The 144,179-nt window shown below is 42.1% G+C and overlaps 2 protein-coding genes across 4 annotated transcripts; one reads left to right on the forward strand and one right to left on the reverse strand.

The window, feature by feature from the left end:
• Positions 1-52,623: 52,623 nt before the first annotated feature.
• LOC147420457 (protein MARD1-like) lies at positions 52,624-54,659 on the forward strand. 2 transcript variants are annotated; one of them, XM_086504817.1, is made up of 2 exons: positions 52,624-53,452; positions 54,124-54,288. In XM_086504817.1, exons 1-2 carry the CDS (start codon positions 52,944-52,946, stop codon positions 54,212-54,214), a joined length of 600 nt encoding a protein of 199 aa, XP_086360943.1. In that variant the 5' UTR covers positions 52,624-52,943; the 3' UTR covers positions 54,215-54,288. The 2 variants fall into 2 exon arrangements, with proteins under 2 accessions (XP_086360943.1, XP_086360942.1); XM_086504816.1 differs by lacking the exon at positions 54,124-54,288 and adding an exon at positions 54,298-54,659 and having other exon boundaries at positions 52,630-53,452.
• Positions 54,660-65,446: 10,787 nt separating this feature from the next.
• LOC147420458 (transcription factor GTE6-like) lies at positions 65,447-103,242 on the reverse strand. Of its 2 annotated transcripts, none has more exons than XM_086504453.1 (8): positions 102,916-103,242; positions 97,553-97,771; positions 97,327-97,404; positions 67,591-67,815; positions 66,593-66,703; positions 66,440-66,498; positions 66,212-66,362; positions 65,447-66,110 (listed from the first exon to the last, which is right to left on the reverse strand). In XM_086504453.1, the coding sequence occupies exons 1-8, from the start codon at positions 103,081-103,083 to the stop codon at positions 65,946-65,948; spliced, it is 1,176 nt and encodes a 391-aa protein (XP_086360579.1). In that variant the 5' UTR covers positions 103,084-103,242; the 3' UTR covers positions 65,447-65,945. The 2 variants fall into 2 exon arrangements, with proteins under 2 accessions (XP_086360579.1, XP_086360580.1); XM_086504454.1 differs by having other exon boundaries at positions 97,553-97,778; positions 102,916-103,056.
• Positions 103,243-144,179: the final 40,937 nt, after the last annotated feature.

Consider the following 144,179-nt stretch of genomic DNA (forward strand, 5'->3'; position numbering starts at 1 on the left):
CAAAATCATATCACTTACCTAAAGCTACTCCTACACATCATATGGGGTTTTGCATTTATGAGTAGAAAAACGCTTCACTGCCACACATGGACTAGAAAACGCTTTTATCACCTCACAAATCACTCAACCACCAACACCTACTCTAATCTATAACTAATACTACAAATCCTAACTAAATCTATCTAGTCACATGCCTTTACCAAGACACACGCTTCTTGGATGTCCACTTGATCTCGGAATATCCTCTTTTGGATCCACTTAAGAAAAATGTTTTCTTTAGTTGAAACTAAAGTAAGCAGCCATCACACAAGTGTTAGTAGGATTATCTACTCAAGTCCTTGTGTTACCGGTAGTGGTGCCAATGTTGCGGGAGTGAATCACACCACTTATAAAGTGCATGCAAAAACTACCTAGATCAACATAATGTCAATGGAGGATAAATATGACACGATAGGTGCACGGAGGCAATCTCACTAGCTTGTCAGGCTGAGACCATCTCACACATACAACACTCTGGAAGGCTAACTAAACCACCCAACCCACATACAAACAAATGGAAGGAAACTCACAAAACCATGGCAGAATCGTACAAAACTTAAGGAACACCATCCCCTTACTAGGATACAACTATCCCAATGCCTCTACACTCAAAACCCTCACTCTAGACCCATTTGCGGAAAACACATATGAAGACAGATCCAAATTTTAGAAGTGCCCAAAACTAAAATCTATGAGTACATATGCATAGCTTATGTCGCCACGATTCTAATGACTACTTGCACACAAAAAACAGACATCATTTGATATACTTACGGCCACAAAATATCTCGTAGATGTGTTAGCATACGTGCTCCGTTCCATGAGGAATTCTTGATGTTGATGTGTAGCTCTCTCAGAGCCTATCAGGATGGTGCAATTGAATCTCCAATGTGATGAACAAGTAGGAAGTAGCACCAAGATGAATCTCACGCTCTATCTCTTTCTCTATCACACACAATCAACGGCAGCTTAAAACTTGATTATGATAAAATTTTGTTTTACAAAATGACATGGGCACCTTATATAATAAGGCTACCATAGGTCAAACCTAAAATAGAGTTCAAGGGGTAAAATGGCTTTGTATTTACAATCTGGAAGTGCCATTGCACTCCGGCTTCTGCAACTAGACTAGCTACTCATTACAAATGATGTTTTTAACCATAATCCGTAGCATTTCATAACTCTCAAGAAATAAGACTTTGGTACGAAAATTGAGTTATGTCGTAGTGTTGACCCATGGGTCAACACAAAGGTGCACAATCCTTTAGTTTTGATAGCCTCCAATTTAAAAGCCAATATTCCTTTAAAGCAAGCTATGGACTTATATACAAGGTATGTAGAGTATGGATCTCTATCCAATGTCCATAAGCACTATATAGTGTCCAAACTTCTCAAAAGTTATGCCTTAGGTTAATAGAGTAATAGGGTTTTCGTTTGTGTGAATCTTGAAAAGGTCAATACACTTGCTCTCAAGCACCTCACAAATGAAGTGATAATCTCACATCAATTTAATTTATCTTTGCATGAAACTCAAGATTTTATGCTAGCAGGACAGCACTCTAACTACCACAATGCAAAATCAAAATCTTTTCATTAATGCCCAAATTTCCCATTATTATGAGTAAGCCATATTGCTTCCTTCTTTGTATTTGATGCAATTTATACTCCAATTCTATGGTAGATTGAGATGTGCATACTTGCAAACAAGGTCGCCTATAAGTGAGTCACTAGTGAACATAAAGACATACCTAACACATACCTTCTACTGTCCACATTCCCTAATACACATCCATGTAGCTAACTACATGTGTATTTGCCTCCAAAGCAAATGCACAACCCCTTAGGACCATTCATTACACCTTCCACTTTCTCTTTTGCCTCTTTAATGTCTCATAGCATACCATGCTAGCCCTATTTATAGCTCTTTCCATCATTCATCATAAATTTTCTTGTGACTCCCATTGTAATGCAATATCTAAATGAAACCCAATCATGGAGTATGTCAAATAAGACATACACAAAATCTTGGCCATCTCAACCCTTCTCCCATCACATTTGGGGCAATCCTCTTGGCTAAGTTTCACATACCAAGGCCATGGAGTAGAATTTGGCTTCCTCTCTCCACATTAGAAGCATTTAGTGCACAGTGGATGTACATTTTTAGTAACAAGTAAAGAATATTCTTTGAACTATCCCAGATAATGTGCATGATAAGATTATGGGTTGCTTGGAGTTTTCTTCTCCCAAATTCTTCATGTAAAATTTATCATGTAACTTTGTTTTCGATGCATCTACCTCAAGATTATTTTCCCAACGATGAGCATGTCAATCACACAAGGTCAAAAGACTACTATATATTGCTAGAGTATCTATTTCATGAGGAAAAATTGGTAGAGTATAGACCAGTATTTTGGAAATACCTCAACTTTAAAAATGAGGTAGAAAGATGCATACCTCAAAAAGTGAGAGTCATAAAATAGGAAACAATGCCTATGCATATAAAACTAGGCATGGACTAAATAAAAATCACTCAAACAATTGCGAAGCCAACATGGCTTATGAGCAAAGCACCTATAAATAATCTATGGCAGCTTGGCACACCCAAGAGGCCACTACCCGCCATGGCTAGGTTGGATTGATTAGGGAGAAGATTGGTATTTGCTTTTTTGTTCATTCTTAGCTAAGTGAAACTTGTGTGTGTGCGAAGTATTTCTTGTGCCAGTTGCTTCTCCTCACTTGAGCAAAATTGCGTAACCCCATTGGTTGGTGTGTGTGTGTGTGTGTGTGTGTGTGTGTGTGTGTGTGTGTGTGTGTGTGTGTGTGTGTGTGTGTGTGTGTAGCCCCATTTGAGAGCTTCTCACCAACCCTACCCATGCTAAAATTGCACTTCAATTGCCTACTCTAGAGCTTGATTAATTTTGCTCTCTTACACACCCTCACTCTCTGGAATTGCTACAGCAAAGGCTCAAAAGTAAGTGTGTGTGTGCGTGCACGCGTGCCTAAAGGAGCATTCAATGCTCACCATCCCCCTGAGGAAAAGAAGTTTTCAAATATCCCCAAACGTTGGCCCCACCTATGGTGGGAACACCCTATTCTTAGGGGCTTTGACCTTTTTTTTTGTGAGGCCACACACACAACAAAACTGGGCACCCACCGGACAGACTCCAAGCCGCACTCAATTGCAAGTAAAAAGCCTAGGCGGGTCCGTCACCAACCGGCAAGTCTCCAAACACCCTCTCCAGTCCCCGACCATGGACCGCTGCCCGCCGGCTCTCTTGCTCGAACTGACCCCGCCTGCTTGGAGTATGCTAGGCCTACCCGTGCCTGCCTGCGCTGCCCAATGATTGATTAGCAAAGACCCTTTCCCATGACCCAGCTCATATCAAGGGGCACTTAAGCCTCACCTTGGGGTTCCTTCCCACCTACTCTCAAACACCCGACTCCCACATTACCAACCTACCGAGCACACAAAGAAAGAAAGAGGGTGGAGTCCCACAGGCAGCACGCAATAAGCATTTGACATTAGCCTTAAGGCTTTTGAAACAAACTATCAAAGGTTTTCAAAAGAATTCAAAAGGAGCTCAAATTTTTGCTTTTGGAGAGAAAAAAAAATTACCGATTACAAGGCATCGGAGACCGTATTGAGCTTCAAGCATTCAAAAAAGCTTCAAAAGAGATCAAGCTTCCAACTGTGAAGAGGGGCTTCACCAAGGGTGAAGAGGAGCTTCACAAAAGAAATTCTCTCTCTCTCTCTCTCTCTCTCTCTCTCTCTCTCTCTCTCTCTCTCTCTCTCTCTCTAAAATTTCAAAATTTTGCAGCTAAGCACAATCACATGCAAATAAATTTTTCAATCATCTCAGAAGGGATATTTGTGCTCGTGTAAAGAGGTAGACACTATCTAGGAGAGTCTCCTAAGTTAAGACCCCTTTATTAGCACAATGGAAGAGAAGGGGCTTAGGAAATTTAACGGGGAGGGCTTTCATACTTGGCAAACCAAGTTGAAAGGATACTTAATGGAAAAAAAGTTTTGGGGAGTAGCCAAGCCAACGATCACTGATCTGACATCTATTGATGGTGCACACATACTGACACGAGCTACGAGCGCACAAAAACAGGCCAAGGATGATCAAGCATTAAGAATCATAATCACTACACTACATGACAATTATGTACACTTTATTGATGATCGTGAGACCTCATCAGTTGCATGGGAATCACTAGAAAAAAACTTTGGAGCTAGGAAAAGAAGAGCAAAGTGAGCTTAAAGAAGGATCTATACAAATTAAAAATGTAACATAACAAAGATATTGCAAGCTTAGTCAATCACCTTAAAAGCATGACCACACAACTAGCTTATGTAAATAGTGCAGTACCAAAGGTGGACAAAATTGCAGTTCTTCTAGTAGCCTTACCACCAAGCTTTGACCAGATCATGACTATCATTGAGGGAAAAAATCCAACCAAGATGTAATCAACTCTTTAATGTCCAAAGAGAGGAAGCAAGGGAGGAATGCTACTTCAGGGGGAGGAGCTTTTGCATTTAGCTCTAATAACAAAATATGTATCAAGTGTGGCAAAGAAGGGCACATAGAAAAGGACTGTCTAGCATCAAAGACTTGTAGTATTTGCGGGAAGAAGGGTCACCTTCCTTCCACGTGTTTCAAAAAGGACAGAGGCAACACCAACAAAAATCAAAGGCCCAAAGTCTATTTGGCAGAAGAAGACAAAGATGAAGATGAAGGTGGCAGTAGCCTTCTAGTCTACGACGATGCTCTCTAGCTTTTGTTTTTCCTTTTCCCTTCAGTTGTATTTGTTTGGAGCTAGCTTGGACTAGCTTGGTCTCAGTTTTTTACATCTATTTGAATCAAAGGCCCAAAGTCTATTTGGCAGAAGAAGACAAAGATGAAGATGAAGGTGGCAGTAGCCTTCTAGTCTACGACGATGCTCTCTAGCTTTTGTTTTTCCTATTCCCTTCAGTTGTATTTGTTTGGAGCTAGCTTGGACTAGCTTGGTCTCAGTTTTTTACATCTATTTGGCAGAAGAAGACAAAGATGAAGAAGAAGGTGGCAGTAGCCTTCTAGTCTACGACGATGCTCTCTAGCTTTTCTTTTTCCTTTTCCCTTCAGTTGTATTTGTTTGGAGCTAGCTTGGACTAGCTTGGTCTCAGTTTTTTACATCTATTTGAGGGGAGGTGTTGACTGTCTCTTGGATTAGAGATAGTTTGTCTCCTGGATTCGAGATGTTCTTTTTTGCTCATGGATTGGAGTGTGCCAGAGATATCAGCTTCTTCCTAGTCCAAACCTCAAGGGGAGGATTGTAAGGTATGAGCTTTGTAGTAGGGTACTAGAGTATGGGTCAAGGAGAGGAAAGGTGGAATTATCCCACATGCAATGGTGCAAGCTTGTAGAGCTACTTAAAGCTCATTTCATGAATGAATAAACTAAGCCTATTTTGCATTACATCTCCCTTTTTTATGGTGAGCTTGTGATGGCTTATCAAATACTCAAGGTCATGTTTATGTCCAAGTTAATTGATCCTGGAACCTAATTCGCTTGAGTGATAATCTAGCCAACACACAATCACTTGTGTGCATGATGTTTCTTTTTCATCCACCCTAGCTAGCACGATCACATCCCCATCATCTAGCATTATGAATCCACCTCACATTCTAGAGCTCAGCTTCAAAAGGCCTCACCACAATCCTCACAAAGGTTTCAAAATTTATATATGTAGTCTCACATCTTTCTGTATTAGATTGATTGCAAACACCAATATGGAGACCATATGAGTGTATAGAGGCAATAACCACAAGAGATGTACAAATAGACAAAATAAGAAAGAGATAAAAAGGCTACTTAACAGTAGTAGGCATTGCTCTTGAATAAGCACCAAGTAAAGCAAGCACCTTGAATGAGTTGTAAAAGCTCCCACCTAAGCAAATCTCTACCTCAATCACCCAAGAGGGACATATACAACAATTCAATATGCATACATGGCTCAAGATGCTAAAGCCTGACAAAGTCATGTCAACTTGGCTTAGCTTGGCAAAGCATATAAGCCGGCATTGCTCACAATCAAGAAAATTGATCAAAAAAGCATGATCAAAATTGATCACAAAAGCATCAAATCTCTAGATGCATTAAATTTGACATATGCACACATTTGAACATAAATGACCTCAAATTGGTGCAACATATCATAATTATCTTCAATTTCATAGCCATAAAATGCAACATCATGTATGATGCTTCCATAAATAAACCAACTCGTATTTTATGCTCAAAATTTGGCATTGACTTCAAATAAGTTAGCAATATCCCATCAAGCATCCGTACCATTGATAAACCATAAGCTATATCAAAGACCATAAACGAGGACATAAGCATCAACTCACACATATGTGCATAGACATATCAAAGATCACATGGATTCGCTATCAAATTCCTTAAAAAACATATCACAATGGCTTCTCTGGGCATAATCTACATGCAAGAATTGTTGCCTACTATTGTATTTGAGCCAATGGCTCTTGCCATATGAAAATGATACTCTAACCGCCTAAGTCTAATAAGCATACATAGGTCGTAGACTCCTTTTTTCATTAAACAAATGTTACTAAATGCATAACCAGACATGCATGGTACTTAGAGAGAGATCTCAACATTCTCATACAAAATCCATCAAGAAGTGCTCTCAAGTATGTGACATGCTCAACATACACATCTTATCTTGCAAATTAACACTTAGCTACTGCTCTCTATCGCACGTGGTGATAGGCAATTAACCTAGTGCTACCTTCCTTATTGTCATTGTGTACCTTAGACTGCACTCAATTCTAAAAGAGGCTTGTTTTAATACTTAAAATATCAGAGTAATTTTGTATGTATCCACATAAGCTTTTGAATGTTGATCACTATTTCATTGGAGTGTTGCTTTGTTGATGAGCTAAAAGTAAAACTGCCAACATTTTGCTTCAGACAATCTATTTTGTGAAACCAACCTATATCCAAATCAACCCGTGATACCTCTTCTCTATTGGCTTCGATGGTCCCAATTGTTAAATTGTAGTGCTACACCACATACAAACATTAGTGACCTACATTTTAAATTGTAGTGCTACACCACATACAAACATTAGTGACCTACATAGGTCACATGCTCTTTTTTTTATTTAAAAAATGTTACTAAATGCATAACCAGACATGCATGGTACTTAGAGTAAGATATCAACTTTCTCATACAATATTCATCAAGAAGTGCTTTCAAGTATGCAACACGTTCAACACACACATCTTATCTTGTAAATCAACACTTAGCTACTACTCTCTGTCGCATGTGGTGGTAGGCAATTAACCTAGTGCTACCTTCCTTATTGTCATTGTGTACCTTAGACTTCACTCAATTCTAAAAGTGCTTTGTTTTAATATTGAAAATAACAGAGTAATTTTGTATGTATCCACATAAGCTTTTGAATGTTGATCACTATTTCATTGGAGTGTTGCTTTATTGATGAGTTAAAAGGAAAACTGCCAACATTTTGCTTCAGTCAATCTACTTTGTGAAACCAACCTTGAGTATTCAAATTACTGTGATACTTCTTCTCTATTGGCTTTCATGGTCCCAACTGTTGAATTATAGTGCTACACCACAGACAGACAGTAGTGACTTACATTTTATTTCTAGTGAGCTGTTAGAAAAATTTTCCATCACCTACTCATCAGACTTTGGGTGGTTACGATTTGTTGCATGTGTAAAGCTTTCTGCTTGTCAATTTGGACACCTCCACATAAGCATACATGGGTATTGAGTTTTCAAGCACTCTCAGAAACACATTGATTCTTTGTGATTAATGCTCCAATACCCCACAACAACATACATACCTTTTGTATATAGTTTTGTATCTCCCAATGGAGCTAAACCACTTACACCTAAAGAAAGACCAAATCTCAAACAAGCTCTACCATTCAATAGATTTGAGCTTCTATTCTAGTCCAAAAAGCTCTCCAATCCCAACCACCCTTGACTTTGATATGACTTGATGGCACCAATGGTGCATGCATGGAGAGCTTCTAAGCGAGGAGAGCACACAAGAGAGATGGATGGAGCACTAGCCTACAATCACAGAAACTACTGTGGAAGTGCCTTATTCTATTTGATTAAGATAATGGATAAAGACTCACTGTTTGCATGTTATTGTGTGATCGGACACGGTGGTAGCCTCCAGGCATACAAAGGCACAAAGGCCTTTAACTCGAGCAATATGCACTTTCTCATTCTAGAGCTATTGGGTTAGTGCTCTTGGATCATTCTAGAGCTATTGAGTTAGTGCTCTCAGGTCATTCTCTCTCATTTTCACCCTTCCTTTTCTAAGTAATGCTATGCTCCTATGAGGTCTTTTTAGCTAGCTCAAATACCAAATGCTGTTCCTACATGGAGATGCAGCCTTGGTAAATCTAAAATTGAAGGAACAATTCCCCTTTATGTGTCACTATTTTCCACTTTTATGAAGTGCATAGGAGTGCATCTCAAAAGGAGCGTACACAAAGCAGCTTTTTATGTCTGTGGGCTATAAGATGCTAGAGCCATCGTTTTTCTATAAGCTACAATGTGGGTAGCTTGTATTCAAATCACGTGAAAGCCCAAGAACAACATTTTACAAAGGTGCTTTATGGATCTTCAAAGGAGCAAGAAGAAGAGCATTAGATAATAACACGTGACAATTACTCTTAGACTAGCCACTTCGTGCAAACAAGAGTCTTGTGAATTCATAAAAACTACCTATCCCTAAACAAGCATGTGCAAAGAGACCTTTCTTTTCTTAAGAATGGTAAAGGTGATGATGAAGAGTGATTGATAGTTAGCTTCCTCTTGGCACTTTTGATTCATGGCTTCCCTGATGCATGAATCTCCACCACTAGCCATGCATCCCTCACTATCTTTATTTAAATAAATCAACTTATAATGACTTGCCTCAACTTTAATGGCATGCTCGTGAATATTCAAAAAGGATGTGGTTTTAGTGATCTAACAGCGGACGTACTTATCTTTGTTCTTCGTTTTTTTTCGCTGCAAGGGTCCTTTTTTTTTGGGGGGGGGGACGGCTAAGATAGGGTCAATACAGGTATCATGTATGCTTATGTTGTAAGAAGCTGGGTTAGAACAAAACTTATATACGTTTCGAATAAGCTTTGTTCTACCCCTATTTCTTTCTCTCTCTCTCTCTCTCTCTTTTGCAAAACTCACAAAGGTGAGTGAATTATATTAGCAAACCCAATCAATTACAAATTATAGTCATGCTTGTGATGAGCCATGACGTCTCCTAGCAACCACAGATACATTGGCTGACAAGGGGGCCACCGCAAGACACTAAGAAGAGCTTCAGAGAGAGTCTTAATTGACCACATCTCGACCTGAACAAGGACTCATTAACTAACCAGTCGTTGCAGCACCAATTGTCATGTTCCATTTATCAGAATTCATCCATTTCCCAATGGCGGCAATCGCTTCCTTGCTCTCTTGTATAATCTCCGTGAATCTAGTTGTTTCCAAGGCGTTCCTATAGTTTTTTGCCTTCCACGCATGTTTGAAATAGCATTATCTAATAATCTGCGTTTTGATAAGTAATGCTTGACTCTTAGTTTAAGGTTGGACCACCTAGGGGCTAACAACTTGTCATGCATCTCTATGCCTTTCCATTGGCCACCCTAAGAGAAGAGCTTAGCCTTCTCAATCATGAGCCAATCATGTCCCTTGTCATAATAGCCCATGCTTGGTCCTGCTCTGAAATTGATGTAATAAATTTGGCACATTGAGCCTCTGCATGAATCATTGGGTTGATAATCCCAATACATCCTTGCCCCACACTGAAATTGATGTAATAAATTTGGCACATTGAGCCTCTGCATGAATCATTGGGTTGATAATCCCAATACATCCTTGCCCCACAGGTTGCGGGATGGAATCCCAGCGTGCCCACAGCCAAGGTGCTGCATCTTGGTGTTATTTTTCCATAAGAATCTTTTTGATATTGATGTAATAAATTTGGCACATTGAGCCTCTGCATGAATCATTGGGTTGATAATCCCAATACATCCTTGCCCCACACTGAAATTGATGTAATAAATTTGGCACATTGAGCCTCTACATGAATCATTGGGTTGATAATCCCAATACATCCTTGCCCCACAGGTTGCGGGATGGAATCCCAGCGTGCCCACAGCCAAGGTGCTGCATCTTGGTGTTATTTTTCCATAAGAATCTTTTTGATATTTTTAGGTTCTCCTTCCAATGGCACTTGGCTAGCTTGAAAAGGCTATATATGGGATCATAAACGAATTTATCACTTTCACCCTGCTCGAGAAGGCGAGCAGCACATGCTCCCATCTTCGCATTTTGCTCCTAAGCTTGTCCAAGACCCAATGAAATCTTTGCTTATGCATTACCCCAACCCCCAACAGAGCACCAAGGTGTCTAAAGATAGTACCTTTTGATATTATCTCTCTGGTCCACACTGAAGGATCGAGAGAATTGTTTTTTTGACAAATAAATCAATCTTGATTTTTCAACATTGCATTTTGACCCTGAGGCTGCGAATGAACGTTTGCACAATCTCCAAAGCCTTTCTAACTACCTAGGGGTGGGCTTTGAGGAAAAGAAGGGAGTCATCCGCAAACAACTTTGCTAGGAGTTGGTCATTGTTAGGACATGCATTGGATCTAAGTTGGATCTCCCCTCTCGCAATGCTGTCTTCCAGCATTGTAACCAGCGGATTTGAGTCGATGGCAAACTACATATGGGCAAAGAGCATCCTTGCTTGATCAATCCTTTGACCCTGAAAGAGTCCACAATTTTGCTATTGAAAAGCAACTTAGAGTGGCTTCCAGCACTGAGGGTGATAGCTAACCGCCGACACATTCGTAACCTGAAGCCCAAAGCTTTCATGACCTCCTCAATGAACGACCATGTAATTCTATCATAGGCTTTGTCAACATCAAGTTGTAGTAAGATACAATCTTGCCTAAAGTGAGAAGTATATTCTATTCCAACCATTGCTACTAGGATGTTATCGTAAATCGATCTTCCTTTGATGAAACCCATGTTGGTGAGGAGTGATAGCCTTATCAAGAATGGGAGAGGGCCTTAGGGCAATAACTTTGTACGCCATAGACATCATGGTTATGGGCCACTAGTGTTTCAGTTGGGTGCAGTAGATTCGCTTTGGGATAGGTTTAAGGAGGCCCCTATTGATGCTTGAATCTAGTGCCCCATTGATTAGGGCTCAGATGGCCAAATTCTTGATCAAGGACTTTAAATCCTCCCAAAATTCATAGAAGAATTCCGTACTCAGACCGTCCCACCCTAGACATTTCTCCTTGCTTAGCGCCTTCAGCATGAAAAGGCATTTCTCCTCAATAAAAGACTTCTCTAAGAGGTTAGCTTTTGATTGTGACATTGTTTTCTTGATGCTCCTCAAGAGCTTGTCCCTTGCCGAGCCTCTACTTTGGCAAAATGGTCTTTTGGCTAGCCTATGATTTGTCTTAAGTGATCAAGCATCATCCTAGCCATCTTGGTCCTTCACCTCATTCCCTTCCCCATCTACTAGCAAGTGGACCTACCAACCTCTCCTAATTTTTAAGGCCCTGCAAAAGTGTGCTTGATTAGATACCTTGGGCTGTAGGTAGGTTTTGGCTACTCAATTTTCATGAGATTCTCAAGGTTGGCATCCGTAGCACAAAGATGTTTTCGTGATGAAGGGGGTTTTGTGAACATGTGGTGGGGCTTCTTTTAGTTTCCCAACTACCCTCGCTTGGGACTTGAATCACTTGCACAAGATGTTAGTGATTTGTTGCCACCCTTCATCCTTTTTTCCATAAGGGTGTCAGTATAATCTTTTGCATCATGTTTTTTGTTGGGCAATAGACAAAAAACAGTAACGACGGACGGCCTTACCATTGCTAGAGGAGGCTTGAACTGGCTCCTCTATTTTCTCAATTGTTTTTGTACTCACATTGACCTGCACCTCTTCCCATGACTGCTCATTATTCTTGTGTGGTGAATTCCCTATATCATCGGCTATCTGAGGCACTGTTAACTCATCTTTTTCCCCAATAACAGGGCATATAGCCATGGATGAGGTGGCAGGACAAGCTTAGCAAAATGCCCAAATTTGTTGCACTTAAAGCACACCAAAGAAGGTGCCAAAGTTGAGGGGGTAACCTCTAGACTGGCTCCCACATTCACCACCAAATGATGGTAGAAATTTTAGGATTCTCATGACTTAGATAAAGTTTTAACAATCTTGAACCTTCCCTCATCTAAAGCTTCTACCAATGAACACTTTTATCTTTGCCTATCTTCATAAGGTATGCTTGAGTTCTAGATTGGCGCACTAGCGAAAACATTGCTTGCAGCAATGTTTTTGTCTTTATTACCCCTCAAATTCTATTGAGGGGTATTAAAAAGACACACACACACTCACTCACACACACACACACACACACACACACAGAGGAGGAGGAGAAGAAGAAGAAGAGAGTTTTAAAGTCGCAGGAAACTATCCCAAGAGGCCTTCAATATCTATCTCACTGAGCAAGAAGTTTTTTTTTTTTTTTTTTTGGCCTTCCCTTTCCCTTTTGAGCCCCAAGCCAAGGGATCTCTTTAGATTCCATCTAATGCAAATGTTGCTACTGTTGGTACTACCTACTTACTCGGTCAATTCCACAACCCATTAATTAATTAGACGAGCAGATCCTTTCTCCTACTTTTGTGAAACTAAATGCTCTGGTATCGCCCCAGTTCCCACGTGCGCATACGCCCCCCCCCCCCCCCCCCGGCGGGGCGTTTAGCCTTGGTCATTTGCAAGCGGAGCTACCTGCTGGTAAGCTTTCCTCTTTGTAGCAACTTCGTCTGCAATCCGAATAACCTGACTTCAACCCTGTATCGCACACCATGCACGAGTTCATCGGGAGGCAATGCGAAAGATACAAAGTGTCATGCATGGGGGGCCGTCTGCCCACACCAAAGACAAAAGAGAGACCGCACTGCATGCGGCCTGCATTCACAGAGAGAGAGAGAGAGAGAGAGAGAGAGAGAGAGAGACCTAGCTACATACACTGAACGGAAACTTGCTACTCGCTCTCCTTCTCTTACTTCACCTGGGCCTCATCCTTCTACTCTGCAGAAGCCGGCACGCTTCTCCTCGACATTCTTTAATGTGCTGCTTGTGCGATGCCTCGCCTTGGCAGCGGCTTCCCTCCCTACCCTCACCTTCGTCATCACTCACATGTTCATTTCCTCCTCCACCTGTCGCGCACTACCTTTGCATATCCAAAAGATCTCTTCTCACTAAGCGTCCCTCTGTCTCTCTCTTACGTCTTCATCGTCACACATGACATCTCTCTCTCTTTCTCTCTCTCTCCACGTGTATCTCCTCCCTTTTTCCCCCAAATCCATCCGATGTATCTGCCCAGATTCCCTATAATGAAGCACTAGACAAAGTCGTTTTGGGCCCCTACTAGATTTTCTAAACTAATGAGAGTTGGTGATAAGTTCTTCTTCACCTTATTCACTTGTCAATAAGGTGATCTCTAATGCTTCTCACTAGAGCAACAAAAATAGGTAGCCGTCCTCCCTCCCCCCTTCTCTCTCTCTCTCTCTCTCTCTCTCTCTCTCTCTCTCTCTCTCTCTCTCTCTCTCTCTCTCTCTCTCTCTCTCTCTCTCACACACACACACACACACACACACACACACACACACACACACACACAACATCCCTATTCTCATCACTCCCCACCCCCACCTCTATGAAATTTCTTGGACCTTAATTTTCTTCAATTGGTAGTAGAAACACATGTAGCATACAAAGGTAGTGCCTAAAGTATTGCTTTGTAAGAGTAGCTCCTTCTTGCTTGGTGGTGGCCTTTGAGCAGGCACTTTTGTAAACCAAAAAACAAGGACATTTGCCATGCTCTAATGATCTCGATTGATTGGTTCTCCCCCATCAACAAGCTATGGGGAAAGTAATGGCCAGTGGAAGCAAGGTGGATGACAATAGCTAATAACATTTGGAAGCCGCAATGGCCACTGACGATGAAGATCTTTCTTTGGAAGGTGTTATGGGGGGCTATGCCAACCGGAGTAAAGGTTCTTGCCATAGGGATAGGATATGATAGATGTTCGTGTGTTGCAAAATAGCTCATGAGGACCTCTCTGACCTTTTCAAGGAGTTCTCGGGTATTAGCGGCCTAGTAGGGAAGACAAGCAAATGGCTTTAAAAGACCTAGAAAACAGACCTATTCCTTGGAAGGATGGTGGTGAAAAGCCAAGTGTTACTGGTTGACACGCAAATCGTTAGATTTTTCTACTTCAAGAAAATATGGAAGACCAAGAGACCAAGAACTGTTGGGTCTTTGAGAATAGTCTCTCTACTACCAATTTCATGAAGATTGTGCGAGAAATCAGGGAATTGATTGTATCCATCAATGAAAGGAAGGTCTCAGCCGAGTGGTATAGAGCCATTAATGCCACTTTGATGGAATAGCATTTATATGGGTAGGTTTTTGCCTCTTAGTGAGGCCCAATAGCTTGTCGCTGTAATACAAAATCCCACAAGGCTCAACACAAGCTTGAGGTTGTGTTGTACATTTATTTTGGAAATATTAATACATCCACTCACAATTGTGAGTTTTGGAAACGAAAAAAAGAGTAACTCCTTCCACTCATACAATTTCAGACCTCATGAGGTCCTCCTTCAAGTTGGTTTAAGATCGTGCTATGTATGTATGGAGTATGTGCTTCTTCCTTTCTCGAGCTGAGTGAAAGTGGTCAGTTTGTTTATGGTCCCTTACATAGCCTTCACCAATCCACCGCTAAAGTTAGCCAAATGCAACTAGAAAGAGTTCTTGAAACCAATGAAAAGATTCTTATGGAAAACAACACTAAAGACTTGACACCCTAGCATTGGGCAAGATGGGAATGCATCGCAAGACCTATAGAGCAAGGCAGTATTGCGATTCTTAACCTTAGTACTCATGCAAAGGCCCAATGTGCCAAGTTTGTGGTAAAAATCATGAAGCAAGACCAAGCATGGGCTATTATGACAAAGGCCATGATGGATAATGCCAAACTATGCTTGCAAGGTGGCGGTGGAAAGGGCTTGAGATGCACAACAAGTTGCATGTTCCTTGATGGTCTAGCCTGAAACTTGGGGGCACAACAGGCAAGCTAGTTCAGAAATGCAATAGAGGCCTTGGAATGTAGAGAGATAACAAGGTACTGTCACAACTTTATAACTCATTGGTCCCATGGGCTATCTAAGGTGGCAAGCATCCTTTTAAACTCATTCTGGAGGGAAGTTGCCAGAAATATCAATAATAAAGGATTATGCAGATTAGGCCAGTTTTGGGATAGCATCGGCAAAATCTAGAAAGGAATAAACCAATTGGCCTCTTGGTTCCACCTCAGTGGGGTTGAAGACTACTGGTCAATAGAGCTTTAGGGCGGCTAGATAGATGTTGGTTGCCTACCTGCAAGTCTAGATTTGAGTGGAAAGTGTGGTGGTGGTCCACGAATAGACATTTCCTTAAAGCGCAAACCAAGGATGTATACAAAACCCTTATAGTCTCGACAGATTGGTTTTCCCCCCTGAACAAGCAGTGGAGCAGGCAACGGTCGGAATCAAGATGGTGACAATCACAAAGAATATCTAGTGCTCACAACGGCCACTTGGGATGAAATTTTTTCTATGGAAGGCTCTATGGGGAGCCTTACCTACAGGTGGGAAGGTTCTAGCCAGAGGTATTGGTCCAGATAGATGCTCGCAAAATGGAGAACGGCTAGTGAAGACCTCCCTCACTTATTGAAGGAGTGACTGACGATCTGTGGCCTAGCAAGGAAGATTTGCAAATGGGTTCAAAAGACTTGGATGATAGGGTTCTTCAAGAACGATCTCTTCCTGTGTGAGAAGGTGTTCAAAAGCCAAGTGCTACTTATCGGCACGCAAGTTGTTAGGTTTTGCTACTTCAAACACGTATAGAAGACCAAGAACTGTTGGGTATTTGAGAATGCCCTAAAAATAGCTAGTTGCATGGAGATTATACAAGAAAGCAAGGAAGCAATTGTTGCCATTGGGAAACGGGTGAACTCTAATGAGTGGAATAGGGCAATTGGTGCTTCAATGACTGTGGGTCTATGCTCACGTCGAGATTTGCTCCCTGTTCAGCCAAGTTTCTCTTTGGTGTCCTTTTCAGTGTCATGGGGTGGCTCTTGTGTCAGCCCGATCTACCTTTTGTTGATAGGAGACGTCATGGCTTGGCACAAGCATGCCTAGAATTTTTACCTTTTTGGTTATGCTAATATAATTCGCTCACCATTGTGAGGTTTGCCAAAAAAAAAAAGATCTTGCTATGTAGCATCCATAGCCAATTGCAATAATTTTGCCAGTATGGTAGATGCTACACAATAAGTTTGGATTTTGATGACGTTATTGTGGCCTTGATGTTTGAATGGGAAATCACATGATCCACATATGATAAGAGATGGACTCTTCCTGTAGGGGTCAAATTATATGCTATCCAAGCTCTATGTTAGAAGATTACACAACAGTCGTGTGCATCAAAAGGTTAGCCATGATCATAATGTTTTACCTTAACCATCTACAAAGAAGTATTAGAAACAGTAGCATGGATGTCATATAGAAGCAGATAAATAAACCTATATCAAGTAATATGCAACAAAAATTTCACTACCATTATACCATATCATGGAACATCAAAGATAAAATAGAGCAACCAATTTGAAAAGCTAATTCCATTACATCACTACTAATGGGCATAATCTTACATTACATAATTAATGGTGTAATATACAAATAGTGATGATAAAATGATTTTCTCATTTATAGTATATAGTTGCTTATGTAGTTGAATCTGTAGTCTTGTAATCGGGATAGCAGTCACTTCAAGTTTTGGTAGCTAGAAGTGTATCCAGTTAGAGTTCTCATATGTTCATCCTTGTTAGAATATTTAGGCCTGATAAATCTTGACCATGCGCAAAATATTAAAGGTTATTGAAAATACATCCCAATGACAGATACCTAGCATGTCACAGGTGCATAGTTATAATTTAAGCTTTAAAGAAGTTGAATCACTTGTAGTGAAGTTCAATTATTCCTAACAATTGGTGACCTACATCGGCCATTGCTAGCTACGGAGTTTTAGTGATGGTTTAAGGTTGAGAGACACTAATTATGAGTCGACCACCCGAGAGAGAGAGAGAGAGAGAGAGAGAGAGAGAGAGAGAGAGAGAGAGTATATTCAATTGATTAAACATGTTTAAGAGACAAACTCTAAGGTAAGAAAAAAAAAGAGTGGCCAATTACATCACAACGATACAATATCATAACTATTTATCAGTTGTTGACATCTCTAAGATCTTGTAAGATATACAAATTTACCAAATACTGAGAGAGAGGTAGGCAATACTCCTCATTTGTTGTTATTAGAACATGAAGGAGTACAATCGATTAAGACCCATCGTTGTGTCAATGTTAAAATGTTCTCCTCTCTTTGCATGAACCATGAACCTCCCGCAGTCTAAGGGATACAGGGTCTCTTTCTTGTTGAAAATGAGATAGGTAAAGCGTGAAGGATCAAAGCTTTCAACCAATGGCAATGAGAGGGCCAAAGAAAGAGGTGGGATGGAGGGTTGGGGTGAAAGAGAGAAGTGGTTCTTTTAAATAGCACGGAGGTGGAAGAGGCAAAAAGGGGAGGGGGGGGGGGGGGGGGGGGGGGGGGGGGGCAATTTCGCAGACAAGGCCAAGAGAGGAAGATACAATCAGTTGGTAGCTATAGTAAGATATTACAATTGATTGTGTGGTTCACAGGTGAGGGGGAATAAGAGCAAAAGGTTGTATCCGCTCCATGGCATCACTAGGAAATGAGAGAGAGAAAGAGACTTGTGCGGTTGCATCACGCCATGAGAGTTGATACACCATATAACTCAAAAATAGTCAGAGAGGACTTCATTACCTTTCTCATCTCAGTGCAAATTAAACTACCAAGATGGACCAAGATCGACGACGACAGCTCAGATTGTGCAGGATTGCCTGTCGTAAGGTTTTTTTTTTCTAATAAACAATCGACGATTAAAAAATTTGAGCCGCCCCACAAATTTGCTTTTTCTTCTGCAGTTCTTATAGAGCAAACTCCCTTACATTCCTTCTCTCAAACTTCTAGGCCGTGACCCGTGGACGACACCGCTGCCAAAAACTCGGTGAGTCTCCCACTGTGCATGCAAGCAGGGCATTAAAATCAGCTGTAGATGCCAGCTCTGGCTATCATCCAGCTTAGCGACGTTGCTGTTTTGACCATGGAGCAACGTAGGCAATCATCATTGTTATCTTATCAGCAAGTCAATTCCATTATTCTCCAATCATTTCAATTTATATGTTGCTTGATTAAATGTAGCCCCACACGCAGCTTCTTGATGAAGTCAGTGATCATCTTTTGATTTGAAAGTGTAGGGAGAGTGATGCAAATAGCGAGACTTCTGCGCAAAGAGCGAGTTGAGGAGGTTTTTGACGTTTGTTTTTTTTTTTTGGATGGTTATTGACGGTTGAGAGTTGAGGAAGACGCAGTCTCTGCATGTGTATGTGCTGCCATGAGAGAGAGAGAGAGAGAGAGAGAGAGAGAGAGAGAGAGAGAGAGAGAGAGAGAGAGAGAGAGAGAGAGAGAGAGAGAGAGAGAGAGAGAGAGAGAGAGAGAGACGCTAACTGCTCCGACACAAAGAAAGAGAGAGAGAGAAGAAATCTAAGTGATGAGATTGTTGGAGACTGCATGGCGAGTGGGGTTGGATGGTTAAAAAGAAAACAAAATGTGTGGGCATCAGAAAAGAAAACAAAATGTGTGGGCAGATGAGGGGAAGAGAGATCGAGTTGACAAAAAAGAAAACAGAGAGCGGTTACTATAGAGAGATAGAGAAATGGATAGTAGGAAGCACGCAAGAGAGAAAGAGATGACATTGCTCGCCAGTTCCCTGCACAACCACAGAAAAAAAATTGCCCCTTTTTGGATGGTGCAATTTTCATCCAGCTAATCTGGAGCAGCCTTAATGCGTGCAACACTCTTTGGACGGCCATGCCACACCTACCCACTACGTCCACCTTCCTTTTGGCATGCAAAGGCGGCTAAAGTTAATCCAACCATTGCCCGCTGGCTTTTACAGTGATCTGCACGTTGCATGAAGGTCAATCATATTGTTGGCGGTTGTGATGTGCCTAACTCAATTTTCTTGCGCATGTTATAGATTGGAAAACCATCAGCATTCATTTTGGTGCATGGCTGCATGGCATGCACAATACCACCGTCGCCCCAAGCCACTACACACCCCACGTTGTTGTAGGTCGACGACGGAGGCTCACACTTGTCGAAATGCGACTGTTATAGGTTAAAGACAAAGGTTCTCACTGCCAGACTACTGATCTTCCTCCTGACTTCTTCATTATTGCATCCAATCCACTACCGCTATGCATTGACGAGTTCTCCTACTGTCGCATCTTGCGCTGCCCGCAGCCCCAAGGCACCCATGCTATGGTTTATTTTATTTTTTTTCATCATACTGCATCTATCACCTCTAAAATGATAGAGAGGAGGCCGCCCTGCTGTGCAGCTACCATGAAGTGCTCCGATAGAAAAAAAAAAAAAGAGGTCCAATTACCGTAGCCCTCCGACCACAATCGCCTTTTCTTATGTTATTTATCAGTTTGCTTCCCACGATTAGGAGTCCATATTTGTTACCATTCATAGAAGTCCTTGTTTTTTTTTTTCTATGACGCTAAAGTTTCCATTTTGCCAAACTCTCCGGCTACCACCTACTTTGCAGAATGTTGATTCAGCAGCAAAGTTGATTGGAGATTACATTGAGAGTCTCTTGGGATTGTCTCCCACATAGTAATGTATATTGACTAATGGAAGAGCTTCAAAATCTATTGGCAATTAGGCTTATGATGTGTTTCTTCTCCTCAGCCCGTATACTCTCTTTCAAGGTCACTTATTATTATTCTATATATTTCTTCTTTTTTCATTAACTTAATAATTAATCAAAAAACACTTACAATTTCTTCTTCATTATTAGCATATTAGGTTCACTAGATCAATGCAGATAGGCAAAATAAATTACCTCCCTTCCTATATTCTCTTTCATAAAATAATCAAATCTCAGCTATACAATTCCTCCACATGTTGCTACTATTTGCAAGCTACTTACACTGTAAAATCGTACTATATACAATCCTTGCTGATTAAGTTAAAGGACTATCGATGATAACACAAGAAGAAAAAAAATCCATGCAAATCATTTAAGTTGACCCAAAAGAAATGAACAATTTGATTGTAAAGAGAAGGCAAAGAACTTAGCTTCACTATTAAGGGCAAAGATCTTCATAGCCCTGTCCATTGTATACCCAAGGTAGAGCCATAGCTCTGATACCACTGCTACAAACGGGAGCGCAATGGCCGTGCAAAATATACAAATAGCATATAATCGACGATAAATTCAACAAACCCACATACCTGCACAATCGTGTACGCAAGGAATCCATAGCAAGTCTGGCACGAGAGAGACAGAGGGCAAGAGAGAGTAGAAGAGCACGTGCAGAAGTGCCTCCTAGAGCAGAGTGCCACACTGGCACGGCAAGAGAGAAGAGAGGAGAGGAGAGAAGAAAGACACAAGCACTGGGTGCAATCTCCCCCCATGCAAGAGTGAGCATTTCCCTCTTGCATGTATTTATTTACAGATTCTTCAATGCTAAAAAATGAATACACATTGGCCGACCGGCATAAATGGCCATATCTTATAATGAACACTCCCGGGTGATTCACTCTATATACAAAACGGGACGCCACCTGCGAGCGGACAAATTTGATAAAACTCTTATATACGACTCATTTTAGGGAATATGACTCCCCTTTCTACGCTTATACGACAATCAATGAAGAAAACTATCATACCCCTATCTTACATATAAAATTTAGGTCTCACATTATCTAACTGAGTAAAACTAGTCAAAGAGTGTGTAGCATAGTGACTGGAAACGTACTAAGGAACCACTTATGTTGATAACTAGATGTACCCTCAATGTGTCTTAGTTTGAATTTCAAACTATGTGCCCAATCAGCCTGCACTCTGGCTACTCATCCAATTCTGACCCATGCAAAGCTGGTGTAAATCAACCCTTGAACTGTTCCAAATCAGCCCTTATATATGACCGGATTGATGCAAAATTTGATGTGTGGTCTGATAAAACACTTTCGCAAAATTCATCCGAGTTCTATTTTACATCGGTGACCAATCGTTACAAGTAATCAACTCGGGTTAGGCCCCCCAACCCCCCCATAAATATGATACCCCCTCCCTTATTTTTAAGCTTGGGAGATAAATTATTGGGGGCCTACCCCTAACTTATACGCTTATGCAACTTGTAAATAAACCCCCCTCCCCTGCACTTATGTGGTGCGGTAAGTTTTCCATGGCGAATCCCCGGGTGAACACTTGAGTAATAAATGTACATATCCCTTATCCATAACAGCATTGGTTTGACCATTTCAATCCGTTCATGAGTAGTCTCTTAGTGTTAGTGGCTTATGATTTGGCCACTCAGATTCGGCCCTATAAATCCGCTTAGGGTTGGTTGCTTTGAATTGGATTAGGCTTGCGTTGGTGTGGCCATTTCTGTCTGCTTAGGGCTAGTCGCTTAGGGTTAGAAGCTTTTGGTTTAGCCGCTTAACGTTGGCCATATAAATCCACTTAGGGTTGGCTACCCTAAATCGGCTAAAGGTCCCATTAATTTGGTTGTTTCAGTCCGCTTAGGGTTAGTGGATTTTGGTTTGGCCGCTTAAGGTTGGCTATGTAAAGTTTCTTAGAGTTGGCACTCTAAACCAGCTTAGGGTCACATTGGTTTCACCGTTTCAATCCGCTTAGGGCTATCTACTTAAGGTTAATGGCTTTTTTATTTGGCCGCTAATTACAAGTTGACTATTTAAGGATGCTTCAGGTTGGATGTTCTAAGCCAGCTTAGGGTTGGTTGTTTCAGCTCGCTTAGGGTTAGCAACTTTTGCCTAAGGTTGGATATGTAAAACCGCTTATAGTTGGCATTCTAAATTTTCTTAGGGCCATGTTGATTTGGTCGTTTTAGTCCGCTTAGGATTAGCGCCTTTTGGTTTGGCTACTAGAAGTTGGCCGTGGACATCCACTTAGGTTTGTCCATTGAAATCTTCTTAGGGTTGGTCTCCCTAAACCAACTTAGAGTCGCATTTTTTTGCCATTTTGGTCTGCTTAGGGTTAGCGGCATTTGGTTTGGCCCTAGGAGTTTAATGTGTAAAGCTACCTAGGGTTGACCATTTAAAGCACCTTAGGGTTGGCTATTCTAAACTAAGGGCTACATTGGTTTGGCTATTTTTGTATGCTTAGAGCTAGCCAGGTAGGGTTAGCGGCTTTTGGTTTGGTTGCCAAGATCTGGTTGCCAAGAGTTGGTCATGGACAACCACTTAAGGTTGGCTCTATATAGTTGCTTAGAGTTGGAGCTCTAAATCGGCTTAGGTTTGGCTATTTTAGTCCGCTTAAGGCTAGCCGCTTAGTATTAACGGCTTTTGGTTTGGCCGCTAGGATTTGGTAGCCTCTTAGGGTTGGCCGTTTAAAGCCACTTAGGGTTGACCGTTCTAAACCAACTAAGTACCGCATTGGTTTGACTATTTTAGTCTGCTTAGGGCTAGTTGCTTAGGGTTAGTAACTTTTTGGTTTGGTCAAATTTGGTCGTGTAAAGCCACTTAGGGTTGGCCATTTAAAGCCGCTTAGGGTTGGCCACTATAAACTAGCTTAGGACCATGTTGGTTTGGCTATTTCAATCCGCTTAGAGCTAGTCAATTAGGGTTAGTGGCTTTTGATTTGGCCACTAAGAGTTGGTTGTGTAAAGCCACTTAGGTTTGGCCATATATATATCGGCTTAGGATTGGCCACTCTAAACTGGCTTAGAGTTGCATTGGTTAAGCCGTTCTAGTCTAGAGCTAGCCAATTAGGGTTGGCGACATTTGGTTTGTTGCAGCAAGGAATTGACCGTGTAAATTTGCTTAGGGTTGGCCGCTCTAAACTATCTTAGGGCCATGTTGGTTTTACTGTTTCAATCCGTTAAGGGAAAGTGGGCAATCAATATGCAAAGTGGCAAGCAAAAACGGCAAGAGGACAAGTTGTTTCTGCTTGCCGCTTCACGTATAGCTTGCCCAAATGATCAATAGGGAAGTGGGTAAGTCATATGCAAAGTACAAGCACAAATAGCAAAAGGGTGATCCTTTTTTGAAGGTCCAATTGCTTTTTTTTCTCATGAAAATGCAAACAAACTTTAGAAATGGCTTGCCCTCTTACCCCTTTTGTTTAGCACTTTGTATGCGGATTGTCCAAACAATTAACAAGGACAAGGGTAAGCCATGAGAAAAGTGGCAAGCAAAAATGGCAAGTTACACAAGCCCTTTTGGAAGTTCGTTTGCATTTTTTATCATGACTTAAATGCAAATAACTTCAAAAATGGCTTGTCCTCTTGCTATGTTTGCTTGGTGCTTTGCATATTTCTTGCCTAAGCCATCATTAGGGAAGTGAGCAAGCCGTGTAAAGCACCAAGCAAAAACGACAAAAGGGCAAAGACATTTCTAAGCCAATTCTGAAGGTCCGATTGTGTTTTTCTCATGGAAACACAAATGGACTTCAAAATTGGCATGTCATCTTGTCGTTTGTGTTTGCTGCTTTGCATATGACTTACAAAAACCATCACTAGGGACAAGGGCAATCCATGTGCAAAGCGGCAACAAGAAATGGCAAGTGCGCAAGCTGTTTCTAAAGTGTGCTCATGTTTTTTTCATGGAAACACAAAAGGACTTTATAAATGGATTGCCCTCTTTCTGTTTTTGCTTACTACTTTGCATGTGGCATGTCCAAACAATTAATAGGGAAGTGGGCAAAGTCGTGTGTGAAGCCCAAGCAGAAACGACAAAAGGACAAGCCGTTTCTGAAGATCCGATTCCTTTTTTTCTCATGGAAACACAAACAAACTTCAGAAATGGCTTGGCCTTTTATTGTTTGTGCTTTCCACTTCACATACCACTTGCCCAAACCATTAATAAGGCAAGGGCAAGCTGTGTGCAAAGTGGCAAGCAAAAATGGCAAGTGTACAAGCTATTTTGAAGGTGGATTATAGAGAATTTGAAGTGGAATTGTTTGATGTGAAATGGTTCAAGGTAAACATGGAGGGTCATGCTACTATTGTGCGAAGAGAAGAGTCGGGGTTGATTCAACAAAAAGATGGACCGATCTTTGAGACACATTTATACTCCCTGAGCATTGCAAACAAGTAGGCCGTGTTTTTTTGTAGTCTCTTGTAGCATCAATTTCTCATGCAGCATGGTTCCTCTTTTTCATGTGATTTTCTCTCCCAAAGCTTCACACAACCGAGTTGGTGGTATGTCATTGAAGGAGCATTAAAGTAGCCTACAAAGTTCACAAGTCCACAAGGGCTACAATCTCCCAACACAAAAAAATGCAACGAAAATGCAAAGATAAATGCAGAGGAAAACACTTCGAAGAATATAGCGGAAAACATAGACAAAAATGGTGAAGAAAACACAAGGGAAAATGCAAAGATAGCGGAGAACAAGCTACAGGTTGTGTCTTTAGGGAGAGAGATCTTCATAGATTTAGGAATTTATGATGAGTTGTGCCAAGATGAGAGGCAGGCTACATAAAGTGCAAATACATTGTATTTGAAACACCAACTAGCTAAACATGTTTACGTTTAAGTTAAAGTTCAAGATTTTGTTCGGTGATAAGTTTAAAAAAGTTGATGCAATTCAAAGTTGTGTTAGTTTTTTGGAGTTTAAAGTAAAATGGTTTTATGCAGGGCTTGCATCATTCTTGCATTTTTTATATTTCTTCCTTTTTTTGCATGCTCTTCACTATTCACACATGTTCAAACATGGGGAGCTATGGTCAAGGGGCACGAAGGATTTTTCAGCATCTCCATCACCCACATAGAGGAGATGGTATGGACATTCACTTTGCCCCACCTCAGGGCATTGGCCATCACACTTACCATCCCCAGTCCCATCACATGGTGCTGGGGCTTCACACTGACCCTTGCTTTCACTTATCACCGTAGTGTTGGCACTTCACAGCATGGTCTAATGGTGGAGGAGGCTGACGTTGTAGTGATGGCACCATCGATGCTTCCATACCACCTCACAACCATCAAGCGCCCATTCTTTCCCCTTTGTTTCATGCGCCCACACCTCTCACACAATTTCCATCTACTCCAGCTTTTGCTCATTAGTCGACCGCTCGTGCTCACCACAACACACACCTCGCCTCATACCGCTTGCCCTCACTCCCGCTGAGACTCCCACAGTGACCCCTTGGTACTACAAGGTCACATGGGTGGACCTCCCTTACACCATATACCCTACCACCGACAATATTTGGGCACATGAGAATGGTAGGAAGGTGACTACTACCATGCGTAGCTTTTGCTTATAGGTATTTTGTCACCACCACATGAAGAAATGGAAAGAAATACCTGTCAAGCTCAAAGAAAAAGTAATCAACATGCTTCATAGCGCATTTTACATGGAGAGTGTGGAGCATCGTTTCTCCACCAAATGGATGCACACATGCACGACTACTTGAAGCACCGATGCTCAGAGGTATACAAAGCATGAAAGAACGGCATGCCCAAGCCATCTTGTCTCAACAAGGAAGATTGGAAGAAAACTAAGAAGGAATTACGCGATAATCTTGACAAGTACAAGCATCAAAAATATGGTGAAGGTGCAAGTGGAGTCGCGGAGTCTGCACCACTTGGGCAACAACGAATGGGCGAGCTTCAAGGGAGATTTTGTAAGTACGGTTGCATTTAATTTAATTTTTATAATAAATTGCGATTTAATTTTTGTGTTGCTTTCAATGCTTTCAAAGAGTGGGCAATGACGAATTGCAAGCCTACCCCATTCGAGCACAGTTATGGTGCAAGCCATGGTCTTGCTAAGCTCATGGAGATTTAGAGATCTTGAGAGGTAAGATATAGAAAACTTTTATTACTATTTCCATTTATGCTACACCATGTGTTTGTATATTCGGTTGTTAACTAAACTTTTTTTTATTTTCTTTTTTTGTTTTGCAGAATCCAACCGGAACATCCTTGAAGATCTCCGATCTAGAGAGCACACTCATGTGCTACCATATCTTTTAGTTTTATGTATATGTATCTATTGACCTACTGACGATGATACACTTCTCCGATCTTGTATCCAAATATTCTACTTAGTGTTTATACGTCATTTTAGTTTGATGCATTTTCCCATTTTTGTAATGTTTATAACCTTTCACACTATGAAAAAATCTTTTTACCTTTGGTTGGCAATCCCTTGTGTATAACGCATTTGTATCAATGAAACACAAATTCTCTTCAAATTTCATGTCATCTCAATGTTTTCAGTTTAAGTTGGTGTTGATCAATTTGTTATTCTTTTCAAAAGTGCAAATTTGTTTACGATGGTGAATTGGGTGGCAGGACCATGAGGTCTTACCACCCTAAAATTTTTGTACCCCACAATCAACTTAGGCTAGGTTCCCCCTGTAGAATCGTGGTCCTGCCACCCTAAAATTTTTGTACCCCACAATCAACTTAGGCTAGGTTCCCCCTGTAGAATGACTTGATTTTTTGTGAAGAGTGAACTTGGGCTAGGTTCCCTCCAAATTGATTTCTGAGTTGTGTATGGACTTAAAAATGGCGAGTCATTCTATAGGGTGAACTTAGGCTAGGTCCACCTTGTAGAATGACTTGCCTTTATAGTCCATGCACAAATCACATTGTTGAATCAAATAAGTTACATTTTATAAGACACGCCAATCACATAAAGTTATGGTTTGGTTCATCAGAGGTGAATGCTGTTGAAATCATGGTTCCCATGAGCTTGCTATCTTTCTTCATTAGACTTCTCATGGTGGTGAGCTCATCAAGGTCTACCAAATTTTGTGAAGTAGTGGGTGCTATTGAACATTCATGACCTCACCCATGAACTTTGTGTATCAGAAGGCATTGTTATTATTTAGGAAAACCTCTAAGGCTACACAAACCCCCCACAAGGTTAAATACATGGTCGACGTACATGGGTATGCAAATCCATGACAACAACCAAACTAGCATATTTTTACCATGATCTTCTAGGGAGATCTAGAAGTTGCAATGTGAGTGATCCACGTCACCAAAGGACTTGAAAGCTTCAAGAGGATTGTGGCAATCTAGAGAAGTGAAGGAGCTACACACAACAGGAGCGAGAGAAACTGAAGTCGGAGCTTTGACTACAAGTCCCTCTATTACATAGATTAGTGGCAACAAGGTGCGACAACAATGAGCCAAATATGAAATATCATATGAAAGACAATGATACCATGACAAAGATGATATGAATATAGAAGGGATTGTAGCCACATGGATAGAAGAGACTCTAGCCATAGGGATGGTGATCAAAGGACTCACATAGCATGATGATCCTAGGGACGATAATAAGTTATATGAATACATAGATCAGAGCAAGGGTGATATGAATGATAGAAACCTAGATTGGGGAGGCAATCAAAGCTATCAATATAGAAGTAAAGGCAAATTCTTCTCATTTACAAGCTCAAAAACGAGTTGGTCCATGAGAACAAGGTTTTAGTTGTGATTGGAGAAGCTGGTTAAATTGAGAGATGATGATAGAGATTGCAGTAGACAGAGATGATGATGGAGGTCGTAGTACACATGATCGACATGGTCTTGGCTATTTTAACTAGATACGAAGTGAGAGTTTCTTGCCAGATGAAGTCTTTTGAGTGCTCTTATGGGAGGATATGCCTAGTAAGGCTGGCTAAGGAATCTATCCTACATGCCCTAGACACATGGAAGCACTATTTATTGGGGACTCCATTCATTCTACGAACAGACCACCAAAGTCTCAAGTACTTCATCAAACAAACCAAGCTTTACAACAAAGAAATGAGGTGGGCAAATTTTCTTTTGCAATTCTATTTTCATATTGCTCACATTGCTGGTAAGCATAATCAAGTGGCCGATGCACTTTCACGACGACCAAAAGTTAATGTGGTGTCTATAGCAACTCACAATGATCTATCTTCTATGATAGATGAGTATGCTACTGACCATGACTTTAATGACATAAATGTCAGCCCTTGCTTTGGGGAAGAAAGAGGAACCATTCACCTTGCAGGATGGTTATCTTCTCCATGAAATAGACTATGTGTTACCCACTCCCTTCGTGAGAAAGTCATGTATGAATCCCATGCTCCTCCCCATAGAGGCATTCAACATGCTCTCCAAGGAGTAGAGACGTACTTCTATTGGCCTACCATGAAAGTGGACATACAAGAGTATGTTTCAAAATATGTAGTATGCCAAAAGACTAAGTATGATAGAGGGAAGCAACCTGGATTACTTCAGCCATTTCCAATCCCTAATTCACCATGGGAGAGTATATCCATGGATGTTATCTTTGGATTACCCAAGTCTATCCATGGGAATACGGGAATATGGACAGGTTTAGCAAGCAAGCACACTTTATTTCTATCAAAAAGACTATTAAGACAAACCAAATGGAATGGCGTTCCTAAGTATCTACATGGGAATAATGGTAATTGGATCATGGTAGACATGCTCAACCAACAAGCTCACTTTATACTTGTGAAACAATAGTGTTATTTTCAAATAGCACGGCTTGCCAAAATATATTGCCTTTGATACACGTCCAGGTATAATAAGTTTCTTTTGGAGAGGATTATTCAAAAATGTAGATATCAATCTAAACTTTTCCTCTACACAGTATGCTCAAAGGGATGGAAAAAGTGTAAGTGTTAACTCCATCAAATAGAGCTCCTCAAGAACTATGTTAATGAGGGTGATTAAAGAATTGAGCTTACACAATAAGACCTTCAACGGTTATGAGTATGTGTGATGAATGAAATGACAGAGCGGACTACTCCATGCCTTTCTCCACCCAACCACTTCCTCTTATAGGCTCCTTGACATATCTTTAGGAGACCCCTAGACATAGCACGCTAATCTGCCTTGCTTAGGACCCTATCCCAACCTAAGCACACTACCCTAGTCCTAACATCACTCCCCCCTTGAAGAATAGTTTTCATCCTCAAAAATATCAAATAAAAACTCTTCCTAAGAGCACCAATGTTTTCATAATCTAAACCTAGGTTAGGTCTATTGGTGCACTTGAAAAATACCAAATTTGTACTCTTATGTGGAACTATCTACTCATAACAAAGTCTGAACATTCGTAAAAATGGATGATTGCATTAAAGCTACAAGAGTAACCTCTAAAGAGATCGTCCCTTGTTGGCCACTATAGTGTCTTTCCAAAAACTATATGTTTATGAGCTTGTGCAAATCAATCAAGGAAATGATTGGTAGTTGGGCTTGCATGTGACACATTAAGAAAATTTGGCACCTTGAGTCTAAGTCCACAGGTACATTTACTCTTCAGATGCGGACTAAATCTCAAAGCTGTTGTTCTTTTTAAAAGAAAAAGAACCTGTGTAGAGTCACTACTAGTGGTCCTTCAGGCTATCGACGCAAAAAGAGCGACAACTTTGGGGTTTGCACGACATCGATATGCATGTCGATAATATAGACTGTGATATCAACGCAAATATCAACTATGATATCGATGCTCTCTGCAAAGGCAAAAAAAATTGAACTTGCCCGCAGGTCATTTTGATCGTATTTTCGACAAAATTGGAGATCTGTGACCTCCCTCTTTGTGCTGCAAGTAAGATTCGGCTCTCTCTCTCTCTCTCTCTCTCTCTCTCTCTCTCTCTCTCTCTCTCTCTCTCTATGTTGTGCGATTGTGCACAAAACACACACACACATATATATTCATTGCAAATCTACACATACATAGTGTAGATCTGCATACACAAAATTGAACACAAGCACGTACGCACACTAAATCAATATGAATTTTAATTAAGAGAAAGATAGTTTTTTTACAGTTATTAGGTTAGAGAAATCGATTAAAATGTGAAAGATTTCAATGATTTTATTGTTAAATAATTGTAGTTGTTTTAAACATTGATGTAAAATTAAGATTTTAATTTTAATTTACATTATAATTTAAAAATCAATGATTTTCTTATTTAAAATATAAAATTTTAGCTTTTAATATGTTATCAACTTGTGCTAAGTTTAAAAATTGAATTTAAATTTAGGGTTTATAAGTGTTTCATGATTCACGTTTTTTAAATTTCATTTAAATAGAAATTTAGAGTCTATATTTGTAATTTAAATTCAATTTTATATTTTATATTTAGATTTGTATCTAATTTCAAGTTTTAATGTTATCAACTTGGGTCCAGTTTAAAAATTAGATTTAAATTTAGGCTTTATAAGTGTTTGATTTACGTTTTTAAACTTCATTTAAATAGAAATTTAGGGTTTATATTTGTAATCTAAAGTCAAATTTAAATCTTAAATTTAGATTTATATTTTATTTTAAGTTTTAATTTGATATTTTGCATTGTGTTAAATGCATTTATGTTTAAGTTTAGTTTAGGATCAACATTTTGGTTGAATTTATTTTTGAGTTAATTTGGTCGTTTCAATCTGCTTAGAGTTTAGGGTTTATGATTTGTTCACTTAGTCCGCTCTAAATAGTTTTCTTTTAGTGAGCCACTCTAAACAATCCGCTTAAAGCTAGCCACTAGGAGTTGCCGTGCAAAACCAATTAGGGTTGGCCGCTTTAAACCACCTTAGGGTTGCATTTGCTAAAAAACGGGAGTGTGGTGGCCTTGCAAAATATACAAATAGCATATAATCGACGATAAATTCAATAGATCCACATACCTGCACAATTGTGTACGAAAGGAATCCATAGCAAGTCTGGCACAAGAGAGACAGAGGACGAGAGAGAGTAGAAGAGCACGTGCAAATGCGGCTCCTAGAGCAGAGTGCCATATCGACACGGCAAGAGAGAAGAGAGGAGAGGAGAGAAGAAAGACATGAGCACTAGGTGCAATATCCCCTCGTGCAAGAGTGAGCATTTTCCTCTTCCACGTGTTTATTTATAGGAAATGTACATATCCCTTATCTATAACATACTCCCGGGTTGGAAAAACAACTACCCGAGTAGTTGCAAGGTACATAAGTGGTGGAGTCGAGTGCTAGGTACAAGACGCTGGGGACATGCCTACATAGCACAATGCGTAACTAAACACCAAAAGAGTAGCAATGATTAGTAGGAAGCAATTTAAAAGTGCAAAAATGTATAACATGTGTATGGTGTGATGATTGTACAAAAAATGAAGTAAATGTACATAGGTGCAGTGTAACATTGGTCAGAAATGTTGTTCCAAAGAGACCACCATATATCACCCTTCCATCGTTCCATACCAATTCATCATATCCTTTCATATCAATCCATACCAAATGAGGTGGGCCAGTTCCACATATAATGTAACCACGGAGAGTCGTGCCTGACCACATGTAGGCACTCTAGGAGACATGTATCGACATCCATAAATATCCATAACATTATTGCAAAGCAGAGAGTCATGCCTCACGAGGCGTAGGGACTCTAATACACGTGTCAATAACCATAAGTTTCCATAAGGTTTGGAGCGAAGAGTGGTGCCACCCTTCAGGCGTAGGAGCTCTAACATGTGTAGAAATTTTTCCATTCCAATTCGGTTCAACCAATAAGATCCTTGCCATGACAATGCAATGTACAATTTCTCAACCAGTGTTCTAGGTAATGTGACCAAGGGTTTGTGTAAAAATGTATACCTGGAGGTTCTGTGATGTGAAACCATTGCACATAGCTTTATCCGCAATAGTAATTATCAAAGACAAAGCAGTAAAAATGAATTCTTATCTATTGTAAAATTAATGGAAGCACACACTAAATGCATTAACATTTTAAAAGTTTGTAAGGAGAGTTGTTTGCAAGATGGGGCGTAGTCCAATAGAGATGACTATTGTATGAAAGCAATATGACGGCCAAATAATAGTTCCAAATGAAAAACTAATCATGATGCTTTTGTTCCAACGATTGTCAGAATAAAATTTAAAAGAAAATTCATTCCAACATTGTGTGTGTAATGCACCAAAGAGGGAAAAAACTGCCATAAAATTCAAGTGTGTATGCATGGATAGAAATTGATGGAATCTTCATATCTCAAATTTTCAAACACCATGGATTGCCAACATCCATCATGTCAGATAGAGATCCTAGAATGACCAGTATTTTTAAAAAAGGTCTCTTTGAAAATCTAGGTACAAGATTGAATTTCTCTTCGGCCTATCACCCACAAACGGATGGCCAAAGTGAGATAGCCAATCTTACGATACTCGATCTACTAAAGACTTATGTTACAGAAGTAGATGGATGCTCACAATGGGAAAAGTACTTACCTCTCATAGAGTATGCCTACGATAATACTGTACATACTTCTATGAGAAAAGCACCTTTTGAAAACATTGAGGGAAGACCTAAAAGTCCCTTGCTACTTAAGGTACATGGGAAGATCTTCGCTGCTGATAAGTATAGCCCTGACTTACAGAAAAATTTTCAAAAGATTAAGGAGGCTATATCCATCTCTCAACAAAGGCAAAAAGCTATCTGACAAACACAGAAGGGCCTTAATGTTCAAAGAAAATGATTGGGTCTTCCTTAAGTTTCCCAAGGCTCAATTGAGACAAACGACGGGCAAAAATCCTACGTGCCATCAAAAGTATTATGCTAAACTAGCAAAAAGCCCTTTTCAAATCTTGAAGCCAATCAATGAGATTGCTTATCACCTCAAGTTGCCCAACCATTGGCTCATACACAATGCTTTTCATGTGAGCCTACTTAAGCCCTACATAAGAGAGCCACCAAGTGAACCAATTATTGAAGACCCTCCCGAAGTCGAAGACCAAGAAGAGGTGTTGTAATCAAGCTATCCTTCGACATGAAGACAAGGTACTACGACATGGTAAGATTATCCGATGGTATCTTATTAAGTTCAAAAATTATCCTTTTGAAGATGCCAAATGGATGCAAGGAATACAGCTTAAGGATAGTATGAACCTTGTCAATGCTTACAATGCTACATTAGAGTAAGCAAATGTACAAATTTCTTTCAAATGACCAATGTTTTTGTATAATAAGACTAATTCTCTTTTTACTGTGCACAAATTTAAATAGTATGCATGCTTAGAATCATGTTTGTGATGACGACGCCTCTCAAACACCAAGTAGAATTTGTCACTCTACTTCGGAGAATGAAATGGACTAAAGAGCAGACATGCTTGCGGCAGCTATGTCTCCCAAGCACCAAATGGATTAGTCATCCATCTTGGAATGATGTCGTAGGGTAAAAAGGGATCCTCTACCCGCTAAGAAACATTGACTAATGACTAAGGCTTTATCTCTTCTACCTCATAGTCGAGGACGACTATGATTTCAAGAGAGAGGCAATGTCATAAAATCTAATATCTAACCAACCCCAATGATTTTCTCATATCAAACTCATCATTTATTGTGGGAGAGTAAATGAGAACAAGGATTAGAATATAGACATGTTCTTACAGATCTATCTCAACACGAAGCCAATGGTAAAGGGGTCCAAATGAGAGATGGTCTGTCAAAGAGCAAGGCTAGTCAATGGAGCTTAAAAGACCTTAGGGTTAGCTTCATTAAAGACCTCCAAAGGTTAGTGTTGAAAGTCCTTTGACCTTAGATAAGCTAGGGCTGAGCTTGAGGTGGGAATTAGGCCCAAGCTTGAGGTGCTTGTCGTGCTTGATGACTAAGGTGCTTGAGGTGCTTGCTGACTAAGATGATTGAGGTGCTTGTCGTGCTTGCAAACTAAGATGCTTGTTTGAGGTGCTTGTCGTGCTTGCCGACTAGGGAGCTTGAGGTGCTTGTGGGGACACTACCCAAGCTTGAGGTGCTTTGTAATGCTTGCTGACTAAGGCGCTTGCGGATAAGGTGTTCAAAAAGTCAAATCCAATCCCTACTCAAGAGGGGGCGAGCCCTAAAGCTAGGGGGATGAGAGAGAACACACACACACACAAGGAAAGCCCAAGCCTGAAGAGGCGACAAGGACACATGTCAAGCCCCTACCCATGTTGCTCTCATGGTGTGCCTAAAGCCTATTGGTTGGCCTCCCAAGGGGTCCAATGATAAATTAGTTAGTTTAATTACTTGTTTTTGCATTTATCAAGTCCTCTCTCTCAAACAGGAAAGGGGGACACTTGTCCCAAGGCTACCCTTGTTGCTTGATATGCTTCTTGCATGTGATTGGCTAGGCCTGGAGGGGTCCAATGAGCTTCAAGCATGAGCTACAAGGGGGGGTCGACCAAAGCAAGAAGGAGGGTTGCTTGGGGGGTATACTCTCCCACACACTCTCATTGTGTGAAGTCCAAAGTGCAAGAGATCCATCTCCTTCTCCAAGCTAGTAGAGAAGTTGAGAGCGTACACCAACACTCTTGGCTATGGAATGCAAATCCAACCAAGAGCCATGCTTCAATGCTTAAGCTTTCCATCTTCTCCATCTTCATTACTATGCTATTATGTATGCTAGCAAGAAGAGTGATGATAAGCGAGGAACTATTTCTTTCTCCTATGGAATGTTTCTTCTTCCTCTTTCCTACCCTCATTCCCCGCTAGCTCTCTCCACCTTCGAAGGTGTTTGAGGCCTTGGGACTGAGGCTTGGGATATTAGACCCACTCTACTACTCTCTATAATTAACCAATTTGAGTTGTGGGTGTAGATACTTAAGTGCTGATTTTACCAAGAGAGTAGAATGAACATTGATAACTTTGATTTTTCACATGAAGGTGCTAATGATGATGCCCCCATGTGTAAAACCCTGGGACTGCCTCAACTTGATCCTCCGCCCAACCTCCCTTTATAGGCCTTGCCCCTAGGATCCCATCTCCATTAGCAGCCAGCCCTTGGCCCGCCGGTCCTTGACCTTCAGGGTGGCCCTTGGCTTGACACTACTTCCCCCTTAGAGAAGCGTTTTCTTCCTCAAAAACACAATTGATATTATCTTCGTAAGAACACTGATGTTTCCATATTGGCATTTCTTACGCGGGCCAATTGTTCTAATGACTAATACTTGGTGCAATGAGGAGGTTCAATGAAACCGAGAGCAACATCTTGATTTTCAACATCGTTGTCCTTTTGCAACCTTTTGTATCAAAATGGTAACTCGATTTATAACTCACTTGAGTACTTTAAAGAAGCAACCACAACTAAAAGGTGTCTAAAGACATAATGAGTGTTCAGACTTTCTGAAGATACTGGAAAGATGCAAGAGAACCTTGGCGCAACTTTCCATGAAGTTGTGAGCCAGATTTCCAACTCACGTGAGTATCTTGAAAAGCTTAAGCTACTAAGGAATAGAACAAGGAGTGTCCTCATGTCAGACTTCTAAACATTTTGGAACACACAAAGCTACATGTTCACCCCTAATGTAGGTTACATGTCAACATACGTTGTCAACACACTTACTAAGTCCTTGACTTATGAAATTATTGAAACGGTATCCAACCTCACCATACAGGTGTTCAAAGTTGAAAACCTAACCTAAGAAAATGCTAGAATAGGGAGAAAATGCGTTGTGCTAACGTATGCACTTAGCAGACCTTTTAGCAAAGAATACGTGTAAGCTTCCCATCCAATGCGGGATGAATAACAACAGTGAGAGTGAGGGACCTTCCCCCAACCACTACAAATAGTCTTCCCAGATGACTGGTAAATAGGATTCACCATATCGTACAATCTTGGTTATCTTGGAAGAGCCACAACCACCCAAACAGAGCCATGACCTCTATTGGTGATTGGTAGACCCAAAGTAATCTCATAAAGATACTGCACATAGAGTGTAAAATGCTTCATAAGCAACTGATGAATATGCATGCTGCTCCAAATCAGCCTTTGCTAAACACTAGGTCCCATAACACCTAGTGTGCATGCATTTAGCAAGAAAACAGATCCGAGCCTGTATATCCATGGTCATGTTTGTGATGCTCATAGCACACATTATAGAGGAAGGTAAATAGTTCTAAAAAGAAACTAAATACTGTCCTCTGCAATCATTTGCAAGCCTTGCTGAAATGTTTGAACCATAATAGAAGGTGAAACATTAATCACTTCTAGGGACAAATAATGAAACTTTTTTATGAACAACTCAGAGTCTTGCTATATGAATAAACAACCATCTGTAATGTTGTTTAGCAGTACTTGTACATGACCATGTCATTTTATGTATCCGACAATTTTTGGCCACTGAAATTGCTCCTGATACGTCGTGCTGAAAATGGTCTAAAAAACAGATTTGACCAGCACGTAGGGACTTTGTCGTGACACATTGAAATAGGGGGTGCCAATGCTAGTCCCAGAGACTCATATTCTCCACATGTGGAATATGTCTCATGTAAGAATGTCTCGAAAAAAAAAATCCTTCAAGTACAAAATGTACTTGTGCGTGAAGGTAACTGCAAACACTCAACGATGGGAGTGAGAGGGACCCTCATTAGCCTTGCTCCACACTGGCTAAACCGAAATCCTTGAGTTCCTCGACCATGTTGCATCCCATGTGACAGAATGTGCCAAATAAACCCTATAAATGGATCTATAACTACATAATGCAAAAACTTATTTTGGACACTACGGCCCCAAAGTTTTGGCTCTTACATGACCTTGTCATCTCTCTGAAGAGCAAAAATGGATGACAACATAGTTATGCATCCTACGCAGAAAAAGAAAACCAAAAAAGATAAAACCAAAAAAGATAAAACCAAATCAGATGCGTACATAGTGTTCACTTATTTGTAGGTATCTGTCCATATTTCCCGCCTGCAAAGGCCTAGGAACACTAATTGAAAATTAGGAAAATGCAAGTAGTATTGCACATGATTGCACATGTAACCTTGGGTGTTGCCTTTGCAATCTAGACCCCTTGGTTAAAGCAACATTGTCAAACCCCGTGGTTAAATGTTGCATGAAAACTGCTCGACAAGTAGCTGGCCCTTGTCTGTGACCCCCGTTGGATTTGCCCCTGGCATTTTATCACTTTTGAAGTTGAAAGATTTCCAATACTCTCTGGCAGTTTGTGGACTTCTTTCCTTGAAACTGCAAGTGTGAAGGTTCCAAGAATGGGCCATCAACCCTTACTAAGTGATTTAGTAATCACGTGTTGGGTCTTACCACAAACTGTACTCATATAAGCACTCTTAGTGCTAATAGGAGTTCCACTGAAATTGGAGTCGTATACACAACTAGATCTTTGTCACATCCAAAAATCCTATGGGGTTTTTGTGAGCAGTCATACGGTCTAAAATGCTAGCTTCATCCTTACACCTTGTAGAGATAATCCCGGACGAGTTTAAAACGTTCAAAAACTCAACTTGACTTGCACACTTAAAGTGTGTAGTGCAAAAATAATGTCCAAAAAAACACTAATGGCAAGACTTACTTGTCCATTTACAATGGCTCTTAGCCATGCCCAAAGAGGTGGTAAGTGATGGCTCTTAGCCCTTCCTGTTGGCTCATAGCCCTTTCTGTTACTATATTATCATAGAAAGAGTGTAATAAAATCGTGCCTAGTTTCACTTCCCTGCATAGAAGTTGGGCCGAGGAAAATCCCTTATTAGAGCGGGTTGTATGCCCCTTGCATAGGATCCAATGCAGAACATGTCTGTATCGTAACCTGGTACCACGCCCTCATAGAGAGAGATACCATAAATCACCTCTTAAGCCACTAACCTTGTATGTGATCGTGACTGTATCAAGGTAACTCTAAACATGGCACTTTTCTTGCAAATAACATAAACACAAAATGTTTGAAAACAACAATAAATGAGCTCGTCTTTGGCAGAGTAGCTAGTACTAGAGCGGAAGCATATGAAATGATGATTGTGGTATGGCCATCGCACTAGTATGCCATGCATACAGATAAAAAAATGAAATGATAAGCCCTTGGTTGCAGTAACAATCTCAACCATGTGAGTCACTGTATATGTGCCTTGCACAATTACACTGGCATGGATACATCACAGTGTGCCGTTTCTTATTATGAGCTTATATCCACATAGTGCCAAAGATCATGGATCTCAAATCAATCGATAAGAACGTGGTACAGAAGAGAAGCCGTGCTTCCTTTTCTTTGTACAGTGGCTTCTTATGTAGTCTACCCAAGCACTTTGCTTTGCACAGCAGAGAGATCTTTTTCAAAATGAAAAGTAAGACATAATCAACAACAAACATAACTTGAAAATTGACTAACCTTGTTGCCCACTTGTAGCTAGGTTTCTGAGAGTTCGCACGAATCCGGCTCATAGCCATATAGGTGAATAACTTGAGAGTTGTGGGATGTTCGTATGCTGATAGCATATTCTGAACTTCGAAAACTGCTATGTAGTATGTCGTATAATGAAGCTTTGCTTCCTAGAAGTGTATCAGTAAGATGAGACTGAATTGCTACTTAATGCTCATTGCAAACATGTACACTTACTGACGGGTCTTCCCGTCGTAATAATTGAATGAGTTGCAATCAAGAAGAAAATCGAGAAATTATTTCCAGATACCATTATTTGGTGGCAATAGAAGCTCTACTTCTTGTTGCTGAGGGCCTTGCCCGATTCACCACTAACTTGGAAGCTTAAAATCACCAGGCAAAGCCTACCTGAGGTATGCAATAATGGTGGTGTTCACTTGTTGCCAATTTCTCCTGAAAAAAACGATTGTACTCCGTTTGTCACAGACCTTGCTTGTGACTACATGCCCAACATCCCTGTCTTATGTGCCACAAGCCATGCCTAAACTGGCCTTTATCGTTAGGCAAAGCTGCCTTGGTAGAAAAATTCAGGCTTTGAAGATCCCTCCGTAGAAATCTGTAAAAATCGTTCATACATGGATTAAGAAACCCAAAAAATGAGAAGTCATACCTGAAGATCTAATCAGGAGTGAGATACATATCACTTTGTCGTGGATACTATCATAAAGTGGATTCCTTTACTGAAGCCTTCACATGACCACTGGCTCATGCCTTGCATGCATTTGATTTTCCACATGCGTTGTCGAACAATAGAAAATGATGCTTACAAATCCGCAAAAATATATCTTCGTAGCCGCAATGCAACATCTTGCATGTTGCCCATCCATATCAAGTTTCTTGTAAATCCAAGAGGGCTCGCAACCATGGAAATTCGCCCTGTTGATTCTTAAAGCATGCTCGAGTGTCTAAGATCTGTCATAGCCAATCCATAATTTTCAAATAGTATGAAAATTTTATCGTGATTGGAACGGCCTGAAACCCATGCCGGCTTTGTGTACTGCCATCAGCTTGCTCAGCTCGGCAAGAACTTGAGGGTTTATGTGCATCTTCATGCGCATCTGCGTATCCGGTAGGGTGGGCATGCACCCTTGCATGGAACTTTAGGTGGCCAAAGTGCCCAAAATTGGACATTTAGGTTTGAAAAGGGGACCTTGAAGGTTCTATGGCAGCGCAACAGAGACAGCGCCGATGGCAAGAAACGAGAGAGAGAGCAACCTGTTGCTTAGCGTGGCCCACCATAGTTTCAGACTTTGCTCCATAGGGCAACACGAACCGAAAGAGGGAGAGAAATCGATAGTTGCAAAAAAAACGCAGGTCACCCCTTCCCCGACCAAGGGTGCTTGCCCACACCATGCTTCCTTGACTGCGAGCTCGTCTTCGTCCTTGCAAGCAATTGCTCCCACGACCAACCCTGTCGACTTGTTCATGACCTCGACTTCGTCCTCTTCATCTCCATAGAACCTCCATGCCTTGCATGAGAGAGAGAGAGAGAGAGAGACCATGCAACACCATGCAAGAGCAAGCACTAGTCCTCTCTTTCCTCCATGGATACTCTTCCATGTCCTTCGCCCCTGAGCTCTGATACCAGTGTAAAACCCTGGGACTGCCTCAACTCGATCCTCCACCCAACCTCCCTTTATAGGCCTTGCCCCTAGGATCCCGTCTCCATTAGCAGACGGCCCTTGGCCCGCCAGTCCTTGACCTCTAGGCTGGCCCTTGGCCTGACACCATGTTTGTCAATTATCTTGTTACTAGGTTGCAACAAGCTATGGGAAACCCTGCTTTGCAAGCCGAAGTTACTCAACAACTTCACGCCTATGGGATTTCCCTTCCTCTCCAAGAGGAGAAAGAGCTTAGGAGGCCTCTTGAAGAGACCCCCAAAAGAAGACTCTCTCCCATACGAGAGGAGGAATCCAAAGAGCAAGAAAGTAATGAATCTTTAAGTTCCTTTGAAGATGTGGCTCCACAAAGACGGCTCTAGACGATTGTCAACTCCTCCCAAGAGAAAACGTTCAACCACAGTCCTCCTCGTCACTCCAAAAGGGAAGAGAGGAAACAAAGGAAGAAAAGGGCAAGAAAGAGGTCACCCTCTTCTCCTTCTTCTTCACCTTCCTCCTCTTCCGATGAAAGCTATGGCTATTCTCCTAGAGAATACACAAAGGGAGGACATCGCAAATCTTACCCTGCATGGAAAAGGTCACAAAAGCTCAAGAAGTTCAAAGAGGGAGGAAAGAGTATCTTTTTTCTCACCTATGATGGCCTTTGGAGACGAGGGCTTCACGGAGTCCTCCAAGCTACTCCATGTAGCTAAGGAAGTCGGCTCGTCAATGTGGGCTAGCCTTTGTGTCAGGCCAACGGTAGGACCGGGGAGTAGGCCAAGGGCCAGGGATTGAATGGCTCAGTGCAGCTAGGAGCCGAGGGCCAGGCATAAGTTAAGGGGTCATACTTGCAAGGGCCAAGGGCTATAAGTAGGGAGGTTGGGAGGAGAACCATATGCCAGTCCATCCTTTGGCCTTTCACTAGTATCAGAGCTCAGGGAGGAGGAGCCATGGAGGAGGGGGAGGCATGCATGCTCTCTCTCTCTCTCTCTCTCTCTCTCTCTCTCTCTCTCTCTCTCTCTCTCTCTCTCTCTCTCTCTCTCTCTCTCTCGGCGGGCTTGGGCCGTGAAGGAAGCTACATAAGAGGAGCAGCCAAGGAGCAGGCGACCACGTGCAAGGGCTCTTGTGTCAAGGAGTCCTATAGTAGGATTGACAGAGATCAGGGGACGCGGGAGCGGTCTCTTGCATGGAGGTGGCGGGTTCAACAGAGAGAGGCACCGTGTGCGCGCACCCTTAGTCGAGGAACGGGGTGGCCTACGACCTTCATCAAATGATGAGTTCTCTCCCGCTTTCTTTTCACCCTACCCCATGAAGGTTTTTTTGACACACGGTCGTCCCCTGGTCAGCCTGTACTGAGCTCCATGGCGTGGGTCTTCTTATACGCAGATAGCGGCCGCCATCTCTGTGATATGATCAAAAATGTTCACACTTTTTTTTTGCTTTGGATTCCCTAGGGTGCCCAAGGGGCCACCCAAGGGGCCCATCCCACCATGACAACGGCCTACCACATCCCGGCTTCGAGCAAGGCTTCCAAAGACATGGTCTACCCCATGAAGACGGCAAGGCCGTTTTTGCAGAGTTTCAAGAAGGCCTCCAAGAACATCTTGGCTGCTGGAAGGCTTCGTACTCAAAATTTTATCATACTCAAAATTTTACCACTCCACGATTATGCAAAGATGGTGCAGGTCCTTAGGGCCGCATGCACGAGACTTTCCAAGGGGAATGACCCTACTCTTGTCTTCAAAGTTGGCTTCAGCAAGGCTTAAGCTTCAACTGGAAAATCGCCACAACTGCGATAAGACAGGGTGGGACAATGATTATGACTACGACAAAATTTCCAAGTTTCTTGATACAAGAAGCTTGGCATGCATGATCATGTAAACTATCAGATCTTGATAACAAGGACATCAAGAATACGACGACATGGTTCCATCGCTCGAAGTGGGCTCGTCAGCGTTGGTAAGCAAGTTGACTTTCACGTTTTCAATTTTGAATTCATTGAATTTTGCAGACATCTCTGCATTACAAGCATGCATTGGGCAATTGGAGGCCAATTACTTGTCGATAATCAAGCCGCTCAAGCATGTTCGACGTTTTTCATGCATGGCATGTGATATCTTCAATGGCTATGAGAACAATCACTGGTCCAATTACTTCTACCATCAAAAGTCTACAAATATGGATGTCAATTTCACACTTTTGGCTTGGAATTTCTGCTAGGACATGGTTCTTAGGCAATGTTGGATCCCCAGGTTCATACAAGTCTTGTGGCATGGCGGTACATGCAAGGCTTGTGGCATGTGATCAGACAATTTTTCTAAAGTAATTGGCAATGACTGCATGCAAAGAAGCATTGTGCAACTCAGCATGGTTACTTTTCCTTTCCATGTCTCGTGTGTGACAACGTTATGACAGACATCACAGGAGCAAGGCTCCATCTACAAATCCACAGGATATCAAATCAAGCAAAGCAAGTACGATGGAGGTACATCTCTTGCAAGTATTTTTTTGTATTTCAATATAGTGTACAATTCGCCAAGGTCGATTATCTTTGAATTCTCAAAAAGGTCAACTTTCTTTTGCAATGGCATCTATCTGTGTGACTGTAGCTGAGCATTAGAAGCATCCAAAGGGGGCTACTAGAATGTATCATGCAAAGCGCAGACTTTCCTCGTATGAAATATGCTATGCGCATACGAACTTGGGAGGGTACTTGACAAGTGTCTGCAGGTTATTCCATGATATGCCAAGACGACGTATATAGTGCATACGACAACTTTCTCTTGCGCAAAAAATATGGCTATGAGCCAGATCTAAGTGAGTTTTTATTTTGAAAACTCAAGACAACTGGCCACAATATGGCAACCAGGTTAGACAATTCACGAGTTTTCTTGTTTTTCTACAATTTAACTTTTTAGTTGGCAAAGATTGCCTATATGCATAAAGCAAAGTGCTTTGACAACATTTATGAGAAGCAAGGCTTCTAACCTATGCCAAGATCCTACCGTTGACTTCAAATCAACGACATTGGCACACAGTTTTGGACATTCGGCAATCTGTGGATATAAGCTCACAATTTACGTATGACAACGACAACTTGTGATGTATCCGTTCTTGATTGTGCAAGTCACTTCTGATATCGGCTCAATTTGTTAGGACCGTCAGTGTTGCCAAGGACATAAACCTCTGTGTGCATGGCATGTCACTGAGATTGACATAATTTCATCTCATTACTATTTACGCTTTCGCTATAACTCTAACTACTCTGTCATGGACAAGGTAAGTGCCTAATCTCTTCAAACATTTTTATGTTTCTTCACAGGCAAAGTGCCACCTCAGTCACTCTACTACATTCATCACCACATGTCCACTAGGTGAATCCATATGTGAATTATCATACCTCTCTTTACAAGAGAGTTGTACACACATATTGTTGTACGCTTATAGGATAAGCTATGACACAAACATACTCTACACCGGAGCATATGCAACGGGCATACATCACATTAGAATAAGGGGTTTTCCTCAGCCCAGAATTCTCTCTCTCTCTCTCTCCACTTCTATGTGGGAAAGGTTAAACTAGGCATGATTTTATTAAAATCTTTCTATGTCAACACGATAGCAGGAAGGGCTAAAAGCCATCTATTTCCACCTATTTTGGAATGGATAAGAGCCCTCTTTTTGTAATCCATCACTGATTGCTTTCAAGATCGAACAACTCTACTCTAATCAGTTGAGTACCTATTGATTTTGATGGACAAGCAAGAGTCTTGCCAGTACTGATTTTTTGGGTATTATTTTCCTCACTCTATACCTTGAGTGTGAAAATCAAGTTGAGTTTTTGAAAGACTTAAACTCGTAAAGGCTCCTCTCTACTAAGGTGTATAGATGGAGCAAGCATTTCAGACAGCACGGTTGTTCACAAAAACCCAAGATTACGGATTTTTGCGTCTAGAGCAAATCCACTGGTCAATACGATTCGACCTTGAGTGGATCCTCTATTTTATCTATAGCACTAAGTGTGTCTATACGAGTACAATTTTGGTGTAAGACCCAGCTCGTGATTACTCAATCACTTATTAACATGTTGATAGTCAATTCTTGGACCCATTACACTTGCACTTACAAGAAAAGAAGTCCATAAGCTACCAATGGGTAGTGGATAATTTCAACTTCCAAAGTTGAATTCAGATATTGTTGGCTGCTAGTTGAGTAGTTTCCCTGCAAAAGTCTAACCACGCGGTTGGAAAATGTGGATTTTAATTGAGGGGTTTGGATTGCAAAGGCAACACCCAAGGTTACATGTGGAGTACTACTTGCACCTCACTAATTTTCAGTTAACACTCCCATGCCTTTGCAGGCGGGAAATTTGGGGCAAGTGCCTTTTGCCACGGATAAGTGAACACTATGTTCAACCTCCAGGTATGCATCTGATTTGGTTTTGTTTCGTTTTGTTTGCTTTTCATGCAGGCTGCATAAACTATGTTTTTATCCATTTTTGCTCTTAAGAGAAAGGACACGGTCATCCAAGAGCCAAGTAGTTTGGGCTGTAGTGTTCAAAACAAGTTTTTGCATTATTCAGTTATAGACCCACTTGTAGGGTTTATTTGGCACATGTTGTCACATGGGATACAACATGGTCTAGGAACTCAAGGAGTTTGGTTTAGCCAGTGTGGAGCAAGGCTAATGAGGGTCCCTCTCACTCCCTTCATAGAATGTTTGTAGTTACCTCCATGCACAAGTACATCTTGTACTTGAAGGATGTTTTTTTAAATTATCCGACACCCTTACATGAGACATATTCCACATGTGGAGAATATGAGCCTTTGAGACTGACACTGGTCCATCTATTTCAAGTATGTGTCACGACAAAGTCCCTAGGTGCTGATCGAATCCGTTTTATAGACCGTTTTCAGCAAGACGTGTTAGGAACAATTTCAGTGGCTAGAAATTGTCGGATACTCAGAATGACTTGTTAAGGTACAAGTGTTGTTAAGCAACATTAACGGCTGGTTGTTTATGCATATAGCAAGGCTATGAGTTGTTAATGACAAGGTTTTATTGTTTGTACCTAACAGTGATTAATGTTTCACCTTCTATTATGGTTCAAACATTTCAGTAAGGCTTGCAAATGATTGCAGTAGAAAGTATTTAGTTTCTCTTTAGACCCATTTACACTCCTCTTTAATGTGTGCTAGGAGCATCACTTTTGCCATAAGTATTGGCAAGTACGATCATGGATATGCAGGTTTGGATTTGTTTTTGCTAAATGCATGCACACTAGGTGTTATGGGCCCTAGTGTTTAGCAAAGGCTGATTTGGAGCAGCATGCATATTCGTAATATTAGTGCTATGAAGCATTTTTCACTCTATGTGCGGTATCTCTATGAGATTACTTTGGGTCTACCAATCACCAATAGAGGTCATGGCTCGGTTTGGATGCTTGTGGATTTTTCAAGTTAGCCAAGATGGTTATTCAGGACATTGTTGATTCCTCAGCAATGTTGTACAATATTGTGATCCCCGTTTACCAGTCATATGGGAAGACTGTCTGTATATCGTAGGGAAAAACACCTCAGTACTGTCGGTTATCCAAGGGGATAGGTAGATTACACAGTGTAATCTTGTGCTAAAGGATATGCAAAGTGTGTACGTTAGCACCAAGAAATCCAATTAGTAAGCATGTATTGCTCTACTTGGAGTTTGCTTACCATAAGTTAAATCATGTTTGCGACTAGGTTTAGTCTGTCCATGTATAAGTCAGGTTCTCAACGTTGAACACTAGTTATGGTGGGGTTGTTTACTGATGAAATTTGAGAACAAGTCAAGGACTTAAACTTGGCTAATGAGTTATGTCAACAAGTTACTTGCATGGAAAGTGACAAGAGATACTCTTTCGAGTACATCTTTGTTGTGATAACTCGTTTAGCATGCTCATGTGCATTCTAAATGGATTCTACACACTATGACTAGATAGGAACCGATAACACAAGATGGTTGCAAATGGACAACAATGTGTAAAATCAAGATGTTGCTCTTGGTTTCATTGGACCTCCTTTGCACCATATTTCGATCCAACAGACAACTGGATCCTTGAAGGGTGCCACTGCGAAAATACATTAGTGTTCTTGGGAAGATCTCACCACTTTTGTTTTTGAGGACAAAAATGCTTCTCCAAGGTGGAGTAATGTCAGGCCAACGGTAGGACCGGGCAGCACGCCAAGGGCAAGGAGTCGAGGGCCAGGCATAAGTTAAGGGGTCCTACTTGCAAGGGCAAAGGGCTATAAGTAGGGAGGCTGGGAGGAGAACCATATGTTAGTCCATCCTTTGGCCTTTCACTTCGTGGCAACGGCGAAGCCCCAAAAACATGGAAAACTATACGAGTTTCCATCATGAAGAAATTCCTTGCAAGCAATGCAAAGGACAAAGTGCTTACCGAATGGCACAATTTGAAGCTTCTCTCCCATGAGTCTATTCACAAATATGTGGACAAGTTTTGGGATTTACATCTCAAGGCTACTGTCCTCCAAAAGATAGACTTCGCCGAGCAAAATCAACAATTTTGTGCGAGATTACCTGAAGAGATGCCCGAGTACGTCAACTCTCAATGGCCTGGTTCTATTACCGAAGTAATCCACCATACCATGGTTGTTTTGCGCATCAATTTCCAACAAGGGGCTAGATAGAATGTCAAGCCCATGGAAAACAAAGACAAAAGTGATGCAAAGGGGAAAACCAATGCCCAAAATTCTTCCCAAGGCAATTCCAACAACAACAACAACAACAAGAATCGGTCCAAGGAGAAGGGAGTTTACAAAGGTAAAAACAAACTCTCTCCTGAAGAGCTTGAAGCTTTTCTCAATAATTTTTTTAAGTATGGGGGCAAGGACACGGCTATCATTCTTGCCCTAAGGGAAATGCCCGCACTGAGAATCCTAGAGCTTCCACCATCGAAGCTCCAAAAGAGGATGCTCACTGCAAAGGATCACCTCTCTCCTATGCTTGGGGAAAGGTAAGGGAGCATGATGCCTTCATCTTGTTTGACCCTAGCTCTACTCACAACTTTATATCAATGGAGTTGGCCACCAAGTTGGGCATTCAAGCTTTTGAGATGGGAGATACTTTAACGGCAAACACAGCTTTCAAGGGACTGCAAGCCTCCATTACTCCCTTGATTGGGAAGTTGAGGCTTCATTTCCAAAGCTATATCGACAAAGAAGACTTTTTTATCTCTCCTCTCCAACATGAGGATGCTATCCTAGGGGCACCATGGTTCAACCGCATGGAACATGAAGTTCCCTGAAAGGAGATTCTACTCCACCTACATGGGAAAATACATGTATATAGATGCTAGTGACTCTGGTCGTACTATACCACTTGTAAATCCTCCTGCTTTTGATAAATCAATGAAAAGCTCCATTTTTGCGTACATGACTTTTGTCAAGAGTCCCTAAAAGGTCCTAATGTTTCATCAAATGAAAATGGTAGGAATCAAGAAGAGTTAGACTTGTCCAATTTTCTAAAAGGATTTCAAGATGTGTTCATCAATGATATCCCTATGGACTTACCTCCAAAACGAGGGGATGACGACCATCGAATTGAACTCCTACCAAGAATCTCACCGCCTAACAAGCCTCCTTATCAAGTTTCCCAAGCTCAACAAGAGGTGGAGAAAATCTTTAGACCCTACCGCAAATTCACTGTTCTTTGATGATACCATCATCTACTCCAGGTCATTGGAGGAACACAAGCAACATCTCCAAGTGATTTTTCAAGCACTAAGGGAGAACAAGCTTTTTCTCAATCAAAATAAAAGCGATTTTTTCCTTCAAGAGATTCAATACTTAGGTCATATTATCTCTCAAGATGGTATTCGCATGGATCCATCAAAGTTAGAGGTAATAAAATCATGGCCTAATCCAAGGAATCTACATGAGCTAAGAAGCTGTATTTGTATGTGTGCATACTATAGATGCTTCATAGCAAAATTTTCTCAAATAGCAGGACCATTACATGACTTAACAAAGACGAACGTTATGTATTCATGGATTGCTAAGGAGAAAAATGTTTTTGACAAGCTTAAAGAGAAGCTTACCTCCCAACCAGTCCTCATGCTTCCGGGTCTCTCAAAGCCATTTGAGGTCCAATGTGATGCTTGTAGTGATTGCCTTGGAGCAATTTTGCTTCAAGAAAGTCATGCCATAGCATATGAGAGCCGAAGGCTCAATACGGATGAACGAGTCTTGGGCATTTATGAGAAAGAGCTTTTAGATGTTCTACATGCCCTAAACACATGGAAGCACTATTAATTGGGGACTCCATTCATTTACGAACAGACCACCAAAGTCTCAAGTACTTCATCAAGCGAACCAAGCTTTCCAACAAAGAAATAAGGTGGGAAAATTTCTTTCGCAATTCTATTTTCATATTGCTCACGTTGTTGGTAAGCACAATCAAGTGGCCGATGCACTTTCACGACGATCAAAAGTTAATGCGGTGTCTATAGAAACTCACAATGATTTATCTTCTATGATAGATGAGTATGCTACTGAGACTGACTTTAAAGACACAATGTCAGCCCTTGCTTTCGGTAAGAAAGAGAACCATTCACCTTGCAAGATGGTTATCTTTCTCCATGGCAATAGGCTATGTGTTACCCACTCCCTTTGTGAGGAAGTCATGTATGAATCCCATGCTCCTCCCTATGCGGGACATAGAGGCATTCAACCTACTCTCCGAGTAGTAGAGACGTACTTCTATTGGCCTACCATGAAAGTGGACATATAAGAGTATGTTTCAAAATGTGTAGTATGCCAAAAGACTAAGTATGATAGAGGGAAGCAATTTGGATTACTCCAGCCATTGCCAATCCTAATTCACCATGGGAGAGTATATCCATGGATTTTATCTTTGGATTACCCAAGTCTATCCATGGGAATACGGGAATATGGACAATAGTCAACAGGTTTAGCAAGCAAGCACACTTTATTCCTGTCAAAAAGACTATTAAGACACATCAAATGGCAACTCTCTTCATATCTCAGATTTTCAAACACCATGGATTTCCAACATCCATCGTGTCAGATAGAGATCTTAGAATGACCAATAATTTTTGGAAAGGTCTCTTAGGTACAAAATTGAATTTCTCTTCGGCCTATCACCCACAAACGGATGGCCAAAGTGAGATAGCAATTTTACGATACTCGATCTACTAAAGACTTATGTTACAAAAGTAGATCAACTCTCACAATGAGAAAAGTACTTACCTCTCATAGAGTATCTGTACAATAATACTGTGCATACTTCTACGGGAAAAGCACCTTTTGAAATCATTGAGGGAAGACCTCAAAGTCCCTTGCTATTGCAAGTGTTTGATCAGCTGGTTTTCTTTTGCATTACATTAAGCGGCTATGCTCTTGTGGACAATGCATTTACATTTTGTGTGGTTTGATCTATAGACTCGTTTTGTGCAGTTATGGCATCTTGCACTGACAATTCGTTATTGGATACATAGGTTGGTGTATCATGCAGATCTCAGAGACGTAGACATGTCATTTGCTGGCATTATGGTAGACCAGGACACATGAGGAGACATTGTTTCAGGCATTGGAGACAGCAGGGATTCCATTGGTTTTTGCTAAGAGTACGAGTGTGGTAGACACTCCTACTTCCACAAGGTCACCCAAACATGCGTTGACTTTGACTCACGATTGGCAGTTGGACAACTGTGCTTTATGCCATGTTGCTCCTTGCACGTAGTGGTTTAGTACATTTTTTGCTCTAAGACAGGATAGTGTTCATGGTATGGGTGACATTCATTTGCACTTCACCAATGGGAGTATGCTTGTGCTCCATGATGTTCTCAGTATGTGCTTGATGCTCGTAGGAGTTTGACCTCCATCTCATAACTTAGAGATCATGGGTGTCATGTTCAATCGGCTGATGAGTCTTACTTGATGAGGAGAGGCTCGCTTGTGATAGCGTGAGGCCATCGTGGTGCTAGTTCAACTATGTTAGAGATGCCATAGTCTTTGTGAGTCCGTTGCCATCATGCAGATGTTTGCAGTTTAGGCGAGTACACTTTGTTGATGAGCAGCATGACACTTCGCTCGTTGTGCATGCAAGGTATGAGGACAAACATGTAGAGTAGGACAACTCTTTGAGGGTACGACTAGAGCAGCCAACGGTGGTGGTGATAAATTTTGATGCTTTGCCAGTCTCAGGGAGCAAAGCAGTGAGTCACATGTGTGAGACGATGCACTATCAGTGACTTTGCAGACATGTACTCAGCGAGAGACTAGACACAAATCTTTCGTTGATGAGCTCTAAATTGTTCTGCACAACATGTTTGTAGATACAGAATTAGAGAAACCATGCTCTAGCGAGACACAACAGATTGATCCTCTTAGGACATAGATGCCTCCTACCATGGAGATGACGGATATGGAGTTCTTTGATATGCTTATGCTAGAAGCTGACGAGTTAATGCCAGGATGCGTGGTTCTGGCTATGGGTGAGATGGACGTAGCCATTGCAGTGTTGCGGCGATGACACATTCATACGTGATGCATAGTCCTAATGATAAAGTGCATGCAGGTAGTGCTTGGGACGCTACGATAGCTAGGTTCACGCACATTTTGTCAGCGTTTGGGTGTCTCATATACGACCTCTTAGTGTCGAGACCCGACATAACAAATGCAGTGGGAGCGTCTGCAGTTGGGGTTGTCAGTCGTGCGATGACTGACACTAGCATGATGCATCATCGAGCAGTGCAAGTCATTACAAGATACCTACAAGGTATGCATGTTGATTCTAGCAGGGATATACGCTTCCATACACTGCTAGAGTCAACACGACGACGTGCATTAACATTGAGAGATCTAGATGGCATAGGTTGAGATAAGATTTTTCTCCCTATACCTACTATACATACTACTAGATCTTATAGTAGTACTACTTATCGACACATTTGTCTTTTAGTGGGAGATTCATAGTGTAAAGGTGATGTACCTCTTACCCGGGCCGGACATGCAAGAGGTGTCCGACCACCCATTACTTGTACACACCTTATTCTTTACTAGATAGAAGAATAAGGAGCTCTCTCACACACACATTGTGTTCAGTTGCTCCATCCACATCCTCTCTCTCTCTCTCTCTCTCTCTCTCTCTCTCTCTCTCTCTCTCTCTCTCTCTCTCTCCGCACACATATCATATTCGTGTACTCATGGATACATGGAGGATTTTTTCATATATAAAATGGCAACATGGAGTACACACATGAAGGAATCTATAGTAGCACATTGGCAGCCATAGGTGGGACACATAATAAATAGTTGGCATCGACGAAGCTTGTAGGAATAGGGCCACACATACATATTAAAATAAACATGGTGTTTTAAGCTAAAAGAGAGAAAGCGAGATGCCAAAAGATCGACTGGTACTAAGTCTCTTTTGATGTGACCCTCCTATACTCGAGAAGAGACAAACATGACCCTTCAACGATGGAGGAGAAGCATATCGTAACCCTTCAACACTAGAGGTGAAAACAAGTATATGGGGGCTACGGTTTATAATAACCGGGTGAGGATGGTGCCACCTCCCCGCCACACTTATATGTATGGCTTTTACTTTCTTTTTTTTGGGGACACAAGCGTGCAAGCACATAATAGATTGATCATGATCTTCTTAATCTACGTCTATATACTTTTATTGCTATGGACATATATACTAACTTCTAATTTTTCATTCTTGCGAGGTTTGGATGATAGATACGGATTTGGGATCAATCTTCTACACAAAATAGATGTACATTTATACCGTTTCATTGGAGCATATTCAATGTTGATTTACTTTATGAGTGTGACTTGAATCGAGATGTTCTCTGCGAAATAATCCCGGCACACTACTCATTTTTGGTTAAAAACATTGCCACAAAATTCAAGATTGATGGGAATTGCACTCAATGCAAGGTTGAGTTCTGCTAATCCCGGCACACTACTCATTTTTGGTTAAAAACATTGCCACAAAATTCAAGATTGATGGGAATTGCACTCAATGCAAGGTTGAGTTCTGCTGCATGTGGTGAGAGCTTCCCACATTTAACGATAGTCCTTCTCCTTATTAGCTCATGAAGTGATGAGAGCTATTGAAAAAATTCTTACTGTGATCGCTATTATTGTGAACCCTTTCAAGATTTTCTTAAGTCGTGTGAACCGAGCCTTAGTTTCATTTTCAAGCTTAAAATAAAGAAAGAAAATTATTGGAAGAGAGAGGAAAGTGAAATATCTTAATTTTCTTTAGGGCAAAAAAAATATCAAAGATTCAAAGGGAACTTTGGTGGGTTGAAGTGAGGGACACAATTAGCATGGTACTGGCCACGTGGCAAGGTGGGGCCAGAATAATTTCAAAAAATAGGACCTTCAATAAAGTCGTGACACGTGTGTGGTGTAGAGAGAGAACTCGAGTCCTTGATTTGTACAGAGAGGAGAGCGGTCACTTTCTCTCGCTCTAAACTTTGAAAGCATCTTTCTCTCTCCTCCATTGCTCAAATCAAACAGTTTGCAGGCTAGCAGAAGAGCGGCCTTTTTGCAGCTTCATAAGGCGTGCCTTTTCCTGCATTCCCCCTGCACGGCTATGGTGGAGCAGTGAGGGTTGTAGGTAGTGAGAGTGTGAGATCTCACTCTCCCGGTCTCTCTCTCTCACACACAGACATACAGGCACACGCCCATATACTCTCTACATCGCCCCTCCGCCCCAGTCTCACAAGCGAGCGCGCGAGCGCGCGCATACACACACAGGCAAACTCACCATCACCCACATATTTACTCATCGCTCATCTTTTCCCTCCCTTGCTTTTAGTTCTCTTCATCTCCCTCTCGGAGATGCCTGGCAAGCGCCCTCGTCAGATTCAGAGGACTATAAGCATGTCTCAGCTCGGCGCTGCCAGGTTCCCTCAAGGCCTCCATGGAGACACAGGCTTCGCACACAGAGGCCATTCTTGTCCGCCCACACAGGAATTTTTCCATGGCTTCATGGAGCCCTGCCTCGAAGCAGGGGAGCCGGCGAGCCCTCTTTCTTCCATGGAGGAAAACGCCAACACTATGGTTGTTGATAGCAGTGCTGAAGAGAGTTTGTTTGCCTCTCGCACTCTCCAGCCTGGTGTCCTCCTGCCAGCCCATCATACTGCAAATCTGGGTGTTGAGGCCCTTGCGCACACGAGTGGGTATCAGTGGAGCCACCTGCCGCACCCTCAAAGCAAGGGGGTTGATAACCCATTGTTTTTGCGTAGACGACTGGACATGGGTGGATCTGATCGCCCTACTCATTTTTTGGATATCTGCTATCTCTGCTCAAAGCTGCTGGGGCATGGCAGGGATGTTTACATCTACCGGTAAATATCTCAAATTTTTTGGTCTTCTTTTTTCTGCTTTCACGGAAGTTGGATTATGAGATCTTTGTGATGGGTTGTCCTATCAGGGGATGATGTCATCATGGGATGAGTGCATTTTTTGCATCTGTGGATACAATTTGCATGCTAAATAAGCCTTGTTTGTTTAGACTATTGTGTGTTTTAGGCAACAGCTTGAACCAAGATTGTGAATGCATTTTCTGATTATGGAGAATATGACTATCTTACCTGGAATGATCCATAGTTGATTCGGGGGATGTGAGTAGATAGAGGCTTGTTCTTCAGACTATTGTATTTGCACATCTTTGATTTCTCTTGTTGAGACAGACAAGGGTGGTCTGGATTGCTGGCACATTGTTGATTGAGACAGACAATGACAGTTTGGATTGCTGGCTGGCAGCAGCTGTCAATAGCCAATGCTTTTGATTCTGTGCATTTCTTGGAGTCTTACTCTCAGATGTGGCTGCCAAAATTATTATTCTTGTGCTAAAACTCTTGACGTAATTTTCTGTGCATGCCTGATGAGTGGGTTGTGAGGATGTGGACAATTAGGAAGAGTTATTATCTGGTCTTGCCTTTTTGATTTCAGATTGATCATGTGACCTATGTCTAAATTTTGTGAAATGATTCAAGCTTCTGATTGGTCGGTTTAGATTAAGGAGACTTGGAAGGCTTACCAGTTTGCAGCTGTATTACAGTGACTCTAATTGTCCATTGAGACATTCAAGCTATTTGTGCGTGTGAAGGCTGTTCTGATTATGAATCTTTTTTCCATGTCATTTTGCTTCTTTTTAAATTAAAGCTCAACAACTTTGGTGGTGGTGCAGAGGAGATAGGGCCTTTTGCAGTGTGGAATGTAGACACATGCAAATAATGGCAGATGAGAGGAGGGAGAAAGGTGTGCTTACAGGTGCCAAGGATGGGTCTGTTACTTCGCAAGCAAGTGAGACTCCCAATGCAAATCAAGTGGAGACAGTTGCAGCGGCATAAATAGTGACCAGAGAAGCTGTGCCTACCTTTTGTCATGCGGGTTATAAAGAACTTTTTTATTCTTGTTTTAACCCTTCTAAAGTAGTTGACTCTTTTCTTTTGAGAGCGGCTCGTCCCAAGGCTAATAGCTCAGAAATGTAAAGCTCACAATTTGTTACTTCTTTGAAGCAAGTTTGAAGTACCCGGTTACTCTCTTTGAGATGTGAGCGCTCCTCTTAAATTTATGGTATGCCTTGTCAATGAGTTAACAGTGCATGCTTTTGTTTTCGACGAGTAGTCGTCTTTATCAAAGTAGAAGTCTCATTCGTTACTGTGTGCCCACTTTATGATGCATGTGGAGGAGAAGAATTGTCTTGCTTTTGGTGCTTAAAAGGGAAAAATTCAATTGCTTGGTCAGCATTGATAATTGAGTGGTGGGACGACTCGTAGTTTTGATTGGTTGTGCTTGAGGGAAAGTTCAATTGATCTGTCAGCATTGATAATTGGATGGTGAGATGAAACATTCGATTTGATGGGTTGCAAGTTGTCTTGCAAGGCTTAGAAGCTGTTTTGACTGTTGGGAAGGTGGGGAATTTATTTTGGACCGGTGAAGAGAATTTGTGGATTGCTTTTGTCAATTATATGAGTTGTGGGATTGCTTTTGCCAATTATATGTTTTACTATTATTGTTGAGAATCAGTGCAACCATGTGATACCTATATGCGAAGATCTTTTGAAGCTCGTCTTTCCTGCACACTTTTTTGACCTCCCTCTGATTCTGTAGAGTAAGAGGGCTGTAGCATGATGAGCAGTAATGGTACTTTCTGATGGTATGCAGTAGTTAGAAGGCAATCGACTTGCATATCTCAATTGACGGTGTGAAAGGCAAGGTGTCGTCGATGGATGTCTGTCAAATATTGTGCTCTTTCTAGCCCTGCCATGCCACAACTGTGGGCGATATTTTTCACCAGGAAAAATAGAGTAACATCTACATGAGCTTCTAGTGAGGTGAAACACTTCAAAGGTTTTTTATCGACATATTTACTTCTTGCAAAGAGGTTAATACACGTGACCTTTTGAAATCCATGATTCTATACTGGTTATCCAAGGGGCATGCCGGAGGAGCTGTTACTCTAGTAGAGCATTGCACTCTCGATAGAATGTTGGGTAAAGGTTTGTTTGTTAGTGCCACATGGCAATGTTCATAGCTCGTCCAAGAGGGGTACTAACTACATTGTTTAAAGGGGAAATTACCAAAATACCCCTCTAATTTGAGGAAATTCCCAAAATACCCCTCTAATTTCAAAAATTCCCAAAATGCCCCTATTGTGCAGGAATTTGGGAATTTGAAGGGTATTTTGGGAATTTGGAAATTTGGAAAATACCCTTTCAAATTTGGAAAATACCTGTTCAAAAATTTGGAAAAAACCCTTTCAAAAACTTGGAAATTTTCCAAAATACCCTTTCAAAAATTCCCAAAATGCCCTTCAATTTTTCCAAATTCCCAAAATACCCCTGGTTGTGAGACTAAATTTCTCGAAAAATAATTTTTTATGTAGGTCTTCACAAGAAGAGTGATTGTCTATCGTACAAGATGCTAAAACTACTATTTGAGTTGGTTACGTAGGCTTTGGAGATGAATTGCTTCATTATTTTTAGACATAATTGCCTTTTTTGCGATGGTAACTGGTGATAAATTACATGCTGAGCACTCAAAAACTGATCTCAATTGTCAAAAACGAAGGAAGATTAGAAAATCTTGAACATTTCAACCGAAATAGATACAAGGGTATTTTGGGAATTTGAGGGGTATTTTGGGAATTTCCTCAAATTAGAGGGGTATTTTGGTAATTTTCCCTTGTTTAAATGATGAGGATAAAAGGTGTTTGTCCTCTGCCACAACAGATTTTTATTGATTTGCAAGGAAATCACGCTTGGGTGACCAGGGTTGATTTTCAACAGATCTTGTTGCCCTTCAAATTGAAGAGATTTTACATATTTGGGGCTAAATTAGTGTAAGGCACCCTGCTTTTTACCCGAATGGAAAGGGGGGAAAAAAAAAGGGTAAAATGCCCTCGAAATTTGACCTTGCTCGGGCCTTCTTCGGTAAAGATGTGACATGAGGCCATTAATGAGAGGGACCCTTTCACCTTTCACAAACGAAAAAGATGAGGTAACTTGTATGCCTTCTCTTCTCTCCGGTGTTCCCAAAGAACATATTTCTTATCAAATAGGAAAAAGTGGGCCATAGGGTTTCTTTGAAAGTTATAATTAAGCTATGGAAAAACTTGCAGTTAATCCAAATTGCAAAAACAAGTTTCACAGGTAAAAGCCAAAATGTAGCAGGTGCATTGTAATTGTTTACAGGTTTTCTGTGAACACTAGTTATCTCTAAGACATGCTTAATCAAGTCAAAATGATACTTGAGGGCATAATGATGAGGAATAATTGCACAACATATATCCAGATCATCTTCAGAAACCAGAGAGAGAGGGATAGTACCACTCAAGACCTCTTATTCATAAAGAATTGGGATAAACAATCTACCTCACTTGGGTGTTACAAGGGAATTTATTTTCCTCTTATTCATACACACCCATTTGAAAAGACGTTATTGCGGTTGTGGGAAAAATCCCAATCCAATGAGTTATTAACCCAACAAGAGCTATTATGAGATAGAACCTCAACAGGCGAGTGCTGAACTCATGCCTTGTAGACAATCTACCTCACTAGGGAGGTTTAAAGGGTATTTCAATTTCCCCTTATTCACAGACACACCCATGAGAGAAGTTTTTATTGTCATCTGAACTATCCCAAGAGACCTCAAAGATTTATCCAATGAGTCATTAACTCGTAATGTGTGTGTGTGTGAGTGAGAGAGAGGGAGAGACAAAGAGAGAGTTTGCATTGTCGTATATGGAGGTCATATATGACCCATGGAGCTGGAGACGGAAAACATTACAATGCAACCTTTTAAGTGAAGGCATTGGATACATATTAGTTAAGGATTGAAGCTCCGTCAACAATATATATATATATATATATATATATATATATATAGAGAGAGAGAGAGAGAGAGAGAGAGAGAGAGAGAGAGAGAGAGAGGATGGTGCCATTTTGATACTAGCTTACAACTATGGATTGCTTTGCTTCCCTATGGAGATTGTGTATAGTGTACCTTCTTCATAGGGGAGAGAGAGAGAGAGAGAGAGAGAGAGAGAGAGAGAGAGAGAGAGGATGGTGGTGCCATTTTTATACCAGCTTACAACTATGGATTGCTTTGTTTCTCTATGGAGATTGTGGATAGTGTACCTTCTTCATAGGCTACCTGTTGAAAATTTGACTTGTGGCTTAGTTTAAACTCTGAAATTGTTACATTGCTTCAAAACTTTTGGTCTTACTTTAAATGGTACATATTACCAATATGAATTGGGATACATATTTTTTCTTTGACCGGCTTGGAACCCTTAAATGCTTGAGATAACTTGACTCACTTAATGAGAGTTGTTTTTGGGTTTTTGACAAACAAGCTATTGAGAGGTTTTGGCCTTCTCTTCCTATTGTCTATTGATTATGCTAGAAGGAATTGGCTGGCAAGAGGTCACTTATCTTGTATTGGCTCTTTATGTTGTTGCTTCTAATTGATCCCTATGCTTCAATTGGATAGCAACAAATTGCAAACCATCATGGAACTTTGATACACCATTTTTTTAATATGATATTAGACCCTGGCTCTGAAACCAACTGTTGGTATTGCCTGCCATTCCCTATCTTGTTCTTTATCTGAGATAACCACTTTAAAGTCTCCAAATTAATGTTGTTGACATTTTTGTTTTTTCAAAATCTCCATTATGTGGTTTGGTTTGAATCGTACGTATCATGAATTTTTGATAGCACTAGCTCTTAAACTTCTATTTCATGTTGGATTCTTGCTCTGCAGTGCTTGAGCTTGAGCTTTGATATGGTTTGCTTAGCTTAGGATTTCTTGACACCTATACTTGATCATGGGAGAAGATCTTGTGTCATCACTTTACGGATTCTTTGGCGGCACTTTAATCTAATAGCTATTATTATCACCAGTAGATGGTTGTCTTGACTAGTTATACTTGGATTTGCTATCGACATCAATATTGTCTCACTCTAAGATCTCTAAATCAATGCTACTTTCATGCTATTGTACTTTGATTTTCTACTCACACTAATATCTTCTAAAACATCTGTAGTACGGTTTGAGTTCTTGTCCTTGAGCACTATAGCCAAGCTAAGGTTGTTTGACCTTACATGAAAAATTGGTTGAGTACTGGTCTGCAGGCTGAAAATTGTTTCTTTTACTGGTATTCCTTTACATAGGGAATTATGTTATGCTAGACTTGAAAATTATTTCTATCTTGCTTCTGTATCTAAATTTTGATAGAGGGATATTGGTAATGTTTTTGTACATACCCTATTGGGGCTCTTTTTCTATGCTAGAAGGTTCTCCAGCCATGAGTGGATACTTGGCTTCAAGATATTTTGGAGATGCCCCTGATCCTTTGTAGCTCCTCACATAAATCATCTTTTGTCTTGAGTATCTAACCTGATTGCATTGATTTGCATGAATCAATTGGTCTTATCTACTCTAAACTCATCCTGAGATGCCTCACCCTGACACTTACCTTTCAATTTTGATCATATTTTTGATATGGTTTATAGTCACACTATTGTGGTCTATGTAATTGCACTTGATGGGGTTTTTGAGATTTGGAGATGTTTAGAGAAAAGGGTTTTTAACCATGATACTGCTACTTTGTTGTACTATCTAGCTACCTTTAGTTTCAAAAGGAGGAGATACTCCTCTAATGAATATTACATATTGGTTGTCTAGCTTATGTTAATTGAGTAGCTTAGGTTATTACATATTTTTTTTCGTGCTTAGGTTAGTTGAGTAGCTTTTTGATTGACCTCTATCGGACAAGAGACATGGGTAACATAAGGAGAGTCCCTCTTGGTTTGTGCCCTTGGTCTCTACATTTAAAACACCGATTATCCTTCTTAAATAGCTCAAGCTCTTTGGGTGAGAGCTTATTTTACCCCTTGTATACACCCTTTTGTTCCTTTTTTCTTTGTCTTTGCAATCTTGAGAATTGCGCTCATTCTCACTCGTCTTAAAGATAATGCATCTTGTTGGAAGAGAATATCTTGGTAGCAACCATGGAGTGGTGGTAAACCTTGGGTAGGTTTACCTCATAGTTCAGCAAAGGAAATTTGGACTTTAATTTGGCTTGGGCTAACAACTCCGAGAATCTATGCTTGCTTACATCAAAAGTGTATGACAATTGTCCTTGTTGATTGCTTGTGTTGATGAAGGACCGATCTATTTTTGTTATTACCTTTCATCAAGCAAGTTATTTTGAAGTCTTTGCATAACATGAGCTGCAGTTTTCACATGGAGTAATTATTCTCCATCAACTTGGAATTTTATAAGCTTTGGATCTTTTGCACTACCTTACTTTGTATTGTTCTCTGGCATATGTGTTGTCACCTTCAAAAGGATTGGATCCTTGTGGTTATAACATGCTGGTTAACTGAATGGTTTTTTGATGAGGAGGAGTTTATCTTTAGGAAAAAAATTGATGTTCTAAAAGATGGCATAATATGAACCTTGGATTGTGCATATTTGTTGGGACTATGGGTGCATTCCCTTTTTGGCTCCATAGTCTTGATACCATGGTCATTCAAAATAGTTTTTATCTATGCATATGAAGGCTTTGGATTGGGACATTTTGGGCCATTCATAGTTTTAATCATTCCAGATTCTGAACTCAATGTGGATGACATTAAACCATTGGTGCTTCTTCAAAAGGCTTTCTCTAATGATGGTATGATTTGTTCTAATCGCTAGAATATTTCCTTTTCGCCAGAATATTATGGCCAGCCGATGGCCAAAAAGTGATCGGAAAACGATCGATCGGTTGGCCGGTTGTCGGTAGTAAATGGCCGAGGGGCGGTCGATGGAAGTCTTTGGCTGGTTGCCGATTTCTAGGCAGACTTGTCTTCTCTAAGGGCGGCCGCACATGGGCGCATGGGAGAATTCAACTCGGACTTATACAACTACACAAGGACAGCTACACACGGCTGCCTCTCAAGAGAGAGGGCAGCCCTTTTGGCCTATAAAAGGAGGCCTCTTCTACACACAAAATGCATTGTGAAGTTGAGAAACAAGGTGTGTGCGAGGTAATGAGAGTGAAGCAAGGCGGGAGTTCCATTAAGGTTATAATCCCTTTGTAACCTACTTTTAGTTTGAAGTACTAAAGCCATTGAGTGGTTGTTTTTCCGTGGACATAGCCCACACTGGGTGAACCACGTATATTGTGCTCTCTCTCTCTCTCTCTCTCTCTCTCTCTCTCTCTCTCTCTCCCCTCTATAATCTCTCGTGTGTGAAAATTATCTTTCCATTAAGTAAACTACTCTAATATCTACTTAGCTACGTCCTATTTCTTAACAAACGGGGCCGGTCTAGCATAGGGTTGGTCTCTTCTCTAAATCTTCCCTTATAAACCTCTTTTTTTTGGGGGGGATGGGAGGGGCGAGGGTACATAATATGGAAAACCTCTGTATCACATGTGTTCAAGGACTATTTTTAAAGGGTGAAAGCATGAGTGGGTGGACAAAAAATCTGTGTTCGGGACATGGCTCTTTTTGGATGTGTTTGACCAAAATGAAAAAATCTACGGCATTTTATATATCACTAATTAGCTCTTCAAAAGGAGAATCTAAATCTATAATGGGTGGCAGATTTAGAATTTGTTTATAAACTTTACCAATCCCCACTTTTGAGAAAATTGCCATTAAAAATAACAGCTTTCCATCCTTGAAAGTGTACCACCCATTCATGCTTTCACCCAAAAACTCGTTATAGATTTTGTCTGAATATAACACACCCTTTTTCTATTCAGTTTTTGTTAACCTAGTTTGTTTGGTACCCTTTGTATGTTAAATAAGGGTAAAATCTATGGTTTTAAAACCCCTTATGTTGAACTCACGTTCTATATTAACATATTTATTGGTGACCCCCTTGAGTTATAAAATAAAGGTTTTTTTTTTTTGTTGATGCCACTCTAAAGGTCCATGGGAGGTCGCTTTACTTTATCTCTTCATTCTGCATGCTTGCTTAACTTTAGCTAAGGATTTAACACCTATGATTTTTTTTCCTTGTGAATGGCCCCATAAGGCTAGCCTCTTACTCACATACTATCCAACCTCTTGTACAGGTGCTTGCATGCAGTGGGAACCATTGATACAAGAACCTCTCCAAATTGCTTTTAAACCTAATACTCATTGGGCTTGGAAATGCAGTTATTATTTCCTTCCTCGTCACAATTCCCCTTTGCGTGGTCTGCAACGCAAGGACTTTTTCCATGTTTTCTTCCTTTGATGCCTCATGCATCAATGCACCCCTTCTAAGATTTCTCCTCATACCGTGAGTTCTACCATACTAATGTTTCACCTTGATTTGATTCTTATCTACCTAATGGTTTGAAAGCAATACCTAGAGAAGCATGTTCATCTTTGCTCTTGCCTTGGCACATGGTTTCTCAATTGCATACACCTATTTTGACATGTTCCTATAAATTCTTGTCAATGGACTCAAGGGAGATGAATAATACTTGCACTATGGGCTACTTGCTCTTGGGGAGATGGTGTGGTCTACTAGCTCTCCCTCCCTCAGCAGGACTCTCTATGCTTTGATGGGTAGCCTATGTTGCCTTCATTCTCTACCAAGAAAGTTGGACTATGTTGCTTGATCCCCAGGTTTCTTTGATTAATCATGCTACCAATTTGTCATCTCTAACCAATCCCTTCAAGATGCTTCTTGGCATGATGCTCACCTATTGTTCTATCAAACCAAGTACTCACCTAGTTGCTTATCGAACTTTGTATTTATTACTTGAGGGGGTGGGTAGTTGCACTTTCTAAATACCTTGCTGATGAAGAAGTTGTTGTCATCTCAGACCCTTTCTTCTCTCTATACAAAGGTGAGGGATCTCCGTCCCTCACTTAGCCTCTAGATTGTTCTTGTCTTGTTTTCAAGTAAGAGAGTGCGAGTGTGAGAGATTAAGTGCCTTGAAAAACTCTTCTACTAATTTATTCTAGAATTTGAGCAATGTCCCCTTGTTAACACATGGAGATTGTTAAGGGTGCTACTCCGTCATTAGTACCACACAATTTCTTATTGTTTAAATGTGGCTTTCATTTTATTTTTACATTGACAGTTATTTGATTTTTTGCCATTGAATATTTGGGTTTAGCTTAAGCTTAATATATGGTGATTGACTCCCTTTATTCCCTTGAAAGAGTTGCATAAAGTGGTTTTCTCTGCTATTTTAGGTTATGGTAGCATATGGCACAATAGATACTTGTTTGGTTAAAAGGGTCTAGCTTGGATTCCGACGAAGCGCTTGACTCCTTCATACTTTTATGATGATATGAAAATTCTCCATAAAAGTCATATAGTTGAGCTCTAAAACAAACTCATTATTAAGTTGCTTGGCTCCCACATAATGGCTTGTTAGTTGCTATCTACTCTAGTTGAGGATGTATTGGATACGTTCATGTGAAATTTTTATGGCTTACGTAGGATAATTGATAGTTAGGTGCCCAAGCCTTGTTAGTCCTTACCTAATTTTGTGTTCACTAACTTACCCACTCTGGCTTGTCTTCACTACTACCAGACACTTGTGTATAAATTTGGAAGCTTTTGTAACACGATGATATTGGGTCTTGGATTTCTTAGCTCCAATTTGGAGGTAAGCCTTAAAAGGGATTGCCTTGCTAGGGTTATCCTCTAATGTGCATTTCATATAGTTACTCCTTCATGGCTTATAGGTGCCTTTTTTTAACTGATTATAGCTAACCATGTATATACCTAGTTGCTTCTCTAGCTCCGTAATAATTACTTGATGGGACCGATGGCTAGATATGCTCCTTACCTTGTTGGCTACGTACCTTGATTGGATCTGCATAGATGGGATACTAATGTGACCTACAGTTTTCCTAATGTTTCATAAGGCTTCTCTTCCTTCTGATGATTCAAAACTATTGAACTGCTAATGTTTTAACCTACCTTTGCTTGTACTCTTGCGGCCTTGCATCTTAAACCATTAACTTGTATGCTTACACTTTTGACTGATCGAAAGGAACAATTGCTAGACGAAGTCTTAGATATATATAGCTTTGATAATTTTACACTAATGCTACATATTGATGTGTTTGTAAAACAGAGCTTTGTTTATTTTACCACTCACTCATGCAGATGCACACCCGATTCTTCAATTGTCTCATGGCTCTTCATTCATTCTTGGGTCTAATACCCTTTCTTTACTTTTACTATTTTGAAAATGAGAGATACTTGATGAGTATTGAATGTCCCTCCTGCTCTAACTTTCCTCTTTGTGCTTGGAAAAAAGTAACATCATGCTGCCTTTGTTGCATTGAAATGGCAAATATGGCTCTTCTTCTGTCCTTCCTAATCCTATTTTACTGTATTCTTCTTCCTCTTATAATCAGTAGATCTTGATCTAAACGTGAAGCTCATATTTGATTGTTGGGCCATGCTGCATGCCACTAATTGAAGCACCGGTTAGAAATGTATTGCTATTGGTCACTCTATTGAAATACACCAACTGATTCTTCTTGAGATTTGAAAGCATCTCATAGAATTTTCATGAAATCTTTAGGGTTTACTCGATAAGTCTCTAATACAGATGCTTCGGAACACCATATTGCAAATAGTAAAGCTATTTGACATCATTTTTTTAAATGAACATTGCTGATCATGTTTCAAAATACATGCCTAATACTAATGTAGAGTGCATAGAAAAAGTAAAGGAGTGATAGAATGTTGCATCACTTTCACTCCATGATGAAAGTAGGTCTCTTATTATTATCTTGATACTACTCTATAAATGTGGAATGATGGCTTGAGATATTGACTTAGAAGAAAAAACCTTAGAATATTTATTTAAAAAAACTACATTACAAGTACTGTCCTCTTAGTGGGGCTTTTCAAAAAAAAAAAAAAACTTGAATTTTTCAAACATAAAATTTTGGATACTAGAAAAAAGAAATAAACAAGGACTTTAAAGAAGAAGTGGTGGTATAGATGGATGAACTACTTCAACTAGTATGAATAGACAAAAACTTTATAAGGGATGAAGGCCACTTGATTGCCTCTTCAAATTGACTAGAAACTACTCTGAAAACATGAAAGGAGGCCTTTTGTCTATTGGCTCATAGAACTTCTTAAAGGAAGAAACTGGAGATTAACAATGACTTGCTTCTTTACTTCTTATGATGGTAGCTAATCTAATACTCTTTAAGTACGACATCAATCACAACTGGTAGGTTCTTTGACACCTTTCAAACATATCCAAAGCTAACGAATCTATTGTTTTGTTTACATGGATGCAAGTGAGAATTCAATCTTTGCCTAAAGAGGATAAGGTTTGTTGTTGTCCCCAACCTGAAGATGACAATATGTTTCATTTATAGATTACTTTTTTCTCTTGAAAATTGGAATCATGCCTCATTCTAATCATTTTGTATAAGATCCAAAAATTGAAAAACTATTATATCTATCATCTTCTTAATATTTAAAAGGAGTTGTCTTTTGAACAAAGTGTTCTTTTGTGTATAAATACTATCTTTAAAACAAACATTTTCACACGCACACACAGCCAATTCTCTTTAAGACATGAGACACAACAAGAAAAACTACAAAACTGAAGTAGCACACAAACTAAGCACAAACTGCAGTCCATGCAAAGGACAAATGGGCTTCGAATCACAAGATAGTCATATATTGTCCATATTACATGATCCACAGCACAAGTGACTGCTGCTTGTTGATGGAGCTTGGGTGATTAATGAGAGTAGCACTCATGGATGGGTGTGTGTGTGTGTGTGTGTGTGTGCGTGTGTGTGTGTGTGTGTGTGTGTGTGTGTAAGCAGAGAGGAAAACTCAATGTAGACTCAAAGAAAACATTAGATTATGCATTAGAAGAGAGAGGTTACAAGCCTCTTATATATGCGTACAAAGAGGGTGACATCATGGGTACATCATGGAGTAAAACCTCGCCATATACATCATCATCCTAGGTGGAAAACGACAAATGGTTTATGCCACATCGATTGTGACTCGATCGAGAAGCGCACACCACTAGTTGGTGCATAGAACAAAGACCAAGCCCAAACTTGTCACCATAGTCACATGGAACAACAAAACGGAAACAAGATTGGCAAGGTCATTTAAGATGGAAACAGCTTGCTCTTTGCAAGGAACAGATTAGAAATGGCTTCTTGCAGTTATGTTTTGCATGTATCCTTCATAAATTTGCCAAAAAACAGCACAAAAGAAACAAGAACCGGTGACTTCGGAAACGGAGTTTCCAATCCGCTGATAGGCCCCACGACAGAATTCCCTTGTGACTATGCTTGTCACCAAAACATGCTCTAAGTTAACCTATCATCAAGGGGAAGCCTTTCTGCTACGTTTCTTCCCTTTCCCAACTGCTTCAGACCCAACATTGACCCTTCTAATCTTTCCTCCAAAGCTCTTAGATGCCATGCTTTTGTTTTGAGATATCATTACAGCTCTGACAAAGTGCTGTAGCCGCCACAACGTAGAGGCATCCTGATGTTACATACAAACTTATCAGTACAAAAACTACCTACCTACCTGCAACAAATTCAGTGCATGTTAACTACCCAGGTAAACTGCACTAAAGAGAGAACCTGAGCATCGATGTCAACTTCCACCTCTTCACCACTCGCTTTAAAGTCTGGATTTTTCTGTGCTATGAGCTGAATAGCCTTGTGGAGATCTTCTGGAGATAGGTGGCTCAAACTCTGTCCTAGTTGTCTCTTCTCTTCAGTTGTCATCATCCTTCAGAATAATGCCACAATTGAGGGTTACAAACTTCAAATTTTGCATTGTACTACACAAAACATTTGAAAAGCTACCTGCATTGAGGTGCCACTTCTTGTCTCAAGACTTCCAGTTGTGTATTCAACTCATCCAACTGCATACATTAATGTGTCTAAGATTAGGCCCCACCAAATACTGCAGTTCAACATTCAAACATACGACTTGCAATTGGCTTCTCTTGAGTGTACCTGGTGATTCAGATCACTTGCATGCTTTTCCAAAGCTGCTTCTTCTGCCATTTGAAGGCTCTCCAGGTCTCTTATGTGAGCCTCTTTCTCTTCTTGTCGTCTTTTAGCATCCTGAAGAATAAAACCACAATTTGAAGCACCTACACCATCTGAAAAAACCACCCCCCCCCCGGCCAATGGGGCTAAAGAAAACAGCTCCCTCCTTGCAAGTATCAGAGATAGAAAACAAAGCTCGCACCAATACATTACATGGATCTGACAATAATGCCTTCTTATTCAAGAGGCTCTCAATTCTGATAGCTATATGCTACGAATGCATTGCTATTCCACACACAGATACATGAATAGCTTTACCTCTTCACAATAAGCCACCTCTATCCTTGCAAGTATCGGAGATGGGAAAACAACACTCGTAAACCAATCCATCAGATTGATCTAACGATACTTCCTTTTTAATCAATATGCTCCCAGTTCTGACAGATATATGCTATGGTTTTATGTGTCTTAATGTTGCCAAAATTCCCCTGCCATTCCACACACATGTGAATAGTTTTTCACAGTGACCTTTGGGCTCCAGTGAAGTCTTACAAAAACCACACAAAAAAAGCCACCTCCCTCCTTGTGAGTATTGGAGGTGCTAAAATAACACTGGCGATCCTATACATCTGATGGATCTAATGCTACTTCCTTTTTATTCCGCACGCCCTGATTGCTATATGCTATAAATGCATTGGTTTCATGTGCCTTGGAAATCTTCCCTTGCCATTCAACACACATGTGTGAATTGCTTAGCTCTTCACGACGACCTTGGGCTCCTCCTTGCAAGTATTGGACATGGAAAAATAACACTGGTGAACCAATACATCTGAGGATCTAACGCTAATGCCTTTTTATTCAACACGCTGTCAATTCTGACAGCTATATGCTACGAATGCATTGGTTTCATGTGACTTAATAAATCCCTTTGCCACTCCACACACACACATGAATTGCTTTACCTCTTCAATGACCTTGGGCTCCAATGACTTCCATTTGTCCTCAAACTTCTCTGAAAGTGTTTTGGCCATGACATGCACATCTGTACCTTCCTGATTGTAGGTCATGGCATTGCTAAAGACCAGCCGTACATCATCACAGATCTCTTGCACATGCCTGTAGCCGGTCCCATCCTTCGCTTCCATTCGATTCCGTATAGTTCCCAAGTCCATTGGCTTCTTTATAACCTGGTCACACAATGCAAACAAGCAATCTTAATTTGTGCAAGTGATTTTTCAAGACTTTCTGAACAGCAAGGCTGTCGTTATCATAAACACTCTTTTAGAGATGAGTTATAAACTTTTTGATCCAAGAGACAAGCCAGAGACCTTAACATATCCAACCTCCGGGCATGCACTTTTTAACAACGTTGTAGTACAAGGTTGAGCCACTGAAAACTTGTCAAAAATTTTAATTCTTGAACTGATGTATGCAGTCATGCAAACAAAATCAGACATTGATTAGATGAGATCCTTGTTCAAACTTCACATGAGTACACACAACTACAATAGATTTTAGAAATTCACAAATACAAGGTTGAGCCAATGAAAACTGTCAAAAATTTTAATTCTTCAACCAGTGTATGCAGTCATGAAAACAAAATCAGATATTGATTAGATAAGATACTCGTTCACATGAATACACACTATTACAATAGATTTTAGACATTCACAAATACATACGAATTTTATAAGAAAACATAAAACAGGATTCTGACACACATCGGTAAGTCAGCTGACAAGGAGGTAAAACAAAACACCACCATGAACTTACTGAAAATAGCAAACTTGAACAGAAAGTGTCACGAGAAGAGACACACTAGGATGAAATTCCTCACTCAAATGCACTGGCCCCTAGCTTGAGGCTGTCATGTGTGCTGCGTATGTACTAAATAGGTGTCCCACCCAAGCATTGCAGTCTATCAATCCTTGTGAGGCTTAGCATTGCAAGAAGCATCCATTGGTCATTTGTGTGTATTCGGTTGTAACACTTTGGAACCAGAATATGAATTCCTAATAAATTTTGAAATCAAATACAAAAATTTAACTGCAAACTCGGCTCTGTGTTTTGACTTCTTTTGCATAACCGAGAGCAGAAGAGAGAGAAGTGAAGCATTTGACAAATGAGAGCGTGAGAGAGGGTGTCCTCATCCTCTTCCCGCCTTGCTCTTCCCCTTTGCTTCAACGCTTACCTTCTCCTTCGTCTTCCAGTGCTCCTCTTGCTCATTCTTCTTTGCTTGCCTGATACTGCTTATTAAAATCCCTCTTCTATTGCTTTCAACTGCTCGTAACCACCTTCTCCTGCTGCTTAAAACCTCTCCAAGACTGGAAAACTCCCCCCCTAGAGAGAGAGAGAGAGAGAGAGAGAGAGAGAGAGAGAGAGAGAGAGAGAGATTTCCTCCTGAGAGAGACCATACCCCCTTCTTCTCTTGTTGCTTCTTCTTGCCAAAGCTCCCGCAAAAACTTGCCCTTAAAACTTCTTCAAGACTCCCCTATTTATCAACCATTCAAGGAAAAGGAGAATTTTCCACAACCTTCTTGCTCTCGCCAGTTACGTAAATTCAGTCTGTCCATCCTTCATGCAAGTGACATAATCTGTAAGGTGCAGCGGAAGTGAATGTTGAACTTTGCTCAAGATGAGTGCTCCGAACTGTGCTCAAGGGTGGGTTCCTTTTACTTACGGAAGGCTTGCGTTCCTTTAGTGAGAGAGTGCAAATGATCACAAACAAAGTGAATGACACTGTGAATGAAGGTGCTTAGACTGAGAGATAGAGAGAGAAGAATACCACACCAGAATGTTGTCAAACCCTCCTCCAAGGGCCCCACTCTCTATGGCGGAGAGGTCTATGCTATTGATTGCACAAATCTCGTACAATAGTCTAGATGCAATGGACTTGCCGACGATGTCGACGACAATCGTGACGACGACGAGGACGGGTTGAAATCTGAAAACACTAGGGGCTGAAATCTACAAATCTGCTATCTGCTGAATTCTGACACTGTGTCGGCGAGGACGGCGATGATGACGACAATGCCCTGAAAACGCAGATGCTGAAATCTGCGAACAGCGGGCTGAAACTGAAAACGTTGGCTGATCTGACCATGCGGCGAGGATCTGCTGCGGGAAGGTGAGATCTGCAAGGTTAGGGGCTGTACCTGCGGAGTCTAAGTGCTGAAAACTGAAAACGCTGAGGCAAAAGGCTGATCTAACGCCGGCAACTGCAAAACGCTACTCTATCTGCAAGCTGTAAAAAATGCCAGGAAGTCTGTAGCCAAAACGCCAAGACTGATCTGGTATCTGCTAACGCCGGGGCTGATCTGATGCTGTTGAAAACGCTAGGGCAATCTGCTGATGAAAAACGCCAGTTGGTCTTGTTGGCTGAAAAACACTAGGTTATCCTGCCGGTCTTGCTGAGAAGGTGCACTGCAGGTGTAGGTACTTCTTCTGCCTCGGCCCTCTTCTGCCAGAAAGTGCTAGCGCTAGGTTTCTTTTATAGAACTTAGCAAAGTTGCCCTACCTAGTTTCCCAACTAAGTCACTTATTAATAATAAGTAAATGGATAAAATATGGAAAATGGGTTCTGTGCACTGTTAAATGCTCATGATGGATACTGACTGTAATGCTGATGATCATGTTGTGTGCAACCAGAGGATATGCAACTAATCTAAGTGCCTGGACATGCACGACCTGCGCACAGGCTCACAAAGGTGCCAGAACACTTCCTAAGCTTACCTAAACCCTAGACCTAAAGTAGCTTGTCCACATGCACATAGGGTTAGATGTGCACGTGACATCCGCTCCTTTTTAAAGTGAGGTATTGGTACCGAACTGTATGGCATCGAGGGAGATCGCCAACAACGTCTGGAATCCTAGGAAGGACTCTTCTCGGGTCCACTCTGATGCGTGGGTCATGCGATACTTGAACTTCATAAAGGTCTGCAATGCTTGCTTCTTTGGGCCCCGCCGAAAGCGACACAAAGGGATCTGTAGAGCGGCTTCAATGCTCCAACTTCGGCTATGGACGTAGATCCACCTTCTTCAAGAATCTCCGAAGAGGAAAATTCCTGAAACCACTTCCAACATAAAAACATGAACATACCCATTCCATGTAGAGTGACTGGAAAAATACTATGGAGGTGAACAAAGTGGCGGAGTGGTAAACTGTTTACCAAATACACGCAAAAAATGGGTTGATTGAACTTGACTTTTTGATCTAAGTCTATTAACTGTGGCAAATCACAACGGAAATGCCGATGCTTGATTGACAATCTTTCTTGTGCTCTTTCTAAAACTGTGTCATGCCAAGGAAGAGACATGGAATGTGAATTCCTTGAATGCAAACTTTCTTTCTTTTCTTGAGAGATCCGCATACATCCGTGCTCATTCATAAGTGAATCATGTGCTTCGTACAATACGGCATGCCTATGAAAAGGGAACACGTAAAGACGGTGACAAAAATACAAGAAACCGTCACGAATGAAACACTCGAACAATGTGTGCTGACTAATCATGCGAACACACAATACTTCCTGAGTGGATTCCTTGAACCTCGGCTCGAGAGCCAAGATCGGTTCTTCGTGATTAATCGTATCTGCAATGAGGTTAGCTTCACTAGAAAAGCATCAACTAAACCATCATCCTTGTGAACAATCACATCTTTATCATGCAAATCATCATCCTTGTGAATAATCACATCTGTATCAAGCAAAACATGCGAGAGTCTCCTTCTTTTTCTTTTCAAGCTTCTCTTGCACATTAGAAATGAGAGGTGAAGAATGAACAACTTCCTCTCCACGAATGACAATGGGAGAGTCACTGTTAGCATTGAAAGTGAGAGTATTGTCCGCCCAATCAATGAGAGGGTTATGCTCACGAAACCATCGAATGCCTAGAATCATATCACATCCTAAAAGAGGAGACACTACAAATTTTCTGGGGAAGGACGCTTGTTGAACAGTGAATAACACATCAAGGCACTCTCGTGTAATGAGAGAGTCCATACAGAGAGCGAAGCACGACACCTCGAAAGGAGATGTCTTGCGAACCTCCAGTGGGCTCTTTCGACAAGAGAGTCACCAATCACATCACCACTCTTTGTGGCATGGTAACGGAGTAGGTAAGCAAGCTTTGCCCTATTAGAACTGTCCTCGCGAGTTCCCAGCTTTATATTCCTTCCAAGGCCTCAAAGTATCGAGGCTTCCTTTGAGAGAACAGCGGGAACCCTCGCTATGATGTGGCAGTACGCCTCCTGAACCTGCAAAAAATCTTGCGGTATGCGCCCCTGTCTGCTCAACTATTTTCGTTTCTTTGGCCTCGACCCTCTCCCTCTGTAGTGGCCGTTGCCTTCCCTATCCAATTCTCTTGCGCTGTGCTGCTTCGCTTTTTTCTTCTCATTGGCCGTTTTTTTTTCCCTGTTAAAATTAGCCTCTTCAATTAACTCCCCTTTTTTTTTCTATGGACGGCCAACCCTCTTATGAGCGGCCACTTCGTTTTGGTAGCCAATGTCTTATGGGCGACCATTGCTTGGCCAACCCTTTTAAAGTACATCATAATTGGCTTACATATCAACCAAAGCATTGCTATGAACTCTATTCGGCATACATATCTCCAAAGGCATCTTTGGCATAGGGAATAAAACCAATCCAAAGCTTCTCTGCCACTACCATGTTGGACATATTCCGCAATCTTTGCACTCCAAGAGAAAACACTCCGAACAAGAAGCTCCTCAATCACCTTTGTGCTCTCTAAAGTACACCATATTTCTCATACATATCGACCAAAACATTACCAAGCACAACACCCAAGGCCCCCTTGCCACTTCTATGTTGGACATTCCTACAATCTTTGCACTCGAAAAGACACCATTCCGAAAATGAAGCTCCTCAAGAACCTTCCATACTTTCTAAAATGCATCACATTTGGCATACTTATCGACCAAAGTATCCTTAAAAACTTGATGTGCTTTCTGAAGTGCACCATATTTGGTATACATATTGACCAGGCACCCATTTGATTACATATCCCACAATCAAAGTTCCCCAAGTGACAATATTCTGGAAAGTAAACTCTTCGAGCAACACATTTGGTGTACATACACATCAAGTTTGCAAAGCATTGTTAAATTTGACATGCCAAGGTAACAACAAGTGCCACTAATCCGTCTGAGGAATGATAATGCTCAAAACCCTGTATCCTATCTGAGTTTCTCCTTATGGACGCAAAGCGCCATGACAACGGCTTTTGTGTCAAAGAATGAGGCCTTGGGCACTCTTTTGAAGTTACATGGACCTAAAAAACAATGCCCCGGGAGGTTGTTACCAGGGAATGAGCTCATTGCTGCTACTCTCACCCCAACTCCCTCTCGCCATCGCTGCACACACCCCCCCCCCCCCCTTTCACCCCTCCTCCGCTGCGCGTAACTTGCGTGCTGCACCAGCCTGCTGCTCGCCGCTTCCCTCAGCCAATTTCCCCCCCTCGCCCTCGCTGCCCTTGCATCCAAGCAGCTAGAGCTCATTTTCGGCAGTGGCACCATGGATTCGATCCGGCTACCGATGTTCTAGTCGAGGGGGCAGACCTTCCATCTCAGTCTACTCCCTAGGCCTGAGGAAAGAGTACTCCCGCTCCTTTCCAGAATTGGTTCAGAGATTGGGACTGCCTTGAAGACACCTCGCACGACAGCCTCTGTAGCTGCCAAGGTAGCTGACATACCTACAAACGCATTCTGATCCGAGACACCCACACCCTCCCGAAGGTCGTTTTACTACCTAGGGTGAGTGGTGGTTGGCTCCACCACAGTGTGGAGTATTCGGGCCTCCCGAATCAGTGCGACAAATGGGACATCTAGCGAAGGCCTGTCCACAGAGGAGGCCCCGACCTTCAGCACAAACCCAGACCCAGCCTCCTACCATCTCACCATCTCATCCCTGGAGTCCAATTTTGCGATCTCATATTGTACATATTCTCTTTTCCAAAGATGTCGAATTTCATAATTGTCAATGGTTTTCCTTCTGGAAAAAGATTTGTTCCTGACTTTCAAGAACAAGGATTTCTTAGATTAAAAGTATAGATGTTACTGATCCTTGAGGGAGATGAGATTTTTGGTATTGTTCTTGGTAATTATGAATGCCCGTCTCAATCTCTTCATATAGATGAAGATAATCCTCCTTATATGTTGAAGGAGCTATCTTCGATAAATGATAGATCGACTTCAACAACTGTGTTCAATGTGATAAAGCCACTCATTGGTATATTCTTTCTGCTCTTCAAGAATCTCTAATACTTGATGTCTGTAATTTTTCCAACATCAGAAGCTATATGTGTCACAAATTGATGACGTGGCTAGCCCCGGACACACACACACACCCTGCGGATAATTGCACGGAAAATGCACCGCAGATTGCAATGATAATCTGACACGTGGCAACTCGAAATTTACGGCGCAGATTGCGCTGGCAGTGCTGACGTAGCATTCTGTACAGAATCAGCGGAAATTACGATGGCAGATTTTTACGGCAGCTTTTGGCACAGTTGCTTTTGAGATTGTAAGCTTTTGAGTTTCGAGATTTTGGGGCATCCCTTATTTAATAAATAAGTGGGCAAGGCCTCACTTCTTAGAGCATCTGGATGCAGAGTCTAAGAGTGAGCGCCGACCTACTCTCTTGTACTTTGAACACAGATTGATATGAAAAGAAATACTGAAAGGGGCGCCAGTCTTTGGGGCCAATACCTCTAGGCATGGAACTACGCCGGGCCGTGTCAATTTTGTGAATCTTTGTTGTGTCGCAATAGAATCTTGACTTGGGCTGTCCAAGTTTGTTACATTGGTATCAGAGTGCGGCCGATTTCTCTTCTACCGGGAAACCCGATCCTTTTTTCGCGGCACTTATGGATTTTACAAGAAACAGTCGACTTCTTCTGCATCTACGAATGCGAGAGGAGATCACGAAGAAGATTCTCATGAGCAATCAGAGGAAGAGTACGGCCCACCTCGGCCTTCTCAGTTCGAGATTGAAGAGATGGAACGTCGACAATTGGTTGACGAGGCAACAAAGCAGATGATTAAAATTGTGAAGGATCCCAAATTTGCAAAATTTTTGTCGCCGCAATCCATCGCAGAAGTACACATCAAGTGGCAGAAGGCCACAAAACCACCCATCAACCGGCAATCAAGAAACCTCCTTCTCCGAGGATGTTTACAGAACAAGAATTACAAAAGGTGGTTCAATAGCCGGCTTTTGGACACAAACAACAAATCCAAAAAGCACGATAAAAAGCAAAGAAAGAGACTGACTTCCCGGGTTATTTGGGTCATCAACCTTCTTTTGCATCGGCAAGAAAGCAGAAGAAGAGTGTACGATTTCAAGGACTACCCAGTTCATCATCTTCTTCTTCTTCTTCTTCTTCTTCTTCTAAAAGTTCTTCTAGCTCTTCTGATTCGAGCGAAGAAGACAGAAAATGCAAAAAGCGAAGCAAAAAGCAAAGCTTCGAAAACGGCAAAAAAAAGGCAAGAAGCCTAGATTTCGCCCCCAGTTTTGACAGTTCTACAGAAGAGTCATCCTCAAATAGTTCGAACTCCGATGATCACATGTTTTATGCAAAGAAGAAGCATTTTACAAAGCCAACCAATATGACTTCCTCGAAGATAAAAGCAAGAAGGTAAAAGAATTCAAAGAAGGTGGACACTCAATTAAGTTTGACTCTTTTTTTGGATTCCGAGATGCTCTGAGGGCTTTGACCTTCATTCAACAGTTTGACATAGCTTTCTCTGGAGGGTATTACTCAAAGCACTCCAAGATTAGGAGGCCTACATCTTTCTTCAAGGGAAATGCTCGAACATGGTGGTCCACCCTTCTTCTAAGAAAGGAAGCTCCAATTAGATGGTTGAAATTCAAAAGGCTTTTTATTTCTTCTTGGTTGACTCGGGAGTACGAACGGATATATGAACTGCTTGGAATCATCTTCGAATGACCAAGGGAGATGCTCTAGAAGCTTATTGCGAGAGATTTTAGAACTCTTTTCTACCAGCTTCTTCATTTAAGAAGGTCTCGTTTAAAGAACAAATTGAGCGGTTTTGCTGCGGACTTCCTACAGAGATCCGAGACTACTGCTTGGAACAAAAGTCAAATTCTATTCAAGAATTGATGGGTCATGCGAAACGGGGTTTTGCGATACATTCGGGCGATTTGACTTACCCCACTGATGAGATCTTGACTCAAAGAACCCAACAAACTTCTAACAATGCAAGTAGAAAGAGAAAGAGTTCCCAAGAAAAGGATTCACGACCCCAGCTCACTCTTCGAGAGAGGGCCAACTACATCAAAGAGGGGAAGTGTTTGGATGCGGGGAACATGGGCACGTCTCCGCGAAGTGCCGTAAAAAGGCACAGCAAGAATGAATGAAGACAGGCCAGAGAGTTCGAGAGCAGCACAAGAACGTGGCAAAAAAGGCAAAATGCAAAAAGTAGGACTGGTTCCAAATTGCATGGGTACTGACCAAGCACGATTGATGAAAGTCAAGAACTTTGCGAGCTTGGGGCAAAGTGTAAAAGATCAAGAAGCCTGATTTTCTTTGATGGAGGAGCCAAGGAAGATAAACTTCATTTCACCTGAATTGGCGGCGCGGTTCGAGATTACACCCGATCGGATGGGACCACAAGCAGAGGCAATTCTAGCAGCACCCGGACGGGACATAGCCATTACACCTGTCATTGGCAAACTTCGGTTGCATTGTCAAGGGTATTTGGGGCACGAGGACTTTTACATAATGCCCTTGGAAGGTTGTGATGTCCTCCTTGGAGTCCCTTGCTACCATAAGAACAACGTCGTGGTCGATTATCGGGCAAAAAAAGCGACATTGGCAAATGAAAAGGGCCGAAAAATTGTACTTGATGGAAACTGAAGGGCGAGTATCCTTTTTGTATCGGCTTCCGCCGTTTCCAAATTAACGAAATCCAGTCTATTTGTTACTCGATCTATTTGAAAGAGTTAAATGATGAACACAGTATGAATATGTCTGAACTTGATAAAGAACGATAAGATTTTCTACACACTCATGCCGCTTGCTTTTTTGAGGCCCTGCCAAGCGAGTTGCCACCATCTTGTCCTGAGGATCATACTATTGATCTGATACCTGGAAGTACTCCACCGAACCGGCCACCTTACCTGTAAGGTGCAACGGAAGTGAATGTTGAACTTTGCTCAAGATGAGTGCTCCGAACTGTGCTCAAGGGTTGCTTTTACTTACGGAACGGAGAGCATTCCGTTCCTTTAGTGAGAGAGTGCAAATGATCACAACAAAGTGGTTGTAAGGTGCAGCGGAATGAATGTTGTATTTTCTCAAGATTAGTGATCATTATTGCTCAAGGTTCCTTTTTAGTTCTTAGGGAAAGAGAGCTTTCCGTCTATGGAGAGTGCTATGATCACGAACAAAGTGAGTGGATATTGTGCGTGCAAGTGAATGAGACTGAGAGAAGGAGAGAGAAGAGATACGACACCCAAGAGGTTGTAAAACCCTCCTCCGAAGGCCCCACTCTCGTCGACGAGAGTGGTCTACTTTGATTGCACAAAGGTGTACAATGCGTATGCAATGGACTGATGCAATGGGACTATGTCGATGACTACGACGACTCGATGGCTGAAATCTGTAGTCTTCTATCTGCTGTTTTTCAGGACTGTTTTGGTGGCTGAAAATGACTGTTTTGGCTGCGTTTTTATGGCTGAAAATGGGGGAGCATCTGCAACCAACTTGGGGGCTGATCTGCTACTGTGCATAAGGCTGAAAACGCTGTGGTCTGATGCAGATTAGGGCTGTAAACAAAAACGCTGGCTGAATCTATCTCTTGCCAAAAACGCCAGGCAGTTCTGGGTCAGAGAACCAAAAACACTGGGCCTTGGGGCTGAAATCGTTGAGGATTTGCAAGGGGTAGCTAGCGTTAGTAGAAGCCTGTTGCTGCTGTAGGTAAAGGGTAAAAACGCCAAGCACTGGATGATGATGGTGATGGCTTCTGGAGATGGAAACGCCAGGGATGAGGGAGAGGTATGGCGAGGGTCTACTGCGGGGGGGGGGGGGGGGGGGGGGGTACTGCTGAGAAGTTGCCTGTTGAGCGGGAAGCTCCTGCAGCCTCTTCTGCCAGAAGAAAGTGCTAACTTGGGTTTGCTTATATATTAACTTAGCAAAATTGCCCTACCTACTTTTGTTGGAAAGTCACTTAAAAATAATAAGTGAAAATAACCAAAAATAGGAAAATAGGCTAAATGCACAGGAAAATTCCCCTAACTGATGCTAATGGATTCTCATGGGAATTCCGATGATCATGTTGTGTGCAACCGGAGGATATGCATCTATGCTAAGTGACTGGGCATGCACAGTCTACGAATAGACTCACAAAAATGCCAGATCACTGCTAATCTAGACTTGACTGAACTGACTGAACCCTGCTGTGGTGTAGCTTGTCCACGGACACATAAGGTTGGGATGTGTCATGTGACATCCCCTCCTTTTCAAAGTGAGGTACTGGTACCGAACTGTATGGCGTCGAGGGAGATTGCCAATCTTGGAAGGGACTCTTCGCCGGCCCACTCCGATGTGTGGGTCGTGCAGTACTTGAACTTCATAAAGGTCTGCAACGCTTGCTTCTCTGGGCCGCACCGAAAGCGACTCAAAGTATTTGATAGCTCCTTCCTTACTTCAACTTCGTCTAGAGTCCTGCTTCTTTCGTCTTCAAGAATCTCCATGGCTGAAAATTCCTGAAACCATCTCCAACACAAAACCATGAACATACCCATTCCATGTAAAGTGAAGAAAAAAAATCTTTTCTTCTCTAAAGACTGTGTATGCAATGGAGATGAATATAGAGACGGAGTGACAACCCGTTCATCAAACACATGCAAATAATGCGCTCGAATCTTTTCTATTTGATCAAAATCAATCAACTGTGGCAAATCACAATGGAAATGCCCATGTTTGGTGCTCATACTTTCATGTGCTCTTTCAAAAACTGTGTCATGCCAAGGAAGAGACATGAAATGTGACTTCCTTACATATAACCTTTTCAGCTTTTCATGAACAATCCACATACATTCCTGCTCATCCATGAGAGAAACATGCTCAACATACAATATGTCATGCCTAGGAAAAGGGATCACATAATGATGCTGACTAAAATACAAGAAACCGTCACGAATGAAACACTCGAACAATGCGTGCGTATCAATCATGCGAACACATAATACTTCCTGTAATGGTTCTTTGGACCAAGGCTCGAGAGCCAAGATCGGATCTTCGTGATTGATCGAATCTACAACGAGGTTAGCTTCACTAGAAAAAGCATCAACTAACACATCATCATTGTGAACAATCACATCTGGTTCATGCAATTCATCATGCTTATCTTTATCATCCAAATCATTATGCAAATCATGGTCAATCAAATCATCATCATGCTTCCCATAATCATGCAAATCCTGTGTGTCATGCTGTGGAGAAAAAGAGACTGAGGGAGGCTCCTGATCCCGAATCCTTTCAACCTTGTCCTGCATATTAGCAATGAGAGATGGAGAAGGAGAAGTATCCACTCCATGAAAGACAGTAGGAGAATCACTTTTGGCATTGAGAGTTAAAGTGTTAGCCTCCCAATCAACGAGAGGGTTTATTTCACGAAACCATTTCATGCCTAAAATCATACCACATCCTGAGAGAGGAGAAACAACAAATCTTCTAGTGAAGGCAGTCTGTTGAATTGCAAACAACACATCAAGGCACTCCTTCGTGATGAGAGCGTCCATACCAAGACGAAAGCCAGAGACCTCGATAGAAGATCTCGGACTAACTTCGAGGCGGGCTCTCTCAACAAGAGAGGGGCTGATCACATCATGCATACTACCTGGGTCAAACAATATGACAAAACGGTGCCCCGACGTACGACCATAACATTTAATGAGAGAATCATCAATGGGAGGGTCCTGAGAAACTTTGGGCACACCCGTGTTATCATTCATTGCATTGACAGATGTAGTGGGTGCTGTGGGTTCTTTAGATTCATTCGATTCAAGCTTAGGACATGTTCTTTTTATGTGACCCTTAATGTGACAATGAAAACAACGACCTTCCTTAGAATAAGTGCTTTGTTCTTCCGAAGTGATGTAACCTCCTACAATTCCTTGTGCTACCTTTTCATCTGGAGTAAGCTTAGGTTTAGCAGTTGTGTTAGCCTTACCCTTAGATTCATTGGAAGAATTCTTTGATGAGATACTGTTGGAAGATTGGTTCGAAGAGTTATCATTCTTACCATTCTTACCGTTCTTACCGTTCTGAGAAGTCTGCGAGGTACTTGTGGAAGTCTTGTTCTCCTTAGGCTTTCCCTTATTGTGCTTCATCTCCTGTGCGAGAGCAATCGCTACCGCCTTGTTGAGATCGATTGGATCGAGTACCTCAACATCGTACTTGATATACTCGTCCAATCCAAAGAGAAAAGCCTCTTTGCGCTCTTCATCCGACATGCGTAGTTGGGTACCTAGCTGCAAAACATGATAAGACATGACCGGTATACCATTTTGCTTGAGAGCGCGCCAATCGTCCTTCAATCGTGCAAGGTACTGAGGTGGCATAAACCGCGCCTTGAGCTTGTCTTGGAAATCAGCCCAACTAAAAGAGAGGGGCGTGAAATCGTCGGCTGCCTCTAGGTGAGCGGCTAGCTGTGCCTCTTGCCATGCGTGGTACCAATTGATGGCATCATCGACAAGGTACATAGCTGCCGTCAAAACTTTGCTATTTCCTGTCTTCTTAGTTATCGCAAAATAAGCATTAAATTGATGCAACCAAGAATGAATAACTGTAGCATCCATCTTACCGTCATACATACTGAAAGTCAACTTTTCTGTAACTGGATGGTTGGAATCCGCGTCGTAGCTTGCGCCACTTGACAAACTCCCACGATCTTTGGGTGGTTCGGTCTTCGAGGCTAGGACTTGGGCAAGCAACTCTTGAGTGCGTAGCTCTCGTCGAGCTTCACGCTCGGCCTCCAAGGCTGCGGCTCGTGCTGCCGCTTCCTCCTTATTTATTTTCTTGCGTCGCGCTCGCGTTCTAAAGCAATGCGATTTTCTTCTTGTTGTGCGGCATATCTTGCGTTTCTTTCGTCGCGCTCGCGGTCCTTGGCTTCTTGGTCTACGGCCATTCTTGCAATTTTGTCATCGCGTTTACGGTCTCTTTTGTCGCGCTCACGGTCTTGAGCAAGGCGACTTGCTTCTTGTCTATCCATCATGGCCATCATCTGCTTGACCATTTCCTCCATAGGGTTTGGTGGACTTGGTGGAGTAGATGGCGAAGGGGGAGGTTGAAGAAATCATCTCCGGGTGGGGACGAGTCTTCGTCGCCTCTCTCATGCTCATCACTTGTATGCGAAGTATCCATTCCGCTTCGGGTGACGACCATACACTATAATCTTGGGTTCTTAAGCTCGCGAGGAACTTGGGTTCTTGAGGGTCTGGGTTCTTGAGGTCCTTGATTCGTAAGAATCTTGGGTTCTTGAGGTTCTTGAGTCTTGAGGGTCTTGGGTTCTTGAGGTTCTTGAGGTTTTATTTCGCTTGCAAATCGCGTTGGAGAAGGACCTTCTCTTCACTCGAGTTCTACTCCTTTCTGCGGGCGCACCCCTTGGCAGTCTTGCGCTCACACTGTCACAAAACGGGAGCGTACACGAGCACTTAGAAAATCTGAAAATTATAATTCTTTGAAAACATGAGAGAAGTGAGAAGATCGACACAGTATTGGGGACCAGAAGATGGGCTGGTCCCCCCCCCCCCCCCCCCCCCCCCCGTTAAGAGTATTCTTTTATTCAGGGAGAATTCTTATACAAGCACGAGAACCCGAGGAAACCCCTCCGTTCTGTAATCTTAGACCCGAAGGTCGTGCTTTCCCGTAAAGGGCTTGGGCACAAGGCCGTTCCTTCCCGTAAGGGACTTAGGCGTGAAGCCGTACTTCCCGTGAAGGGCCTTCCCGTAAGACGGGAGATTCCTGCAAAACAAACCACACAAACACGCGACAACAATTCGTATGGCAAATCCACAATAGATACCTGTCGCTCTTGCACGGGAAAAGAGACTTCCGTGCTTCGTAGTCTCGCAATCTCTTGCGGCAGAGTCTTCTCTTGCTGATGTTGGTACCTCCCGTGAGTGAGGACATGTGGTACTTTTATAGCTCCCTGGCCACGGCACGAATAACTGCTCGCGTAGAGATCGCGGCCGTTTTTTCTTTTTTTCTTTTTTTCTTTTTTTTTGCGTTGTTCTACCCGAATAAAGGAAGAGAGAATTCGCTGGCTGGTTTTGTTGCTTTATCTTCTAAGTGGCTGCCCACTTATTAAGTGGGCGGCCGGCATATTTTAAAATTGGTCTGAACCTGCCCAAAAACTCAATAAAACCTTATAAGTTAAAACCAATGCATTTAACAACACTTCCCAGGCGTCCCTGGATGCAACCACATGCACGAATGCAATGCAAACATAGATTCCTCGCAGGAAAGCGTCTGCCTTCCCGCGATTGTTCCTACTTTTCGTAAAAAGCTTCATTGAACCCATCTTTATTCTTGTGCTTGCGTTCTTACGCGTATTTTCTTACTCAGTTCGGATTTCCTCCTTAGCCTACGGGATGCCCCCTTACTGATGCACCCGTCACCCATCATGTGACGCATCTGGGGCACTCGTAACCCGGTCCTTTCCACCGAACTTACAAAAACTCCTTCGCGATGTTTACCGTCACCCATCAAATGACACATCAGAGTTGTTCGTTCCTGATGGCAGTTCCTGTAGCTACAATCTTTTAATAGTTCTTAGTGCACATAATAAAATATCCTTTTTAAAAAATTTAATCATTAAAAATAAGAAAATAGTCCAATTAGCAACACACACCAAGGTTGCTTTTTCCCACCTCACGTTGATTGGTCGGCTGCTAAGTGCACGGTCCGCTCTCAACGAGTGAAAAAGAGACACAAGGGGAGGCTGGACAAGCCCTTCTTTCTTGGGATTCCAGTCACTCTTCAACAAACACGATTAGGAATCGGCATGCCCAAGCGAACTTGGGTTCGTGCGATCGCAACAAGCAAAAAAAATTCTTGCGGTTCTCGTGGTTCTTCCCTTGAGTAATGCTGCATGCAGAACACTTCCAAAGCTCTAATACCAATGTAAGGTGCAGCGGAATGAATGTTGTATTTTCTCAAGATTAGTGATCTTTATTGCTCAAGGTTCCTTTTAGTTCTTAGGGAAAGAGAGAGCTTTCCGTCTATGGAGAGTGCTATGATCACGAACAAAGTGAGTGGATATTGTGCGTGCAAGTGAATGAGACTGAGAGAAGGAGAGAGAAGAGATGCGACACCCGAGAGGTTGTAAAACCCTCCTCCGAAGGCCCCACTCTCGTCGGCGAGAGTGGTCTACTTTGATTGCACAAAGGTGTACAATGCGTATGCAATGGACTGATGCAATGGGACTATGCCGATGACGACGACGGTGGTGACGACGACGACTCGATGGCTGAAATCTGTAGTCTTTTATCTGCTGTTTTTCGGGACTGTTTTGGTGGCTGAAAATGACTGTTTTGGCTGCGTTTTTATGGCTGAAAATGGGGGAGCATCTGCAACCAACTTGGGGGCTGATCTGCTACTGTGCATAAGGCTGAAAACGCTGTGGTCTGATGCAGATTAGGGCTGTAAACAAAAACGCTGGCTGAATCTATCTCTTGCCAAAAACGCCAGGCAGTTCTGGGTCAGAGAACCAAAAACGCTGGGCCTTGGGGCTGAAATCGCTGAGGATTTGCAAGGGGTAGCTAGTGTTAGTAGAAGCCTGCTGCTACTGTAGGTAAAGGGTAAAAACGCCAAGCACTGGATGATGATGGCGATGGCTTCTGGAGATGGAAACGCCAGGGATGAGGGAGAGGTATGGCGAGGGTCTACTGCTGGGGGGCGGGGGGGGGTACTGCTGAGAAGTTGCCTGTTGAGCGGGAAGCTCCTGCTGCCTCTTCTGCTAGAAAGTGCTAACTTGGGTTTGCTTATATATTAACTTAGCAAAATTGCCCTACCTACTTTTGTTGGAAAGTCACTTAAAAATAATAAGTGAAAATAACCAAAAATAGGAAAATAGGCTAAATGCACTGGAAAATTCCCCTAACTGATGCTAATGGATTCTGATGGGAATTCCGATGATCATGCTGTGTGCAACCGGAGGATATGCATCTATGCTAAGTGACTGGGCATGCACGATCTACGAATAGACTAACAAAAATGCCAGATCCCTGCTAATCTAGACTTGACTGAACTGACTGAACCCTGCTGTGGTGTAGCTTGTCCACGGACACATAGGGTTGGGATGTGTCACGTGACAGTGGTTAACATTGTGAATGAAGGTGCTGAGACTGAGAGATAGAGAGAGAAGAATACGACACCAGAAAAGTTGTCAAACCCTCCTCCAAGGGCCCCTCTCTCGATGGCAAGAGAAGTCTATGCTATTGATTGCACAAATCTCGTACAATGGTCTAAATGCAATGGACTTGCCGACAATGTCGACGACGACGATGGCGATGACAAGACAGGCTGAAAACTAAAAACGCTAGGGGCTGAAATCTGCAAATCTTGTATCTGCTGAATTCTGACTCTATGTCGGTGACAACGGCGATGACAACAATGCGACGATGACGCGCTGAAAACAAAGATGCTGAAATCTGCGAATAGCGGGCTGAATCTGCAAACGCTGGCTGATCTGACCTTGCGGCGAGGATCTGCTACTGGAAGGTGAGATCTGCGAGGGCTTGGGGGTTGCGGTGCGGAGTCTGACTGCTGAAAATGCAAAACGCTGATGCTAATGGGGTACTTGACGCCGGGAATCTGCAAATGCAAAAACGCTAGGGGATCTGCTGTGAATCTGCTAACGCCGAGCTGATCTGCAACTGCAAAACGCTGGGGCTGATCTGCAATGGCTGAAAAACGATGGCCTTTCTTGATAGCTGAAAACACTAAGTTGTTCCGCCGAAGGTCTTGCTGAGAAGGCGCACTGCCCGACAATTGGGTCTCTGCTGCCTCTTCTGCCAGATACTGCTAGCACTAGTTTCTTATATAGTTCCTTGTCAAAATTGCCCTACCCAGTTTCCCAACAAAGTCACTTATTAATAATAAGTGAAAAATGGGTAAAATAGGGAAAATAGGTTCTGTGCACTGAAAAATGCTCATGATGGAATCTGATTGTAATATGATGATCATACTGTGTGCAACCAGAGGATATGCAACTACTCTAAGTGTCTGGACATGCACGGCCTGCGAACAGACTCACAAAGGTTGCCAGAACACTTCCTAAGCTGAACTGAATTGAACCCTAGTCATGAAGTAGCTTGTCCACGTACACATAGGGTTTGATGTGCATGTGACATTACCGTGTGAGCTGAGCCTAGAATGAAGAGATTATGAACCAAGTGAAAGACCTCTTGGAAAAGGGTCTTATCCAGCCGAGTACTTCACCCTACTGCTCTCGGTGGTGTTGGTTTTTAAGAATGACGGATCTTGGAGAATCTGCATTGATTATAGAGCTCTTAATAAAATCACCATCAAGAACAGATTTCCGATTCTGAGGATCATGAGATTCTTGACTGACTACAGGGATCCTCTTGTTTCAACAGGATCGATTTGAAAAGCGGATATCATCAGATCCGAATCGCGCCAAGAAATGTCTATAAGCCAGCTTTTCGGACAAGCTTCGATTTATATGAATTTTTGGTGATGCCTTTTGGCCTTACCAATGCTCCAACGACTTTCAACCGAATGATGGATAGGATTTTCAGAGAGTACAGATCTTTTGTTGGCACTTTCTTTGATGACATTATAGTCTTCTCCAAGGATGAGACAAAACATAAACACCATCTGCTACAGATCTTTCACGCATTGCCAGATCACAAGTTAGTAATCAATGCCAAGAAGAGTGAATTTTTCTTACGGAGATACATTTTTGGAACACATCGTCTCAACAGCAGGAGTACAGATGGACCACACCAAGATTGAGACTATACGTGATTGGCCCGATTTGAAGAACGTCCATGAAGTTAGAAGCTTTTTGGGCTTATGTTCTTACTATTGGCGGTTCATTAGAAAGTTTGCAGAGGTCGCTTCCCCTTTGCACATTGTGACACAGAAAGGAGTCCCTTTCTCGTGGGGACCCACAGAGATGACTGCCTTTCAGGCTTTGAAAGAGAAATTGACTACGGGACCAATTTTGACGTTGCCGAATTTGCAAAAGTCGTTCGAAGTATATTGTGATGCTTGTGGTCCTAGTTTGGGTGGGTCTTAATGCAAGAAGGCCGTGTCATTGCCTATGAGAGCCGATTGTTTTCAGGGCCGGAATTGACAGCACAGATTTATGAGAGAGAGCTTTTGGCGGTTATCTGAAACCAGCCCGTGGTGGGGTAGGCGTTGGCTTTCACCCGAAATTCTTTACTTTATACACACACACAGAGAGCACTTTGCAAAGAGAACCTGCGACGGGAGTTAACACTTAAACACACACACGACTCGGAAGCTAGAATGCTCTGAGCAAACGCCAACAACCTGTAGGCCCCAAAATTGGCGCCCCTTTCGGTATTTCTTTATTCTTTAGGAGGGTAAATTACAAGGTAAGGTCCTGGGAATCCTTCACGTGTATCCACCTAGATACCATTTGATTTGGCCAAATTTCGGCAGCATAACAACCCCAAAACTTGCGCGAAATCAATTCCCCTGCTGGAACTCGCTTGCACTGACGTATACCCTCTGATTCCTGTCCAAAAACAGTAAATTCAGCACGCTGTATTTACTGGTTTTTGCCCTGTTTTCAGCCCCAAACAGTCCCCTAACTGTCCTTTGCCAGTGGGGCACGATTCCCAATGATCCTGGCGTCCGTATGGCTGAAAAACAGTCAAATTACAGCGCATACACAGCGCTGATTTTGCACCTGTACGGTGAGGTTATGACCCTCACCAGTGCCTGCTTTGGAGCAGCAGTTAGCTACCCCTGTTCCTGCTCAAGGAGGCTCTTGCCTCAGCACAAAAGCATGAACCCACACAACTGTACATCAGTCAAATGAGTAGCCCTCTTGTGGGGCATCACATAACTGCACATAGGGGAGAAAGAGAGCAGTATGTAGCGTGCGGGGCATCACTCCCGTCACCATACTGTGCATAGAGGGCAAGGTAAGCATTCCATAGCTTCTGTACTTGTTGCAATCCGCCTGTGGCTGAAAATGGCGCCCCTTTGTTGATATGCAGCTCGTTTTTGCCTCCCAAAGTGGCAGAATCGCTCACAAGCTGACACGTCGCCCAGTTTCCGAGTTTGGGCTTTCCCTGCTAAAAATATCTCAACTGGTGCGTCAGTTGACTTCGCGACAGAGTTGTAAAGTGTTCCCCTAGTCATACCGAAGGTAATGACGCGAACACATTTCGTGGCCCAAAATAGCAGTTCCCTAAATTTTAGGAGATGCTTCCGTTGGGCTCCCACTGGTCTTCTGACCATCTATCCTCATTGGGACCGCATCCAAAAATGCAATGTGGCCCAACTGTCGGATACTTTCTGTTGGTAGTCCCACCTTGACTTTACGCCTTAATTGAGTTCACTTCCTATATCCACCAACTTGCTAAGTGCGACGGGGGGACCTATATGATCTTGCTCTGAGCCTAGACATCCTCTTACCATACGAATTCCAGTGCCGACCACTTCCCGTCTGCGGGTGAATCTACCGTTCACATTGGCCATACAATGTCCGACCGTTTGCTACTTCAAAAAGAGGGTCTCAAAATAAATAAAATAAACCCCATTGGAAAGAAACCAACAACCAAGGTTAGCAGTTGCCACATCTCTGTGACATGGTTAATAACTGCCACGTCCTCGTGACATTATCCATGCTCTTGCTCAATGGCGACATTACCTATTCGGAACCGAATTTTACGGTCTTCACTGATTCATCAGAGTTTACGGTACTTCTTGTCACAGAAGCAGCTTTCGAAAAGCCAATGCGGTGGCTAACATCTTATCGCAGTTTCACTTCCAGACTGTCCATGTACAGGGACAGAAGAACTTGGTGGCAGATGCTTGGTCCCGAAAGCCGTTAGTCTTGGCAATTTCCGCGATTCATCTTAGAAGCTTCGAGGATATGGTCGATTTGTACGCCACAGATCCAGATTTTTCGGATGTATTCACACGAATACAGAATGGGGAAGTAGTAGCGGGATATTCCATACGAGATGGCTACTTGATGAAGAAAACGATGTTGTGCGTTACATAGCCGTTGAGGGAAAAGGTTCTAACAGAATGTTATTCTCCACCATTTACGGGTCACCACGACATTGACACCACCTTGACAGGTGTGGACTGTTACTTCTTTTGGCCGAGACTCAAGAAGGACATGGACGATTCTGTACGAAGTTGCTTGGTATGCTAGAAGGTCAAGTTTGACAGCCTTTACCCATTCCCAACCGCCCCTGAGAAAGTATTGCTATGGATTTCATTTTTTATCTCCCGAAGACACAGAGTTGGCACGATGGTATTTGGATTGTTATTGACAGATTTAGCAAGCAAGCTCATTTCATTCGAGTGAAGAAAACAGTCAAACTGGACCATTTAGCGAGACTGCTCATTGCCAAATTATTCAGATTACATGGCATGCCTGAGACAATGGTCTCTGACGGAGATCCCCGATTCACGAGTTTGTTTTGGAAGGCTATTTGTAAGAACATTGGCACATGGTTGCAGTTCTCGTCATCTTTTCACCCGCAGACAGATGGGCAATCTGAGATTGCAAATTCAGTCGTACTGGATTTATATTAGTCTTACATTTCTGATCAAAAGACTCAATGGGCAAAGTTTTTGCCCTTGGTGGAATTTGCCTACAATAACACGATCCACTCTTCGACGGGGAAGGCGCCATTTGAGATTATTGAAGGTGCTACGAAGGTTCCACCCTTCCTAAGCACGAAAGATAAGATTTTTGAAGCTGACCAGTACACGAGGGACTTGGACACTGCTTTTGCCAAGGTACAGGAGGCTTTAGCGAAATCTCAAGAAAGACACAAGAAGGCAATGGATCGACACGTCGCGATTTGAAATTAAAGGAAGACGATTGGGTGCTCTTATGTTTTGAGGAGGCACACCTAAGAAAGAAAAAGGGAAAGGAGCGGCTTTCTCCAAAGCTTAGTATGAGATACTATGGACCTTTGCAAATAAAGAAAAGATAAATGATGTCTCCTTTAGACCGAAGCTGCCCAATACTTGGAGAATTCACAATGCTTTTCATGTGAGTCTCTTGAAGCCTTTTAAAGATGATGTGCCAGATAGAACCCCGATTCAGCATGGGTGAATCTAGTGCAGCGGGCTTGCACAAGAGGGGAGTCACTCAGCTCCTTTGTCAACAGATTACTTTGATTTTTTTTTGATATAGAGTCACTCATGTCCCTTTGGGTTTCAGGAATACTGCTAGGCTGACAGTATTTTGTTGTATGACTTTATGAATTGGAATTCCCTAAAATGAGAATGATACTGATTGATTTGTACTTGACCTGTTTGAGTGCAGGAACTAAAAGACGAAATGATTGCAGCATTTCAGTCTCATAAATCTCTATAGACATGATTGCAATATGGATTAGTTAATCGTGTATCTATGAGGTCCCGACTGGATCTAAATGCGATTACTAAACACGTTGCCGATTAATAATGGTCTGAGATTTGGAATGAATTTGAATGTGATTTGTCATGTGATGTCCTGTGATGTAAAGTGATGTGACTGTCAATTGGTACATGGGTTAGATGTGTTGTACCTAGTGCGTCGGAACTAACAATCAGTGTATGCTAAGACAATTTATGGCCTCTGTTTGCAGGCGTAATCGAGGGTGATTACAATTCTTTCAAGAGGGGGGTATGTCACAAACTGATGACGTGGCTAGCCCTGGACACACACACACCATGCGGATAACTGCCCGGAAAATGCACCGCAGATTACGCTGATAGTCTGACACGTGGCAGCCCGGAATTTACGGCGCAGACTGCTCTGGCAGTGCTAACGTGGCAATCCGTACGGAATCAACAGAAATTACGCTGGCAGATATTTGCGGCAGCTTTTGGCACAATTGCTTTTGAGATTATAAGCTTTTGAGTTTAGAGATTTTGGGGCTCTGCTTTTGGGCATCCCTTGTACTTATAAAAAAGTGGGCAAGGCCTCACTTCTCAGAGCATCTGGACGCAAAGTCTGAGAGTGAGCGCCTGCCTACTCTCTTGTACTTTGAACACAGATTAATATAAAGAGAAATATTGAAAGGGGCGCCAGTCTTTGGGACCAATACCTCTAGGCATGAAACTACGCCAAGCCGTGTCAATTTTGTGAACTGTTTTGAAGTGAATCTTTGTTGTGTCGCGGTAGAATCTTGACTTGGAGTGTCCAAGTTTGTTACAATATGGATATATTTGATAACAAATTTTGAGAAAAAATCAATTGTCTAAGTGTTCGGATCGTCTATTTTCAATTGAATAAAGCAATACCGAAAGGAGCACCAATCCTTGGGGCCTACAGGATGTCGATCTCCGTGTGCGCAGTGACATTATAGTCACTGGATGAATCTCTTTTTTTCTGAGTGCTCTATGTAAAGTTAACAGGTAATTGAATTAGTACTGGCCGGTTATAGGGACCTGCCAAGTCACATTTGAAGCACGCTCTTCGAACTCTGCGGTATTTGAAGGCGACCAAATCATTAGGCTTCACTATGCGACTGGAGGTACAGACTCCAAAATCATTTTACGAGGATGGAGTGATTCAGATTAGGATGGTGATCCAGATGGACGATGGTCGAGTGACTACAGGTTATACCTTTTCTTTTGGCTCAAGAGCAATTTCATGGAGCAGTAAGAAACAGCCGACAGTTGCCTTATCTTCCACGCGGCAAAGTACAAGGCTGTTTGCAATGCCACATGTGAGTTAGTATAGTTACGAAGGCTACTTTCGGAGATGGGCTTTCCCTAGCATACGACCATGCTATACTCAGACAAACAAAGTTTTATAGCCATTGCTAAGAATCCGGTGTTCCATGCCCGGACCAAGCATATAGAGATACAATATCATTCTGTTCGTGAGAAGACCAAAGATGGCTTTGTTCAACTAGAGTACATTCCAACGTTAGATAACCCTGTTGATATCTTCACCAAACCTATATTATATGCGACATTATCCTCTCATGCCATCTCCCTTGGACTTGTTTCCTGTCCAGGAACTGAGAGGGGGTGTTAGAGTTCAGATTCCTGTCCGATGGTGGCTCCAGTATCTCCCAGTAGCAGATTAGGGAGTGAGGGCTGTTTTGTGGTTCTAAATTGAAGCCCACACACCATTTTGATAAGGGGGAACCCTAATTCACTCCCTCACAAGCTCAGATACGAGATTGCAAAGAGGCGAGACTACACTACACATAGATTGAGCAACCATGAATGAAATTGCACAATAGTAAAAAATTGCAAGTTTTTTCACTTAAAACCAACCCTCTCTCTCTTCCCCACGGCAATATCTGATGTGTCAAATTTTGGGCCAAAACTAGGCCATTTATAGCTCATTTTTTAACCCAAAAACGACCACTTTTGATGAGAAAAATCCCCCATGGAGTCAAAACAATCCCTAAATTTGTGGATCAATCGCATAAGCAAAAAAAGCATAGATATGCATCAATTTTCATCAATATTCCATTTTGGATCACTTTCCATGCAATTTTATGCCGCCGCCCGCTCACCTGCTATTTTTGACAATTTTTGTCCGCATAGAACTTGTAGGTGATGTATGTACACTGTGACAATCCAAACACACTTGCCATATTCTAAATCCATATTATACATATTCTAGAAGAATTTAGCATAAACGGCACCGCACCCAGGGCTCCAACTCCCCACTAAGATATGCTCATGTAACGGCTACCGTGGAAGCATATGTAGATCAGGTACTCTCTGGCACTTGGTCCCATGCATCTAAATCCATGCTAAAAAAGATCATACACATCATTTCACATCACGGACGTGCCACGGATCGCAATCTGCAGGTTCTTCTGCTACTGTCACGAGGACGTGGCAATTGCTAACTTGAGTTGTTGGTTTCTTTCCGATGATTTTTGTTTAATTTTTGGGACCCTCTTTTTGAAGTTGCAAATGATCGGACATTGTATGGCCAGTGTGAAACGGCCAACGGCCGAGAGTTTCACCCGTAGTCAGGAAGGGCAGGTCACCACGAGTTGGTCGGGTCAATCGGCACCATTAAAGCTTGCCTTCTCCCTTTGTTATGTCCCGCTCATAGGAGAGGGGATCTAGCCCAGACGCCATCGGGATGGGCATCCAGTGTCCGGGCGGACGTAGTGTGAACACGGCCAGTGTGGCCAACGAGGCCAAGGCCTCATTTGCAGTAATCGATCCCCATTGGCAGAGTGCCAGTGGTTAGCCCACGAGGCTAGGAGTGTGCCAGGTCACCTCGAGGAGGTGAGGCCGGGTGGTATGGGACGCTCGGTCTTACAGGTGCACGCCTACGTCCTCGGACGCTAGCCCCAACACGGGGGAGCTGCCGGATGGTGGCTATGGTCGGGTAGTTTGTCCGACGCGTGTCTGTAGGCGGTCCGTGTAGTCGGGAGATCCACTCCCTGCATTCCTTTCACCCTTGCTCTATGTAGTGCGACGATTTGCTCTCGTGCATCTGTCTCTCCCCTTTGCACATATGGTAATGCCCCACTAGTTGGTCTTCTCAAATGACCATGTACAGATCTGGGGGATTATGCGCGTATGCCAAGGCAAGAGCCTTCTGTACAGCAACCGGATTAGCTAATTGCTAATCCCCTTCAGGTACGCACAGTTCCATCGCGAAGGAATGCGAGAACGAAGAGTTTTCTCACATGAAAACTCGTCCCATTCGAGGCGGGAGCACCTGAGACACGCGTAGGCGTGCTTGCTCCGCTCGAAACGGTCCAAAACAGAGAATTACAGCCTGCTGTATTTTTCTGCAGGTTTAGGGTTTCGCACCTAAACTGCAGGGAATTGCCAGGAGAGCCTTGGAAAGGCCTTGGGATGCGTGTACAAGGCAGTAGGCACCTAACAGTGGCTAAACAGAAAATTACAGCATGCTGAAATTGACCTGCAGCTCACTGGAAAGCTTCCATATGTAAAGGGAAAGTGTCCTTGACGTGTACTTTTGACCTACAGGGATATTTGCCCCGTTATGCTGGCGAAATTGGGTCAAAAACCTGCAATTACAGCCATGGACAGGTTTGGACAGCTTGGTGAGGGTTAGGTGGAAGCGTTCGGATCGTTTATTTGTCAGGGGAGCCTTGCGAGAGCATTGGGTGCTTGTACAGGACAATTTAAAGAGATTTCCCGCGAGGAATCTCCTCTAAATCAAGGGCAAGTGACCCTACACGTGCGAGGGCTCGAGCGCTACCCCGAAAAGTGACCGGCACGCGGATCGGAGCGCAAGACAGAGAATTCAGTGAGCTGCAATTTCCCGCCAGGTTTTGCAAAGAGCTCTAAAAGTGCGTGGAAAGTCGATGTTAGCTTGGGATTTTATCCGTGGAGACTTCTATTGTGGTTATGTTGCCAAAATCGGGTTGGAGTAGAGGAATTTTAGCCTGATAAAAGTGGGACAGCTTGTAGAAGTTTACAGGTTTTTCTCAAGTATAATAAGAATAAAGAAATACCGAAAGGGCGCCAGTCTTTGGGGCCAACTGGGTGTCGTTGTCTGCTTGGTAGTGCTCTAGCTATCAGGCCGTGGTTTGTCTTGAAGTGTTGAATTCCAGTCACAGACTTATTCGTGAAGTTCCTTTGTGTCCTAAAGTCTAAAGTAAAGTTTCGGGTGAAAGCCTACGTCTACCGCCCTACAGACCGATTTCATGGTTCCATTGCCGAGACATAAATCACTTTTTCCTCAAGAAGTGAGCCTCGGTTGTTTTGAGTAAAGACATAGTACAAGAACTTGGAATTACACTATGACTGACAGGACAGATGACACCAGGGAAGAGGGTTCTTCTTCACAGGACAGACACGATGTTCGCCCTGCCAAAAAGTGGTCAAATTAGGGCTGATTTTTTGCTGCGTTTTTAGGGTATTGCAAGTATCAACCACCAAGAGATAGGGAGAGGTCTCACGGTGGTAGATTGGCCACTAGATCTCCTGCGGAGTCATGTGGGTCTGCCAGGTGACGCTGCTCGCCGATTCTTTGAGGCGATTGCTTGGATTCTTTGACGCATTGGTAAATCATCTTGAAATTTGAGCTTACTGGGTCGTGGGTGGTACGTCACAATATTGTGGAATTACGCTCGTTTGCAGAGGCAAGAGCCTCTTGCACATGTAGAAGTTAAGGGACAGGTTGCAAGATGCTATGTGGTGACCTATGGATACGAAGTGGATGGAAGAGCATGAACTGTCAGAGTCACCAAATGTATTGCAGCTTTACCTTGAGGCCTTTGGGTTACAGCCTACGTATGCCCAACCCAACGTCTGCAAAGGAGGGGTAATGATAGAGCTAGCACATCAAATGTACTCATGGTTTCAGTGTAATAGCAGTGTACATTGTTTGACAAAAGTATGAAGGTCTCATTAAGTCATTTGTACACATATTTTGACAATCTTTCTTGCGGATACATGCAATGATAAAAGGGTGCTTACCACACTAAATCATCTATGGCATGTATATATGGCACGCAATCGAGGACATTTGCGATTTTAAGAGGGCGGTATGTCACGAGGACGTGGCAATTGCTAACTTGAGTTGTTGGTTTCTTTCCCATGATTTTTGTTTAATTTTTGGGACCCTCTTTTTGAAGTTGCAAATGGTCAGACATTGTATGGCCAGTGTGAAACGACCGACAACCGAGAGTTTTACCCGTAGTCAGGAAGCAGATCACCACGAATTGATCAGGCCAATCGGCACTAGAATCCGAGTAGTAAAAGGATGCCTAGTTTCAATTCAAAGTCATTTAGGCCCCTCACGACACTTATAAGTTGGTGGGTACTAGGAAATTAACTCAAAAGACGCAAACTGGATACGTGGCGGCTCCATATGCAATTGCCAAAAGCATCTGCAAGAGGGGACGCCATTTCAAGAGGGGACTCATTTCACCCCATAAGTGTGTGCTACAGTGTGTGTGAGTAGTGGGTGCAGGTGCTCACAGCTTTAATGGAAAGCTTGCCTTCTCCCTTGCTCTATGTAGCGCGACGATTTGTTCTCGCGCATCTACTCTCTCTCCCCTTTGCACATATGGTAATGCCCCATTAGTTGGGCTTCTCAAATGACCATGTCCAGATCTGGGGGTTTATGCGTGTTTGCCAAGGCAAGAGCCTTCTGTACAACAACCAGATTAGCTGATTGCTGATCCCGTTCAGGAACGCACAGTTCCATCGCGAAGGAATGCGAGAACGGAGAGTTTTCTCACGTAAAAACTCGTCCGATTTACAGGGGAACAATCCCATTGTGTGCAGGAGCACCTGAGACACGCGTAGGCGTGCTTGCTCCGCTCGAAACGGTCCAAAACAGAGAATTACAGCATGCTGTGTTTTTCTGCAGGTTTAGGGTTTCGTACCTAAATTGCAGGGAATTGCCAGGGGAGCTTCGGAAAGGCCTTGGATGCGTGCACAGGGTAGTAGGCACCTAACAGTGACAAAACAGAAAATTACAACATGCTGAAATTGACCTGCAGCTCATTGGAAAGCTTCCATACCGCAAGGGAAAGTGTCCTTGACCTACAAGGATATTTGCGTTGTTATGCTGGAGAAATTGGGTCAAAAACCTGCAATTACAGCCATCAACAGGTTTAGACAGCTTGGTGAGGGTTAGGTGGAAGCATTCAGATCGTTTATTTGTCAGGGGAGCCTCGGGAAAGCATTGGATGCTTGTACAAGACAATTTAGAGAGATTTCCCACGAGGAATCTCGTCTAATTCAAGGGGCAACTGACCCTACACGTGCGAGGGCTACCCAGAAAAGTGATCGGCACGCGGATCGGAACGCAAAACAGAGAATTCAACGAGCTACAATTTCTCACCACGTTTTGCAAAGAGCTCTAAAAGTGCGTGGAAAGTTGATGTTTGCTTGGGATTTTGTCCGTGGAGACTTCTACTGTGGTCATGTTACCGAAATCGGATTGGAGTAGAGGAATTTTAGCCTGATAAAAGTGAAACAGCTTGTAGAAGTTTACATGTTTTTCTCAAGTATAATAAGAATAAAGAAATACCGAAAGGGGCGCCAGTCTTTGGGGCCAACTGGGTGTCGTTGTCTGCTTGGTAGTGCTCTAGCTACCAGGCCGTGGTTTGTCTTGAAGTGTTGAATTCTAGTCACAGGCTTATTCGTGAAGTTCCTTTGTGTCCTAAAGTCTAAAGTAAAGTGTGCACGTGACAACAACGATCTCTCATCCTCTCTCTAGCGCTTCTTCTCCTCAACGTGTAGACACCCTACACATGGTGTTTGTGCTTGCAAGTCATTGCGCTGTCCATACGGTGGGCGGTTCACGCTAGGGGGTTGTGTAAGAGGAGATCTATCGCGATAGATCCGAGATCCATTGGCTACCCAGTCCTGAGAGGAGGTTTGCTCGCGGTTGCAAAAAAGATCATCACTCAATTCAAAGAGATGAAGAAGGAGGAGTTCGTTTTTGCCCTAAAAAGCTCTAAAAACAGGCTTTTGATGTTTTTTTTGTGCTACAGAGGCCTCTAAAAATCTCTTCAGAGATTCAAAATTTGGATATGCAACAAAAGTCAAAGTTGATCCTCTCGATGAGCCCTACGCATTGACGCGTTTTGATTTTAATTCTGACAATTTTGAGGAATTAGGGTTTTCAACAGTGAATTAGGGTTTCTATAGCATGGACAATTTCTCTGTCTGCACCCGACAGATAATGTTTCCAAGAATTCAAGGCATGACTGATTTTCAGGAGTTGTGAACCCTTTTTGCCTTGGCAAGCAATTTACTTTTGTGGACTATGATATGCCTCTTGTGCTTTAAAAGTGCTCACAATGCTTTTGCCACAAGCATCGCTATGCACTTCAGAATACTTTCAAAGATCTGGCACTATCAAAACAGGCCATGTAGTGCACTTCTGTTTTAGAGGCTAAAAGGCAGTAATCTATCTCTTACCCAGGCCCCAAAGTGAAAGTGGCAACCTTCTTGGTCGACTCACGAAGGAGCGCTGCATTCTAAACAAACATCTGGACGAACCATATGTAGTAAAAGCATAATCCAAAAAAGCTCCTAACATCATGAACGCACCATAGAGGTGGCTATCTCTAATGGCTGCTATCTTGGCCAAATCCATGTAAACTCCTTCCTAGGAAATGATACGACCTCTGTCATGAAGAACCCAAACTTCTTCCCATTTATGACCAAAGCTATTCCCATCTTGCTTGCACATGCCATAAAACAAATCCAGCCTCTATTACTTTGCATTTAATGCTGGAGAAAAGTTTGCTTCTCATTTCTGATATTAAACTTAGCTAGTATCCACTAACTACATAAACAAGTTGAAATCTTTTACCATAAAAGCACCAGCAAGATGACAACTGCAGAAATCCATGGTCATTGGTGGTGGCCTGTGCCCACCCAGTGTGTGCACCTGTTGAGCATGCGTGCATGTGTGCGTGGGTGTCTTGAAAGGGTGTGTGTGTGTGTGTGTGTGTGTGTGTGTGTGTGTGTGTGTGTGTGTGAGAGAGAGAGATTACATCATAATAATCATGTAATTTGAGACCCTCCACATCCACAGGCTTCATAAACGGCCAGGCCCATTTGTGAGACGTAATCTGACAAATCAAAGCCATGAGTATCAGCTAAGATTCCTGCTTGTCAATCAATCAAAATGCTGAAGACTCAAAAAACACGCAAACTATCCCCAAAGATGCACATTCCAACAGAACTTTCAGAATACGACAATTATCCTAAAGCATCTACCTGACGCAAACTGTTGCCAAATTGGCGCATTAACTCCGCCATTCGTTTGGATGTAGCTGCTTCACGCCGTGCTGCATCAGTTTGTTGATTTTTTTTTGCATTCAGTGCATTTTTCTCTCTGTCACGGTCTTTGGAATTCAAACCGCCTTTGCCTGGCAGGATTTTGCCTTTTGACATAGAAGCCCGCGATTGGATAACATCATTTACCTGCTGCTCGACCTGTCATCTTCACCAAAGTTCAAAAGCCTTGGACTTTTTAAAAGGTGAAATACAAGCTGAAACAATAAGTCATTTTTAAAGGTCTCAGAGTTTATAATGAGTTACAGCACATGGCTACAACATTCACATCGGCACCTAGTTGAAGAACGTAGGAGTGTTCTACCTTAGTGAGTGTCCAGCAACCAAAATACACGATGTCAGCAAGGAAATAATGAAGGGAAGAGTATTTTTCCAGATAACCTTGGATTACTCAACATAGTCATAACCTTCGATGCGCCAAATAGTGACGTAGCAACAATACGTAAAAGTAATGTCCAATTGACTCCACAATTTCTAGACATGATAAAAGAAGACTGCAGGCCTGATATCACAAAGAGCATATAATCCTCCTCACCATTGGTGGGGTCCTCAACCTCAAACCCTATGCAGACTCCTCTCATAGGGAATAACGGATTGTCTTATCTTGTTTGTAGTGGGCAGGGCTCTATAGTAGGCAAGATGAACCATGTTATTCAGGTTGACAGCAGATGATGATGAATGCTTGGGTGGTGGTAATAAGACCTCCAAGGCTGTTGCTTATTCTTGAGCCTGAACGGTTTTTTTTGAAAGTAACCGGCTTGGACACCAAGACAAGAATATTCAACAACACAGAACTGAAAGAATTTTAGCACTTGAACTAAAAGAGATGAGAGAAGTCGACACAAAGTGGCGGAGTTCAGCTTCCAAATGCACTGGCTCCAAAGTCTCGTGCCCCTTTCGGTACTTCTCTTTATATCGGTAATCACAAAGTACAACTGCCGGAGGAGGAACTCTACAATTGTGTAGCCATACACCAATCTATAGAGTGGCTCCTCAAGGCTCACTTATAAAGAGTCGCGTGAAAAGCAGGGGGTCCAAACACAGGGTACCGCCAAAAGCTATCAAAGGTAAAAACGGTAGCCCTTCAAGCATGACCCAAAACTGGCCCAAAAGCTTACATAAAAAACGGACACATCGCCAACGGAAAACGTGCCACATTTACAAAAATATGCCATGTCAGCAGTTTGGTCAACAATGCCACGTCATCACTTATGGTCTCCATTGTTAAGTTGGGAACTGCAGATCTACAAGAACTAATAAAAGCCATCAAGAACGAAAATCTCCGATGTGTCATATCATGGGTGCCATTAAGCATCACAAAGGAGTTGCTCCATAAGTTTGGTGATATTCCTAATGCGTCACAGGATGGGTGACGAGAGCATCAGATAGGGAATATTCCGTTGGTATGAGCAAGAAATTTGAGCTGGGTAAGAATTACGCGTAAAGACGCAAGCACATGAATAAAGATGGGTTCTCATAAGCTTTGAATAAAAGCAAGATATTTTTGAGTGCTTTCTGAAAAAGCAAATGCTTTACCGCGAGGAAGTCTATGTCTGCATTGCATTTGTGCATGAGGTTGCATCCAGGGACGTCTGGGGAGTGTTGTGTAAGCATTAGTTTTCAGCTCACAAGTTTTTATTGAGTTTTTAAATAGGTTCACACTTTGTTAATAAGTGACTAGCTACCCACTTAATCCCTGTACTTATGGCATGTTGTGATCAGTGAGCAGAGCTTCAAGTGTTTGGGCTACATCTCTCTCTAGTGTTCTCTCTCTCTCTCTCTCTCTCTCTCTCTCTCTCTCTCTCTCTCTCTCTCTCTCTCTCTCTCTCTTTGTGTGTGTGTGTGTGTGTGTGTTTGGCATTGATCTCCCTCTCTCTCTAGCGCTCCCCTCATCCTCTGCAAAGACACCCCACTTCCAGGCCCACTGTTTGCAGATTGCACCCATGCTCGTTCAGTGGGCGGTACCTGATAGGAGGTTGTTTACAAGGAGATATGTGGCGATAGATCCATGATCCATTGGCTGCCCGGTCCCGAGAGGAATTTTGCTCGCGGTTGCAGACGTGATCACCACCCGATTGACCCTTTTCCATTGCACCTTTGACACATTGTTCATACACTATGGGCAAGACGCCATTTGAAATCGTCGAGGGTGTCCAAAAAGTGCCACGTATATTGTGCACCAAGGACAAGGGGCCCTAAAGATAAATGATGTATCCTTCATAATTAAGTTGCTAGACAGGTACATCAAGAGTTCTAGATAGAACGAGATGGCTAAATTGAATGATTGAAACACAAGTGTTATGTGTGAACTAAGTGTCTAATTTGTGAATTGCATGCCATGTGGATGTATTGTCTTGTGGGGATGGTCATGGCCATAGTTTGCTTGATTGAAATGAGAGAATATGAATCTGATAGCAACAAGATTTAGTAGATCAAGACATCCGTGAAAAGATCAGCGCGGTCTGGATGTGATTGCTAAATGGTTACATTGATCAGGATTTGTAACCGAGACCCTCAACGGAAATTCACAAAGTGATGACATAGCATGCCCAATTAGAAGAGAAATCGCAGAGAGGACGAGAGAAACTAAACCCACAAGAACAAAAGAAGTCTGAACCCAGAAAGTGTGGCCCAGAGACCTAAAAGTGGCTAGGAATTAAAAAACTAACCCCTAGTGACCTAAAGAACTTTAGGAGCGAGCCTAAACCCCAAAATATCGAAAGCTTGAGCTTTGGGGCTATTGACTGTAAATTACGCTTGCTGTGCCCACTGCCAGCGTGACAAGCTATACGGATTTTCGCGATTTGCATTGGGCTGATGACGTGGCAATTGCCTGAGATTTTGAGTACTGATACTTTTGGGTGATGTGCTTTTAGAACTGAAGCTTTTCACGGCTCTGCGTTTAGGCAACCCTTCTACTGTTTATAAAGGACCCCAAGGCCTCACTTTGCAGAGAATCTAGTTGCAGAGTTTGAGAGCGGAGGACCCTTGGGAGCAAGGTGGAACCAAACGTAAAATATTGTACATATGTGGTACATAAGGTACACAGTCCTGTATGGATTGAGGTTTAAGGTCTACTTGCATTAAACATCAATCAAGTGACCTACCATGGTCGCTATGGCTCTTAAAGATAGCAAGTGTGTGGTGCTTCTTGCAGAAGAAAGTGGTGATCTTTGTAGCATCAGACACAATAGGCAGCACCCAAGGGAGTTTCCCTATCCCCTCCATGAGTAAATCAAGGCAACGTGCAACACAAGGGGTCCAAACTATGAATGGAAACTCTGCTGAAATCATGTCACCCATTGCCTTGCAATTTGAGACATTATTAGTGACAACATGTACCACATTCTCTTTAATGGCCTATCGAATGTGTGTAGATAAACCGACCTGTTATATGTTCCCCTACCTTCCCTGCAACCATGGCTCGCAAAAAGTAAGTAACAAGGCAAGATGGCAAAAAAATGTTGATGATGTGTCGTCAACGTATGTCACTCCAACCATCTAAAATGATGGTGCACCCAAACTGTTTCCATCCTACCTTCATTGGAAACAAAGCCCTATCAATCAAAGCCTTCAGCTCATCAAGCATCATCGTGCGCATTTTCTTGTAATCTAAGCCGGTCCATGAATCTGTGAAACCAACCTGAGCGATAGCCTTCACCATCCTTGTCGACTAGTCACTCCTCAATACATTGAAGGAGATGTAGCAATCTCCATCTCCGCCACCTTTTGTCGCTCCTTGATCCAAGATTCAGTACCCACACACCAGGGCAAGGTGGTCTGCCGAGGCCCTGTGACATCCTCCGTATTAGTAATATCCTCAGAAAATACATCCTCATCGTCCTACATGGCACGAGCCCTCTTCCTGCTAGTATGAGTCTGTGCACTAGGCTCACTACTTCCTACTGTTTGATCCTGTGTGCCCATGTCCCCAAGGTCTCCGAGAAGGGAATCATGAAGAGCGTCTTGCATAGATTGTTTTCCTCTACCTTTGTTTCCTCCTATCATTGCCGGGAATTTATATGCAACCAACTGATCTTTTACCATGGGAAGCGACTTCTTGCATGCTCCACAATTGGCAGTACAACTTATTTCCGTCAAGTGTCTGACGGTGCTCATCTTTTGCATCCCACAATATTTGCATTATCAGCATCGCGTACCTGATCTGGATTGCACTGGAGTCTCCACAGGTATGAATGTTCCAGAGGAGGTTGGCTTCGCGAGGCATGGCGTTTTCTTCGCAAGAAACTCGCTCTGTGACACTCTCTGAACTTGCTCTAAAGAGTTTCTGTAGAGCGCACAACTCTCTGGAAGTAATACAAAGCCCCAATAACGTTTGGTAGAGTCTCCTGAACCAACCAACCTTGGCAATGAATAACTAATGTGTATACAATGGGGACTGAGGGTTGCTTTTATAGCAACCTCAGTAGATTGACCTACCGAGACTTTGACAAATAAGTAAAATAAATACCTAAAAGCCAAACTGAATAAATACCTAAAATAAACTGAATAAGCCAAGATTGTCGTCACGCTCCCTCTGTCTCAAATGTCGAAAGTGTGAGGATCATAATTAATACATTTGCAACTCCAGCATACAACATCAAGAATCTCTCTATGCGGTCCAGACTTCAGTGTCCTCACTTGACTTGTTATCGATCTCTTCAATAGACTTACTTGCTCTCTTGCATTTGACTCCTCACAAGGTCAAAATACTCGTAAGTTAGAAAGGAAAGTACACAGTCACACATACACAGTTGAGATTGAAGAGTTAACTATGGAAACACATGAAGCTGCCCGAGGTCAAAAAGAGTCAAAAAAAGTAGAGTACTAATGCGCTACAATAATTCACCAGCCATGCTAGAAAGGATGTCAGAACAATGGCCCAACAGTCTTCAAATGAAAAGGAGTTTGCAAAAACACCAAACCTACGTAATATTGGTTTATCCTAGGAACTAGCAAATGAACACAATACTCAACCAAAATGCTGCTAAAATCTCTGTTTACACCCGAAGGAAGGACAGAGGTCTAAAACAAGAAAAGCATCAATGTGAAAGTTCATGAAAGATAAGAGTAAAGGGTCATAAAATTTGCTTACTTTTATTCTTGGGTGCACGTTTGTTTTTGGAGGACATCGCCCAAAATCTCTAACCAAGTGGCAACAGTTTGCTTGCACAAACTGTTAAGTATGAAATTCCACACACACAGTATCTCTCGGGCGCACACATGCATGCATGCATGGCAAAATTCAAGCAAGTGCATTCAGGTAAGAAGGACAAGAATCTGACCTCTTCAATTCGAGAAGTAAGCTCTTCAATTTGCGTTTTGATCTCGAGCTTGGGGTCTTGCAGAGGCAAGTCCTCCTCTGATCCTCCTGCTACTCCTAATCCCTCTCCTACGCCATCACCATGAGCGTCCGCATGAAGAGCTGGTATGTCTAGCAGTAAGCTCGTCATCTCTCTCTCCCTCTCTGTCGGTGCTGGGCTCGCGTTTTATTTTTAAACGATGGAGCTGACTGCACTATGTATGCGAGCATGAATTGTTTCTCATGTAGGAAAACAGAGTCTTTTTCATTGTTTTTCATACAATGCATAACGTCATGAGCTTATGCTCGAGAGGCATCGCGTACCTAGCTAGATACGATTGGGGGCAGCGGACCGCCGCCCGATGGGGGGGGGGGCAGTGGTCCCCTGCCCCCAATCGTACCTAGCTAGGTATGCGGTGCGTCTCGAGCATAAGCTCATGATGTTGAGGAAAGTCACAATGTGGGAATTATTGTGAGACTTTGTCCAAAACTTCTTGTGGAACAAGGTGAAGACTTCAAGATGGCCTCAAGAAGGCGACATTTTTGCTCTGGTAAATTGAGTGACTATTAAAACACATGTGACATGTTAATGGAGCAGTGTTCGAGAAAAATGCATTTCACTATAATATCATGATTTTTTCAATTTCAATCGAGAGCTGGAAAACATCTACTTTTCTAAAATTTCCTCTTGGCGAATTCAAGAAAAGGAATTTTGTATTATTTTTCTCGAGCACTTAATGGAGAGGGATTTTAGATAGATAGATAGAGAGAGAGAGAGAGAGAGAGAGAGAGAGAGGAGAGAGAGAGAGATATGCACGTGCACACACACACACACACACACACACACTCTTTAATAATGAAAATGTTCAAATGAATAAAGTAAGGCTTCAACAAAGAAAAGTTAAAAGATCATGATTGCCAACACATTTGTAAGGTTCTTTTTTATATATAAATATATAAATATATAGATAGATAGATAGATTATATATCGAATAGCATTTATTATTGCATACCAACAATTCAAATAAATATTCTTCATATTTTATTAGCAAACCGTAATGTGAACCATCAACTAGTAAAATTATATGGTGTGAGACTTGAGTGTGTGAAATGATTTGACATGTCAACAATCAAAGTTAAGGTGATGGTGACCATTGGATGGTGAGTGCTTTGCACGTTTTCTCCACCACTCTCGTATGGCCTTCTGGCCAAAAACTAGTCTTGCTTGGTGGGCATTGCTATAGAACTTGAGAGAGAGAGAGAGAGTTACATTGTCACAGTCAGAGGGAGCAAGGACTCTTAGATGCTGATCACATAACCTAATGCAAAACATATATGAGGAGGAAAACAATGGGATAAAGGGTTGTCCTCGTGCTCCATAATGGTTACATAGAGAAGAACGTTGGGTTGCAATATATAAGATGCATTTCTAAACAAGGACTTATATAGATATACATCAACCACCTAGGATAATGTAAACACGTATAGAGTGCATTGACTACTACAATACAGAAGTTGAATTACCGAAATGTGAGAAAAGAAGTGCATGTCTATTTGATATATAGATACGATGATTGAGATTGAGCATGCACTAGTGAGGGGGAAAAAAAGCTAAATTAAAGTTGGGGAAGCATTAACAAACCCAGTAAATACAGAAAGCATCAATAGATTATAGAAATTAAACTATACTGCCGACCTGGTGATTGTGTATGGGTGTCGTCCAGTTGTGCAAGGTGAAGGACAATGTTTCAGCCAAGCTACATAAAAGCAATGTGAAATAGCATTTCATCTTGCAATGGAGCGCCATAGAGTAAAAATGCTAACTATATACAATGCATGTAATGCAGAAGTTCCATATAAAAGTGTGGTGGAGAGTTGACACTATGGTCTCTCCAAAAATTATAAGAAACAAAAGTCGTGCGCTTCCCCATAGGATTTATGTGTGGACGAAGCAAATGCATAGGCATGGTGAATTGGATGTTGATAAACGGACCTTGCAGTGTTGTTGAGTTGCCTTCATTTGTAGATCTTTGATTATTCATTTGTGATAAGGGACACTAAAAAGCATTGAATGTGAATGTTTACTTTCTCCTCATCTAGAGTCTTGCTTTTAGGACAAAGGAAAACACAAATGCTAGTGAGCATAGAAGGTTGCTTCATACTCTTGTCCTGACAATGCTAGTAGACAGTGTTCATCGTCATCATTAGTGCAACATAACAGGATATACAAAGGTTGACATCAAGCATCTAGCACTAAAATAAACAAGTACAAAGTGCATTGGAAAACATTAAAATAGATACGATGATTGAGGTTGAGGATTAACAAACCCAAAAATTACAGAAAGTATCAGTACATTAGAGAAATTAAACTGCATTGTCAGCTTGATTGTTTATGGGTGTCATCCAATTGTGCAAGCTAGAGGACACTGTTTGTGTTGTTCCTTTTCTTTCAACTTAGTCTTACGCTCATGCTTCTTTAGGAGATCTTTGATCCTCCCTCACTCACCACGGACAAAAAGCCCAGGGAAGGTTGAATCTTACTTAACTTTTTTGTTTCTCCTTGTTTGCAGTTGCTTTTCGTTGGTCACGTACTATTTTCCAATACCTGTCTTTTGAAAGAATAGGGAGCCCTTCAAACCATAATTGTGTGTGTGTTGTTGATGCCTCATTGTCTTAGCTCTTGGATGGGTTGTTGTAGGTGCTTTGACCATTTCGCTATTTCTAGCCATCCCCTCTCATCTATAGAAAACTATACTTGTCTTCCTACCTTGGCTACATATAAAGCAACACTAACTACATAGCAAATTGTTACGGCTACCATCAAACAGATAGCCCACATGGACCGAAGCTTAGGAGGGTTGCAGACGTAGCTCACTGCACAATAGCTTGTCATGAATTCAGAAATTCTCATGTAAAAACATGTTGTCCAAGACGATCTGCTGCCACCACTTGTAGCATTGTAAGTATGGCCAGGTATGTAGTGACCGCAGTGTCATTCCTTGAAACCGAAGATGAAATCACTTTTGTTTAGTACATACAATGTCATCCATGCAAGAGATTAGAAAGACAGTCAGTTGTGGGATAAGGAGGTTAGGTCTCCGCTTTGATTTTACGGTAGATAATAAAAAAAACTTTCCATGTTTATTTAAAGCTGTCTAATTAAGGTCAAGGGTAATGGCTTTAATCATGCCACACTCACTACCTTATCACTTGGCAAACCGGTAGGTAGTTAGAGCCCACTTGGTGATGTGGACTCAACTGCTACAACAACCTTTCATCATGTCAATTTTTGCGTTCACTTATGCTATCATGTCTACCAATCACCAATGCTTCTGCGTTGTTCCTCTTCTTTCAACTTAGCTTCATGTTCAACCTCATTTTGTAGATCTTTGATTCTCCCTAAGAAAGCCCAAGGAAGAGTGAGTGTGAATGCCTACTTTTTTTAGCCTCATGCTTGAGCTCGTTTTGAATATCTTTGATTCTCCTTCTGCCATCGGGGACACAAAGCACAAGGAAAGATGAGTCTGATTGTGTTTCTCACTGTCTAGCGTCTTAATCAAGTCGGGATTGGCTACGCACAAATTCAACACCCAAGAAGAGGTCCCTTATCAGACCGCTGCTTGGTGTGCATACTGTGGTGTCTCCTGACATGAGATTTTGACGTAGCTTGGACCTACGATATGCGATTGGCTCGCTGCAACATTTACTAGAGCAAAAAAATGACCGCCGTGACCTCCTCACCCGTCCTTGGCATTGTGCAAATGTGCACAAAAATTTAAGTGCAAAGAATGCCTAGAAGAGTTGATCCGCAGACGCCCCTTATCTGCTGACACTAATGCTTTTCTAGTCACCACATTCATGAAAATGCTAAAATCAAATGTGTAATGCATCCCTTTCCCTGCACTTAAAGTGGGGTAAGTGCCTTCTTTTGCGATAGCATATAATATTGATGGAAGGCTATAGACGGGCAACCCGAGTTGGTGGGCGACTTTATGGAGTAGTCGGATGCAGAGGGCTAGGCTGGAGGGACTACAAGAAATGTGGATTCAATGAAGTTAGGTTGCAAAGTGAGTGAATAGAGCTGCATATGGAGAGGTGTTGGGGCCGTTGGGCAGCCAACACAGATAGGATATCGAGGGGACATAGGTGTACAAGCTATGGTTGTGGACGGAGTAGAGTAAGCTTGGTGATGCGAGGCCAATGATGTGGGGCAACTGGTGGATTAGGTCAAGGCATCGAGTGTAATCAAGGTAGCAATTGAGAAGACAGTTACAAGCAATGATGTGGAAATTTATACTTTTCCCAAAAAAACAACGATGTGTAGTAGATAGTTGCAAGCAACAATGTGGCAGTTCAATGCTTTCTTGTTCAACGCTGTTGTTTTTCTCATTGGCTTTCTTGTTTTTAGCGCTACTATTTTTCTCGACGGCTACATGAGTTGCTTTTTAGCGACGTTGTTGGCCGTGTGATTAGAATGATGGGCAATGGCCTAGATCATGCCAAGCAGCACCTCGGAGCTCTACAATGTAAAAAGTACATTGGGTGTCATTGATGAGACAATGGAAAAAAGGGTCCATTAAGATAAAGATTAGAGGCTTGCAATTTGCATGAGCCATTTAAAAACTTAAAAGAAGAAGGGAACAGTGAAGAAGGGGGGGCATGGAGGACATGTCATGTTCAACTCCTTCCTTTGTGCTCTCTCTCTCTCTCTCTCTCTCTCTCTCTCTCTCTCTCTCTCTCTCTCTCTCTCTCTCTCTCTCTCTCTCTCTCTCTCTCTCTCTCTCTCTCTCTCTCTCTCTCTCTCTCTCTCTCCCAGCGGACTGCATCGCAGCTCTATCTCTTTGCCTTGCCTACCACCACAGGTCCGCAATAGTGCTTGGTTGCATCTTGCTAAAGAATTCTTTGTTGTGCTTGCTTTGCAATTGAAGGGCTCTTCAGGGATGGTTGAAGGCCAGTTGTGGAGGGTTGCATTTGAAGGCATGTTCATGGTTACTCGCGAATAAGTGGAGAGACGAGGCAATGAGTGCATGCAGGGGAGCATTGGCGATGGCGATGGCAAGCAAAGAGGGTGCATGTAGGCAAGAAAGCTTAGGCTTTAGGCTAGGCAGGGGAAGGGAATCTCATTAATAATAGGACTTTTTAAAAGTGTTGTCAGTAGGTGAGTAGTCTAGATTGAGGCGGCTAGAGAAAATTACAAAAATGAAAGAAATCTTGGAAGGTGCCCATGAGGGCAGATGCAGCTGTGAGAATTGACAGGCGCAATATTGAGGCCGTCCGGCTAAGGGCAGCGAGGTAGGTGGAAAACCACCAAATGTTGGAGGGGAAGTGAGGGGAGGCATCGGATGTTATGTGCCAGGCAAGGAAGGAGACAGATGGCAGAGCTCGAACAAGCAGCAGGGGAGGAGCTAAGAAAAGTATTTATTGTATATAGGCAGAGAGTTGCATGGAAGGCAACTTTTTGCTCATGATTGAGTGGTTAGCAAAAAGATTTTGTTCTGCTAGGTGTGGTTTTGGGCTTGATTCGCACACCTGAATGCAAGATTTTGTAGTGCATGGAGCCTCAAACTTTGCCTGCAAAGGAATTTGAGGAGATTTGAGGCAATATGAAATGAAAGCTATCATTAAGAAGCAACTATTGCTAGTAGGAAGTAAGGCATATATTTTCATCGGATTTAAAAGAGAGATACCGACAACTTGAAATTACAACTCACACACCCTACTCACTCAGGTGGAGCATCTCAGATAGATAAGGTTGGCTAAACCGTTATATAGACTTGGGGAACAACCCCTAAGGGCTACATGTCAAACAAGTTGTCAAAGGGGGTTGAACCCAAAACTTTGGATATAAGAAGCTCTTGTTCTATCAATTGAGGTAGCACTCATCGAGAGGCATACATTGAATTTGAAAGTGTTGACTGATTGATTTTTTGTGTGGGATAAGGTGGCATCCTACTAGTTAATGCGATGTCATTCAATTCTTGTTTTGAGTGATTGGTAAGGTGGAGCACTATACGTACGCAATATAATGACAAAAGGAACCAAATTTTGCTATAAATGAAAGCAAAGGTGATCAAAAGGAAATTGCGAAAGATGTAGATTTCCTCATTTGTGTTTGGGCTACAATTCGGTCAGATGCCAGGTAAGGAGACTACAAAGGATCAGGGTTGCTTATGTCATAAAGTCCCCACTAGTAGGTATGATTTTTGTGCACAGGCTGAGTGGGAAGATAGACAACATTCCAACTCGCCCACCAACCTTGGACCTGCGCCATAGAGCCACCACAAAGACTTCTCATAACATGGGCAGCATCAACTACCATGGACAAAGACGATCACCATGCAACTAGTTGCTACAACAAAGCGTGGAGACATGGCTTTGCTCAGAAGTTGTATATGAGTGCCACTAAAGCCACAAAGATTGCTACTAGTCATGGCGGATGGAACTCGCATCACATACAGACGATAGAGGTGTTAGGCCAGGATGAAGATGCATCATCTATATAATGTCAAACAAAGGTGGACCGCAAACAAGACCTTAGCTTTGTTGGGTGGGCGAGGGACACCACATCTGCTTGATAATCATAAAGAGGAATGTAGAATGAATCTTGGCCAAGTAGTTTCATGCGCATAGGGAGAACTTGAGAAGCAATAGACGTGTAAGAAAAATGAATACGTCCTAGATTTCCCTTCATGAAGTTCTAGAAATAAACTCTCAAACAATCAGACTCACCATACAACTATTACATGCACAACTAATCTTATCATAACACACAGTGGATCTTGAAAAAAACCAACAAAATAAGACAAAAATATATTATCCCTATTTAATCATCAAAAAGAGAAGACATCTGTATAGCCTTTGCCTTTCAGGCAAGCCAAAAATACTACTAATACCTACAAAACTCTAATTTTTGTCACTCCACTCCGTGCCACATTGTCTGCTGCATGGGCAACTATCACCCACAACCTCCACCCATGCACCCTCAACTCCTATTGTTTATACCATTCAGCTTGGAGGCTATCATTGTACACAAAAAGCTCTAAAATGGTTGCTAAAGAACACAATGGACATGTTTCTTTGTCTTGAGCACCAACAGTCCTCCTTCTTTGCCTTCTCTAATGGGATGATCTCCTTCGTAGCCACAATGCACCTCTCGTACTAGAGATTCTCCGAGGGTTCTCCACATCCATGACCTTGTGCTATTGGCCTCAATGCCCAATAGCTTTCTGATAGAGTCTCGTAGAAACAGAAGCAAAACTCGAGCCAAATTTGGCAAAGATGTAGAGATAGGTCGTCCAAGCAGATGCTAAATTTTTGCTAGTTTCCTTTCAGTCCGATGAAACCATGCTCACGTAGAGAGAGAGAGAGAGAGAGAGAGAGAGAGAGAGAGAGAGAGAGAGAGTTTCTATGCATATGAAGAGAGATAAAGAGCCACTAGTTCGATTGACTATACACGTGGACTAAAAGAGAGAGAAAGAGACAATTGCCATGCAAACAAAGAGAGACATAAAGTGGCCATTCTGTATGCAGGCTTTGAAAATACATTACAAATGGAATCTCCAAAGATTCTAGTAAAAAACAAAATTCTATTATGTATTGGATCCATTTCATTCAATTGTTCTAGCTTTCTGATAGAGTCTCGTAGAAACAGAAGCAAAACTCGAGCCAAATTTGGCAAAGATGTAGAGATAGGTCGTCCAAGCAGATGCTAAATTTTTGCTAGTTTCCTTCAGTCCGATGAAACCATGCTCACGTAGAGAGAGAGAGAGAGAGAGAGAGAGAGAGAGAGAGAGAGAGAGAGAGAGAGAGAGAGAGAGTTTCTATGCATATGAAGAGAGATAAAGAGCCACTAGTTCGATTGACTATACACGTGGACTAAAAGAGAGAGAAAGAGACAATTGCCATGCAAACAAAGAGAGACATAAAGTGGCCATTCTATATGCAGGCTTTGAAAATACATTACAAATGGAACAATCTCAAAGATTCTAGTAAAAACTCAAAATTCTATTATGTATTGGATCCATTTCATTCAATTGTTTTATTATTTCCTATGTTGATTGGACCTAGTTTGTGAGGGACCCTTTCATTCAGAGCCTCATTATATTTCTATCTCATTTTTAGCAAGGCTATAGCATTGCTTTGCCTTTTTACCTAACTAACAAATTCTAACTCTATACGATTATCCATTGGTGGTTAGCTTTAGGACTTATTCCCAAGTTTGTCCAAGGGGAACTTCTAAGGAAAAATCTTTGAACTTGAAAAGGTTGAAAACACTTGATTATCTTTTCAAAGTGTAAAATTTTAAGCATGAACACGATTAGTGTGCGGCAGTGCATATGCGTGCATACATGCAACCCGCATGCATACAGAGAAGGGAAGAAGGAGAGCACACTACTATGTGGGTGGAGCAGGCCTCAAGTTTTTATATGTACATCTAATAAGGATAAGTATGGGCAGTGGGCGGTCGGACACTGGATGTCCGCCTTAGGGCAAAGGCACATCACCTTTACCTTAACAACCTCCCACTTAAAGGCGAATGTGCCAATAAGTGGGACCTACTAGCTAAACTACTAATATGTACAAGAAAACATGTGAGAGTCTCTCTCAACCACCCATTGGCTCGCTCACTAAATTTACATGATGCACCCGTATCGGCTCTAGTCATAGGTGCGCATGCGTATCCATACTAGAGCCTACATGCAAATCCCACAAATAACTCTGTTTGGTTTGCATAGCTCCACAATGCATCATGCTAATGCTAGTCATCATACGACTGACAATCCCTACTACAAATGCTTCCCACTGCAACTACTAGGTCAAGCGTTGACACTAGTAGTTCGCACAGAAATGCCTAAACGTTGAAGAAACACAAACCTGGATGTCCTAGCCTCTTTAGTGCTATCTACATGCACTACATCATTAGGGACTACTCATTACGTATGGATGTGTCATCACCGACATTGGGATGGCTACGTCCCTCTTATCCATAGCAGAAACTATGTGTCCTAGCATCAACTCATCAGCCTCTAGCATGAGCATATCAAACAACTTCATGTCTGTCATCTTAGTGTATGTCTCTAGGGAGAAAACCCTCTCTACCTCTATCTACACGAACTCTGATGACACTTTTTTTGTCTCATTAGAGCACCACCACTCTACTTCTGTCTCTACAGAGTCTAATAACATGTCCTACATAGTTACATGCTCTGTCTCCTGATAATATTGGGGCTCACTCGTGAAGGAGACATGTCTCGTCTCTGGCTCATGACATGCTAGCAACAAAATTGAGACCATGCCATCTCATATCTGAGATACATGCATAGAATATACCAAGTGACTTTAAGCTCCCGTAGCGATCACTAGTGATTGCAATGCATCTAAAAAGACTTCTCTCTAACCATTTTTTGACACCCACAATGTGTTAACTATCTCACTAAGATCAAACTATGTCTCAGCACTAGGTAATGACAAACAAACATCTTTGCACCTGCAATGTCAAACATTGAACCATTGGCCAAGTGTACACAACCAAAGCTCCCACTAGAGAAAGTGTTGAGCCAATCACGATGTGGTGTGACGTGGAAAAGTGCATCCTCATCTAGCAACCAATAGGGAGAAGTTCCACCTCTTGAAGACATGTAAGCAAGAGGAACGTTAAAGGTGAAGGTGACATCACCGTCATTGGCATACAATGCCACCGCTCTAGCATGTGTCAAAACCACATTTGCATCTCACATACATCACTGCCCTTGCGTCATACATTGAAAGCAATGATGCCTAACGTTCCGTATGTTACCACAATGCCAACAATGCAAGTATCGGCATAAATGAGACCTCCGTCTTTGAGTCATGTCTACAAACTGTGAAACATCATACATATATGCTAAATGGATGTCAATAAACAAAAACTATGGTGAGAAATCTTGGGAAATCACACAATCTCTCTCCTAAGATGAGCAAAATCTCAACCATAAACCATGCCAAAATGGCAACAAAGTGGGAGATCACTCGACCACTACACAATCATAACCATGATCAATGCATCAGTCTAATGCTCTCATATGCAAAATGTAGCTCTACCAAAACAATGTACAGTAACAGTGTCCAATCTCTGCTCTAAACCAAGCAAAGTCAGTGCATTACAAGCGCCAAGTAATATTGTAGACACGACAAGTAGAAAAGACTTAAGATTGGGATAAACAGCTTTCACCAGAGCATAAAACGGATAACCATATACATAAGTATAGAAAAAACGAGCACTGGATGAGTGGTGCGTGCGTGCATGCAAGGAAGTGAAGAGGCAGTAGAGACTATGTGGGTGGAGCAGGCCTCAAAATGAGAAGCTCCTTATTGACTTGTATATATACAACTAATAAGGATAAGTATGGGTAGTGGGTGGTTGGACACTGGATGTCCAACCCCGAGCAAAGGCACGTGGACTTTACCACCCCAACATAACAATATGTAAAAGGAAAGGGAAGAGCAATGGGAATGAATAGGATGACCGAGCATAGTGAGAGCGCACAGAGTGCAAGAAGCTTGAGGAACATGATATGTGTGAGTGCACATGTGCGGGGATGCATGTATGCGTGCACTGTGCGATGCGTGCGGGGAAGGGGAAGAGCACGAGATGTGGGTGGCAACCTCTGGAAGTAACTCAGTGTGAGTGAGGTGCTCCTTATTCTTATGTATAGAAAGAATAAGAAAGCGTGTATACACAGTGGGTGGGCGATCGAACACCGGACGTCCGGCCTTGGGCAAAAATGTAGCGCCTTTATCCCAACAATCTCCCACTTAAAGGCGATGCGCCGATAAGTGAGACCTACTATCTAAACTACTAGTATGTACAAGAAACTAGGTGAGAAACTCTCTCAACCTATGCCCACTCTCTCACTCTGTTGATCTACACGTAGTTGTATCGACTCCGGTGGTAGACGAGTGTGCGTACCCACACTAGAGCCTGCATGTAAATCCCGCAGATAACTCTGCATGGTCTGCAAAGCTCCACGAAGCATCATGCTAGTGTCAGTCATTGTATGACTGACTACCATCCCTACTGAAAATTCTCCCAGTGCAGCTGCTAGATCGGGCCTCAACACTAACAGGTCGAACATGAGATGCCCGAACGTTGACAAAACATGCACAAACCCGGATGTACTCACCTCCTTTGCGCTATCTGCGATCACTGCATCATCAGGACTACCCATCGAGTATGGATGTGTCAACTCCAACATTGGGAAACCTACGTCCCTCTCACCCATAGGCAAAACTGTGCGTCCTGGGACCAACTCATCAACCTCTAACATGAGCATGTCAAAAAAATCCATATCTATCAGCTCTATCTGTGTCTCTAGGGAGCATACCTACTCTACCTCTTCCTGCAAAAAGTCTGAAAACACTTGTTGTGTCTCACTAGAGCACTACTACTCTATCTATGTCTCTACAGAATCTACTGGCATATCCTGCACAACTAAATTCTCTGTCTCATGAGCATGGTGGAGCTCATCTGCGAAAGAGACACATCTCTTCTCTCGCTCAAAGCATGCCAACAACAAAATCAAGACTACGTCGTCTCGTACCTCAAACACATACATAGGATATACCAGGCCGCTCTACGGGCTCCTCTGGCAATCACTAGTGAACCGCAATGCATCTGGAAAAACTGCTCTCTAAGCAGTGCCTGACGACCAAAGCTGCCAACTATCCCACTGAGATCAAGCTCTATCTCAGCTAAGAAACATAGCGCACATGCCGTAGCGTGTATGATGCACCACTGGGCAAAGACAAACAAACGTCTCCTACACCCTCTATGTCAAACGCCGAACCATCGGCCAAGTTCACACAACAAAGTCTCCCACTAGAAAATGTGCTAAACCACTCACGACATCGTGTGACATGGAAAGCAACATCTCTATCTAGTAACCACTGTGGATAAAATGTCCTATCCATAGACAAATCTGCAAGAGGTACACTCGAAGCAAGCATGACATCATCGTCATGTTACCATATACATGTGCTAGTGATGTGTTTGAAGACACTAGGACCGTCGGGGCATTTTTTCCCTCTTTAGGAGGTTTTTTCCCCCATGCAGCGTATATACGCCCATCACTCTAGGGCTATCTATCTTTCCATTGCACACTAAGTAATACACTCTCTATTGTGTGCCTTGAGCTTCCTTCATCTTCTCCAAGCTGTGTGTGTCTCTCTGCAACCCTAATTCCAACAATTGGTATCAGAGCAGGTTGCGTCCTCCCGAGCTTAGTTGCCATCTGCTCTAGCACACGCCTGCTCACTTTCTCCGATTTCAGTGAGCTTTGGCGAACGTTCGCAGGTCGACAAATATTTCAGGAGAAATCGTAAAGCTCAGTCTGCTCAGATTTTTTATTCGGCTCATTTCGGTCTCCGTTTCCACTACAGGCAGGTCTGCACATGCAATTTTGTCATTTTGTGCAAAAATTCTGTCAGTGCCATTTTCTGCATAACAAGTGCCTTATAGTCTTCTACGGTTTGTGCTATATAGCACGTGTTGTTCCCGTTCCGTTTCTCCTATTTTCGAGCAGTTTTCACATCAGGTGCAGCATTTACCATGGTTGACAACAACAACACAGATGTGTTTAAGATGTTTGCTGCTGTAATAGGACTAATCTTTGAAGTTCTTAAAGTCGAAAAGAATATAGTAGGGCATATCTTTCGTTTAGCACGATTTGAAAGATTGTTGCATGGTCTATTAAATAGAGCTTATATGAATGAGTTTGAGATATTAAGAGAAAATATATATTATTTTTTTAAATAATACACTAAAGACGTATTTGATAAAGATTAATGAATAACAGATAGTCTATCTATGAACAGTAAAATTGAGATTTTTATTAACATCAGTATTTTATATTTATGTGTTTTAGCTTAAAATGTATGGGTAAGCTTAAAATAAGTTGAAAAAGTAGTGGAGACCTAAAAATAGAGGTTTTATGAGTCGCGACCTAAAAAGTTGTGTTTTCAGCCAAAGAAAGACGTTTTTCGCAATTTTGTCCGCGATGCCTTGTAGACCAGACCTATTCCCATCGTTTTGAGTACCTGGATTTCTCTGTTCTGAGTTCGTTTGTAAAAGTTATGATGAAAACAAACAGAAGGCAGTAGCAGTGTAGTATATACAGGGACAGGCAGACATACAACATCGTACAACTCTCCCTGCTATCAACCAAGAAGTGGATTTGTTTCTTCATGGTAGACTATTGCAATTGAGATTAAGAAGGTACATAATTATGTTTTTTTACTTTGATTATCATGTTGAATTGGTTGCACGAGTATGTTCTTTTGGCTATTTTGTAGGCGATGCAGAAATCAATGTGTGAAACAGGATCTGTGCAAAGTGTCATGATAAAAATCTAACCTTCACGGATCGCTTAGCGATCACGTTCTTATCTTATTCTCGCAGGTATACTTGGTTCAAAAATCGAGTTGACTGAACGCCTAAAAAGCTACTATTTTGAGAAGTCACAGGCTTTTCGAGGAAAAGAAGGATAAAAGCACGACGGATGGTGCGTTTGGGGATCATTCACAGATCTCTTCTTCTGTGAGTGCGAGTGCGAGTGAGACGCTGCATGCAAGCGAATTGAAGCTCGGAGGTGGTCGGGAGGTTCGAGCTCCGTACAACGGAGTGCGCCCATATTCTATTGCTCATCTGTTGTATCAAAACTCTGCAAGAATCCATCAATATAAAGATCTCCTTCTTTGTCTTTGCTGTCTATCTCTATTATTCTGTTCCTGTGAGACAGCTGCTGAGGATAGGTTGGATGGGGATAATTACCCTATGTGGGCTTATATGATGCAACACTTTCTTGTGTCAAAGGACGTCTGGAATATTGTGCAGGGCATTGATGTACGTCCTGGTTCTGAGGATGTAGGCGATGTTGAGGATGTTGCAGGTCTTGCTGCAAGGATTGCTGCTGTTAGAGTTGTTTTGCCTATGGCAGAACAAGCTCGTTAGGATGTTAAGGATACACAGGCTCATGCCTTGATTGCGTTGTCTGTGAAGCGCACCATTTTTCCTTACATCCGTTCAGCAAAATCTGCAAAACAGGCTTGGGGTTGGTCTTTATGCAAGTTGCAATGAGGCTAAAATTGCTTTGCTGCGTAAAGAGCTGGAGTCAAAGATTATGCATGAGGAAGATGATCTGGACACTTTCCTTGCAAGTGTCAAGGATATCAATGAGCAGCTTATTTCTGCAGGAGAAGTCATTTCAGACAGTTCCCTTGTGCAGACTGTTCTTGATGCCTTACAAGATTCTTACCAGACTTTTTGTAGTACGTGGAGACTTATGACCCAAGGAAATCCAAAAGTTGTCAAGTTTGATGCATTATGCACATTGCTGTTGCAAGAGTCACTTTCCCGAAAAAACAGGACTAGACAGCGTGCAGTTGAACAGGCTTTTATTGCTTCTCAGAGAAAGGGTGGTAATAGTAATGCAGCCACTTCTTATGGTTCTGCTGCGAGTGGCAAAAAATTTGTTCCTAATGCTTCTGCTGGCAGCACTTCATTTGGCAATTCTGGTGATAAGGGCAAAAAGAAGATGTGTTTCCATTATTGTAAAGCTAATGATCACTTGATCAAGTCGTGTCCTAAGTTGAAGGCCAAAGAGGCTAAGAAGAAAGAGGGTGGTTCCACTGCAAATGCTAGTTCCACTACAAATGTAGCCATTGTTGAGTCTTCTGTGAAAGGAGACTGTGATGCTGATGTTGATGCAGAATGGGCTTTTAGCGCAGAGTGCACTTACAATCCTGATGTCCATGATGCATGCTTGTTAGTTGCTACAAATTCACACGTGTGGTATTTCGACAGTGGTGCTACAAAGCACATTACCTCACATTGTGAATGTTTACCTCTCTCGAGTCTGTCCCTCGTGGGAATTCAGTCACACTTGTGCCAACAATGCCTCTTATCCGGTTCAGGGAGTTGGAAAGATTGTGCTTACTGCTGCAAATGGCAGTTCCTTCACACTTGTTGATGCACTTTATGTACCTGGGATCAAGAAGAATCTCTTGTCTGTATCTGCACTTGCTAGACTTGGACTTGTAGTCAAATTTGTGGATGACATATGTACAGTTCATGATCTCAGTTTTGGTGATGAAATTGTTGCATCTGGCCTTTTGTGCCGTGGACTGTATAAGCTCACTTTGTATGACAAGTGTGGATAAAATTTTGCAAATGCAGTTGCAGATTCAAAGGCTATTTCAGATGCAAAACTTTGAAGTTTTGATAATCTGAATTTTGCTAGTTTGCTGCGTTTGCAGAAATCTGATATAGTTGCTTCTTTGCCGCCTCTTGAAGCACCTATCAAACATGTTTGTGAAGACTGTATTTTGGGTAAGATGCACCGTTCTAAGTTTCCAAAGGATGGTTCAGTTCGGGCCACATGCAGGTTGTAGCTTGTGCATAATGATGTTTGTGGGCCCATGCGAACTCTGTCCTTGGGCAATTACTTGTACTTCGTGACTGTCATTGATGATTACTCCAGGCATGCATGGGTATTTTCACTTAAAGCGAAGTTCGAAGTTTTTATGTGCTTCAAACAAATTTTGGCTATGGCTGAAAATGTCTCGAAATGTATTATGGGCACCCTCCTTTCCGATCGAGGGGGGGAGTATATGTCTCATGAATTTAATGCATTTCTGGCTAGTCGTGGGATAAAACACCACTGTACAGTGCCTTATACACCTGAGCAAAATAGTGTTGCTGAGAGGAAAAATAGGTCACTAATGGAAATGGCACGATGGATGGTCAAAAGTCAAGCTTTGCCGCATTCTTTTTGGCTTGAGGCCATCATGTGTGCCACTTATGTACTTAACACGTGTCCTACGAAAGCTTTGCAGTCTATTACTCCATATGAAGCATGGCATGATAGAAAGCCTTCTATTGAGCACATGCGTGTTTTTGGCTGTTTGATGTATTTTTGTTGGTTATAGTGCTAAAAAGCAAAGGTTACAGGTTGTATCATCTGCAAACAAAACGTATTCTGGTTTCACGAGATGTAGTGTTTGTGAAAGATTCTGTTCAGCCCTTGCTGTCATGTACTAGAGACAATAATGTAAGCTCACAGGACATTTATGACACTTTGTTGCCTCTTTTCAGTGGTGGAAATACAAATGTAAGTTCCAATGAGGCAAATGTACAGCCTATGGGGGTTTCTGAAAATGTTACAGATCAGCCTATTACTGATGCAGATGTACATGATGTACTTGATGAGGAAAGGGCTGAAAATGACAGGCTAGAGGTATGCCAAAATGGCTGGTGCACACTTTGCGTGATAGTAAATTAGATGCACCTTTGTCTAGTTGTACTCGTTCAGGATCTCACCATGCATCTTATGCATCAGATTGTTATGCTTTGGCTGTGTCTAGCTTACATGATGTTGAGGAGCCTTTGTCTTTTGATGAAGCACAAAATTCAAAAAATTGGATGGCTGCCATGCAATCAGAATATGATGCACTTATACAAAATGACACATGGACTTTATGTGATTGCCTCCTGGCAAAAAGGCCATTGGTACGAAGTGGGTTTACAAGTTGAAACGCAAACCGGATGGTGAGATTGATCGCCATAAGGCTTGACTTGTTGCAAAGGGTTATGCACAGAAAAAAAGGCATAGATTATGAAGAGACTTTTGCTCCTACTTGTCGTATGACTACTGTACGTTTTCTATGTGCATTGGCAGCTCATTTTGGTTGGGATATACATCAATCAGACATTGTTACGGCTTTCTTGAATGGTGACATATTTGAGGAAGTGTATGTAACGCAACCTCGTGGTTTGTCATAAAAGGACAAGAGGACAAAGTGTGCATATGTAAGAAGGCTTTGTATGGGTTGAAGCAATCTCCTCGTGCTTGGTATGACAAAGCTGACACTCATTTGGTTAAATGAGGCTTTCATAATAGTCCAACAAAAAGCACATTGTATGTAAAGTGTGAGGGTGATGTACTTCTCATTGTGGTTCTTTATGTTAATGATTTGCTGATCACTAGACCAAATGAGAGACATACTGCTGAATTTAAGGCTGATTTGAATGCTACTTTCAAGATAAAAGATTTGGGGCTGTTGCATCATTACTTGGGTATACAGTTTAAGCAGTGTGATGGTGGTATTGCCTTGTGTCAGAAAAGTTACATAGAGACATTGCTATGTAAGTTTGGACTTGAGGATTGCAAACCTATTGCCACTCCCATGGAAACAGATTTGAAGTTGAGTCTACATGATGCTTGAGATCCTGCTGATGTCTCTCTTTACCAAACTGTTGTTGCTGCCTCATTTATGTATGCAACACGAGGCCAGATATTCAGTTTGCAGTCTCATAGGTTAGCAAATTTATGCATAGCCAGGGTCTAAGCATGTCTAAAATCTAATATCTAATATCTAACCAACCCAAATGATTTTTCTCATATTAAATTGATCACTTAATGTGGGAGAATAAGCGAGAAACAAGTGTTAAGATATAGACATGTGCTTATAGATCTATCTCAACACCGGGCAATGGTGAAGGGGCCCAAATGAGAGATGGTCTATCAAAGAGCAAGGCTAAAAAATGCAGCATAAGACCTTAGGGTTAGCTTCATTGAATACCTCCAATTTGTGTGTGTAAAAGTCCTTTGACCTTAGGTAAGCTAGGGCTGACCTTGAGGCGCGGCAACCCGACCCAGCTCGAGCTGCTTGTCCTGCTTGATGACTAAGGTGCTTGATGATTGAGGTGCTTGAGATGCTTGAGGTGCTTAATGATTGAGATGCTTGAGGTGCTTGACATGCTTGAGATGCTAGGGTTGCATTTGAGGTGAGAACCCAACCCAAGCTTAAAGTGCTTAAGAGCCAAGCTTGTGGTGGGAACTGGGCCTATGCATGAGGGGCTTGAGGTGTCAAAAAGTCAAATATTCAATCCCTACAAGGAGGGGCGATCCCTACATGAGGGGGGATGAGAGAGAACACCCACACACTCACACAAGGCATGCATGGTACAAAGAAAGCAATAGGGACACTTGTCAAGTTCCTCCTCATGTTGCCCTTATGGGTGCCTAAAGCCTATTGGTTGGTCACCCAAGGGGTCAATAATAATTTAGGAGATTTAATTACTTGATTTAGCATTTATCTAGCCCTCTCTCTCAAAGGGAAAGGGGACACTTGTCTCAAGGCTACCCTTGCTGCTTGTAATGTTTCCTTCTTATGATTGGCTAGGCCTGGAGGGGTCCAATGAGCTTCAAGCATGAGCTACAAGGGGGGTGTTGAGCCAGCAGAGGATCACACCCACATTTTTGCTCACACCCATCATTTTGTAACCATTAATTGTAATAAATGTCTTTCCGACATTAATTTTGATTTGAGCCATTCATTAAGTAACGGGACTCAATTGAGTTTCCAGCTTGTAATCCCGAAGTAATTTCACCTGTTGATGTAAATAATTAGAGATGTTCTCACCTCCAAGGCTGAGGTATATAAGCCAAAGTTTTGTAACCTAAAGGAATTCAATTATTAATCAAAGTGAGTTTTTGAGCGCCGTGACTGTGTATGAGAGAGAGAGAGAGAGAGTCTTATCTTCTTGCTACGCGAGCTACGGGGCCGCCATTGGAGAAGCGACACCGCCATTGTGTTAGCAACGGTGAGAGCTACGCACAGATACCAAGAGTGCGCGCTATCGGCTTCTATGTGTGGTAAGTTCCTACGAGCTTCGGTGTGAGTTTTCTTCCAACTCGTGTGTCGGAATAGAGCGTGCAGCATATCTATAGACCACAACGAGTAGAGCTACACATTAGTACCATCGGGGTCAAGTTTCGGTCACCTGTATTTTTCGGCCTGTCTTCATACGCGTTTGCCGCACGGAGTGGTTATAGGTTGATTTTGCAGTTCAAGTCTTTAGGGTGTTGTTCTTACCTAGTGTATAGACTTCCCCTTGAGTTTGAGATCGATTCAATGATTCTAGATCCTGTTTCGTATAGCATTCGTTCGTAGTACGGATTTCAGTCACTTGCGTATTTTAGAACTTAGATTTGATTTCCTTAGTAGTGATTGTCATTAGAAGGTCGAGTAGGTGATTTGAAACCCACCTAGTTGTTTCCATGCGCCTACGGGTCAAGCTCCGTCCTCGTCTGACAAATTCTGTTGTTGGTTGAGTTCTCGCTATTTAGCTTCCGCTAGCGGCGTAACCGCCTTAACATTTGGCGCCGCTGCCGGGGACGAGAGCCCTAAGTAGGTGACCTTAGACTAATCCTACGAGGTGAGTCGTATAAACTACTTTGTATACTTTAGTTAGAAAAGATCTAGGAGTGGTGGACTCCGAAGGTCTCGAGAGATACTAGGAAGTGGGGTATTCCTGGGTCTTCCGTGTTGACAGTATTTTTAGTTTAGTTTAGATTAGATTGTTTTTGATGGTGTTTAAGTGGTTGTTGACATAAAAAGCATTTGCTACTCCTTGTGTGTAGTAAATCTCTTTATATTTTCAATTGCAAAAAATCCATTTTATGATTAGAAGTAGCTTAGGTAGGGCCTGATTTGATCCTGATCTAGAGCTATCAATTGGTGTTCTATTTGCTTGATGTGTTTGATTGCATGTTAGATCACTGAAAAAGTCGCTTTGGTAGTGAAATATGCAATAAACAAAGTTCAGAAAATTTTCTGTGTAACTGATTGTTGTTGAGCACTTAAAAGAGCTATTGGAAAAGTTTTGTGCTGAAAAACTGGAAATCTGCAACTTTAGACATCATGCGTATGATGTCTTAGGACCTAAACAGAGACTAAAATTGAAAATTTGACATTGCCAGAGTGTTTAGAAGGGGGGTTTTACCCTAAGATCAACTTAAAACAAGAGCATTAACACTCAAAGAAACCCAAAAAGACAAGTCGGAGTCCAAGAAACGCAAAGAATAGGAAATTTTGGATTCAAATCTTGTTTTTACATTCAAACCTGACAAAAACACTTGAAACTCAATTATAAACATTGGAGAAGGCTTAAAACCAAAAATAGTCAAAATCTGGGACAAAAGACATCATACGCGTATAATGTCTTTTGGCACACTTCCACTGCTTATTTTTGATATCTGACCTGACAAGATTGTTACAGGCACTGTAGGAAGCATAAATATCAAGTTTGGACCCAAATTGATGAAAAAGACATCATACGCGTATGATGTCTTTGACCTAATTTTGGACATATTTTGATACTTTGCTAACACAGATCCATTGTAATAGCTGTCTAGAGGTTATATTTCAAGTTTTATCCCATTTGGATCACAATTGACCCAAAAAACAAGTCAAAAGCGGAAAATTGCCAAGAAAAGCCTAAATTAGCCATAACTTGCTCAAACAGAGTTCAAACTGAATTTTGTGAGTGAACAGAGCATAAAGGGGCCACTGAGAGTGAGCATAACAAAAATAGTCAAAATCTGTGAAAAAAGACATCATATGCGTATAATGTCTTTTTCAGCATAACTGCAACAAAATTCTCACTTGATGAAACAGAAGTTGTCCAACTGACAAGATTAAACAATTGACCAAGTATCAGTCAGTTTGGATCAATTCTGACCACAAAAACTTGGGGAAAACAAATTGCCGAGACGAAAAGTTACAGTCCTTTAGGGGAATTGATGAATTTGAGATCGGGCAGGAATCTCCGGAATAATCAACCAAAACAAGGGGAACCACAAGTGCCATATCAACCGAGGGAAGTGTAAACCAAAGTTGGGTGCAACCATTAGAGCCGATCTTTGAAGGAAGTGTTTCTGATACTTCTTCGGAGAGGTCTTACGAGATTTTCACCGAACACTCGAACAGGAACAACAGAGAAAATATGGCAGCAGGATCATCAAACCCTTCCGCCACCATGAAGCTATTGTTCATAAAATACCAGTACGACAATGAGCAAGGTGCCAAGATCTACAAAGATGGAATGGACCGCTATTGTGTAAAGATAGAAGATAGACCTAGTGAGTTCAAGGACTTAGTGCCTGTGAGCTATAGCGGAGATAGATATCTAGATGACGAGGGTACCATGTACTTGGTAGTCCTAAACCCTAACATTGTGGACAAGTGGGGATTGATGGGCACCAAAGCCAAAGTAGATGAAGAACTGAGGAGAAGGCACCAATAATGAACTTCCCTAATGCGAGGTTAAGAAGAGAGAATGAAACTACAAGGATCAACACTGATAACATCTATGTGGGGCTATACAAATATAATAATGGGGAGCAAGATCTCTATTATAGATGTGAAGAACCCTACACCGGAGAGTTGACAACCAAAAAAGACTCTATGTCTTTACCTACACAGAGGGATCGGAAGTGAAAATTGCCGCTTACGATAAGTATGGCAGGCAATACTCAACAATGGGCGAGAAAGAATTAGAAGGATATACATACTTTGGGGGACCACTACATCAGTATTATGTTACTTCTAGCTCACAGAGACCAGCACCAACAACGGGAGTGCAAAACTCAATGACAACAGGAGGACAAAGAACTCAGGTTGCTGACTCTTTCAGTCAACCTTGGGACTCGAAGCTCGGACCAATGGGATCATTACATTCCAGAGAGTCAATGGAGACGAATCGAGGTAGTGCAGTTCCAATCCCCACCTATACCACTCCAGGTCCAAGATTTGAAGCGGAACCATCACATTTACCTCCCTAGTAGTAGATTCAGGGCAGAGGAACCGACAAGGGTAACCCATGAAGTCCATGATGCTAGAGAAAGCTTTAGCCGAGACACAGGAGCAATGAGATTGGTAGCAGATCATAGACGTATGAGACCATCTCAAGTAGCCAAGTGTATGCCAAAGAAGTATGGTGGTTCAGGAGATCCGTATGCACATGTGTCACTCTTTAAGCAAGTCTTAAGAGCTGAGCAGATAACAGATTTCCATACACAATACGAGGGATTTGGACTTACTCTAGAAGGTACTGCATTGACATGGTTTCAACCAATGAACATAGGGGGATTCCATGACATTGACCATTTGCTAAGAGAGTTTGCTGAGGAATTCTCAAAACGAGGGATTAAGCACAATACGGTCTCACAAATATATGCTTTTAAACAGAGAGAACACGAAAAAGTGAAGGAAGCTTCACTTCGCTTCAAACAATACATTGAGAGATGTCCAGTACGTGAACGACCACAAGATGACAGACTATCTGTTCTCTTTATTGAGGGACTGAGGAACGACACTCTCAAGAAGGACTTGCACTTGAAAGCTTGTACAAGTTTCGAGCAAGTAACGAGAGAGGCATTGTACTTAGTGGATAACTGTACGGTTTATGGAGAGGTGTCAGCGGATACAGATTTTGCATCCAGTAGCTCCTCCTCCGTAGCGAGCGAGACTACCACTAAAAAGAATGTTCAAACAACAACCATGCCAAATGTAGAGCAAATGATAGAAGATGCTCTAAAAAGGATGGCACCATACCAAAAACCATTGCCAAAAACACTGAAATGGTGTGCTATTGAACAAAAATGGACAAATCATCCAACAGAGGAGTGTTATTACAACAAAGGGTATGTAAGGGAGCACCAGTACGCACCTCTGCTCAATTAGCACCACCTCAGATACATCCAGTACCTCGATACCCAACGGGAAATGTACCGGGACCTATGGGGATAGAAAGACCGCAACCGGTATTGGGACAACAACCACCTTTACCAGGAGCAAGACCAGTGGGCATTAGATATGCACCAACCTTAGAGAATCAGGAAGAACAAGCCTTAGTGCCTGTTCAAGCCTATTATGAAGAATCGGGTGCACACATGTCTCCGACAGTGTATTACCCACCAGAAGAACCAAAACAACCAGAACCATGGGGCATGATGGGGAATGTTGGAATACCAACAATTACAAGTGCTTCTGATGAAGAGAGATACAATTTGGACGCAAGAACATTGATGTTCATAGCTCATGGAGGGTTAACGGGACAAAGACCATCCTATCCACAAAGGACGAATCAAATGGGACCAAGACCAACACTAGGACCCTGTTACAAGTGTGGAGGTGACCATCTGATGAATGTTTGCCCACATACGGAAATCATTAGAATTAACGCTTATTGCACTGAGTGTGGGGTTACTCACTTCATTGAGGATTGTTCAAAGAATCCAAACAAAGTGCAAAAGACGACATTGAATATGCTAGAAACTATTCCTACCAGCAGTGGGTCTGAAAATGAAACTCTGATACCAACGCAAGTTGTTACTAGAGCTCAAGCTAAGAAAACCACTAGAGAACCTGAGAATGGAAAGTTAGCGACTGAAGTGGTTAGTCAAGGACCGCGGAGTCAGAAAAACACATGGAAAGCTAGAAAAGCACGCATGAAGTTGAGAAAAGAACGTGAAGACGCTATTCTAGCTGAGGAACTAAAGCAAACTAAAGCTAGATTAGAAAACTTGAGAGTCAAAACGGGAAACGAGAGATGAGCCCGGAAAGAACGAAACAAAAGAGTATCAAAGAAACAACGAGCTTAAGCTCAGGGGGATCAGTGCTAGTCGACAAAGTACACGAACCATTGGACGCACTGATGAGAGCTTACGAAGCTAGGTTAAAGAACAACCAAACACAAGAACAGAGGTGGATGACATACCCAAACGCGGAATTGGAAAAGCAGAGACTTGAAATGTGCCAGAGAATGATCGAGACTGCACAAGCTTTATTAGAACCACCAAAAGAAACAATGAATTGTGGGAAGGAAAACCCAATTCAGCAAGAGACTATCGTTTCACGGGTAGCTGAAAAGACTCCCAGTGCACAAAAGCCTGAAAATACACAAAAGGATGACCGCATAGTATTGAACACAACCGATCAGGAGATAGAGAGTTTTCATCCAGTCATACAGAGGATTTACGGAAAAGATGAGGATTACAATGAATTTTGGAAACAAGTGAGAGAGGCAAACTTTGCAAACGAGCTAAGTTGCCAAGCTAATCAGACAAATTGGGAAAAGGACATCAGGAATCCTCCCATAGTGGAATTTGAGGCAGGATCTCAAGTGGACTTGGATCTGCAATCTTACTGGGGAGATGGGGGCTCTGTTAGAACAATGGAGAGCAAACCTCATTCACTGAAAACCTTACCTTCATACTTAGGCGAGTATGAAGCAAAATCCGAGATTAGAGCACTTCCCTCACGAAAAATCTCATCAGAAAAAGTCATGGACTCGCAAGGATTGATAGAGATTTTGTCAACACCAGTGACATGCACTATCACTCTAGCTGAGCTTTTGAGGCTAAGACCACATATGTGGACCACTGTAGGAAAATGCTTGGAGAAATTCGGGATAAAAGATCCAACATCGAGATTGCAAGGGAGCATAGAGGAGCTGAGCAAACCACAAAAGAACGCTAAGCCTGTACCCTTAAACAAGGTCGAAGAGTATTGCGAAGGTGAAGAGGGGAATACAACCTTACCAGTTGATTTCCAAGGAGTGAAGACGATGGCAATACTAAACAGCGGAGCTGGGGTAGCCATTGCTACAAAAGAAATCTGGAAAAAATGGGGGAAACCAGCAATAAGGAAGACTAGGTTGAAACTCCAATTAGCAGATGGACACATGGAGAAACCTATGGGGTTATTAGAGAAAGTTGTAGTGACTTCTTGCGGCATTGAATACGAACATACTTTTGCTATTGTCGATTTTGCCAAGGAGAATAACTATGATATCATATTGGGAAGACCATTCATGAGACAGTTGAAAATGGTCCAAGATTGGGGCTACGATCACATATACTTGAGAAATATGGAAACCACTACACGTGTGAACCTGAAAGACCATAGCTACAAAGATGTGAACCGAACACCGGTAGAGGAGTTTGATTCAGCTACTTTGGCGGGATCCGAATTTCCAGCTTGGTTAGGTAAACCCAAGGAGTTATGGATGTGTGGAGCTTCGAAATGTGGAAGTCTGAAACGAGAAGAATGTGTTTTAGAAAGGGCTATCGAAGACGAAACTTATGTAGGAGAACCCTTTCCAGAGGACACGTTTGAACCATTAGAATGGACACACATTCTAGCAACCCTAGATGTTTGTGCAATTCCAGATGGTCCCACAACGAAATTTTGCGACAAGGACGGGTACGACGTGGTTCCGTATTTCATGTTGAGAATTGTACTCGAAAAAGAAACTGAAAAGAACGATACACTGGAAAAGGAAGATGAAGAAGAGGTGTTTCACGACATTCCCAATCATCCAGAGTGGGGAAATGAAGCAGACAACGAGTCAACGGACAATTCAAGCGGAAACGAAGAAACTATAACGGATGTTTGATTTTATGATTTTCCGAACCAAACTAAACAACGCCAGAAACACTATAGAGCAAAGAAAAAAACAAAAGGGGTTAGAACCAATCCGATGCCTAGAATAAGAGGAAAAAATCAATTCCTAATGCTAGTAAAGGCTGAAGATTGTGTTAAGGATAAGATTTCTGGAAGAATGAGAGGCAGTGATCAAAAGAGCTTACGAAAAGACAAAAGAGGCTCAAGAAGTCAAGTTCAAAAGAATGGAACGAAAACTGAAACAGAAAAATCAGAAAAGAACAAGCGCAACAGAGAATACACGAAGTCCAAGTTAGAACGTAGAAACAAGTACAGAGAGCTCAAGAAAACTCTGAAGGAAGTTTGGACGACAGAAATTGAGAGTGGAGAGAACGAAAATGTCAAAATCAAGAAAAACATGGATGTTCCCTCTCACTATAGGAAGTTCACAATAGAGGATAGGAAGGTGATATTAACCCCACCTATTCGAGAGAGGAAGGAGAACGAATCTTATGACGGACCAGAGGATGCAAAAAAAGTTGATTTAGCAGCTCCAGGTGAGCCACCTAGACCGGTCTACATAGCCACAGATTTGTCTCCAGGCGAGGAAGAGAGACTTTTGAGTCTTCTCAGAGAGTATAGGGATGTGTTTGCATGGTCTTATAAGGACTTAAAGGGAGTTGACCCATCGATATGCCAACACTCAATCCCACTGAAACAAGACGCAAAGCCTAGCAGACAGAGACCATACACATATAATGATACTTTTGCTAAGCAAATCAAGGAAGAGATAGATAAGCTAATGGAAGCTGAATTCATATACGAGATTGAACACACTGATTGGGTATCTCCGATTGTGGTAGTACCTAAGAAGAACGGAAAACTCCGAGTGTGTGTCAACTTAAAGAAAGTGAATGCTGCAACAATCAGGGACAATTATCCCCTGCCGATAACTGATCATGTTCTAGAGCGTGTATCAGGGAAAACAGCATACTCCTTTCTTGATGGTTTTTCAGGATATAACCAGCTAGCCATAGCACTGGAAGATCAACATAAAACAGCTTTTGCAACGGAGTGGGGAATTTATGCTTATCGGGTTATGCCTTTTGGTCTAACCAATGCTCCCGCAACCTTCCAGAGGCTGATGACGCATGCTTTCAAAGAATACTTAAGGCTGTTTCTCGAAATATACATGGATGACTTATGTGTACATTCTTTACTGAGAGATGAGCATCTAGAACACCTAAGAAAAGTATTTGAGAAATGTAGGACATATCGCATTTGTCTCAATCCTGAGAAATGTGTGTTTATGGTCCGCCAGGGCAGAATTCTGGGACATATTGTCTCACAAAACGGAATATCCACGGATTTAGAGAAGATAAAAGTTATAGTGGATATGCCTAGACCAACCAATGCGAAACAAGTTCAGAGCTTTATGGGACATTGTGGATATTATAGACGATTCATTTACATGTACGCTATAATAGGCCAACCACTTTACAGGCTAATAGTGAACTTTGAATGGACAGAGGAGTGTGAGGAATCGTTCAAGAAATTGAAAGAGGCACTCATTACTGCTCCAGTCTTGAAATCACCAGATTGGGAGAAGATATTCCATGTGCATATAGATGCTTCGGCATATGCAATAGGATGTATTCTGGCTCAGCCAGAAGAAGGAAACATGGATTTTCCTATCTGTTACGCCAGTCGACAGCTCAACAATGCAGAGAAGAATTACACCACAACAGAGCGAGAAGGATTAGGAATGATCTATGCTGTGAAGAAATTTCGGCATTATCTTCTAGCCAACAAGTTTGTGTTTTTTATGGATCACCAAGCCTTGCTCTACCTAGTGAATAAACCATGCAATACCGGGAGAATAGTGAGATGGTTCATTATCTTACTGGAATTCGACTTCATGGTAGTAGTAAAGAAAGGAAAAACACATCTTAGAGCTGATCATCTTTCGCGATTGACGAATGGAGAAGACCCTATAGGAGTAGATGACGACATGCCAGACGCGTACTTGTTCAACATAGAAATGATACCTAAGTGGTCTCAAAATGTCGTTAACCTATTAACCTATGGAGGAGAGTTCGATAGAAGAGAATACAACCTGAAACATCTTGCTATTCAGCAATCCAAGAATCTTCAATTGATTGCAGGAAGGTTGTATCAATTGGGAAATGATCATGTTTTACGACTATGCATCAATCCTGAGGAATATAGTATATATCTGCGCGAAGCACATGTTCAGGAATGTGCATTTCATTGTTCAAGAAGGAACACATATAGGAATTTGTTACAATTGGGAGTCTATTGGCCAGGAATGAAAGAAAGCGTACATGAATATGTCACAGTATGTATTGTATGTTCATCAAAACCGCCAGCCGAGTATTCGACATTATATCAGATAATGATCGCTCTAGAATGGAGTCAGTATATTGTTGAATATCTCACAAATAGAACTTTCCCAGAAGGAACGTCAAAAGCTCGTCAGAAATCTGTAGAGACAGAAGCTAGAGATTACGCTTTAATAGGAGATCAACTCTATAAGAGAGGTAAAGACAACCAGCTTAGGATTTGCGCATCAGAGTCTGAGTATGTGATAATCCTGGAGCAAGCTCATGGAGGAGTAGGTGGAGGCCATTTCTCAGGTGATAAGACAGCAAAATTGTCTTAGCCGCAGGAATATGGTGGCCAACATTACATATGGACGCTGAGGAATACGTTAAACGGTGTGATGACTGTCAGCGGACCAAAGTACCACTTAAAAGAGATGATATGCCGCTTAGACCAATGATGGGGGCAAGAGCTTTTGCAAAATGGGGGATTGATTATGTCGGACCCATTTCACCTCCTGCATATAAGACTCATGCACAATACATCATTGTGGCTACAGACTATCTAACAAAGTGGGTCGAAGCAAAGGCAACTCAAAAAGCAGATGCCAGGACCACGGCACAATTTCTGTATGAATACGTCTTTGTACGATATGGATTGCCAATAGAAATTGTGAGTGATCGAGGCACACATTTTATAAATGAAGTGATAAAGATCCTTCTAGATGAATTCATGGTAATCCATAGGAAATCAGCCCCGTATCATCCACAAGCAAACGGACAAGCTGAAGCAACAAACAAAACCATATGCACGGTCCTTACGAAGATTGTATCTGAGTCGAGAACTGACTGGGACCAGAAGTTGCATTCAACATTATGGGCATATAGGGTAGCATATAAAACATCAATAGGAACGACCCCATATAACATGGTTTTTGGGCTAAATGCTATCTTGCCAATAGAATTCTTGATTTCAACCTTAAGGGTGGCTAAGGATCTAGAGTGGACAGGGCACGAGCTCTCTGATAGAATAGATGACCTGGAAAAGCTAGATGAGCTTCGCCTAAAAGCAGTAGCTTCCATCTACGCTCAAAAAAGGCGACAAAAGGAATTTTTTGATAAGCATGTGCGGACTAAAGAGTTTAAAGTTGGGGACTATGTCCTAGTTTACACTCTGAAACAGCATGCTAAGAAGCTTAAAAAGCGAGGGATGGGACCTCTGGTGATTAAAGATCTATCACCAAGTGGAGCCGTCAAGCTTGCTACATTAGACGGAGAAGAAATGCCCAATTGGATTAGTGGATGCAGAGTGAAAAAGTATCTGTTGCCGCTAACACAAGACATGCTTCTCAAAATACATCAAGAAAAGCTGCGTGTCCAGAAAAAGAAAAAGATTGAGGAGGAAGCGCAAGCCGAGGCGAAGGAAAGAATGGAGAAAAGAAGACTACTGCGCAGAAACAGCGCAATGAAGGAGCAATACGAATAAACGCAGTCAGTATAACAGAAATGGATAATGACAAAGAAGAACCCATCATTGAATGCAAAGTAGGAACCAACCAAATCAAAGCCAGAGCACTATTGGATTCAGGAGCTCAAGCTAACCTACTTTCACTCAGTTTGTATAGACAATTGACAAATGACACTAAACTACAAACTGCCAAGCAAGAGTTAAAGAGTTACTCTGAGAATTCAATCAAAACTGTCGGATGCACAGTTTTACATATACAGATTAACCAGTATGTGTATCCTCATATGTTTTACGTGGTTGAAGACCAAGCTACACAACATCCATTATTGCTAGGACAACCATGGCAGAAGCAATACAATGCAATGATTGACTGGAGTTCTAAATCAGTGCTTATCAAATACGAAGGTGAAAGTCAATCAGTTAAGTTCACCAAAGGAGCAGAGCCAACTCCAAAGGACGAATCCAAGACAAAGATAAACAACAACCAGAGAAAAAGAAGAAGCAATGGCAACCAAAAGTTTCTATACAACCGGATTACTCTTCGACGAGGAATTCTCAACAGTGGATAAGGAAGACAAGCAATAATATAACAGCTCAACCTTGGAAAAAAACGGAGTCAAAGTTGGTATGGAGACCAAAAAAGGCTGTGCCAGAGAACACAAAGGTGGAAAACAGAGTCTTCAATACCAGACAACAGAGTGATTCCAGACAATCAAGGACAGTGAAACAGATCTGGATTCCAAAGAAGTTCATGACGGCACAAAGCTACAGCAAGCAAATTTGGATCCCAAAGATTTGTAAACAGGAACTCCCTTCAATACAATCAACGGAAACTCCTAGGTATTTCAAGGCGAGGAAATCAACACACAGAACAAAGCAGGTTTGGGTCGCAAAGAGTTTGTGGCAAGCACAAGCAAAGCGGAAGCAGATTTGGATTGTGAAAAAAGACAACAAGGTAACGAAGAATCCATCTACTGATTCTACTACCGAAGTGCCAAAACCAACCCAAAACCCGACCACCAATCCTTCAATCAAACAAAGAGCAGCTTTATTGGAAAGACTGTTGTATCGTCGCTCTACAATTGCATTGGGAACTTATGACCAAAACAACTACAATGCTTCACCCACAGACACTTCATAGTCGTCCGGGAGGACTCAGACTAGGAGGGGGGAGGTATACAGGAGCTACAAAGCAGCTACAAGCGGAAAAAACAAAGAAAAACAAAAATTATATTACAAGGGCAGTGTCTTACATGATTTTGCAATTTTTTATGTTTGATTGCGGATATTGATAATATTTATGCCCTTATATACCTTGTTTTGCAACAAGAAGAGATCAAATGATGAATTTGGGTCTCTAGATGTGTAAATATCACTAAATAAGAGTGTTTTTGGAGCTAAAAAGTGGTAATCCAAGTCCAGAAATCACAAAGAAGTGTATATTCATATACACAGGGTTACCAGCTATTTATCGTGTATGTTTGGAATTTTTTGGCTTCAATTTGCTATTTTCCTTTATTTTTTATGATTTTCTTAATAAAAATAAAAGAAAAATAAAAAAGCAGGTGAAATGAGATCGGAAAAAAGAAAAGAATAGACGGTGATGATCCTAATGACAAGGGCAACCCATGGTAAAAATTGGGTACAATTCTGAAAAAGTTGCGGAAAGCCCGAAATGACAGAATTTTGGCAAAGTGGACAGATTTCTCAGAAACAGGTCAAACGGAGTCCAAATTGAGAAATTTCAAATCCTAAAGTGCATTTCACGACGAGATAGGAGCACATGTCAAATTTGGTAACAAGTGATCCGGGAAGCCCGAAGTTAAGTATTTTTCACTTCACTATCAAGCTCATTTCCACTATTACCTTCTTGGAGAGAGCAAAGAGCACACAGGAGCATCCGACCTTCTACCGCCTTCTACGACTGCTACGAGAGCTCAGAGGACACCAGACATGAGAGGTAGACTCGTTGCCATAAGCTTTTGATGCTTATCGTTAACTTTTGTCGCGAAAACTCACCAAAACCAAGAAACAAGAGCAGACGGGGAATGGGGAGGAACGCTAGGTAGGGGCACAACCGCCTAACCAAACCTTGCAAGAACTTAGAGGTGGGTTACCCTAGTATAGGAGATGAGTTTCTAGCACTCAAAGCTCGAGAAAGAACGACTGGAAAAAACCTAGGTCAACAGAGCCTGCAAGAGGCAAACAGAAAAAGTTGTCGGAACGACACAAAACTTCTCAGGAAGCTTAACAACATCGAGGGCAATGCAACCATGGAGTATCTCCAGTTTGGATCACCAAAAGTAGGTCGGAACAACCGATTCGGCTGCGGACACACAAAGCGTCATTTTGGCATAACGGCTAAAATTGACGACCAAATGACATGAAACTTCACAAGCAGTTTCAACTATACATGGATGACTTATGTTTGCAAGCAAAACCCAAAAGAAAGCTGATTCACTTACCGATGGTGAAAAAGACGCTTTCGGGCAACCAAATGGAGAAAGATGGAGAACGGGGAGCCAAAGTCAAGTTCAACCAAATAGGTGGCTTCACAACATATCCAATGAGCTGGAAATGCAACTCTCGAGAAGAAAAGTTGAAGAAATTCAACTCCAAGGCAAAAAGACGACTTCGGAGACTGAAATGCCTATAAGGGGGCTTTTTAGCTAAACTGATGACTTTTTAAGTTGAAAACTAGTTAGCAGGGCTTAGGGCACTAGCACAAAGCATTCTTTGCACAAAAAGACCAACATTTCAAGAAAAGACATCATACGCGTATGATGTCTCACAGCATGATTTTCACATCCATTTCAACATTTGAGTGCATAGCCTCATTCCACATGTTAATCACATCCTATGAACCAAGTATCATGAGAATTGGAGTTAGAAAACCCAAGGAAAACCAAAAAGACGCAAAGTAGGCCATAAAATTGATTTTTGGTCCTAATTTTGTCAAAATAACTCCAAACTCATTGAAACTTTGTAGGATTGTTGATTAACACATCTACAAGCTATCTGGAACCAAAAAGCACCATTTTGACACAAAAGACATCATACGCGTATAATGTCTATTTGCACTTACAGAGCCAAAAATGCTCATTTGTCATCATACATCCATTATATATATCTAATACATGCTACATATGAAGTTTGGAACCATTTGGTCAAGTGGATCACCCCATTAGCCCAATTAAGAGAAAATCCTTCATACAAAGCCTATTTTTGTCCAAATCCAACATATTCAAGTCCAAACCAAGATTTGAGTATAAACAGTCCTTCACTAGCACATGGAGAGTCCACAGAACCAATCCCATGAAAAATTGATGAAAAAGACATCATACGCGTATGATGTCTCCAGAGCCATTTTTAGTCCAAATTCTATCCAAACTTGATAAATCCACTGAATAAGCCTATCTAAAGCCAAAACCAAGCTTATAGAGAAAATTGGTCCAAAAATGCACTAAAAGACATCATACGCGTATGATGTCTCACTATGTGATTTTGGCACCTCAGGGCTTCAACCACCAAACAGAAGTGTTCTACATGCCATTTGAAAGTAATCCACCAAGTTTTACCCAATTTGGATCATAAAATCCATTTCCCTTTCAAAATTTTGCCAAGAGCCTGAACTGGACTAAACTGGCCAAAACTTGACCAAATGGGATCCAAACTCAAATCCAAGCATATGATACTCATGTATACACTATCAGCTACAAGCACAACCAATATGAAGTCATTCTGACACAAAAGACATCATACGCGTATGATGTCTCAAGCATGTTTTTGAGCCCAGTTTGCATATTTTTTCACCTACATTGCATCCTTAGGCCCTGAATAGCTCATGTTTCAATTTTCAAGTCATTTGAATAGTTAAAAGCTTCATTTCGGCTTTCAGTACTAAAAAGACGCTAACTTCTGAAATTGGAGTTACAGGATCCATGGATTCCGCTAAGTCATCGGCAACTAAGAGAAAAAAGAAACATCAAGGATGCTCTTGCAGAAGCAGAACCTTTTGATATTCCAACAGAAACCCTCAAGCCAACCAAGACTTGGGTGGAGGAAGCAGTACTAGAAAAAGAGGGAATAAAGATCTACCAGGGGACTTTCAGAGATCCTCAAGGGCAATCGGTCGATGTACCTATGATCCCAAGAGAATTAGTGGATTATAGCAGATCAGAGAACATCAGCAGATACCTGGAAAAGGCTGACTTACACAGGTTCTTCACCTCGAGACCATCAGGTGTAGACACAAGAAGAGTGTATGAGTTGGCAACATCCATTCAGAAGGATGGGAAAGCCACGTTGACAGCCATGGATGGAGAAACAGTTGAAGTACAGATCACTCCACAGCTCATTGCAGATGCATTGAAGCTGCACAACAAAGGGAGTTCTGTCAGAGAAAGAAGGGAGGCCATAGAGGTCTATGGATCAAAGAAACAAAATACAACCTACGGAGATATGGCAGATCAACGAGCGGCAACCCTTTGCCGATTATACAACCAGTTTTTCCATGTGTGCAGTAAAAGACCGCAGAAGTATACTACACCACCCCATGCCATTGCGACAACCATCACATGGGCACTGAAGAGCAACATGCCAAAAGAGGTGAATTATGCTCAATACATCCACGAGCAAGTAATCGCCATGCACAACCAGAAGCCAAAGTACATAGGAGGAGGAGAAATCCTAACAAGAATAGCTTATGAAGCTATTGGAGCAGAGATCAAGGGCCACGGGTTCCCTCCCAGAATGAGTGGCTTAGAGAAGCCGATGAAGAGGAAAGAACAGCAAGAAGTATCCAAGAGGGCGTCCACAAGAGCACGCCGAAAACTAGAAATAGTTTCAGAACCTGAGGAGGCTGTGGACGAGCCGCTCAAGAAGAAAGCGAAGAAGAAGAAGGCTGATCCCAAGCAAACCAAAAGTCAAAAAGCCGCAAGAATGGAAAGGCTGGTGGAGCAGTTTAGAGCGGAAAGAGCTCTAAAGGGGGACTTTGAAGAAAATGTGGGTGCCAGACCCCACTAAAGTCGGAACCAGCTCAGCCAGGCCACATGTTGATCAATATGATCAATATATTAGAGCTTATGAGGAGTCGGAGGCCATACTGGAGCAGCAACCTGTCGAGCCTTATACTGAAGAGGAAGTACAGCTTTTAAAAGCTGAGCTGAAAAAGGACGACAAGGAGAAGAAGAAAGTAGATGAGTCTACTGAACTTCGAGAGAAAGACGGGCAAGCAAACAAAGGGAAAGCCAAGATGACTGAGGACAATCAGCCCTCCTTTACTGATGTACCAAGCCCGAAGAAGACGGAAATTATTGTGGAGGAGACCACAATAGAAATAGAAACAGAAGTTATGGAAAAGCCGGAGGACCAAGAAAAGAAAAGGAGATAGATCCAGTTCAGCAAAAAAGAAAGATGATTATGAGGATCTGGTAGCGATCGGATACAGTGAAGAAGAGGCCCTGGAGGCAGTTTATGGGATATCCCTACGAAAACAAGATGATCGGAAAGGGACGAAGGAAAAGACAAAGGGTACAATAGAGAGTGAAGAGAAATGGACGAACAGAAATACTAGAAGAGCCGAAGCCATTGGAGGTGGTGGCAGAAAGAGCTGTCAAGTTGACAGATGAAGATGAAAAAGACATGCACATGGTGCATGAACTGCTCAGCAAGATTAAAGAAAGATCCAGAGCAAAGGAAGTAGCAATGAGACAGCAAAACAAAAGGAAGCAGAGTTGCAGAAGAAGTTAGAGAATGCTATGACTGAATCTGAAAGTCATAAAGCATCACTCTACGACGCAGAAAACGAGAGAGACGGCTTGATACTCCAACTAGCCGAAGCTTCAAGAGAGGTAACAAGTTCACAGGAAGCAAAGGAGCGAATAGAAGATGAGCTGGAGGCAGCCAAGGATGAGCTCATTGAGCTAAGGGAAAGAGTCGAACTTCAAGAAAGGACAATCACGAGACTCAGGACCACCCCTAGAGCTAGCAGAGCAGGAACAGAACAAGAGGGAGCCCTCGTACCAGCTCTGGAAGATCAGGTCAGAAGTTTGCAAAGAGAGCTAAGGTTAGAGCAAGTGCAAAGATTGCACATGGCGGAGGGATCATTGGCTGCAGAGGAGAGGCTCACATCAGAAAACCAAACACTAAGGACAGAAAATGAGGCCCTCCGCAAACAGCTCCAAGACCTCCAAGAGCAACAAAGAAGAGAAACAGAGCCACCACAAGAAGAAGCAGGGGGAGCAGCCATAGAGCTACCAGAAACTGGAGAGGCAACCACAATTGAAGATCCAGCCCCAGTTCAAGAAGTGGCCTCGACTTCAGGAATCTCTGAAGAAGAAGAACAAAGGCTCCAGGACCAAATAGAAAAGTCAACAGAGGAAAGTGCCAAGGCGGAAATGGAATGGGAAAGGAGACTCCTCATCTCCATTAGACTTCAAGGTTTAGACACAAAAGTGCTCCATGAAGAGTGGATGCAACCCAGCCTGCCTTTCCCTCTGATGAAATTTGAAGTGATAAAGACGAAAAAAGAGAATAGAGGAGGAGCAGTATGTCGCTCTTTACGAAGGCGACATCACAAAGGATGAACAATCAAAGAAGATTGTAGATTCTCAACCTAGATGGAGGAAAGGTTGGCTGAACAAATACCCAGCCTACCTCATCTACTTGGTAGAGGCTCCAAAGGAGATTCGGGAGGATGCAACCTTCTGCCCGGTGCCAAGAGTCAGAAGCTGGAAAGAGCATGGCAGGATTGCAGAAAAGAAGCCAAATTGGCTTAATTACCCAAGGATGCCAGGACCAAAGGCCAGAAGAGAGAGAATAGTAAAGCCTACATGGTGAAAACCCTAACGGGCACCATCAAACTCTTTACTGGCTCTCTTGACCTTTCGTGTCAGATGCTAAAGAAAATCTGCAGGACTCTCTTAGCATGCATTGAAGTGTTCGCGCCAGATAAAGCCACGACCTCGAGTCTACTATCGACGGCCGACACAGTGACGGATATGATGTATGATCTTTCATTGCAGCCATCACCAAAGGTGTTACATCTCTTATACCAAAGAATTATGTTTTTGCCTAGCTTCCACATGCAAACATTCGAAGAAGCTTTCTACACCGGCTTTTTCACTCACGAAAGCAAAATATTCGGCCCAACCTTGACCATCGGCAACCTACGCTACGAATCACATTTGCAGATGCTCAAGACGACAGGACTCTATTGACCAAGCCTAAAAGTCATGTCAGGGACGACATGAACGCGGAGGGGGGGAGTGTTGAGCCAGCAGAGGATCACACCCACATTTTTGCTCACACCCATCATTTTGTAACCATTGATTGTAATAAATGTCTTTCCGACATTAATTTTGATTTGAGCCATTCATTAAGTAACGGGACTCAATTGAGTTTCCAGCTTGTAATCCCGAAGTAATTTCACCTGTTGATGTAAATAATTAGAGATGTTCTCACCTCCAAGGCTGAGGTATATAAGCCAAAGTTTTGTAACCTAAAGGAATTCAATTATTAATCAAAGTGAGTTTTTGAGCGCCGTGACTGTGTCTGAGAGAGAGAGAGAGAGAGAGTCTTATCTTCTTGCTACGCGAGCTACGGGGCCGCCATTGGAGAAGCGACACCGCCATTGTGTTAGCAACGGTGAGAGCTATGCACAGATACCAAGAGTGCGCGCTATCGGCTTCTATGTGTGGTAAGTTCCTACGAGCTTCGGTGTGAGTTTTCTTCCAACTCATGTGTCGGAATAGAGCGTGCAGCATATCTATAGAACCACAACGAGTAGAGCTACACATTAGTACCATCGGGGTCAAGTTTCGGTCACCTGTATTTTTCGGCCTGTCTTCATACGCGTTTGCCGCACGGAGTGGTTATAGGTTGATTTTGCAGTTCAAGTCTTTAGGGTGTTGTTCTTACCTAGTGTATAGACTTCCCCTTGAGTTTGAGATCGATTCAATGATTCTAGATCCTGTTTCGTATAGCATTCGTTCGTAGTACGGATTTCAGTCACTTGCGTATTTTAGAACTTAGATTTGATTTCCTTAGTAGTGATTGTCATTAGAAGGTCGAGTAGGTGATTTGACACCCACCTAGTTGTTTCCATGCGCCTGCGGGTCAAGCTCCGTCCTCGTCTGACAAATTCTGTTGTTGGTTGAGTTCTCGCTATTTAGCTTCCGCTAGCGGCGTAACCGCCTTAACAGGGGGGTCGACCCAAGAAAGCTAGGGGGTTGCTTAGGGGGTATACTCACCCACAAACACTCACAAACACTCTCATTGTGTGCTATGAAAAGTGCAAGAGCTCCCTCTCCTTCTCCAAGCAAGTAGAGGTTGAGAGCCTACACCAACACTCTGGATATGGAGTGCAAATCCAACCAAGAGACATGCTTCAATGCTTAAGCTTGCCATCTCCTTCTTCTTCATTACTATGCTATTATGCATGCTAGCAACAAGAGTTATGATAAGTGAGGAACTAATTCTTTCTCCTATGAAATGTTTCTTCTTCCTCTTCCCTACCCTCATTCCCTGCTAGCTCTCTCCACCTTCGAAGGTGTTTGAGGTTTTGGGACTGAGGCTTGGGATAGTTAAAGCTTCTTCAAGTTTATGTTATGCTTGTGATGCATGAATCTTTCCATCTTCATTGCATCACCTAGGTTACAAGGAACACAAAGATTGTATTGTAACAAGTCTCTCTTAATGGGAGAAATCATAATACAAATGCCTATTGGAGGGGGGACCGGCTCCACATAAATCCGGTCCTCAACTGTTGTCATGTTCTCTAAATTCTCTCTCTTGCAAAAGTGTTGTTCATGCCAAGTTAACTAATTGCTATGATTATGCTGCTATCTTCAATTATGTTCACCCGCTATGCTCACAAAGTCATTTCTCAAAAGTACTCTCATTAATTTCCGCTACTCTCAAATTAAATAGGCCAATTCCATTACATTGGTATCAAAGCATTTGGTTTCTCTTTTCTTGCTTAAGAAGAGAGGTTCTTAAGTAGCCTATAAATGATTGATGTTGTTAATTATATCAGGGTAAGTGGAACTGGGATCTATTATTGGTTTTGTTGAGCCCACTATGTGGGGGATGGTGCACACCTCGGGAGGTTTGGACTTAATAATGGAGTCTTTTTAGACTTGCCTATGGCTTTACCATTATTGAGCCATAAGAAGTCCGAAAGGAGCTAGCCCTCGTCAACTCTGCTATGATGAAGCCCCAAAGACATGGAAAACTCTATGAGTTTCCATCATGAAGCAATTCCTTGCAAGCGATGCAAAGGACAAAGTGCTTACTGAATGGCGCAGCTTGAAGCTCCTCTCCCATGAGTCTATCCACAAATATGTAGACAAGTTTTGGGATTTACATCTCAAGGCTACTGTCTTTCAAAAGATAGACTTTGCCAAGCAAAGGCATCAATTCTGTGCGGGATTACCTGAAGAGATGGCCGAACACATCAACTCTCAACGGCCTGGTACTATTAGCGAAGTAATTCATCACACCATGGTTGCTTCACACATCAATTTCCATCAAGGGGCTAGACGTAATGTCAAGCCTATGGAAAACAAAGACAAAAATGATGCAAAGGGGAAAACCAATGTTCAAAATTCTTCCCAAGTCACTTCCAACAACGACAACAATCGGTCCAAGGAGAAGGGAGTTTACAAAGGTAAAAAAAAACTCTCTCCTGAAGAGCTTGAAGCTTTTCGCAAGGACCATAAGTGTTTCAAGTGTGGGGAGCAAGGAAATGGCTATCGTTCTTGCCCCAAAAAAGAATACTCGCAATGAGACTGCTAGGGCTTCCACCATCAAAGCTCCAAAAGCGGATGCTCATTGCAAAGGATCATCACTTTCCTATACTTGGGGAAAGGTAAGAGAGCATGATGCCTTCATCTTGTTTGACCTTGGCTCTACTCTGAACTTCATATCAATGGAGTTGGCCACCAAGTTGGGCATTCAAGCTTTTGAGATGGGAGATATGGTAATGGCTGACGCAGCTTTCAAGGGACAGCAAGCCTCTCAGTTACTCCCTTGATTGGGAAGTTGAGGCTTCATGTCCAAAGCTATGTCGACAAAGAAGACTTCTTCATCTCTCCTCTCTAGCATGAGGATGCTATCCTAGGGGCGCCATGGTTTGATGGCATGGCTACCAACATGAAGTTCCTTGAAAGGAGAATCTACTTCATCTACAGGGGAAAGAACATGTATATAGATTTTAGTGAGCATGGTCGCACTATTCCATTTGTAAATCCTCTTGCTTAAGATAAGTCAATGAAGAGCTCAGTTTCTGCGTACATGATTTTTGTCAAAGAGTCTCTAAAAGATACTAATGTTTCATCAAATGTAAATGGTAGGAATCAAGAAGAGTTAGACTTGTCTAATTTTCTAAAAGGATTCCAAGATGTGTTCATTGATGATATCCCTATGGACTTACCTCCAACACGAGGGGATGATGACCATCGCATTGAGCTCCTTCCAGGAAGCTCACCGCCTAACAAACCTCCTTATCGAGTCTCACATGCTCAACAAGAGGAGATCATGAGGCAAGTACAGGAATTGGTAGACAAAGGGATGGTGAGGCCAAGTTCCTCTCCCTTTTGTTCTCCAGTCCTTTTAGTGCAAAAGAAAGATGGTACATACCGTATGTGTGTGGACTATCGAGCACTAAACCATATCACTATCAAAAACAGATTTCTCGTGTCTCGGGTATAAGATCTGTTTGATAAGCTACAAGGCTCTACCTACTTCAGTAGGATTGACCTTAAGAGTGGCTATCATCAAATAAGGATAGTGGATGAAGATATCTTAAAGACCGCGTTTTGCACAACGTTTGGTCTTTATGAATATCTAGTCATGCCTTTTGGCTTGACTAATGCACCAGCTACATTCAATTGTCTGATGGAGAAAATTTTTAGACCATATCGCAAATTCACTGGAGTGTTCTTTGATGATATCATTATCTACTCCAAGTCTTTGGAGGAACATAAGCAACATCTCCAAGTGATTTTTCAAGCATTGAGGGAGAACAAGCTTTTTCTCAACCAAAAGAAAAGCGAATTCTTCCTTCAAGAGATTCAATACCTAGGTCATATTATCTCTAAAGATGGTATCCGAATGGATGCATCAAAGTTAGAGGTAACAAAAGCATGGCCTAACCCAAGAAATCTACATGAGCTAAGAAGCTTTATTGGTATGTGCGCATACTATAGACGCTTCATAGCAAAATTCTCTCAAGTAGCAGGACCACTACACGACTTAACTAAGAAGAACGTTAAGTTTGTATGGACTGCTAAGGAGAAAAGTGCTTTTGAAAAGCTCAAAGAGAAGCTTACTTCCCAACCACTCCTCGTGCTTTCGGATCTCTCAAAGCCATTTGAGGTCCAATGTGATGCTTGTGGTGATTGCCTTGGAGCAGTTTTGCTTCAAGAAGGGCATGCCATAGCATATGAGAGCCGAAGGCTCAATATTGATGAACGAGTCTTGGGCATTTATGAGAACGCTCGTTCTACATGCCCTAGACACATGGAAGCACTACCTATTGGGGACTCCATTTATCCTACGAACCGACCACCAAAGTCTCAAGTATTTCATGACACAAACCAAGCTTTCTGACAAACAAATGAGGTGGGCAAATTTTCTTTCGCAATTTAATTTCCATATTGCTCACATAACTGGTAAGCACAATCAAGTGGCCGATTCACTTTCACGACGACCCAAAGTTAATGCGGTGTCTATAGCTACTCACAATGATCTATCCTCTATGATAGATGAGTATGCTACTGACCTTGACTTTAGAGACATAATGTCAGCCCTTGCTTTGGGGAAGAAAGAGGCCATTCACCTTGCAGGATGGTTATCTTCTCCACGGCAATAGGCTATGTGTTACCCATTCCCTTCGTGAGAAAGTTATGTATGAATCCCATGCTCCTCCATATGCGGGGCATAGAGGTATTCAACCTACTCTCCGAGGAGTAGAGACGTACTTCTATTGGCCTACCATGAAAGTGGACATACAAGAGTATGTTTCAAAATGTGTAGTATGCCAAAAGACCAAGTATGATAGAGGGAAGCAACCTGGATTACTCTATCCATTGTCTATCCCAAATTCACCATGGGAGAGTATATCCATGGATTTCATCTTTGGATTACCCAAATCTATCCATGGGAACA

The sequence above is a fragment of the Adiantum capillus-veneris genome, chromosome 28 (assembly GCF_014529385.1).
Source record: "Adiantum capillus-veneris isolate H3 chromosome 28, ASM1452938v2, whole genome shotgun sequence".
Lineage (NCBI taxonomy): Eukaryota > Viridiplantae > Streptophyta > Polypodiopsida > Polypodiales > Pteridaceae > Adiantum > Adiantum capillus-veneris.

Bases quoted from the DNA above. Each gene is read 5' to 3' on its own strand.
- LOC147420457 (XM_086504816.1), top strand. From the start codon at position 52,944: ATGCCTGGCAAGCGCCCTCGTCAGATTCAGAGGACTATAAGCATGTCT. The intron at 53,453-54,297 runs GTAAATATCTCA...GTGGTGGTGCAG, and splicing joins AGGGATGTTTACATCTACCG to AGGAGATAGGGCCTTTTGCA.
- LOC147420458 (XM_086504453.1), bottom strand. From the start codon at position 103,083: ATGACGAGCTTACTGCTAGACATACCAGCTCTTCATGCGGACGCTCAT. The intron at 97,772-102,915 runs GTCAGATTCTTG...TGAAGATGACAG, and splicing joins TTACTTCTCGAATTGAAGAG to GTCGAGCAGCAGGTAAATGA. The intron at 97,405-97,552 runs GTAGATGCTTTA...TTGATTTGTCAG, and splicing joins TTGGCAACAGTTTGCGTCAG to ATTACGTCTCACAAATGGGC.